The following is a 144,179-nucleotide window of genomic DNA, read 5'->3' as shown; positions in this document are numbered from 1 at the left end:
CACTTCCACAAAACACGCAGAGTACTCTATTCCATATGACAAATTGAGTCCGATTACCTACAGCACTTCATCACCAACTCACAACATCTATACAGTGTAGCCACCCACCCACGCTTGATAGAGCTTGTGTATCCCACATTCACAATCAGACGTGCAGAGTAACTCACTGTAACAGTTTCTCTTTCCTAATCTAAAGCGATTTGTCAGAGGAAACACCCTTAGGAAAAAATGGATGAGAAAGAAATTGCCACTACAAAAATAAACCAATTATGCTTATATGTCTAACTGTCTAGTAGTTAGTGCCTCTACGTCACTGTGATTGGCTGATTGACCATGTGCATTTTGCAATTGGATCTCTTTTGAAGTCATGCTTTTATGAGAAGGCTTTTAATATTTGGGTTACTTGGTCCCAACAGACCTGTGGTCACCATGAAATCACAAACATTCAAGAATCAATCAGAAGCACTATGTAGCCAATGGGTCTCTGAATGGTCCAAGGATGAAGGGTAATAGTGTTGATAGCTGATGAAGGTGATCAACCAGCCAAAAGAAACAGGCAGAACTACTATTTTCTAATGTGAATACTTGTCAATTCTCAATACTTCTGTACCTTTGTGGGCGGGATCTCAGGAAGGAGATAATTTTTCAGCTAAAAGCATTAAATTTTCTTTTGTTGTAGTACGCTTAAAATAACTCCCAAATTTTAACCATGTGAGCCACATGATCTACTTTAAACAGAAGAGCATGTTTTTCCACCTGGTAGGAAAATTGATTTAGAAATATAGTATGTGAAAAAGACCATATACATATATGCAAACATGCTGGAAAAAACTTGTCATGAATGTTTTCTTTTACAGTAAGTTGTGTTTTTTTTTTTTTTTTTGGTACAGTAAATTGTTCTTTTCTAACTTCCTGCCACTGGATTTTGTTTTTTGTTTTGTTTTTTGATAGATGTTTGGAATAGAGGATAACTGTTTAATGGTTTTGCTTTGAGGATATTGGGTCCCAGGTTCATATCTGCTCTAATAACAATGTTTGTTTTAATGAAGCAAGCAAAATTGCTGCTCTCCGTGAGTGGATTTATATTAAGGGATGCAACTGATGAACAAAAAAGTGTAGCTGCAAGCTATTTCATAAAGTGATAGATAGATAGATAGATAGATAGATAGATAGATAGATAGATAGATAGATAGATAGATAGATAGATAGATAGATAGATAGATAGATAGATAGATAGATAGATAGATAGATAGATAGATAGATAGATAGATAGATAGATAGAACAAGTCAGTAATTTTATTTCATTTTATCTGTTTAATACATGATAGACAAAATATACCTTGCAGTCTGCTGTTGGGACAAAATGCCTGTCCTGAAAAATGCCATGATATTGACAGATGATATTTCAATTTTGTCTGGACTTGTCCAATTATATATGAAATATTCCTAGAGGCAGTGTCAGTGCATGCATGGGTATGGATTTGAGTGATGAGTTTGTTTGTGTTTGTGTGTGTGTGTGTGTGTGTGTGTGTGTGTGTGTGTGTGTGTGTGTGTGTGTGTGTGCTGACAGCACTGCTTCTCAGCAGCTTGGATTTACCTTGTTAATTCGATGTCATTTGTATATTCTCTCCCAACTCCTCCTCATCCTTTTCTTTTTCTCTCCGTCTCCGCCTGCACCCTTTCATCCCCACTGGCCCACGCTCGTATTTATAATTCTATTGTGCTTCGTCTCGTTGTTTCACTCTAAACAATCCTGCTCTCCAATTCCCACCTAATGAATTATGCAACGCATTCTGGGCCACATCGAAAATCGCTGGGCTTTTTGTTTTGCAATGAACTGCAACTAAACTTCCCTTTTTGTGTGCCTATAAATGCCCTGCGATCTTTTCAATCAAACAAACCTTTACAATGGACACTGGTTTGGACTGCTCACTCACTCTTCGCTTGTGTGTCAACATTATTGTCACATTCATCCCTGTTTATTTCCTTACCTGCACACAAATAATCTGTTTATCTCATTTGCACTCTTGTAAACATCTTTTCTATTAACCCACTGCTATGGTGTTGTGAATAAACCACTTTTCATTCTCTCGCGTGACCTTCTGTGTGCGTAACCATCCTGTGCTGACTCCACACACCTACTGTATGTCTTTCCCTCTTCCTTCCCATTTCCTCTCCCCTCCATCTCATTGCAGATCAGTGTTGCGAGCCCCCTTCAACCGGACGTGGACATCTCCTTGTGAAGCCCATCTATGCGGTGAACGTCTTCGGAGCTTCTCTGTCACTGTTGCTGTGCTTGTGTCTGTGTTGACATTGCTCCATCTTCACCTTGCCTGGAATGAGCCCAAAAGACTAAGCCAGGGACTTTTTTTGCCCCCACCAATGGCTCCCTGAGCCTTAGCCATGTTCATTGCCCCTTCTGGTGGCTGATCTCACTATCGTGGCCACCTTCCATGCCAAAACCAGCCTCTTTGTCCATAAAGGTCTTGCACATGATTAACAACAAAGGAAGAGGAAAAACTGAGTGGTTAATTTATGTACCTGTAACAGTAGCAATCCAACCCTGAGTTTTATGTTTAATGAGCTCCTTTTTGCTGGTGTTTACAAAGAACAGTATAAGTCACCAGCGTGAGGGCTTTTCCATCTTCTGTGCATCCACAGGCTCTTTTGTTTTGGTTTATTATGACTATGGGAAATGTCAGCAGTTGCATCGCTTGAGAGAATGCATTTAATGATGTTGCTCATACGCACATACAGAGATATACAATGCAACACTCATTAAATGGAGTCAAGTAGGATTTCAAATTGATATGACTTTTAAACACTGGTATCATAAATCAAACAGGCCGACTTTCTATTACCCGTAATATGAGAAACATAAAACAAGGTTTCTCTCTCCCAGTGAGTCAAAATATAATGCACATTAATTTTCATTCTCTGGGTACACCTCTGGCAGAGATGTTGTCTTGCTACTTTATTGTATATTCTCAGTATTGATGAGGAACAGCATGAGTAACTGGAATTGTTTGCAGTCTGTGAATTTGTGTAGAATGTTGCTGCCATGAAGGAGATGTAGTATATGAATACAGTGAATTAAGCTAACAGTCATTGTTACATGTAACTGTACAGGACTAAAATCAGGTCTACACTACCGTTCAAAAGTTTTGGGTCAGTAAGACATTTAATAAAGACTGCATTTATTTGATCAAAAATACAGTTAAAAAAAAAGCTATATTTCAAATATTATTACAATTAAAAAAAAATGTTTTTGTTTTTATGTATTTTAAAATGTAATTTATTCCTGTTTTGGCAAAGCTGAAATTTCAGCAGCCTTACTCCAGTCGTCAATGTCACATGATCTTTCAGAAATCATTCTCAATATTTTTGGAAGATTCTATATGAAATATATAGACTTTTTTTCGCCTTAGCTGAATAAAAGTATCAATTTCTTAAAAAAAAAAAAAAACTCATACTGACCTTAAACCTTTAAATGGTAGAATGGACATGCTTCACTTTTCTTGACTTTCCGGATGCAGTATTGCAATCTTGATTTGATGAAGTGCTGTGCTGTAGTCAGTTACATGAAGTTTATTTGTTTTCTGTTATCAGAATTATACATTTTATGATCCACTAAATGTGAAGTGCATAACAATAGATTGTGCTTTTCTCATGTTTGAAGAAACCATTTCAATTCATGTCAAAAGTAGCATAGAAATCTTTTGGCATTTCTCAAATAAACCAGCTTACTCTGATGCAATAACTACAGCCTCTTAACTCAGATTACAAACACTAATCATAGTTTATCCTTGTACCAGTGAACCAGTTAATGTAGAACACTGACACATAAAGCAGTTTGTGTTCATACTTTTTTTTTTTACAGAGGGTCAAATGTAAAAGCATTGAATTATCTGAATCCTTATCTTGCACATAATAGCTGGAAATATTGACTAGTACATCAATCAAGGAAAGATAAACATATTGAATAAGTCTTTGTCAATGCTGAAGGGCTACTTAGAAGAATTACTAATGACAAGGTTCCTTATTTTGAACTGAAGCAGTGAAAACAGGTATTAGTGATTGATCTTAAGTTTGTAGAAGGTAAGATGTCAGACTGATCTTTATCTTTTTCTCCTTTTGGAAAAAAGGTATTGAGCTTTTAATGAATGTAACAAACATTCCTTGGTGTAATGTGTTTAGTTGCAGTCGGTCAATAAGTTTTGAAGTTCACAGCATGGAATCACAATTAGGATTCCATAATGTTTTGCGGTTGGGAATTGTAAATTTTTATCATTGTACATTGTATAAAAGGTGAGGGGTTTTAATACTCTCTTAGCATACTTGACCTAATTAAGACAATCGTAAATCAATGGAAGTCAGGTCAATGGAGACTATTAATCTTGATCATCTCTACGTGCTGCCCTCTCTATTCTCTCATTACACAGCAATAGAACATTGCGTTTCATTTATGGGCATGTCATATTGTTCTCGTTGAAAGAAAAGGTCTGAAACCAAGTCCATTAAAGCCCTTATTTCCTAATGTGGCTTGACTTCTTATAAGATTAGAATGGCTATTTGTTGAAAGTTCCAGCTGGAAAAGATTCCTGCAAATGAAAATGGATCTGTTGTTTTACTGCTGTCCATTAGAGCTGATCACACCGACCATAAATAAGCTTTTTTTGGCTTCAAGAAGAGAAATAAGCGAAGTCCATCCAGTTAGCCAGAGTACAGCCATCCATTCTAAAGCCAGGTGTGTGACGTTACAAATCAAAAGGTTTCAGACATTTCCTTAAATAACACAAGCATCAATGCAACCAATACAGAGTAAGGAAAAACATTGTAGAGTTTTTAAACATTTATCAAAAAATTGTGTTTTTCAGAAGATACAAAGTCAGGTTTGAAACTGCATGAGGGTGAGTACATGATTTCATTGTTGTATAAAAATTATGTTAAAATAAAATTAAAGAAAGACATTTATTGAAACCTACAAAACAACAATCATCAGCGAAATTATTTCAGAGCCTCCATTTGAATGTGAAATTCATGATGACATTCATTTGGAATTATGTTGTGTTCGTACATAACCAACTAATGAAATGGTTACTATAATGTTAATTTATATTGCTACACTACAAGCGTTATAGAGAATTCTATTAAAAGTATGGAAAAGTGACGTCTAATTGGTGCCACTTGACACCCATTTCATTCGTTCTGACCCATCAGTCCAACCTCATGCTGCGCAAAGACATCTTTGCCACTGATAATGGCTATCCTGACGGCAGTCGGTCTATTAATCGTTTAACGGCTAGAGGGTCCCTTCTGTTCGTCAAGCATATCGTCTTAATGAGCGTCAGAGTCTTTAAACCATCATTATGGAGTCATGCTTGGCTTGTGTCCTCTGTGTAGGTAGTGCAGGGGTTGCTGGGCCAGCATAGGGTGAGGAGAGGACGAGGGGGAGTCTTAAACTCGAGACCTTTTCCATAATGGCCAAAGCTTTAAATTACCTCAGGACTCCAGAAGAAAGCCTTTCAGCCTGAAGATAAGAAAACTGTCTCATTTTATGGAGTGCTCTTTGGTTTTTATGGGTTGATAAGTAAAAGAGGACCAAACTGTCACTGGTCAGTTCAATGTTTTCACTTAATACGACCCAGAAAGCTATAAAAGTGCCATTTTAGGTGGATTAGGTAGGTGGGTACTTTGGCCGTTTAGTAGCTTGTAACAAAAAAAAAAAAAATTTCATGACACATCTTATACGTTTGGCAAAACATTTGCTTGGCTGTTCATGAGGGAATTATTTCCACAGTATTTTACTATCTTAAGGCAAAGTCACAAGACACTGACTAATGACAACAGACACGTTTGTCAGGTTTGGTCAGATGAATGTTACCTTTGTCGCTGTATGTTGCCGTTGATCGGCACTTGGTTTTAAGGCATGATTTGTCGAGTCTTGGAATGTCTATGAAGGAACGTACTGTACTCTGGTGATTGTTGGCATTGGTCTCCGTCTGTCGTGAACTGGCCTTAAAGCTTCCTTAGAAGATATTTAAATTGCTTTGACTGATTTGCATTCTTTAGACTTCTTCCTGTCCCCATGTGATCTTTAAGTTATCATGAAATTGCATGTAAAACTCTATTTTCTTGTTTAAAATATTGCATGTTTGAGTCAAGCTAAATTTTAAATGAAAGAAAAGCAGGGTGGGAATTTATTTTGTCCATCAGAAGTTGATTCAATCATGAAAAATGATTTCTATATCAAAGAGTTGAAAAAGTTGGGACTGATAATGTCAGCCCAGAGGTGAACGTCATTTCAGAATTGGAGAAAGTTCTTATATTGTGATTAAAGATTGCCATGCTTTTTTGCCCGAGTAAGCAACAACGATAATTAACTATAAAACAAAGAACAGGTATTATAGTAAAAGTTATATTTTGATTTAATTTTGACTTAAAGTGGTGCAGAGACAGGTATGGAAGGGTTGAAAAAAAAAAAAAAAAATATAAAAAAAAGAACAGGTATTATAGCACACACACACACACACATATTTGTTTATTTATTTATTTATTTGTGTGGGTGTGTGAGTTTGATTACACTCCAGAAAATGTAATAAATTCAAACTATGAAGGTAATGACTGTAGCACATTGAGAAAGAGGCATTACTTGTTCCTGTCACAGCACATCAAATGCATTTGCGAAACATTTACAGGGATATTCACGATGTAAGGGTGTAATTTCCATGGTATTTTACTTTAATCTGAAACCCCCTCATAACAGATTTACTCTGGTTTGACTGAAGTCTATTTTTAAAACGCCTTCCTGTCTCCAGCTTTCAGCATTTATTGGTGTCCTAAGTGCAGAGGTAAGTGTTTGAATGATTAAGCGGCGCAGCTCAAAGGCTGAGGGATATACAGTACTTCAACCTTGAAGAGAGTGCATTAACTGGGTCTCACACGCTCCTGCTGCCTATACTTCATGCTGGAAGTTTTTCCATGTAAAAGTGTTCCAAACTAGAAAACCATGGTCCTGTTTAAGCCCTACTTAGTCATGTATCAGCGTGACACAGCCATTAAGCCCCACACATGATTACAAGCTTCATTACCCTGTCAATCATCTGCTGGGATCCCACCCACAGACCACCCTTCAGTCCAGACACAATCAATCGAGCTTGAGTTATTGCTTCTCATTGCTGAGTCTCAATCACCGTTCGTACTTAATTAATTGAGTGCGTTGAACTCAGATGCGGATGGATCACGCCCATTTGTGGAACTTCAGGATAAGTGATATTAACGAGATGCTAAATTGAGCTTCTAATGATGTCATAAATCAACAACAAATCAGCTATAGGAGCGAGGAAACATTTCTCCGGAAGAGCAAGGCACAAGATGGTAAAAAACAGATGTGTTGGCTGATAAGTCACAGTGGAGGTCATGCATCAAAAGTAAAACCATACGAGGGTCAATAAATCTTTGAGAGCAGCTTGTTCATGTATGAAATGATATTGTTGCATGGAGACATTTGAAAATGGTCAAAAGATCAGTTTTGAGGTCATAATCGTAGGTTTAAATAAGGACAATTATAAACATTATAAACGCAGTTCCTTCTGTAATGTTGATGTTGTTCATAGAATTTGAAAGATTCTGTTGTATAATTTTTATTAGTTTTTTGTTTATTTATATACTGTATGTTGGAATTTTTATTTATTAGTTTTAGTTTAGTGTTTTTTACTGTAGTTATTTGACACTGCAAAAGTGGAAACCTGCAATTGATGCCTTAAAGAATTATTTCTACCTGTTTTAACCCATAAAAAGGAGTTTTGTTGATATAAATGTATGTCTTTAGGTTGATTCATTGATATTAAAAAATATTTTTCTTTGAATAAAACCAGACAGCTACTGAATTGCTCAGTTTTCTCTTCTGTTTAGTATGCCTGTCTTCCTCCCGTCTAACATGTGACACCTTTCTCACTCTGATGCCCTGTCACTGTGTCCAGATCAAACCACAGACTTCTGGGATGCTTTTGCTAATGGCAATGCTACTTTCAACAGCATGTGTGATTGATGTGTTTAGAGCAGTAGCGTTGCCCAGAGTGTTCCTTCAAAATGGATCTTTTCTTCTGAATAGCTTCTCAGACAGCCTCATTTTCTAATGCAAAGACTTTAGAGTTTAAAAATCTGTCCAAAGTTGCATTACCTTAAGATAAACTCAGTGCAAGCTTAAATTACATGAGGTACCTACATTTAGTGCATTGTTGGTAGAAGATTGTTGTTATATTATGTTTAATGAATGTTTTAATTGACTTATCTTTACATTCCTTCCCAGTTCCAGCCATTGCATTTGGCAATGACTATTTTATTTTTACACAATTTAACTCTGGATTTTTCTCTCTGAAATAACTGTAGATAGAGTGTTGTGTTGTTGAGGCACATCGTTGATGGTCATGTGTGCATCCTGTCTCAGCAGATTCGCTGTTCAGCGGCCTGGGCCTGGGCGCAGTGGTTGGGGTGGGGTTAGCTGGCCTGCTGCTGCTGCTCGTGCTAGTGGACGTCAGCTGCTTCTTCCTGCGCCAGTGCGGCCTGCTCATGTGCATCACCCGCAAACTCTGCAGCAAAAAAACAGCCACAAGCGGCAAAAGCAAAGAGCTAGAGGAGGGCAAAGCTGCCTACCTGTGAGTATCCCTTCTGCATCAGTTATGCATTTATTTAACATACGCTTTTTTATCCAAAGAGATTTAAAAATAAAGCAAAACACTTTTAAAAGCAACAAGACATTATTTATTAAATCATTATCTTTTTAATTAAGTTAATTTATTTTATGACAAATTCAGTTGAATGTTTTTGCCTTAGAAATGATAAAAAAAATTCAAATGTGCAGGCACATGATACACTTCCGTTTCCTGTGACTTTAAATACCATGTAAATATAAGTATTGAAATTCAGTATTTATGGCCCATTGCAAGAATATAAATATATTTAAGAATATAAATATTTAAGTTAAATCATTTTCACTCAACACTCAAAAATTGCTAGTAAATTTCACAATCGATAACAAAAAACTGCAAGTGACACGTTAAAATGTAACATTTTGAAGTAGAAAAACTGAAATAGTATTTTCTTTTAAACGTTCTCAAATGACAGCTTTAACCAGATATAGGTTCGAAAAAATAACATCACTTTCCATAGAAAGTAATAATGTAACATCATTATTTTTTATAATCAAGTCAAGTCACCTTTATTTATATAGCACTTTTAACAATACAGATTGTATCAAAGCAGCTTTAAAGTATTAAATAGGAAAATAGTGTGTTGTAATGCAAAAGGACAACAGTAAAAAAAAAAAAAAGTTAAAATCAGCTCATTATTGATTCAGTAATGTCATCGTCCAGCTCAATTCAGTATAATGAGTACATTATAATGCATTACTTAATGTAAAAGTAACATTAAACCTTACACTGTCTATAACAGTTTGTCATCAGTTGCCAGCAAGACATGCTGCAATACAAAGTCCTCAAGTAACCCAGAAAGAGACAGGTGTGACAGAGCAACAGTTGTACAGTAGCAGTTAATCAGTATTTATCTCTGGAGCATGTGCGTCAAAGAAGTACGTATTGTGCAGTCTTATCAGTTTGTTGATTATGAATCAATCATTTGACTTATGCAATCTACGGTTTATTGCTTGATGAGTAAACTATGTGTTTTTGCCCCGGCTAGTGTCTTCACAGTTCCTGACATTTTTCCTCTGTAGACTTTGTACTTTGGTTTGCAGGTTGACTGATCTGTAAATATGCAGTGCCAGTTTTGGTCTTTCCCAGCTGGAAAAACTCCTGTCTGGTTTACTTTGCTAAAAGTTCAAAGAGATTAAGGGCTGTGATTGTCTTAAGCTCCGATAACAAGCAGCATGGCTTTGACGTTCTAGCATAAAGACTATTGAGTTCATCTGATATGCGCTCTATACTTACCCAAAGGCACCAGCCTAGACTTTAATAATATTATTAGAGTGATGATGATCCCAGTGAACAGAGGCTGGTTCCTTTCCTGTATAATCCAATGTCAGAAATCAGAATCAGAAAGAGCTTTATTGCTAATCCAATGTGATGAAGAGCCACACAGGGGTCTTTGAGATGATGCACAGACACGACTGTGCATCAGTGCTCACTATGTGGCTCAAGAGGATCACACAAATAATCCATGAAAAACATACCTTTATAAACCTTGGGTGACATTAGAGTTAACTTAAAATAGACTTTTTACTTTCATAATGTGATTCCTGAGTGAAACAGAATAGAGAACAGAATTTTGAGAGAGTATTTTCAAAAACATTCAGAGTCTGTTTGTGTAGTTCAGTGCTGGGTACAAACCTGAGCCCAAGCCACCTTTTCAGGCATGTCAACCATACAAAAAGTTCATTAAACCAACCAAACGAACCAACCTGTGGTGACAAATGGACTCTGGTCTGCAAAAAGCACCCTAAGTCTCAATTTTAGCCTCAGGGGACCCACAGTATCCAGTTGTTAATTGAAAATGTGTTTTTGTCGACCCTGTCAAACTGACCACTGTGCACCTGCCGTTTTTTTGGTTTTGTTTTGTTTTTAACAGGAAATTGCCACTAAAAGAGGAAAACGGCAAGGAGACACTGAAACCAGACACGATCGAAATCAAAGTTCATGGTGACAACAGCCTGCACATGACACAGGAGGACAGTAAAGCATAATGGAGGCCCTGCTTTCCTCTAAAAGAACATGCTAAGTGAGCCACCCGGAGACCAACAGCAAGTAAACTAATGAGAACACAAGCAAGAACACGCCAACCAATTGTAAGATCCTTTGTTAGAGACTCGTCGTCAGGGTATCAGAAGAGGCCATGCGATAACTACTGTACTTTGTCAAACATTTTTTGGAGGTTGCCACTCAACAAACAGGATCCTGTTTATTTGTGCTTGTTCTTGCTTGTTCTGGGCCTTTTTTTTGTTTTGTTTTTTGTTTTTTTGTTTTTTGTTTTTTGTTTTTTTCAAGGCTTTGCTGTTGCTTTGAGTCCGATTCTTTGTTACTTGAAGAGGTTGGGTTTACGCCGTAAGCTTCATGTTTTCTCTTGCTTTCTCATTCCCTCTTTCTTTGGGATCCGGCTGTTGCACTTTTCCAGTGTGGTTGCGCAAACATCGCTTTTTAATGCAGTACGTGTGGAAATCCCACACCTCTTTTTGCGGTCCGTGTTGTAGTTTTGGGTCACTGATTGGGTAACGTGTTTATTTTCTAGCCTTTTTGCCACTATATGTCTCGCCCAAATGCAAAGAAATTACCGAATGCTCAGTAGTAAAGCGAGGATCAACCACACTTGACCTCAAACTGAGTACATGGTACATGGGTGGTCCTGGTATTGAGCGCTGACACATGCCCAACTCTTCGGCTTGAACGATGAATTTCTCATAGATTACAAGTGTTTTTGTGGATGAAAATATGTCCTTGTTTTAAACGCTATTGTTTCATCAGAGTCAAAGGAGCATAGTTTGAGTCATACTTTCATGTCAAGATTTTTCGGAAAACAAAAAAAGAGTGCATTTCCTTTAGAAGCGTGTGAAAGTTTGTAAGTGGGTGCATCTGAGCATGGACGTGTTGTCTTTGGGGTGTTTGGATGCGTGTACTAGTGAGCATGGAGTGTAGAATGAAAGTGACATGTAAAGAAAGTAGAGGTTGCCAAGTTTTACGTGAATATAAGGAAAACATTATAAATACCTATTCAAGTACACCAATGTAAATATACTTGTTATTTGGAATGTTTCACAGACGAAAAAAATATGATTCATTCCAGGTTCTGTCTTAGTGTCACACATAACTGATTGTGAATTATGTTTATCAAAATTGGCTATCTTTCAAAAAAGATATTGTGTCCAACTGACTGAAAGATATCAAGAGCTAAAGAAGGGCAGATGCCTAGGAAGCTGGGTTCAGATGCATCACAGAGGTATCACTATAAAGTTAGCTTTTTTGGAAATCAAATCTATGCCATTTCGGGATCTTTTGAGAGAAGACGCTTTGGTTATACGAGAGATGAGGGGTCTGCCGGTGATCAGGATCTTAGTGTTGCAATAACATGGATGGGAATGGCATACTGCTTAGACGCATGCTCATTTTACCAATCAGAATTTGAGTATTAAGTCTTGAGATCCATGTTCATGTTCATGGCCAACAAATTTCTCCCCAAAAAGTTTTTTGCATTATTTCAGCATTGTATTTCATATACACCTGGCTCTCCACATTCAGTGCAATAGAACATTGTGGAATGTTGCCCATTTCTTTTCAACATTCTAAAGGGAGCACTCCATAAGCCCAACTGTACTTGTGGAATTCTTGTAATCCAGTGTAATTTTTCTTCTGTAAATAAAAGTGTCCCAATATAAAAGTTTAAGTTATTTGGACTCTGCATTTTTTTTTAGCATAGCACGCATTTGTGTTACAGATCACTTGTCATAGTCTATGATAGTAATAAGAAGAGGCTGTGTTCCAAAACCTAGCAAGATGTCAACAGACAGTATTTTCAGGCTTAATGATTTGCATATCAACAAAGATTGGCAGCAGAGGGTGGATTTTGTGTGCTGTATGTGATTTGGCCTTTTACACCAGGTTCACACATACTCTGTTTGCAGTGCGTATCCATGTGTGGTACAGAAGCAGCACAGACTCTCAGTGTGCTTTCACACAGAAGTCTGCAACTGATCTATGGTTGTTTACTACAATCAGTGGATTTTTCAATTATTGTTTTTTCAATTATTTATATTTTTACTGAAAATGCTTTTTCAGCATTGTGAATCTTTTTTATTTTTTTATTTACACAGTGCAGCAGCTAATACAATCTTTCACAGACGTGTTTAAACACAATAAATATAAGAAACACATTATTCAATGCTTTTTACTTTTGCATTTACTTCTAGATTGATATATTAAGTTGCTCAAGCAAGTGGCAAAACATTTAAACTACTTTTCTTACATTACCACAAACATGCTAAATTAAAACTTTACATTGACAGAAACAGTCAGCATTACTGCCTTTTCTTTTGCATTTAAATATTTATTACAAGCAATCCTTCGGTTCTTAAAGAACTTCGTTTTCTTACTTCCATGAGTGCCATCTATTATTGCCTTGTTTACTGTATCTAAAAGTGCTCTTTTCCTTTAAACTTAGCCCAAAAGCCATGGCCTGTGTCTTGATTTATGAATGTAGATGCATTTATGGTTTAATTACTACATTTTCGTGTCAATACATATTTACCGCAAACAATGCGCTGTTACATAAATTCAAGAATTAAAGAATGAAAAAGAAATGCAATTTATAAACTTTAGTGATGATGCGAAGTGACAATTCCTGTGTTAATTGTGCAGCATGAAGCTTGCTTATAGTGCAGACGCGATTTGATTTGAAGCCATTTGCGCATTTTAAGAGAAAGAGAGAGCACGCACTTTGATTCACTCAGACTGTTTGTGAAATTATGTCTCACAGAAAGTTTTCAAATTAGCTACTTTATAAGTTATTTAATTAAGAAATATGTACTGTACCTCACTTTCAGCATTACAATTATTTCACCCAAGCCGGACAGAGACGGTGCTGCTGCATGTCAGGTCATCAGCTTGAGATCGTTGTTTTGAGAACGGCCTTTTTAGAGACTGCCGATCAATCATCCCAAAGCGATTATCGGCCAATAGTGATCGGTAACTGATCAATTGGAGTACCCCTAGTTTTTACACTTAATTGCATTATAATAAATAATAAATATTTTAAATAAATATAACAATTAATGCATAATGTCCTGGCAGAAAATTAACAGTAAATTAAACAGTCTTCATGAGAGAGTCAATCCCATAGTGCAAAAAACAACAACAACAACAACAAAAAAGGGGAAATTTTAATTGTAACTGTACTTACAGTAATTCATTCATTATCAAAAATATTGCAAAATAACACTTTCATTTATTATAAAATAAAAAATACATGATATTTGTTTGTACAATTAGGTTTTATTGTTATATTATAATTTTAGCTGAAGTTTTAGTCATTTTGTTTGCTTTTGTCAATTTATTTGGTTTTGTTTTTTTTAAATGCTTCTGTTTATAATAATAATAATAATTCCTATCTATCTATCTATCTATTTTAGCACTTCAACTTAAACATATTTACATATTGGCCAGTTTTTCATGTAATAGTTATATCTTATTTTATTTCAGCTTTATTTTAATTAACAAATTACCAAATTAGAATCCATAGCAACATGGAAATCAAGTGTTGAACCTCCTATAAACTTTGTCTTAAGTGCTGTGACGCACTGATGAGTTGCTGTTGTGTTGAGCACCCTAAGTAAATAATTTGTGAGGGTCTGTTTCAGTTAGTATTGCCTGTGTGGGCATTAGACAGCAAGAATGCTCACTAGGTTTTGGAACACAGCCACTGGATATGTGGTGTGGGGAATGAATTTAGTTGAGATTCAATGGTCCTTAAAGGTTCCTGTCCTTGTCCTGGATCCGGTGACCTGTGGAAATGGAGATCCAGAATGGCTGACCACATTTGAAAGAAACCATCTACGTCTCCTTCGGGGTTCCCGCTGTGTGCTGCACCTTGAAGTGTAAGTACTGGAGAGCAAGTACAGACTCACCCGGGCATTAGTGTCCTTGGCTTTGGCTGTCCACTGAACACACATGGTCTGTAATCAGGGTGAACACTGTAGATAATGGCTGCCCAACTGAGAACAGTTTTGGGGTTGCAGACTGCGCTTTCCGTTATGATTCAGTCAACCCTCTCAGGCTTTCCTAAATGGGTCTGATATGATGAATGAGCACACAGACCGTCTTTAAATCCAACCAACCCTATGCAAGCGCATACAGTATGTGACATTTTATGGTTAACCTGAGAGAATTGCTTAACTTTTTTACTAGCCCCCAGGTTATGCTAGACCCTTTGCGTTCAAGGATCATCAGCGATCCCAGATTATTGTTGTTTCACTTTCACAGCACGTTAAACATCACACTCTGGACAAACTGTGCAGTCAGTAGAAAGATTAAAGACTCTAATTTCAATATTTGACCACTTAATAAAACATTGCTGATAAAACATTGTTGCAGTAACAGTAATTTAGTAATTTATGTCAGGAGTGCAAAATAATAAATCCGTATTATGTCAAATTTTGAATAGAAATTCACCACACATTCATATTCAGTCACGTCTGCAGCCGTTTATGTGTGCTCACATAGATTGACTGAACAGCGTCAATAAGGGATTATAGTCCAAAGATGCATGTACATGGAAATATATGGATATATTTACTCATGTTTACTTCATATTTCTTCTGACAGAATCATTTCTATTCATTTTCCACTGATTTACGCAATCTGATGAACATCAGCCACTCCAGCACTGTCTCTGTGTGTGTACTCCTGTGTGTTTGTGCTGTGACTCAGACAAACTCTGATTCGTCCTTCGCCTTGTCAATCTTTAGTGTCTCATAACAAGACAACCTCGCATCATGTCACATGCTGCCTTCACTCTTCCACATTGATATCTGACCACAGCAACACAGAAAATCCTCTTTAACTTACCCACGAAATATCCAAATAATAAACACACAATTACGATAGTATATGGTATGTATATGATTTTCTTGAGATTTGGGGCATTAATATAACAATAATTATTTTGCACATATGTAATGCTAATTTGTGCAGCGATATAAAAGTCTATAAATAGCATATTTTTACAACAGTAAAAGCCCAAATTCTACATGAGATCACAAAAGGAAGTTATTACAAATACTCGATGTAGGTTCAAAGTGAGTTTTGAGTAAAAGTGTACTAATAATCTCATAAATTGTCTTATGTAGCTTGATGCTATTGTTAGCACTAATGCAGCTAAATAACAGGTGCAGTTCTTCTTCATAATGCATTTTGCCATAATAATTCACGTAAGGTCATAAGAAAATGTTTTGTTGTATTTTTATAGTAAGACTTTTGATAATAGTTGGGTAAATGTATACTTGGATTGAAACGATGTGGCTTGGTAAACCTTTAAATACCAGAACAAAAGCTAATAATGGCTGAATAAAAACAAAAGAATAATGCGGATAATGTCTCATACCTGGCCAATGTGTGAAAGGCTGGTTTCGTAAGAACAATAGAATAATGAATGAGGCCGCATTCGGAGCCAAACATATGGAGACAGCACACAGGAGAGCTTACAGGAGAGTTTACAGGAGAGTTTACAGAGGCCATAAATCAATTTTATTAGCTTTCTCGAAAAACACACATGACATGGACTTAGAAAATATTTAATAAAATTCACAGTTTTACAGATTAGATTATGAATTTTCAAATGAAGCATTAGTAGACTTGTGGCTTTAGCTTCATTATGTTTCTAAAATCATATCCTACATCAACAATTTTTTTTTAATACATTTAAAAAATATGTTTTAAATATTTTTATTTTTGTTTTTATGTTTGAGCTTATATATCTTTATTATCATACCAGTCTGAGTAATTCTGATTCTTGAACAGTAAACTTTGAAGTGTCAGCTTTGTGAACATATGTTGATTATGTATCTAGTCAGAAAGACTCATGAGCAGAAACCTTTTTATTTTGGCTATGTCATTTCTGTCTCCATGCTGAAAATGGGGGTATACTGGTAAGGGGCTTGTAAATTCAAAATCTAGTTCAATTCACCACTTGCACAAATGACCCACTGGGAAACCTGAAAAGGTTACAGGTTACAGTTTCCACTACAGGCAAGAAATGTGTGTGTCCTAACATTTTATACCATAAAGACATCATGCCTTAAGATTCAATGCCTACTGAATCATAGAAACTCTGCCTAAAGATATTTACTGTTGTTCTGTGAACTTTAATAAGAATCCATCATTTCAGTAGGAATCCATGTGATAGGGAAATTCACATGAGTGTTTGTAGATTTAGCAAAGGGTTCATGTTGGTCATGCAGATTTGCCATATTAAAAAGGACTGAAAGTGAAGTCTGTGTGAACTGTGCTTCATGAATCATTACACTATTAACGCAATAGTAAATGGGCATCAAAGTCAGAAATCCGATAAGGAGGCCATTTGTGTGTTGAAATGTATGTTAATGTCACATTGGGAGTTTTAACAGCAATTTTTGGCAAAGTTTGTATGTAGTATTTCCAGTGTATTTGCCCCCAGATTTCAGTATTTTGATTTATTTCTGCTACGATACACCCCAAGGTTGCATGAATGATCTTGAATAGCAAAAAATTTTTAAATGCACCAAACTTTTGTCACCATTTTAGAACCACACTATTACAATCCAAACCTGACCTCATATATAAAAAATATATAAAATATATAATAAAATATATATTTATTTTCACTTTCTATCAACTTAAAAGGATAGTTCACCCAAAAATGAAAATTCCGTCAATAATTACTCACCCTCATATCATTCCAAACCTGCAAGACATTCAGTCATCTTCGTAAGACAAATTTAGATATTTTTGATCAAATCTGAGATCTTTCTGACCCTGCATAGACAGCAACACAACTGGCAACTTCAATGTTAAAGGGATGGTTCACCCAAAAATGAAAATTTGATGTTTATCTGCTTACTCTCAGGGCATCCAAGATGTAGGTGACTGTTTCTTCAGTAGAACACCAACCAAAATTTTTAACTCAAACCGTTGCAGTCTATCACTCTTATAATATAAGTGGATGGCTAAAACATACACTAAAAAAATCTCTCTCAAGTGGACCATTGACACTCTATTTACAATCTCAATTAGGAGTGTCAGTGGTCCACTTTAGAGATAGGTGGCAGTAATCCACTAATAAGTCTGTGATCCACCACAAAGCAAGAAGACGCCTCATGCGCCTGCTGCTGAGAACGTCCTCAGGAGAGTTCAGACATTGCGTGAATCAGAGGTAAAACACGATTTAAATAATGTTCAGTTTCTTGCACAGACTGATCGTTTTGTGTCTTTACACATCAGTGTATCGTCACAAGCCGCAGGGTTTAATTTGGTTTTGTTTGTGTATGGTTTTCTTTAGTTTTATTGTATGTTTTAGCCATGATTCCCATTCACTTACATTATAAGACTGATAGACTGCAGCGGTTTGAGCTAAAAATCTTGGTTTGTGTTCTACTGAAGAAACAAAGTCTACAGATAAACATCAAATTTTCATTTTTGGGTGAACTATCCATTTAATTTTCATATTCGTATTTTCGTATTCGAAATCCTAAAACTTTGTCACACACAGAAACCTTGCACATTGAGTCCGATGCATATTAATTAATCTGTTGCGAAAATTTGGCAAAACAGCACTAAATGGAGTTTTCAAGCAGTTAGGATGATTTTGTTGTCCTCTCGCTTCTTAAAAGAAGAAAAAAAAAGACAGAAAGGAAATATTGGGTCCATCCAATCCTGAGATATAGAGAGGACGGAGAGTTCCCCCTCAGGAGCAGTGGGATTATCCCGGGCAATTCAAAGTTTACTTCAGGATGTCAGTGGCTCAGTTTGATGACACATATTAAAAAGAAGACCACCAATTTCTGTGAACTCAGTGTGTAAGGATCTATATACAGTGTTTTGTGCTGCGAGACGAAGTAGATAAACTTGACAATCGCCATTCTGGATTTTCGCGTTCGGTAGCTCTGAACTGTCAAAACACCTCTCAAAATGCTTGCTACGGATGCAAAAAAATGGAAAAAATCAAACCTGATCAGTATTTTTTTTTTTATGGCGGATGAATATTTCGTAGGCAGTGTGTAAATGTGATTGACATAACGTGAGGTATTATTTTTTAATGTGCGAAAATTTCAGATGAAATTTTCAGACTCCATGTGCATTGACCTTTAGTCTTCAGCATGCGTTCACAAGAGTACACTGTAAAAAAAAATCTGTAGTTTTTACAAAATAATTTTGGCAGCTGTGGTTTCAAGAATAATTTTGTAAAAAATACAGAAAAACTGTAAACACATTTACAGCCAAAAACTGTAGATTTCACAGTATAAAACTGTAATTTACAAACAAGAAAATTTGAAAGTGACGTGACATACAGCCAAGTATGGTGACCCATACTCAGAATTCGTGCTCTGCATTTAACCCATCCAAAGTGCACACACACAGCAGTGAACACACACACACCGTGTGTCAATGCTCATCAATGAAAATCAATGCTCATCACAAGTAGCTTCGCCACAAGCAGAAGTATATATAAATATACAGAAGGTGCACAGAGTCATTCATGCAAACACAAAACACCATCATGGTAACACACATGACACTTAAATAATGCAATAAACTTTTGTTAAACAACAGAACATGTAACATAAAGCCCAAATTTACATAACTGATAACAAAAACTATTAAAAAACATGATTATTTAAACAAAATACTTTCAAATGTGGAGTGTCACGCAGGGAATTCTGGGAATATCAGTTTACAGTTTTTGACTGTAAATTATGCATTGATTTATTCTTTTTTACTTCTAAAAAACAGTAAAATTAACAGGATTTTACTGTAAAATTACATGTAATGTCTGGTTAGATCTTTTACAGTTTTTCCCTGTATGTTGTACAGGAACTTACTGTTAACCTATTAACAGTTTTTTTTCCGTAGCATTTTTACAAAATTTTACAGTTAAAATTACACTTGTTTTTTACAGTGTACCACAATGTTTGCATGCAGAGGAATGCACAGGCATATGACGTGGAACTGTTGTGAATGAGCAACGAAGACTGACACGGAGGAGAAGAAATTGTTGAATAAAGTCGTTACATTGGTAATTAATGACAGAATTTTCATTTTTGGGTGAAATATTCCTTAAGACCTTTACACTGATTGCCTTTGACTTTTTACCCCCAATATAATATGTTTATATTATTTTTCATACAGTTTCATACAGCAGTCAGTAGACTCAAAATGGCATCAGTTGAAGAGCTTTAAAAACTTCTGTGGTCTCAAATGATCCTGTATCTTTTTAAAGAGTGAATTAGGAACCATTCCCTACAATTGTTTCGTTTAATTTCAAGACAACTGTCAAGATATCGCCCTCCAATTCCCTCCACTCCAGTGGCAGCTGGGGAATTACAGCTAGATTACAATGTTTATTTGTATTGTGTTTCTCTTTAGCTGAAACCATCATTATTGCTTCTGTTGTTAATGCGTTTCAACCACAGACATGCCTTAAGGGAGTTTTCGATAACAGCCTGGACATAGCGCTGAGTAAATACCATACGGCTACAAACATTCACTCTGCTTTTACTGCTGTTTTAAATGGGTTTGCTTTTGCTCTAATTACATTCTTGCCTAATGTAATTAGCATAAAAAGAAACAAACGAATACCTGTGCCTAATTACATTTATAATTGATTTTTACAAGCATTTAAGAAAGTTGTCATTTTGAATGAATTGTTATTTTAAGCAACGATTTTGCAGTTAAATGACAAAGCAGGCCATAAAATGACAGCACAATGTAAAAAGCAAGCAATTTGTTTGTCCCGTTTTTGCAACACTATAACAAAAGGTCTTATTGCTATCATTGGGACCCAGTGTGAATGACTAAACATAATGACAGATGATAGCAATAATGATAAAACCTTTGAGGGCTTTACTGGGTGTAAGCTACTACATCACCTATATTGCTATTTTTATTATGTAATAGAGGTCATTCAGATATATGAATGATATGATTTAACTATAACCTTTCTTGACCCAGCATTTACTTAATGTATTCCTCGCCTACTGACTCCATAAATCATGTTTATATAGCTAGATTTTATCCGTTTATGGTCACAGTGTTTGTTTGGTTTGAAACTGATCCGTTTGGAAAGATTTATGGGGATATTCAAATAGTTTGTCACTCGGAATTGAAAGAGTAACTTGTCTAAAAAAACAGGCATGCATGATTTATTTTCCTCAGTCTTTTTTGAGAAACACCCTCAAAGACAAGCTTGCATGTTCATATTAATAAAAACTTTTAACTCAGAATGCTAGACTGGGGCGCCATGCTCTGTGAACAAATCCCTGGCTAAGACTGAAGGCTGCAGAACGCCTTCTGTAATCTGCACATAACACAAGTCAGCCACTATTTTGGAGGCATCCCACTTAAGATAAAGCAAGGGCGTGCAACTTCCTAAAAGATTGTGAGTCATTCTTTAGCAGCCCTTTCCCATAAAAGCAGGCATGTATGTGCAAACTCAAGCAAACTTGCATGCACACACACCTGAATTTACTCTTAAAGCAGAAAACATGTGAAGCGTTGTAGGAATCCTTGCAGACTTCAGTGAGCAAATCCTGCAGTAAGCCTGTTGGCAGGTGCTCCTCCTTCCTAATCTGCCCTCTCTCAGAATCTCCCATGATGCTATGGGTCGCTCGGTGCACCTCCTCACCTGTGATAAGGCGCGCCTGAGGGACATACTGAGATAAATGCTTAATAATTAAAGAGATGGAGAGGCGTGTCAAGGGCTCCGTGCGGTTAATGCCTCACAGGCTGTGAGGATGAGCATCCCAGACAGAGCCAGAACATGGCTCTCTTAAACAGAGGGGACAGGCTCCCCTCGTTCTCTCTCTCTGTCTCTCTATGTGTTCATCCATCTCTCTTTCTTTGTAGGTCTCACACTTTAACCGTCTGATCATCATTAAAATAATTGTTTTATTAGATCAACAAACTAAATATACTGTGCCAACACAAAAATGGCTTCTTGGTTGTACTGTTTTTTTAGGCAAGAAACTGATAGAGCCACATTTCATTTTTGTATATTATTAGTTGAACATACACTTTATTTTTAATTATATCAGATCATATGTACAAAATAAGAAAATTCAACCATATCTAAACATGTTTATTGTTTCTAATGATGCATTACATTTGATTTAGGCCAGTATGCAATAGTTTGGCATGGTATCTTTAAGTAAAATTAAAGTCTCTAACCAGATTTGTGTTCTTAAAATTTGTTTTATATCAGACTAAAAACATGAGTAGATTAACCTTGTTTTAAATGGCTGCAGCTAGTGTTTGATCTTGTTCAAAAAACATTGCAAATACAGTATATAGGATTTGGCATTGGTAAGACTTTTTAATGTTTGTGATATAAAAGAAGAAGAATCTTATGCTCATCAGATCTGCATTTATTAAATCAAAAATACATTAAAAATAATAATACTGTGAAATATTATTTCTATTTGAAATAACTGTTTCCTCTTTGACAATAAAAATGTAAAATGTAATTTATTCCTGTGATGACAAAGCTGATTTTTTTTTTTAGCAGTTAATACTCCTTCAGTGTCATGTGATCCTTCAGAAATCATTCTATTATTCTGATTTGGTGCTCAAGAGACATTTGTGCTGCTCAATTGTTTCTTTAAATTTTTTTTAAAGAAGTCCAAATGCACGGGAAACATAAGACCTCCTCGTTACATTCTGCTCATCCAAAGGTTAAACCTCAAAGAAAAAAAAATCATTTGAAAAATACCTAAATCACTGTTATCCTCTTCATTGAGATCTGGTAGGTACTCTCTAAATGTCAGTAAGTGCCTGTTAATCATAAGCCCTGGGGTTATCAGTCATGGAGTGTATGATTGAAGTAAGCTGTCCGGCAGGAGCTAATGCATTCAGAAGCTCAGTGTGATGTCATCAACATGAAGGGCAGAAAATAATGAAGCCATAATGAAAGCCTCTGCCTCTCAATCAGAACAAGCAATCAGATTTATGTCAACACGTGTCCACCTGTTTATTTATGCAATTATCTGTTTTGCAAGTGTCAAGACTAATTTACTTGCACCATGCAGGACTGCTTTGGTCGAATCAAAAGGTCTAGTATGCAAAACTAATGAATTGGTGTTTTAACAGGTGTTTGAGGAAATTATGACATGAGAGGGCCTAATATAGAGGCCTACCAGAGCAAGCCTCCAGGGTAGCTTAAATCAACCAATTTAAGCCATGACTGAAGGTTGATGTGTACATTTAGAGACTCACTTGTTTTCTGTCTTGTTGATGCGCATGATACAGAACACAGAACTAATCACAAACTAAGGCAGTTAATTACAATATTGTTCTCTTCCCCACTGTAATGACAATCCTGGAACACATTTTCACTCATTTATACTGTAGTTACAGGAGAGATTATTTTTGACCACGTCACAAAACAATATGTACAAAAGCTTGTATTTGCTCTGATTTGCACAACAGGAAAATGTAAAAGATACGAAAATTATGTTTTTATTTAATTTTAGTTGGTGGGACATATTTCAAAATGGTTTCAACTGGTCGGAATCTATTGTAGCACTTAGAGTTTATTTAACAAGTGCAACTGCTAGAAAAGCATCAATAAATGTTGTAGTGTGCACTTGGCTTTGCTGAACGCTTAGAATTTGCCAGTGGTCCCTTCGATTCTTTTCAGAACCAAAGATTACTGAAATGTTGAGTAAATGTTGAATTTCTGAGAGCACTTTACACATTCAAATCTCTAAACACCATTTGACCCACAAATAGTCACACTTTAGGGGTTACAAAGGTAGAAATTGAATTTTAAAAAAGAGAAAACAAGCACACTAGAAATGTTAGACCTTGCATCAATGTCAACACAGAAATCCGGTTGTACTCTGACAGAGAAAGAGTAGGTCTGTATATTTTTGGTATGAGTTATTCGTCCATGCTTTGCTAATGAGACACAGGGAGCAGAACTAATTAATTATCTGCTGACATTTATGGATAATAACCTTATGGTGCATATCAAACTTTATGAATATACATGTACATGAACAGAGCACCACCAGACTGCTAGATCAAATGAAAGAACACAAATATATACATCAGCTTAATACCCCGCTGGGCTCTATGAACAATGTCAAGTGTGCATCGCAAATTATGGTACTTATTCAAAGAGAACCAAGAGCAGAATGCATTGCAATACATAATTTTCCTAATTGTTGAGTCGTGTTGTTCTTATTTTTTCAGTTAAAAATATCTAAATGGCAGAGACTACATCACTTTTTTATTCTTATTGGTCAATAATACTATCCAGTGGTCAGATGTTTCATGGTCAGTGCTATAGACTGCCCTTTCAGGTAACAAAAATCACTCACATGTATTTATTTTTATTTTCTTCTTCTTCTTATAATAAAAATTATAATTATTATTATTTATATTTTTATTTGTTTATCTATTCATTTTTATTAAAAGTTTTAAAAGTACATTTATTTTGATTCACAGATGTTAGACATATAAATTTTGGAAAGAAAAACTATACTATACAAAATTTTTGCAGTGCAATTTTTTCTGACCTATTTTAAAATTACATTTAAAATTACATTTTTCATTAATGAAGTTTGATTAAAAGTTGAAAAGTACATTTATTTTGTTTTAAACATGTTAGACATATCAATACTGGAAAGAAAGACTATACTATACAAAATATTGCAGTGCAATATTTTCTGACCTATTTTAAATTTACATAGTAATTTAGCAGACACTTTTATCCAAAGTGACTTACAAAGTAAAAACAATCAGACCAAAGAGAGTGCAATAATATACAAAGTGCTGTGACATGTCTAAGTTAGTCTAGCAAAGTGCAGATAGCAAGATGTTTTTAAAAATATAATAATAATAATTTGACCGAATAGAATAGGTAAGTGCTAGTATTAATTGGTCAGGTGATGGAGAAAAAGATGTGTCTTTAGATGTTTTTTGAAAACATTGGCCAGTGGTTGTCTTGTAGGTAAGCATCAGTACCTTGAATTTGATGCGAGTTGCTATTGGCAGCCAGTGCAAGCTGATGAAGAGAGGTGTGACGTGAGCTTTCTTCGACTCGTTGAAGACAACTCTGGCTGCTGCATGCTGGATCAGTTGCAGAGGCTTAATAGTACATGCAGGAAGGCCCACCAAGAGAGCATTACAATAGTCCAGTCTGGAGAGAACAAGAGCTTGGACGAAGAGTTGTGCAGTCTGCTCTGTTAGGAAGGGTCTAATCTTCCTAATGTTGCATAAGGCAAACCCGCTGGACTGGCCCGTTGTAGCAATATGGTCTGTGAAGCTTAACTGATCATCCATCACAACTCCAAGATTCCTGGCTGTCCTGGAAGGAGTTATGGTTGACGAACCTAGCTGTATAGAGAGGTTGTGATGAAGTGCTGGGTTGGCTGAGACCACGAACAGTTCTCGTTCTCGTGTAAAATTACCTTTTACAATTAAATTTTCCACTATTGAAGTTTGATTAAAAGTTTGAAAAGTACATTTATTTTGTTTCAAGGATGTTTAGATATATCAGCATGGAAAAGAAGAAAATTTACAGTGCAGTTTTTTCCATGTATTCTGACCTATTTTAAAATGACATTTACAATTCAATTCCTCACTGTTGAAGTGTTAAATGGTCTTTTCACATTCCAGGCCCAAAGGGTTCTATCACATGACAATAATAATTCATCGGGTCATTAGTTGCCGGAGCTCTTCAATCACAGCTTTACCCTCAGCTCTCATACTGTCCAGCCACTCTGGACTGTCTTTGTTTTGGCTAATGGAAGCATGCAGCTATTTCCCGTAGGTTTTCCAGAGGTTGTCCTCATTCCTGGCCACCCAGTCACCCCCCGCCATCAGGAATACAACAGCTCATTAGCGTCTGCCTGCTTTTAATGAAGAAATCTGCATACGTTAATTAGATCTGATTGTGTCTATGCGGTGCAGTCGTAGGCTGACTGATGGTACGGGGGAAATTGCCTGTAATACAGGCTGTCTGACTCGCAATCATGTTTATGATTATGAAACACATGTTGTCTCCTCCACAAGGCCAGATACTGGCAGCGTATTGTAACTGTGCTTACAGTGGTTTGTAATAAGCTTGCAGGTGATTTTTATTCCGGTCACTCTTAGAGGCTACACAGATTGCATTTTAAAACCAATAAGGTCTGATGAAATTGCATTTGGTCATGACTGCCATATGCGAGTTATTACTTTTACTCTCGTGCATAAAATTTCTATGAGATACATATTCTAGATAAAGTTTGATCGGGTACTGGTGTGGTAACCTGGTGTAAGGGGTTGCTGGTATGGTTTATGAGTATGGGAGATGGGCCTCTCCTGTGCCTGGTAATTGCTTGGATGACTCTGTCATTTTCTCTTTCTAAGCGACACGGTCAATAAATCAAATAAATGAGGCCTTTGGCGAGGTTAGATGTGTTGCACAGTGCAGAGTTCAGCCTTTTTTATTGTCTGAGATTTCTAACAAACACCCCGCCATTGATCTTTTCACAGTACATCAATTACCTGAAAAAGGGGAAGAAGTAGTTGTGTTCATACTGCACAGAAAAGTATACAAAAAATCCTTTGTTTCTTTACAGTAAGTGCACTGCAGTTAAGCTGCTTTCAAAAGTGGTTCTGGAAGAGTTAAAGCCTTTTGTGAAGGTTGGGCATAGCATGTGATAATGATGTGATAAAATTCTTCTAAAAAGATGTAACTGATTAAAAGAGATGTTTTTTGTTCATGTTTTTTCAGCAGAACACTGGCTGTTAGTTCCACTACATTTCATGAAATTGGAGATTTCTGAGGTAAATGGAACATGAGACTGTTAAAGTACACAGATCATACATAACTGCAAAATCACACATGTGCAAACACTTGGTTGGAACAGATATTTATGGGTTTTTCCAATCACACATACTTCAGGAGTGTCTTGAAATGCCAAATTGAGATGTCATATCTTTGTCTCTCATATAAACTGATCTTTTTTTTTTTTTAATAGGACCACTCGCACAACCAATGCAAATAAGATCTGAATCGGGATTTACAATCTATAAAGGTACAATAATAAAGCTAATACTTTTAACTTTTGCATTTTGTGATTAATGTAATCTGATTATCATAATCACAACCAGTAATATTTTTAATATCAGATACATTAGATCTGTGCCACTGAACATAGTCACTCAGCTTCAGTATATACATGCACATAGGCATACAATTATCCAAGAGCTGTAATCTTTACTGTCAGTCGCCTAGGCGCCTAATCACTTGTGAAACATGTTGTCCATCCCTGAGGCTTTCAGCCTTGAGCAACTCACCCCTCAGTTCCACTGGACAGCTTGATTGCTGCTTCATTACACTGATGCCCCATTCAAGCTGTGAAAGGCCAGCACAATCTAATCCATATAAAGTGCCAATTTATGTTTCCGGTTCCTTGTGGATGTATTTTGTTTTTTGTGCATGTGTTTATAAATCAAAGATAATATTCAGCATTTGATGGTTGATCAAATTATGTTACAAGCCCACTGGTGTAAAAACAGTGGAAACTTGTATGTAGCAGAATCTGTGAAACCTTGAATGTTTATAGTGGCTCCATTCCAAAACCTAGTTGAGCAGCTTAAATAGGCAGCATTTTAAGGCAGGTGTAAATTTATATAAAAGAAATATACATTATAAAGACTTGTTCCATACTGAAAAGTATATAATAAGTATATAAAATACTTGAGCCTAATTAAAAGTGAACAATTTTACAACATTTTTCTGTGATTATTGTGATTATGATTATTCAGTTATTGTATTGTTTACTCTATTGAAATTTATTGAGACTTGGGTCTCGTGCACTTTGCCTGAAGATTGCTAATTAAATGATCAAATGAATGATATTAATAAGTGTTGACTGTGTAGATTGTTAAAGTTAATCACATGTGGGATCAGGTTTGTAGGAAGGCATTTTTCAGAGCACCTCAAAAAAAGGCTTAGTTCATCAAAAGACACACATGTAAACTGAGAATCAAACACCTTTAGCCCATTTGCTAAAATGATTTCTCTTTAGGTGTTTTTGCAAAAAGTGTGTCCCTCTAAAACAAGCCTAACCATAGACAGGTGACTAGTGTCATCTGAAAGGTGCTTATGATCCCGTCTGAGCTTATCTCAGTTATTCCACTGCGTTCACTAAAGGTCTTTCACATCATGTTGCACTGCACTTTATCTAGCCGCCTCCGTCAATTATGCTTTCAAATGCAATCATACTCTCAACCCAAATCATTGCTTTGAATGTCTTCTCAAGGCTAGCAAATAGCACATGGACATTGAAAGATCTCTCATACATGTGGTAATCATAGCTTCCAGTCTATTTGTGAAATGTGGTCTTGTCTCGTTTAGAAAGTGGACACTTATCTTAGGCAGTTTGTTCAGTTCCAGGGACACTCATGAGCATTTCAGCCAGAATTCTGGAACACTCTTGAGGATGGTGTATATCAGTCAGAGGGAAACTTTAGAGGCCATTACAGATACATTACTAAAGACCTTGTTGAGACCATAATGGTTGATTGTAAGCCTCATTTTACTCTTGAAACCTACTTATTATTACATTTGATTTAAAAAAAAAAAAAAAAAAAAAGATGCAGCTTGCATTTCATAACCTTTCTTTTTGTTCAGTAATGAAGTACTCGTACCACTGCATTAATCAGCAGATGAGAAAATTATGGAAATACACCTGTCTCAAAGATTTGATTAAAGAATTCAGGGGAACTTATACAGGCAATTTAATCAATATTTCATACATTAAACCCTAGGTTGGTGCTTTGAAAATGTATTAAAATCTTAAAATGTGAATTCTACTAATTCAGCCATTGTTAAATTGCATTCTCACTGTTAAAGTGAATTATAAACCCAGCCAGCCAGACTTTTCCAGCCAGTTTAGAAAGTTTCCAAGGTTAATTTCTTTAGATGGTAAGAATATTCCTAATGCAATTATTCAAAAGAAAAAAAAAATTCTCAAATTTTTTTTTTTCTAAAAAATTGATAACTGTTCCAAAATACAACACATTCAATAATGACAAATCTTAAATGTGTCAATTTATTAAGCAGAAAGTTGCACCATGCAAACAGATGTAAAATAATTCCAAAAGAGTGGCATAATAAGAATAGTCTAACTACAGTCACTGTTGTAGGAGATTTTACTTGCTGGAAAACGTTTGGTTAATTTGACATGGAAGAAAAGAAAAGAAAAATGTCAGTGGGCAATAGCTTAAGGTTCTCATTAAGGAAGTTTTATAAAGTTTTAGAGTTTTGTAATGATTAATATTTCAAACAACGTATTAAACATCTTAATTTTTTTTTTTTTTTTTTTTTTTTTTTTTTTTTTTTATTTCTGATTTTTATATAAAAAATGTAAAAGAATTTCACTTGTTTACTTTAAACAAAATATAAGAATATTCTTAAGAAGTGTTTTGGGAAATACAAAATATTCAAAAATAATAATAATATAGCAGTTTTGGCCCCTGAATTCCATCATAAAGTAAAATCTTTACATCTTTCTGTAAATCATGTTTGCCAATCATCAAAACCTTACTAGATGTCAATGGTTTAGACACCTTCCTGCTCATCAGAAGCAACAAGAAACATCTGCTTCACCACCACAGTGGGCATAGAAGCCTTTGGGTACCAAATCTTCCATTTTATTTCAGTCTTTGTGAGTGACACAGTTTTGGCACAGCCTCCTCTCTGGCTGCTGTGGGCCGTATGGTGGAGGCTGGGTCAGGGATGGGGCGGTCAGTCGTGACAGGCCCACCTGCGCTTGCCTGGGCTGGATGGACGGCACCAGCTGTTTCTGAATGTAGCAAGTCTGGGCAGCTGCCTCGATGAAAACCCTGAGCACATCTCCAGCCGTTCCTGCTGACATTCTGCAATTATGCACACCCACTAAAAGAGAGGAAGAGAAGTAGCAAGGGGTTGTGGGAGAGACAAGGAGAAACAATGGGCTGCGGTTCACTTGTGGTCACCCCGACCTCGATCATTAACTAATGTTAAAAGTCGTAATCGTATAATCAGAGCTGAGCTATCAGCTCTTTCCCTTTTTTGTCTTAAATAGACCTTAACTAGGCCTACTGCATTGCCTTTTATTGGCAGAGACACATCATTGTGTCTCTTCATTCAAACAGTTTTTATACAATTTGTGTAGTAGATCTAATATTATACCCACAGGAAATGCTTTGTTTGAAATAAGATTTTGTTTTCTGGACTCTGGAACAGTCAATCAATACTGGGACAGACTATGACTTGGTGATATCAAGTCAAATACAAAAATTGTATTTGAGTGCTAATTGTTAATAAGGCCTTTTAGCTTAATAGATTTTTCGTCTTTTCCATTTGCATTTAAGTCATAGCATATTTCCCTATGGCTCAATTCAATTGCATGTTAATGTGTAGAATGAGGATGTAAATTGGCACCACCAGAATCTCAGCAGCAGGGATATTCATCTGATATATACACAAATGCAATTTGGTCCAGTTCCCTTTTGAAAGACTGGGCATGGAGTAAGAAGCTAACATGCTGCCCTGTATACTCGCAACTTACTTCCTGTCCTAAATAGGTTCATGTAAGTTTAGCAATAAAGCAAGAAGTGGGCACAAAGATTACACAGAAACTGGCTTGATCGTCAGAACCCAGAATAGTGTTTTCTGCTCCTGCTGTTTAGATCATTTCTATCTCGAGGCATGATTGAGATCTTAAGCGACTAGTCTAGATCAGCTAGATTCACAGCATAGATGTTAAATTTGTCCAAGGGCAGGTTACGAGGCAATCAGAAGGTACATCCAAAAATGGCACACTGTCTGAGTGGGTACTACATGTGTGACCCTAGACCACAAAACCAGTCATAAGGGTAAATATTTTTAAATATGAAAGCTGAATAAATAAGCTTACCATTGATGTATGGTTTGAATATTTGGCTGAGATACAACTGGAATCTGAGGGTGCAAAAAAAATCTAAATATTGAGGAAATCGGCTTTAAATTGTCCAAATAATGTTCTGCAGCAATGCATATTACTAATCAAAAATTACGTTTTGATATATTTACGGTAACAAATTTACTAAATATCTTCATGGTACATGAGCTTTACTTAATATCCTAATGATTTTTGCCTTAAAAGAAAGATTGATATTTTTGACCCATATTGCTGGCTATTGCTACAAATATACCCATGCTACTTATGACTGGTTTTGTGGTCCAGGTTCACATATGAATTTGAACTTACTTCACGACTGTTTGAAAAGTATATTCTATATAGTATGAATGTGGGTAGTATAAATGAAATTCAGATATACTACAATCCACAATGTTGTCATTATCACATGACCTATCAGCGTCAATTGCATTGCTTCACTGCCATCAAATGCACACTTCAGAATCCGGATGGAAGTAGTAGGTCACCTGGTTACTTTTCATCTACTGTTTTTGAATACTATGAATACAGACAAGCTACTCTTTTGGTGTACTCTTTTAAAGTAGGGAAGTATTTGATTTTGGATGCAGCGAGAATGTGTAACTCTCAGCAGTCACATTTCAAAACGTTTCACCAACAACAACTGTATGCCATATTAGAAAGCCTACAAGTAAAACACAACAAAATACTATGATATTTTCATCAAAAAAAACTAAACTTTGACTAATTAACTGTGTAAAACTGAACACTTCCGAGGGGGAAGTGACTGTAGGTCCTAATTTTAGTATTGTTTGTTGTTTTAAAGGTTTTAAGTGGAATAAAACATCTGTCCTTGTCATATATAAAAATATATTTAAAAAAAAAACGCCTTTATTTGTCATAGAGGAATTGTTTTTGGATTTTGCACATCTTGAGTTGACTGTAGCCATTTGTTGTGACTTGATGTGTTGGGTGACTTTGAGGAATTTTGATTTATGACATCGATTTGTTCTCCTATAGTGATGCATGACATTGCCTTGCACTTCTCTAAAGTAAACAGAGGATGTGGGTTTAAGCTAATGGCTGGCCTGAGCTGCACTTATATTGTGTTTAATCAAACTGGACACTTCCTGTACATTTTATTAAGGTACCTTGAAAATTTAGGGGCATTACAGCAGAAACATATTAAATTCTGTACATTCTTTAGGTTATTTAGGTACTGCTTAAGAAAAAGGAAGAGGCACATATTAAAGGAACACAATAAAATGTCACCGCCAACTGGAAATGTCCCTTTTTTTCCCCTCTTATGACTGTGTCAATGGAGTGGCAGACCGATACTATCTAATGAAAAAACATCCTTCCCTTTTTTTTATACCGTGTCTGTTATTGACTCGGCCTGTACAAGATTCAGTGTGTTTAGTTTAACCGTTACAAATTGGTAAGTGAACTATCTGACAACGGTTAATTTAGTAATAGCAAAACAGCTAACCATGTGTCAGGGTTTTCACCTATAATGAGAATTGCAGCAATAAATTTCCAAAGAATAACAAAAAAATGTGTTTAAGCTTTTAATCCAAAATAGTTTTTCACAGACAATAATTACTAGACCTGGAGATGAGTGTGGCTAGAGGTTCTTCCCTTCAGTGTCACACATAAATTTGCTTTGTTCTCTGCAGGTGTCTGATGAACTCTTTAAAGGACAAACCTTTCTGATTTCTTGCCTCTGTGTTTCTTTAAGCCAAGAGACCCTGAGCACATACTTTCTCATGTTACCACAGTGACCAGACTTATGGATGAGTTGGTTTCCATGGTAATGGAGCAGAAGACTGACAGATGGTTACTGTAGGTAAAGTCTGAAATGATCAATCACCTAGAAGAGAATTAGCAGCAGTTACTTAGAAATTTAGCAACTTTAAACAAGACAGCTGCTATTTTACTTTGAATTTTCATATTTGATTGTAGTGTGTGGGTGTGTTACACACAAAATAGACTTCCAGGTCGTTTGATAAAATTTGTGTTTTTTACATTTGGATTTGAAGACCATTTCACTCATCTTGCACTTTGTATCAGTTGTATTGAGCAGTATTCTTGGTTACATAGAAATAAGGCATAGTTCCAATAGAATCACCCAGTTCTCACTGATTTTTTGGCAGCACGTTCATGCAACACACCTTTCATATCATCTCAAAACAGAGGCTATTGGCTTAGGATGTGAACAGAGTGTGCAGATAAAAGAACACACATGGATAGCCAACAAGGAATTGCCCACAGAATTCTACAGCAAGCCAGTTCTAACAATTGTCATTCCAAAGGTTTGAAGCACAGAATTCCATGTGTCAAACATAAGGAAGTATTCTTGTGACATCTGAATGATGTTTAGACAGTATCAAGGAGCCTACAACCCAAGAAAAATATTCCCAGCAACAGTTATTCATATCCGCCACCAGACTGCACTGTTGATATAAGCAGCACAGATTCAGCCATTCAAACTGTTTACGCCAAATTCTGACCCTACCATCTGCATGTTACACAATTCAAGATTTTATAGACCAGATGGACACATTCACTTAGATAATACGTCATATTCCAACATTTGGTCAAACGTGCAAACACTTCATATATTGAGCCACATGATTCACTTTGGCTGGGGATGTTTATGAGCATGTATATTTTGAGAATACACAACCACTAGAAAGCCTGCATGCACGAGTACTGTAGATTATTGATTTGTCATTTTTGTAGGGAAAAAAAAATGAATTGAACAGTATTATATACAACACATATATTAAGTTAATTTCAAACAAGTCTAAATATAAGATGTCCATCCAAATGATTAATAGTCTCCTCTAATTTAAAATGTATAAAAATACATGGAATCTTTGTAAATCTATGATTATTTCAGTGACTTTGTGATGTAAGCATCTCAAAGTATGTAAATACATGATATTTTAGTCCAGATTTATAATACAACACTCACATTTTGCTGATCTATCTCCTTCCACTTAGGAGTCATTGGTTTGGCAAAGGTTGAAGACCCCTGGTACTGTATAGATGCTATTACTATTATTATTGTGGTTCATTTTAACAATATCTGGGTTAAAGATCATGTTAAAATGTTTTGTATGATATTGCAGAAAGGGCTGCAGAAACAATGTATGATGTTATATTGCGTACCTCTGAAGAAATGGAGCAAAGATTTATGGGGAAAAGTCAGTGTCTGCACACTAATATAATAGCTCCAAATTTTTATTTTACAAATCCAACATTTTGACCTCTCAGATCATCATTAGTCAAAATAATGAATATCTGAAGAGGACCTGAGAGGTTTTGTGCTGCGAACACAATGCTCTACTACTGAGCCACAGGAACACATTCAAAATATTTACACCAGAGTAGATATTCAAGAACAGAAGCTTATTTACATTCATAAACACAAGCATGCTTTGTATGTAGGCCTATACAATATATATAGTTATAAATATATATGGCTATATTCCTGAACAGAGAATAGCCTATCACAGTAAAGTTTTGTCTTACCATTCTTACTGACATTAGGCTAGTGACATTATAACTCTTTTTTTATATATATCATATTGCTGTTTATGTTATAGAACATTAAAAAAACATTTAGACATTTAGATGCTGTGAATTAAACTTTATAATGTTTCACTTGATTATACATTTAGTCAGGAATCATAGTTTGAAAAAAGTCTAACTAGTAAAATGTGTACAGGTTATGTGAAAAGACAGCGCAACCTGTTTGTTTTCTTTATTTTATAAATGCACAAAGTTTTGTTGTAATTATGTGTGTATACAAATAAAATTAGACCCTTTACAGATTCGACTGATGTATTGCTCTTATCTGTACAATCAGAACTGAAAGTGTAATTTAAGTTATTTTCGGCCTTATCAGGAGATTATGCCACAAAATGCATATATGCGTTTGTCGACCCCTAAGGGTTCAACCATTGCATTTGTAAATTAGATAATACAAGTGTTTGAACATCTATTCCCCACATTTATTTCATTGTTTCTTGCACCTGCACCCAACTTTAGCTACATATGCATATATTTATATAGTTTCATTATTTTTAAATTAATTTTTTAACATTTGTTTAGCACTTGGCACACAATTTATTACAAAGCAACCTATTATTCATTCAGTTTCATCAGTATGATTAGTTTCTGGGATTCCAACCCATGACACTAGTGTGCCTAAACATCATGCTTAACCAGAATAAAAGAGTCATATGAGATAAAGCAAATTCTGCAAGTTCAGTAATCAAATGCGGCCTTCCTATGAAAGCTTCTGTTTCCTCTCTGATAGGAATAACTGGAATCCCTGCCAGGATGTGTTTATGACCGACCTTCATGCAGCCAAGAAACACATCTCTAATTGGGAAAAAATGAACACAATTAGAAAGTATCCCAGGGATTTTTTGGGAATAAAGCCCATTCAATTGCTCAGTGGATTAATGAACATTGTATTATTGAAGTAAATACCATGAGACAGGAGCACACAGCTTGAGTGATCAGTGGCTCCTCGCCATCAACACTGTGACACGTATTCAACAGGGACAAGTTACGGCTAAGTCATCGCCAACTGCTTAACGTTTGCTATGCATCTGTTGCTCTGTCATCTGTACGTGTGGTCTTATGATCTGACAGACCTTGAGTGGTCTGGTCTGTGGGGTCTTTTGCACATCTGCCAAAAGGGCTTTTTTTATTAGGCTAAATGCTTCGCTAAAATTTGATAGAGGAAGCTTTTCATCTATTTTCAGTTTTATTCTCCAAGCTTTTTTAGACCACTTGGCCTGCATTTTGGCGGGTATGTTGCCGTTGTTTTTAACTTGCTGCAGTGTTTTGGGTTTTGATGTTGGTGGGTGAACAGAGCTCTTAGCAAAGGGGCAAAAAGCAATTTCAGATCTGATCCATGCTGGTAATATGGGCTATAAGATTGCACTTGGTAATCTCCATCTGGTCATTTAAATCTGTTAGTGTGATACAGTGTGAAGCTGATTCATTATGAGACATGTGAGGTACATCTAAAGCCCAAACAAGACCAAGCACAACAAACAAGTTCCATTCTGTTACACTCTGACACAAAAATGTAATTATCTGATAAAATTCTCACTCACTTTCTCTTTACGCTTCCTCTGAGGGTTGAATTCTCGTTTTGGAGACTCCAAAACATTCCGCATGGTAGATTGATAGACCAGTTGCCAGATTTCACTGGAAATAAAAAAAAAATACCAAGAAGGTATGACTAAATAAGCAGCGCAAAGTTTATTGTGTTCTTGGGGAATCTTGCTACAAAATAAATAAATAATAATAATAATAATAATAATAATAATAATAATAAAAATAATTTAAATGTTTCACACATATAAATGGCCATCTAAATGAATAAATAAATCTCACTCTGTGGTAAGGAGTAGTTGGGAATGGTAGAAACATGGAAGGAAAGGGGCAACAGATTACAAAAATGAATAATAAATAAAGGTTTTTGTTTACATAATATATGTGTGTGTACTGTGTACATTTATTATGCATATATAAATACACACACATAAAGTATATATTTCAAAAATATTTGTATATATGTATATATTTCGTATAATTTATATTATATATAAATATATTTAAAATATAAACATAACATCTTTTTCTTACACATATATATATATACATACATGCATGTGTATGTATTTATATATGCATAATAAATATACACAGTACACACACATATTACGTTAAAAAAAAACTTCTATTTTGGATGCGATTAATTGTTTGACAGCACTACAATATATTAAAATTATTAATAACATTGCTTACTATGGCTCAGACACTAGATGGAGATTTATTTTGACAGTTCTTATTATGGTTGATCATAATTTAATGGGTTATGGAGGTGATTCAATGTATGCAACTGTCAAAACTGCCCATACTTTTCAGCAACAACAAGCCACATGTAATCTGTGAACATGGCAACACATTCAGTGTCTCATGCCATTTCTTCCTTGATAATCACTAGGATCAGGATTACATAACATGCCATTTGTTTGTGCATCTGCTCTGAAAAATCTTGGGAACTTTTTTTATTTTTATTATGCTTTATTTACCTGTACATGTATTTACCTTATATAATGATGTATGCCTTATATTATGGTATATTAAGTTCCATTTCTTTTCTTCCTTTTTTTAAAAAGGGAAAGGGAATCTCCCTGTGAAAATATTCATCTGAAAGGTTAGCAAGATTACCAAGGTTATCCAGACACATTTGATGCTTTAGTGCCATAAAGGTATACCAAACATCTTTTTATCTAAAAATAAAAACTGCATTCAATTTAATTTAAATTTTAGAAGCCACATTGTACAGTAATTTTCAATGCCAGTCTACTTCAACGTGAAGAATTACAGTGAAAAAGTTTATATTTACATGTGTGTGGTTGTTGAAAGATGCTTCAGCTTAAAAAATACAGCTGAACTACACACAATACAAAGGGCATGCTTGTTTATGTCATGTCACTTCCATTCAGGAAGTGAAAGGAGAAGTGAAAAAGCTGATAACCAAAGACATAAAGCCACATGTGACAAGTCAAATACATTTATAGACAAAATTGGGTATTTCCCTTTGCACCTAGACATGAAGGTGAAAAGTTCCTCTCTGTCAACCTAGCAGTTAGCATTCAGCCCCTGAAGCATTTCTCTAATCAGTTAGGTTATGGTGTTAAACACTTACCACACACTTTGACTACACCAGCCTAAAAACGCCAGGAAAGTAAACCCAATATACACAGAGTTGGACGCTACTCCCTTACTGTATGTTGTTTCCTGATGCATCACCAAAGCGGTGCTGTGTAACCTCCTTTCTCATCACTCTTTGCACTGTCTGCTGCTTATTTTCAACAAGGGCTCCTTTCCCATTTATCAAATGTGCTGCTTTTATCCAGTAGTGGCATTGGAGATGGATGAGACCACTTTAGCTATAGTGGTCCTCCCTTTCATTGGGAGTATGCAGGATGGATGAATCTACTTTAACAGTTTACCTCCACTCCAGCTGACAAGTCACATCCTCAAGTCCCTGGCCATTTTTTGTAAGGAATAACCCTTGATTCAGCAGCAGTCCTGTGGTGTGCATTAAAGTGATTACCCACATGTATACGATATACAGTGTTGGGGAGTAACTAGGTACATGTAACAGAATTACATAATTTAATTACAAAATAAATGTAACTGTAATCTGTTACAGTTACTCAGGGAAAAATGATAACGATTACAAAGGGTATTTAATCTCAGAATAATCTCAAGGTAAAAAGATGTGCTAAAGTCTGATTTTGTGCTGGCTCTGCTTAATTCTATATCATACTGCATGTTACGTTTGTTTTTTTGTTTTTTGTTATTGTTAAAGGGATAGTACACCCCAAAAATTCTCCCATTATTCATTCACCTTCAAGTTGTTTCAAAACCAGTATGAATTTCTTCATACTGTTCATATTTTGAAGAATAGTGGTAACCAGACGGTGGTTGGTAGCCACTGACTTCCATAGTATGGAAAAAAATAACAGCGGTCTGGCAGCGGTTTTGTTAAAGGTGAGGAAATGAGGATTTTGTGGTAAACTATTCATTTAATGCAAACAAATTCAAAAAAGAATCGGCCTTTTTAATATATGGCAAATATATGTTGTAAACAGCATGGTTTTATATTTATATTTAATATTCCATTTGCACACTGGAATATTTTTCTATGCACTTTTTTACTGTCCATTGCACTAGTGTAAAGAATGTTCATATGTTCATAGTTACTGCTTATAGTGTACATACACTTATTACATAATCCAGCTGTACAGTATGTTCATAGTACACCTATCTGTATATCATGCTGATAGTATTTAAAAATCTGTAAATTATGTCCATAGTACTGCCTTATCTGTATATGTATTGTACATTTTGTAACATATTGTAGACACTGTATATCCTTAGATGCTAACTGCATTTCGTTGCCTTGTACCGTGCATGTGCAATGACAATAAAGTTGAATCTAATCTGAATCAAATAAAATGGAAATATGTATTTCCAATATTAACACATATATTTAATTTTCATATTTTGGACAAACTAAATATATATAAAAATATATATAACTTTATATTTTAAAAATGTAAAAGAAAATATAAAAATATAGAAAAAAAACTAAACTCCAAAATATAACAATGTTAATGTATTTTAATACATATTGTTTTGTGTATTGTTAAATATCTTTAATACGATATCTGTAAATCGAAGTGATTTTTGCCATATGGGATTATTAAACATATATCTCACATCAACTGCATATTTCCATTTTCACACAATAGCTTTCGAAGATCACAACACATGGGATGAATTCACTAAACAGTTATTTTACATGGACTCAAAGGTGCCTCCATTATTTGCTTGCAGTTTAAAATTAATTATGGCTGAATTAATTAGCACATTTTATAGAATGGCATCAGTAATTGAAAATGTTTGCTTGTGTGTGAGCATCCATTAACAAGACATAATTGTGCATTTTGTAGATATAAAGGCAGTTGTAAACTTACATACATCCAGACGTCACTGTCAAGCACACTTTCTTTATTTTAAAGACTCAGTTCTGGTGCATGGATCACGTAAAACCTAACACTCAAAAGCTGCCTGTAAAATGGCAAACTGTGGAAATTGAGCAATAACTTGGCTATTTTTACTCCATTACTTACATAGTGCTACAATAATGCTAACAAAGCATTCAACTATCAGTACGTGCCATTCATACTGAAAATTCCCCTGAACTCTTTGCATCAGGAGCTCTTCTTGTTTAACAAAATTGTGTGTGTGAAACTTTGCATGCATGATGTTATTTACACATGAAGAGCATAGAGCTATGCCATGCTGGGCTGTACTGGGCTGGGCCTGTAACATGAAATTACAGTAAGAAGGTTCAAAAATGTTTGCTCTACAACCAAGTGACAGAAATAGCAGCAGAGGATAAGCACTGTCTTGTACGATGTCTAATGTTACACATCTGTTGTGTTGTGCTCTTACAAGATTTTTATTACCTGTCCATTGTAGCAGATAATCTGATACCACTTTCTTTCTGATAGTAATGTTATTAAGCTTTTATTCAGGTGTTTTTTTTTTTTTCTTTTTCTTTTGTCTGGCTCTTATTCACCCCAGTAAAATGCAAAAAATATTTCAGTCACAATTGTGAAAATTTGAGTTTTAGATATGATAAAAAAGTAGTTATCATAGCATATATTCTAGAATTGTACTTTTAACCAGCAGATTTTCAGAATTTTTACAGATGTTCTGAATTTTTACAGATGTAAGCTAGAACACAGAAGACCTTTGATCTGGTTTTTAGTTTGTCAGTTTAATTTTTTCCATTTTGACTTTGGAGTTGTGAATTTCTACTTAATCAGAATACTTGTCTTTATCTAATTTAACCTAAAAGGTGTTGAATCAGTTACCTTTGTGATGTTTTATGTTTTTTTTTTTTTTTCTTAAAGATTATAGAAACTATGTACTAGCACCTGCATGAACTCTCTTCAAAAATATCTCCTTTCATTTCTTCCATGGGAATATACAACAATAACATGAGGATAAAGTAAACAAAATACTGTTCACTTGTGGGTGAAAGTGAAAGTTTTTTTCTTTTTTCATTTGCTCTGGTCGTTTGGGACTTTTATGATTACCAGATTCAGACATCAGTTTTCATCAGTTCCCTTGAACAATCATACAGTGGATTTCCACTAAAGGCAAAGATTGAGAAGGACATGCTAGAAAGTGTTCTAAACATCAGCATTCCAAAAGGCTTTCTAGGTTAGGAGAGGTGAGAGTTATTTAGATTGTAAGAGGTTGTATGAGATAGAGACGTATTTAAGGAATGAGGTATGGAGTTATAAGTCCTCACTGCCCTGAGCGCTCTCAGTAGTGGAGTGACGGAGATGGATGTGGCTGCACTGCAGTGCTAACGTCCTCAGCCTCAGGGTCAGTGCAAAGCAGGGGAACAATCCCATCAACCTCTCCTGCAGGAATAACACTCCCTAAACTGACTGGCATTTGTGAAGCCAAGTGCTATACATACTGGCCTTTAGCCTAGAAATAAAGAAAAACGATATGAACAGAATTACGATCTTCACCAGTATCTCTTTGTGCTTTGACCTTTGAGATCCTCTCAAAAATTTAAAAGGACTAGACATGAACAGTGCACTTATAAGTGTAATTATAATATCAATCTAAGTCAATCCCTGTCTTATTCTTCTAATTCAGAACTCTCTCTCTCTCTCACACACACACACACACACACACACATACACACATATATATATAGATATATATATATAGATATTTTACTATCTATCTTTTTTGTGAACATTTAGATTCACCACCAGAACTAATGATTCACTATAGAACAACATACTGTATGTTGACAACACAGAATGAAAATAGCTGTCACATTACTGATTTTTTTTTTTTTTTTTGTTTTGTTTTTTTTTGCTACTTTTAGATTAGTTACTCCCCAACACTGGAGCGAAGAACAATATATAGCAGAGGAATATTTATCTAGAGATATGAATTATGACAAGTATCATATTTTGTAGTTATTTAATGTATAATATAACCCTAACCTTAACGTATCCTATATATGAAAAATACGTTCTCAGCACAACAAACAGTCTGATTTGAGGAAATGTGAAGGATAGACTAGGGTAAAAGTAATAGATTTTTCAAATGAATTTCTAACGTGATGTCTGTGGCAGGAACAATGCCAAATCACACTTTTAAGAAAAAGAGCTGAAGATAAAGGTTTCCAAAAAGTAAAGTGATCTAGGAAGAAAGATCAAAGGTTGTTGCAGTGTTTCCTTCACCATTAAAACACCATTATAAAGCAGTATGCAGCCACAATACATCCTTCTTTTCTATGCAACTGCAGTTATCTGCCTGGGCTTCACACTTTGGGCTCACAACAGGGTAAATTGGTTTCTTATCTGGTATGTGCGTCATTGTGGATTCAACTGTGCTGTTAAATCTAAAATTATGCATGTTGTCTGGGGGGTTGTCTGAGAGAATTACAGGTACCCCTTTAAATCATGTCCTACTTTTTTTTTTACTGATATTATATACTATATTTTATTTAATGGTATATGATATTCATGCATTGTGGGATAATGGTAGACTTTATGACATCTACAGTACATACATAATGATATTATTCAAATATATCAGCTGGCACTCGTTGGGGTCTAAACAATGTGGAGAAAATGACCAAAATTTCCCAAGATTTGTCAAAGAGGATCCACCTATCATCTAAATTTTCATCAAGAGTGTCTCTGGAATAATAAAATATAAAGAAGAAGAAGAAAAAACTTCTTCACGGTCATTCTCATTTCTTTAGTTTTGTCTTACGTGATATGGAAAAATCCCTAGAAAACCCAGATGTACTAGGATATTCCCAAATCACATTGTAGTCAGCAGTGGCCAACATCATGCCAGCGTACTTTTAATAACCAGTTTGTTTCTCTGTATGCAAATCTATATTTTGCTTATAAATAACATTAGAAAACAAGAGACAGTGCTCTTGATCTGTAGCTACATATGCCAGGTTATCATATTGTAACTTTTCAATCTTAGAGGTAGTTGAGATATGAGGCAAGATGATATAATATGAATATTTTAAACCATGACAAATATTTAGTATCTTTATCCACATAAAAATCAGCATCAGTGAAAAAAATAAAATAGTACAACTGGGCGGAACTGAGATTTTTTGAGTGATTCACCACATGTGCATGATTTGTTTCTGAAATAAAACTTCTCTGAACACATTCTGATGCACATGGCAACATTCTGATGGAAAAAGTGAATAGGGCTAAACAATTAAGTGACAAGTTCTACAGGATTCAGATCTCTTGGAGAGATCACAGTTGAAACACCAGTAATTATACATTACATAAAAATAACCATGGTTAAGCAGTTCCAATGAAAGATATCTCACTCAACAGTTCTCATCCCATCTTTGTCATCTTATTGACTTATTACCATCTCAAAACTGGAACATAATTCATGTCTGAGTCATAAACAAACATTTGTGTTTTTAGCCAAAGAACTTCTAAACTTTTTTTTTTTTCTGAGTTTAAACCTCATCTGTCATCTGTCAAGCCTGAGGCATAAATCAACTACTTTTTAGTCATATCCAGGCAGCTCTTATAATGTTGGCACCCTGTGGCACAACACTGGTTTCAACCGGTTGTGTTGAAACCTTAACTGACTGATTTTATGTCGGATCCTTTGAAAATCCCCTATAAGTTCACCCTGTCAAAAATAAAAGGGGCTAAATTGCAGTTAAAGAACAAAACAAATGCAAGTGGTGCAAATACAAGCTAGAGGAAATAGTCTCTAAATCATAAATCTAGTCTCAAAGAATTATCAAGGGGTCATCTCGGTAATTGTGTAAGCTAAAGCAAGGTTCATGTCTTATCACGCTTTTGAGGAATATCACCGATATTAGCTCTGTTCCAAAGTCTTGTACTTCCCGAGTAGGCAGCGTTGAAGTCTGCAGAGTATCAGAAAAGATACATTCTGTTCATCACATTTTAAAACAGTATTGCATATACAACATTTGTGTACTATTATGATTATTATATATATTAGATTACATTTACATTTACATTTAGTAATTTACTCATTTAGCAGACGCTTTAATCCAAAGAATCAATCAGGTTCAATAGCAGATCAATAGGTTTTGGAACAGAGACATTATTTTATCTCCAAGTTCTTGAATGAAAAAAAGGTCAATAATATTCAAGTGAGAGTTATATTTGGTTGCACTTTATTTTGATAGTCCACTTTAGACATTCATTTATGAGTTACTTTGCAACTATTTTGCAACTGTGACTGTTAGATTAGGGTAAGGATACAGCTAACTTGCAAAATATGTGTGTTGGGGACCATTAAAATAAAGTCTTAGATATTAAGCAGACAGTCTAATAACTGGTAGTTAATACAATGTCTAAAGTGGACTATCAAAATAAAGTGTTACCTTATATTTACCCAACCTTTCTGAATATTCTACAATAATAATACATCAGTATTACAGAGTTTTAAACAGAGCAAACAGTATTATGAAAGTCTGCTTTAAGGCCAAGCAGGTTACTATAATGAAAATAATTAGCAAAAAAACGAACAAAAATAATATATAAATATATATATATATATATATATAACTGAGGTAGCCTAATGCGAAAAACTAGAAGGAATTATATGCTTTTATGACTGTGTTAGTGCAAGTTATTGAATGAAAACATTTAAGTAAACCAAGCTTTGGGAATATTCTGATGCTATATCAATTTTATCCCTTACAGTTTTACCCAAGATGTATAGATTTAAATAGCTCCAAAAGTTTAAAATAAAATAAACACTAACCGGCCGTTCATGGGATATCATAATTCATATTTAACTGTAAAATGAAAGAACACCAGGCCTAGGATTAAAATGGAAGGTGATGTGATTTCTATTGGTTGTCTGCCATATGACGAATGATGTTGCTATGGTTCCTTGAACCTGCTTTTTTGGTTGATCCCCAAACACTAGTAATTACATTCCCATCTGTCCTTCCTCACCGTCCACCATTCATCATCACTGCAACAATTTCATTAGTTCCCACTGCATTAGGAGCATGCTTGTGTAATTGGACAGAAGGAGAAAGATGTGAGCAGCCCCGCTCTCTAACTGTGTTTGACAGGGTTAATCTCTCAAAACTTGCTGTTTTTTCTCTTTTTTCCTACTTGTCCTGTTGGACTAGAATTACCACTGGTGATTTCTTTCTCAAGGGCTCGTCATCAGGAAACTGAGCTTCTTATTTTCAGTGAAGAGCTGATCCTTGTTCACATCTCAGCTGGGTTATGCGTTGGCTATTAGGCCAATACCCCTGCTGAGCAACCATCAGAAGGCCTATAATTACCTTGTGCTTTGACAAACTAAAGCTGGAGCTATGGGAAAAAAGACAATGACCCCCCGCTGACAGTTTTGATCTGAAACAAAGGCAATCATTTTGAAGAACTTGACTGACTATGATTCGTAAAGTCAATGTGTTGACATTTCAAACCATATCACACTGTGCTAAATTTCACTCTACAGCTGAAAATGTTGTTGAGACCCACATTTTACTGTAAATATAGATGGCGAAACTGAAATGTGTGGTCTTTTTGATTGTATTGTGATGATTATAAGGCCTGTGAAAGCTTCAGTAACGATGTTTCACTCACTGCAGAGACCAATAGCAGGTTTCCACCAATGTTTGTGAACAATATGATGTTTCACTTTATTCCTGCCAACCATAAACTTATTGCTCCTGTTTGTCCCCATACACACTCAAAAAATGATTCGTGGGCTAAGCTTAATTCAGTTGTGGACAGTGGCTCTATACTCTGAAAATAGGTTTTCTTGACATTAAATTAAATTTTGAAGTTCACTCACCTTGTTGGAGTGGAGTGGGAATCTAATTGAAGTGAGTATAAAACAATAAAATTAGACACGTCAGTGCTATTCGACTGAATACCTTGCATTTGCAACTACTAGTGCACTGTATGTTACCATGATAAATATGAAAAAAATATATGATTTTACATAATATATGGTGTTAGCAGCAAGAACAAAGAAGAAACCATGCGTTTTCACAATAAATGCCAATTCACATGTATTCACACTTTTGTATTGCAGTAAGTTTTGTAACTTACAGCTATATACTATTAGCCCACTTTTTAGTTTATGAAAGTGCACTTTGAAATATACTCATAAACACTTAAATACATGTAGTTTTTTTAATAATGAAAATATACTTGTTTTCTTTAAATAAACATGCATGCAAGAACTGTCATTAAAATTAGCTAAATGTTTATCTGATTCTGTGTGTAAACTCCCAAACTCTTCTGAATCCCAAAATAGCATTAACATCTCTCTTCTTTCTTAAGCATGATTTGCATGGAACTGGAAATCCCATGCCAGTTTTACCAATGCTGTACTAATACTAAAAGTAGTAAAAGACGAAAAACTCATTTAGTACCAACAAAAGTGGAGTAAACATCTATTTTACAAATTAAAATGGATTGCATGCAATAAAATTAAGCTGTGACAAAATGTTTAAGAATTGTGTTGTATTAGCTCATTTTAATTAAGTAAATTGCCTACAATCTCTTCATTGAGGCTTTCATTCTCCAGTATCCTCTGGGAATGCACTGTGGAGTTATATGCTCAAAAATGTATGTTCAGAAGCTTACAACATTCAGAAATTTGGGGGTTAGTTCATCAAAGTTCATTTCTCAGTGTCACCAGAACTCCAGACACACCTCCACATTCATTTCTAGACCTACAATCATTCTTTGAAAACAGGATGAAACATGAGAAGGCTAATGTGGAAGTCAAATGATGGCCTAACTTTAAATGCAATAACAAAAAATAAATCATGCTTCCTGGATGCTGTAAACTTAATATAGCAATATTCAATTTGTTCATGAACATGGTGAACTCTTTTCAGAATGTTATTCTCTTTACATTCATAAGCAGGACTTCCCTTTGAAGTTAGTGCTTGTGAGCAGCCGACCTCAGTTCTGAAACCTCAGGTCACATTTCCTATTGTGAACACTTACACTGCAATACAAGTCTTGTGAGCGTTGTACGCAAAACTCTTATGCAGACCAAAGCCACGTGTGTTTCAGCTGACTTTCCATCCTGATTTTAACAATAATCACCTTTATTTAAATAGCGCTTTAAACAAAACAGATTTTGTCAAAGCAACTGAACAACATTAATTAGGAAAACAGTCTGTCAATAATGCAAAATGACAGTTAAAGGCAGGTCATCATTGAATTCAGTGATGTCATCATGCAGCTCAGTTCAGTTTAAATAGTATCTGTGCAATCATTTGCGATCAAGTCAACGATATCGCTGTAAATGAAGTGTCCCCAACTAAGCAAGCCAGAGGCGACAGCGACAAGGAACCAAAATTCCATCGGTGACAGAATGGAGAAAAAACCTTGGGAGATACACAGTGGTTTACGTAAGAGAATGCTGTCTCTGTCTGCTGAGTTATAGCACTAACCCTCAGGCAATCTGACTGAACTTTACAGTAATCTGATATGAAAGTTACATAAGGTTGTCCATCTAAGGCCGAAAAGGTGACTATAATGAAAAATAAATTTACAAAATGTGATTCATTATGCGATTCAATATCAAGAACAAAAAAATAAACACTTCTCTCAAGTTACTTTTTGATGTCTCAACAAAATAGTGCAAGAGACCGACGTCAGTGAAAACAGGTATCTGTTCAAACAGAGTCTGTGAATCCTCACTGTGTAAGTGTATTCTGATATGTTGCTTGTGTGCACTTCTAAGTTTAAAATGGACCAGACGTGTATGAAAAAGAACCAGAGATACCATAAAGCTGCTCCATTCTCACTCCATGCTCACTTTCATCATTCAGCCAATTAATATTAAAGTAATAATAATTGTAGTTTTTCATGGAAATAACTTACATAGTAGCTCAAATAAATCTTACAGAACTGGGTGATGTAATCAAAACATGATAGGACACATTAAGGGGGTGTGGGAAGGTAACACGATGTTCTGTTAACACTTAATAGAAACAGATATAATTTAAAACCATTTTTCATTTACATCTATAAAACCAGAATCTTGCTTTCTCATGCAAATAACTTCCAGAGCAAGAAATGAGAAATGAGATTATGTATTTGTCCAGATCAAGACAGAATGAGACCGCTTGACAAAAAGAAATGCCATACCCTCACACATAGTCTTGTGTATTCAAATAAAACCTGCTAGAGTGAACTGTGCAAATTAAATTAAGTTTTAAAGGGGGATTAATTCAATTTCAATTAACTTTTATTTGTTTGTTTAATGAGAAGAGTCATTATTTTTCCACATCTTCAATTGAGTTTGTATCAGACCAAGACGTTTATGGCCTAGGGATGAAATAGAAGGCCTAACCTAATAAAATATGGAATAAAATTTAATATGAAGCCCAGCCAAGTTTGCATTTTGGCAAATTTTATGTTTTACCCAGTCTCTAATTCAGATGACAGGCCACAGAGTGCCCACAGTCCATTCACTTACTGTCTAATGCACACAAAACTGGCAGGCATTGTCCAAAAACTGCCAGTTTCAATCTGGGGTGCATTTCCCATACAACGATGTAACTCGCTGATTGACCACCATAGTACAAAGCATTGTTGTGGAAACGAACTAGCTAGTCACAACTGCTTCCAAAACACTGTCGCATCTATATAAGCCAGTTGTTAATGACGTCACATATGGAGGACTAATAACTTATGCTAATTTAATGATTTGAGATCTCCGAAATGCTGCTGTATTGAACATGGCACCTAATTACTAATTTACCATTGTTCATTGCTCATTGACGTTTGAATACTCGCAGGTTCCCTCTTACATCATTCTCCAGGGTCCCCTTAGGCATTTATGCACATGCGCAATTTTCACAACTTGGCGCTTATTGAGGACGTGCTAAAATATATAAATTAAAATGTATGTAGAATGGAAAATATAGATTGTTCTGCATGTTAGCTTGCTTACTGTGCCCAAGAGCATAATCTGTTGAAGTCTATACTGTATGTCTTACTAACAAGTAACTATGCTCCTAAGCTGTTTGTGAATGTTTGTTTGAACTATGGTTTTGGGAAACATCAAATCGTTGAACTATGTTGGTAATGATGGAACTTGCGAACATAGTTGGCTAACGATGCTTTTGGGAAACTCACCCCTGATTGGCTGGCTTCTACTCACTAAACCAACACACTAGTTGTATAAGGGTGAGCCAGTCCGCTTGGAAACAAAGTTGCTTATACAAGATATCAGGCACTTAAGAGAAAAACTACACACTGGGCATCAAAACTTGTCTGACTCTAACCAGGAAATATTTGCATGCACTACATCTATACATGTGAAAATACAAACTAATATATATCTAGAACCGATACCAAAAAAACACCTGCACACACCTACAGACTGCATATTGTGCAATTATCTTTGTGAGTATTAAAGAGATGGTGAGATCACAAAATGATGCAATTTACAATGAAACTTAAAAACTTTCCAGTTTCATAATATTTTTGTTGTTGTTGTTGTTTTGTTTTTTTACATTTTGGCAGATACTCTTATCCAAAGATTCTTACATTACAGTGTCAACACTTAAGAACCTAGATAAAATATATCAACACTGGCACACTTAAAGTACTTAGATGGCATTGATATGCTGATTTAAAAAAAAAAAAAAAAAAAAAAAAAATGAGGGCAAACTTTCTGAACTGTAACTTCTGATCAAAATCTTAAGTGCATTTGTAACAGAGGAGTGCCAAAAATGTATTTAAATTATGGGAGCATGACACAAAACCTGCCAAAAACATATCTAGGTCACATTTAAATCCATTATTATTATGTAAAATAATAAAAATTAAATTAAATTAAATTTAAATTAAATTAAATGAATAAACAGAATATTTTTATTTCTGAAAGCTCACTTGAAGGAATATTTCAAATGAACTACAGAACACAAAAAGGTGATTAAATTAAATTAAATTAAATTAAATTAAATCAAAATAAAGCCTAAACATTTTTTGACTGTTTCTCAATCTCATTTTATCAGAGTCATCTAGACATCTATTTAGTTTCACCTTTGTACTCCAACATTTCATGCAATCTGATGCTTTCAACATGGCGTGCCAAGGACACAATCCTGAAGTCTTAAGTTTCTATGAAATTCTTCCATGTAAATGACATTTGCATGCCAACATCTACAAGTTTCAATCAATCCAAAAAAAAAAAAAATGGCACATTCTGTACCATTATATACACCATTTGTACTGTTAAACTGCATTTCTCAAAACATGTTAGAGAGGGTTGCTAGGATGATATCATTGTTATTATCAAAATGATGTTATCAATTCCAAAACCAGCATTTTTACTCCAGTTGAGAGAACAGATAATTTACTCCCCTTTATGTTCACATAACATTTAATGGCAATCAGTTGTTTGAAGGAAGAATTCCCATTGCTGATGTAGTGTCTAAGTTATATTATAAGTTATAACTTATAACTATAACTATATAATTATAGAAGTCTTTTGTGGCTTGTCATGGGATAAACGCTTGTCAGATATGTTAAATATGCTTTATGAAAGTGATCATATTTGTTCCAGCTTGTTGCCATTTCCCATTATTCTTATGGTACTACATACCTTTTATACCTTCAACTTAAATATCCAAGTTTTTTTTTTTTTTTTTTTTTTTTGAACAACACATTATTACTCAATGCTGAATTAAGTTTGTAATAGAGAATGGCAGTAATCATTTTTTACAGTGTACACAGTATTTAAGGTATTTGTCTTTAAAGTGACGTCAATCATCATTCAGACTGCTTGAAACCCCAGACTAGAAATATCAGGCTTACACTCTTAACCTTGTAGTGGAGTTCAACACATTACATATCATACAATAGGTCTACTTTGCACTTACCACAAGAATTTGCTGTAAGCAAACTCACAGATGACAGAAAAAAGTGACAGAAATGACATTTATACATTGTGTACTCCATACTGACCTAACTGGTTTGCATCGGCACAGCTCCCATCAGGGTGAGAAAGCAATTGTCTCTGAAATTTCAAACAGATAAATAAGCCAACCCCACTGATTCACATGTTGTATGTTAAGCACTCAAATAGCATGGCAAACGAGGAGGTGTGACATGGGCAGCTGGCAGAAGTGCCCCTCAGCAGACACAATCCAGCCCCTGGTGAGTTGAGTGTGACACAAGGGCAAGCCAGTGCCTGCTGTGCCAAAGGACACCATGTTCAAACATCCATGTGACAGCTCTGCTAATGGGTTAATTTAATTTGCTTCAAACACGAGACGCTAAAGAGAGAGATGCAATGCTGCTTTTCCAGTGTCTTCCAGGTTCAAATTTTGAAGCTACTCCATGTTATTTATGTTTGTCTAGTAGCTGAAGCATAAAATTACATGTTAACTTGCGGAGGAACATTTTTCCGTTGTTTTGACTTGTTGAAAACAATTGTTCAAATAAAAAAAGAATGTTACAGGTTTTTACAATTGCTACGATAGATTCTCAATACTTAGGTCACTTTTTCAAAATACACAGTTCTCCTTACCAACTTTCAGCTTGGCACAGCAGTAAGTTTCACACTGAAAATGCTCTAATACTACTTATTTGTCAACTCATTCTTCCATAACACTAGCAATGGTTGTCAGCTAACAAACCCACATTGTCACTCATAAAACTCATATCAACTCATAAAACACCTGTGCAGGTTCTCAGGATGTAATTGTTTTGATAATAATTCACTTTTTTTTTAGATTTGGAAAACATACTGTTGAATTGCAGCAAATTTCTGTCATATTTAGTATTGTACTATTATAGTTTTTGCACTTAAGTTATGGTTATGGTACGTTAAAAGGTATGTAAACATGTAAGTTGGCCTGTAGGTAAGTTGTGGTGGTTGTGTTTGAGTTAGAAAGGAATTTATGTAATTGAATGTGTTTTGGGAAAAAACAGTGATACAGTAGATGATCCACTGTTTAGCTCACATAGACCTCTGTTGTGCTCACTGTGTAAAGAGTTTTGAAAAAGTGACCAAAGTATAGGGAAAATGGGTCCTTGCGATTGTGAAAAAAATTTAACTGGAAGGCTTTTGTCAGTGCTGACATTAGTCAAAACAATTGCTATTTATAGGCTACTGTATCACATCAGATAAAACGGTGTATTATTACTTCACTATGCTATTCATAGGCAAATATACTAAAGCATTAACTGGTTTAGAGGTTGTTACCAAAATAAATATTGTTTTATCAACCTATAATGGACAGCGTAAGTGATGCTATGCAAACTATGTTATTATGGTTACTGTTGCTTTCCCTTTCTACTTAGAAGCTCCTTTCGGTTTGAGGTTCATTTGTTGTGGCTTCAAGCTACTACAACACCTTCCACTGCATATAGTGGCATGACCTTTTTTCCTTTTATTTATAGATACGACGTAAACACACACAGATGAAGTATGCAGTTTCCAAGTGAATCCATCCCAGCATTTCTATAATATGAATGTTGGGCCTGTCCCAATACCCACACTGGCGGATTTGAAAACTTGCACACTTGAACACTTGGGCCAAATACAGGAAATATGTAATGCAAGTGCACAAGTAATCAAGTGCAAAGACAGCAAGTGTTCGTATTGGGACAGGCCAAACTATTACAGACATACCATAGTGTTCTGGAAAATGGTGTTGCTAGAGACTAAATGTTTGCTGGTGGTTTTACACCTAATTCTTCACATTAATTCTTAAGTATTTTGCAGTTAACGTATTTTTTTCTCTACCTGTTTTTTCTGACCTAACTGACCCACTGAGCATTTTGCTGTCCAATGGTCATGTCTTAACTTTTCAATTTCTGTATTGCATTAGTTTTGAATATTTCTCACGGGGATTTAATCATTTTAAACCTCTTTTGGCTCATTTTACTTGTAAAAGAAAACATGCTTAATAATTCTGCACACCTGAATATAAGGAGTTTTTCAATTCTAGCCTTTATCGACAATTATATTTCACTTATAAATTATTAAGTACAAAATTAATAATAGTTATTATGATTGATGTGGTTTGAAATTGGTAAAATGTGCTTGGAAAAAAATATCATCAGATTATCAACGTTGCATAGTAATTATGCATGCAGTGTATAGTATTCTAACCCTAATACAATTCTATAGGTAGATGTCAATAAACTATATTGCCAGGTAATTGCTTACGATTAAAAGCTGTTTCAGAGAGGAAAAAATGACAACATCATTTGAATGAAAGTGATTGCTGTTCAACATGTATAAACAGTCCTATCCCATCATACAGTTGTTACAGGCGTCTTGAGAGAACATGACTCATATAAAAAAAATCATACTGCATCCCAACTTGTCAAAAGTGACGCACAATGATCTTGCACAATGGGTCACACTGGGGATCATTTAAAAAAAAATGATTGACCTTGATTTTGAAACTATTTCCATTTAAATAACTTCAAGTATGATCTTGTTTCTTTGAAGGAAAGTGATTTGGCATGTACTTCTTATGTGGCAGTGAATCTAAACACCTAAATCAGAATACTTTTTTTCCATTCAATGGCATAGTGGCTTGATTTCCCACTATGCTTCCTTTGAGTGGTGGGTTCAGGCAGACTATTTCAAGGTCTTAGAGAGACCCTTAGAGGCGGAGTGAGGAAGAGGAGAAAGAACAGCAATGGCCTCTACTTAGGAACTTTGGGATAACCTATAAAGGAAATATAGGTATTGTAGCGAACTAGAAGAGTTGTGCTTATGTTCTGTGCATGTTTTTAAGTGTGAAAAGAGGTTCTGCGCCCACAGAATTGTTCTGGAGAGTTTGTGCAAGAAAGTGTATGACAAGGGCATCGGCCATACAGGCGCACATGTTAATGCTTTTTCTGAGCACTACAGCATGTAGGGTACACTAAATATGAAGCTGGAATTTTATATCTGTTGAATATTTAAACAAAGCCTGTGTTCAAATTAAAACAGGCCTTATCTGTTTCTTGGGTAAATCTGAATAAATATGCTGCTGCATTCTGAAAATCTGACATTTTCGGGTGAAGTAACTATGCAAGTGCAATGTTCTACAGGCTAGAAAATCTTGTTTTTGGAAGGCTTCACACTGTATAAACAAAAATATACTCAATGCACCATTTGGTTTCTCAGACTGCCAGATTGCCCAACCGACAGAGTTCTTGTTGGGATGAAATGGAAATTATTAGTTCCATTTTGTTCTACTTGTTAGGTTGTAAAAGTTAGTTCCAGTTAGTTTCAAGAAATAGTGGCATCTAAATTCTTATTCCTTCACCTTGACTTGGGGGATGCAGGTGCCTGCTCACCTAATATGTATCATGGACATGTAACGTACAATCATATTCATGTATCTTAGATCTTGCAAATCACTTTCAATGAAAGTGTCTGCTAAATGAAAAAATGTAACACTGTAACATCACATCCTGCTGAAAATCAAAGATTTGTATTTGCAATTCAGTTTCAGTAAAATGTTCATTTTAAACAGGGGAGGGAGTTTTGAGTTTTGGAAGTTAGAGTATGTTTACCTAGTACATAAAACCTGATCATTACAGATCAAGGAAATATGATTCCTAATGCAATTCCTCATTCACTTTAAGTAACGGCACAACAATTATGTATTGTTACCAATATTCTTTGCTTAAAAGTTTCTATAAAATGTTACACAGCTTGTTTCACAGAAACTTCCAAGATCTCAATCTTTCCCATACCACACACATTAAAGTTTCTTAAACACAAAACAGGTCATGTGTATTTAAATCTGTTGCTTTTAGTATTCCCTGTCTGGTTCCTTTTCTTATTCAGTTAACTTCCTGGAGACTTGGGTATTATGTAAGCTTGTGTAAGAAGATACATTGCCAACTTCTCATTGTTCACCTCACATCATGAAAAGATTGTTTTTCATTTATTGAAAAAGATGAAACAGCATAGGAGTATCATGTGTTTGTGCACATTTAGGCTTGGAAGTTGTAGTCATAGCCATGAAACAGAAAACTCTTAGTTTTCCAGAATAGAATTCTCACAAAATTATTAGTAAAGCACTCTACGAATGAGAAGATGAATTAATAACTTAAGCTGCTTTTGAATTTTTGATAGAAAATTGCAATCTAGCATAATAGGTATAATTATAAACTGATTTGGGCAAATATAAAACACATGGGTGTGTTATATGTGTAAATAAAAAGCTTGTTGCATTTCACAGTAGTGTTAAAGCATTTTAGTAATTACATTATCACATGACATCAGTGTGGGACTTTCCAAGGCGACACAGAGAGGAGAGAGTTTTTCTTTGCTGACTGAATTTCAATTCAGTCGAGACATTCTTCATTCTTTTACTGTGTTCTGTAAACTTAACACAAGATATTTTTTACAGCTTAGTCTTATGAAAAAGCTTGTGACAAGTTTCATTTCACAAATGGTTTCACATGATGTGCAAATTTCCCATCATCAAAAAAAGAAGGGGGAAAAAAGTAGACTTCTACTGATCATTGCCACAGTTTTCCCAGGCAGATATCCAATGTTAATCATTTAAATTATGTACACTCAGCTTTAGCATTGTCAAATATTAACTATTGTTGAATCAAAAGGTCAATACCCTTGGAATTTTATGGCTTAAGGAGGACGAAAGACTGAATGGCTTGTTTTTATATGATGATTGTGTCTTAGATGTGTTTTGTTGTTTCCAAATGTCATGCCCTCGTTTGATTTTATCAATCTTAAAAATAGCACGTGGATCAAAACCTACCTGTACTTCCTGCTGTGTGTGAATCTAAATTAAAAGGAAAGTTCATCCAAAATTGCAACAGAAATATATAAAAATAAATAAATGAAGTAAAGTAAAATAAATCATTTACACTCTTCAAAATAAAGGTGCTTCATGATGCCATAGAAGAACCTTTTTGTCTAAATGGTTCCATAAAGAACCTTTAACATCTGAAGAACCTTTCTGTTTCACAAAAAGAAGGTTCTACATGCACTTTTACAAGTTGTTTGTACTGAAATGTGTGTTGGCAGTGTGTGTACACAACCACCCTCAAATGATAAAAATCCACCCAGTGTTTTTTTTTTTTTATCTGCTTGTATCTTTAACCCTTTCTCAAATTGAGCCGATCTCAGATGCCCTACTGTGTGACATCACAAAAACAGGCCCCACCCACAATAGTTTGATTGACAGTAGCGTTTCAGCACAGACTGGACTGGCCTCTTACCTTAGACCCGCCCTGAGTGAGTTGTCATCAGTCCTCCATTGTTTCACCACCAGAGCAGATGTAGACAAGAATGACTCCTAAGCGATTGAGGTGTTCTGTTGTTAGATGTAATAATGAACACAGCAGTCATTATTTACTCCCGACATCTGATCCACTAAAGACACAGTGGATTACATTTGTTTCTGAACTAAATGCGCCCCCAATTAACTTAAATTTGCCTATGTTCACGCGAATCATTCGTGATCTAGCTTCACCTACAGAAGAAGTGAGTATATGGTTTTTTTATAAATAATCTTTCCTGATAAGGTGCTAATTAGCAAGTTTCACAAGTGAGTATATGGTTTTCAGCCCTAGAGCGGCTCAGAAGAGAGTAAGAGAGGGGTGGGGTCAGCAGAGCTCATTAACATTTAAGAGGAAAATGCTACAGAATGGCTTTGAATAGAGCTGTTTTTGACAGGGTAAAAAGGTGTTTTTTTCACTACCGCTGAGAAATTTTTAACCAATGTGTACTTTTTAACCAAACTATGTTACTAAAGAATCATACCAGCTTGTGGAAAATGGGCATCCTATGACCCCTTTAAGCACCTTTATTTTAAAGAGTGTATATGAGTCATTTATTCGACTTCATAGCATTACAGAATTACAAGTCTGAAAATTTCATTCTGATTGTCACACAAATCTACCATATTATTTTAAAGGGGTCACATGATGCGATTTCAAGTTTTCCTTTCTCTTTGAAGTTCTTGGTGCATAAAGAAGATATGTAAAGTTGCAAAGACAAGTCTCAAATCCAAAGAGATATTCTTTATAAAAGTTAAGACTCGTCCACACCCTCCTAAAACGCCTCGTTCAAACACGCCCCCACATGTCTACGTCACGATGTGGGAAGATTTGCATAACGCCACCCAAATGTTCGCGCAAAGAAAGAAGGCATAACTTTGATTCTCGCTGTTGCCGCCGGCGCCATGTCATGGAGACGCTGTTTCGTTGTGTATGCGAAAATACTTTATTTGGCCTTCAAATAGAGGACACAAATCAGTGGTTAAGTTGTATTTACAACACTGTTCCAGAACAATTCAACCCAAATATTCAGATGTGTGAAGCACATTTTATGGAGGACTGTTTCCTGATCCTGGGAGAGAAGACTACAGTGCCGGCTGTTCTGACTCAAAGTCTGTAAGTATGTTTACATATGTAAAGAATTTGCCACTGACGATTCAAACACAAGTTTTGAGTAATTCCAGTCCTCGCGCCCTGGAGGCCGGGAATTGATAACCGCTGGTGTAGAGTAGAGCTTGTTGTTTGTCGTTTCTCCGATCGAAAATGCAGACATGGTTTTATGTTTACGCACCGTGATGCAACGCAAAGTGTAAAAACACAGTATAAGTCATTATAATCTGTAATTATGTCCCCACTGGATGCAACAAATGTAACAGGTTTTATTTTTGTGCCAGCTATGTTCTGACCGGGACACGCATCACAGTATGGCAAGGGGCGTAACATTTCCGTCACACGCTTGAGGCATTCGGCCAATCACAGCGCACTGGATAGCTGGCCAATCAGAGCACACCTTGCTTTTCAGAACGATGAGTTTTGTAAAAAAACGATAAGTTTCAGAAAGGCGGGGCATAGAGGAGAAACAATAATATACAGTATGTGGAAAATAATGTGTTTTTTGAACCTTAAACCGCATAAACATTTCATTACACCAAATACACAAAATAATGTTCTTTTTAGCAACATCATATGACCCCTTTAAAACACATGGAATACAGCTCACAGTTGTTTTGGGCTATTCCTGTGGTAGTATATGGTGCTTTTTGGTCATGTTTGGGCACCAATCAGGAATGCAAATCCTGCCTAACATCTCGTTTTTTTGTTTGTTTGTTTGTTTGTTTGTTTTTTTTTTGTGGTCCACAGAAGCAAAAACATCATACAGGTTTAAAATGGCATGTGGGTGAGTAAATAATGAAAGAATTTGGGTGAAATATCTCCTTAATCTTACTGACAATCATAGTGGGAAAACATGGTCTTTTCATGAAAGTTATCTTGAGGTTGGAAATATAACCCAAGCTTTAGGTTTGGCACACATCTTTAACCACCTGGCAGCTACTTCCTCTACTAGAAGCTTTTCATCTAAACTCTGCACGTTCTTTCCATCAAACACACCTAGCATGACAAAAACAGTCATTACTCTCTATATAGGTTAGGTTTCTTAACATGATTAATTTGCATAGTTTGAAAACAGCTCATTTTGGCAAGAAAATTAAGGAAGAAGCCACTTACTGCCATGATACAGTCCAACAGAGAAAACAGGGTAAATTCTTGACCTCATTACAAGCAGGAAGTGCCCATTGATGTCCAGCTATAAACTACAGCAGGTATTTATTTTATCTTTAACATCTCACAAACACAACTGCAGCAGAGTCTCTTACAGGTTGTAAAGCTTCAGTCATGCAAGTTATAAAAAATTGTTTTGAATGATCAGTTTATAACAGTGAAAGATATCTAAATATTTTTATATGTTTATGAATGTCTCACTAAAAATCATATGGTACTAGAGGAGTGTTTCTTCTAATCATTGCATTTAGTGCATTCTAACTACTTCATTCAAGACATGGAAATGTGTCAATTATAGTTGCAAAGTCATATAGAAACTGAAAGTAAACCAGTGGAAAGAATCCAAAAATTTTGAGACAGGGAACAAAAGATCATTCTTTCATGCTGGCTGAGTTTTGGAATCTGGACTGAATAAAAACCACACTGTTACGCAACAGCCGAGAATACAAAAATTCTAGTTGGAAAATTTGACCTAAACCCTATGTCAGCAAAATAATGTGCTAAATGCCCTGGTTTAGGTTGGAAGTCATTCAGAGCGAGCAGCATTATAGTACTTAAACTTTAGTAAAAAAGGAGGCCGTACTACAAAGAAAAACTGTATATGTAAAAGGTTTATTGCCTTGACAGGTTTGAAGCACTTTACAGAATTCATTTAAAAGTAAATGAAATTTAGTACAGTAAAAAAAGCAAATATATCCCATAGGGAGTGCCATATTATTTCTTCCACATAAATGAAATCAGCACAGGCTGAGTAAAACAACCAATTCAAGAGTAAATGTAAAGAAGCTTGCATGATGAGTGCTTAGTAAATGATTGCTGTACACATATGAACAATAAAATAAAATTATTTGGAAAGCTTGTTTAGGATTGAGACCACCAGTTTGTCTCAAAGAGAGAGGAAAAGGCAAAATACAAACTGCATGTCCCCTACCCCTCACATCTGTTCTTCAAAGAATGAATAAAGACAGTTCCTACAAGGAGAATCTTGTCAAATTACAAAACTGTAATGCCTACTGAATGTATATCCGCAGTGTATTCACAATTCAGTGGTAAACAAGTAACAGTGTTACAACTGAAAACTGAACATTAATCTGTCTCAAAGTGAGACGGATCAGCACGCACCATTGTGTAATGCCCACATGCGAACGCATTTGTTTAGGGCTAAGGCCTCTTATTGTCCATTGTTGTTGTTGTGAAGGACCTTGCATTACAACATAGAAGTAAGTCCATTAAACTGTCAAGCAAGAGCACTTCACACATTCTGTAGCATAGGTTTCTCAGCCGGTAAATCAGTGTCCTATAGCAAAAACAACAACAAAAAAAACACAGTCAGGCTTTTTGGAAATGTTACAGATACTATGATTAAACACATGTCAAACACAGGACCTTGAGCCCTAAAGCTGTGCTCTGAAAGTGTGACTGCAACTGGTGTAGGTTTACTTTTGCCATGAGCGCTATTCAAGGAATTGGCCCACTACAGGAAAAGGTTTTACTGCACCATGGCAAAACTCAAACGTCATTAAGGGTAATATTCTTGGAATTAAAAGAAGATAGACGGAGTGCAAAGGACTGAAACAAAAATGCGTGTCAGGTGTCTTGAAGCACATTTTTAAGTTAATCTGTTTGCAACTTAACATGACATTTCAAAAGTGTGATGCTTATGCCATGAGATGCTGAATAAATGGCTCATGTTTGCATAGAAAATCAGTCTAAAAAAGAAATAGGCATTCGGTGTGAACAACCCCTTAGACTAGTGTATTTTAGATATTTTTATTGTTTGTGGACATTTTTGCTATGCTGTTTTGTGTCATTTAGTAAATGATAATAAAAAAACAACAACATTGAAACATATTATTTTGAGTGTTTACCGTGCGTGTCCGATGTTGTCTTCTGATCAGTAGGATTAGAAGCAGGATAACAGCCAGTATAAGCAGTACTACCGCTATGGGAACACTAACAGGGACAGCTGTGTCAGATTCTTCTTCAGTTTGGACGCTTTTTTCAGGGTTGATCTCCACTGGTAAAAGAGATATGTTATGAGATATCAATGTCATCATTATCTTTACACTACCACACCTTACAGTTTACAATCCTAATTTGTAATACATTAAAAAAATTAAGGAAACACAGGCAGAGTTTCTAGCAAAATTTCAGCATTTGAAACCCCAGCTCAGAGCCTACATCACTTATACTTTAACACAACACAGGTACTGTTTTTTGTTCTTTAGCCTGTAATACCATTCAATAGATGAGCTGTTTTATTATCACTGGTTGCACCGCAGATGACGACAATGTTTATGATATTGTCGTAGGCTATTCTCTGGTGTCAATAACTTTCGGTCCTGCTGCAGTGGCAACAATTTCAACTTCCTTTGATTGTCATGAAAGTTCTGCTTTTTATAAGCTTTTTTCCAACCTGTGATTCTCTTACACGTCATTATCTAAACAGTCCTAGTAGACTACAGCTAAGCAGAGTTGCACTTTGAAAAGGGAAGCACACTGAAAGTGTAAAACAGGAAGAGGCTTGCTGTTTCCTTTCAAGATATTAACTATTGATCTGCTTAGATAAATAAATTAATAATTAGAAAACTCACCTGTTAAATTAACTTCTGTAGACTCCTTTGTCCAGACGTCGTTATCAACAGTGTCTATGGCATAACAGGTGTACAGTCCTACATCTGCTGTAGAGATGTTGCGGAGCAGTAGGGAACAGTTTCTCTTCTCCATGTTTATGAAGAGTTGCGTCCTGTCCACGTAGGAATCATCTATCTTGATTTTGTCTTGTGAATGAAAATTCACTACTCTCAAACCTTTCTGCCATATCAGCTCTTTAGGGTCTTTAGAACAGTTAAATGATAAAAGTACATCCTTTCCAACATAGCCAGTCACATTAGATTTCAACATTTGCCCCACTGCAGAACCACCTACAAGAACAGTGAGAGACAGTAATTATCATGGCAAAATACTCAAATTCATTTACAAACACTGGAAAGTTTAAAAACGTTCCAAGACAGGCAATATGTTTTTTTTTTTTCATATACCAAAAAGAAGAAGAAATATATGGCATTCTAAAGAAACACAACTTTTTTAATGTAAATAACATGTATAACAGAATGTGAACAATAAAAAAAGTATATATTTTTAATGAATAAAGTTATTTATAGGTCCAGAAGCATTACAAAAGACTCACTCGTGATGAGCAGAAGTGTCAGCAATGCCAAGGGCTTCATGATTGTCCTGGAGGTGAGAGAAGCAGGTTTTAAAGCGTGCGGGAAATTCTCACGTTCTCAAACAATCCAATAGGCTACAAACTAGGCTAAAGGTGCAGTTTCATGCGAGTAATAGCCTACATAAATACAATCATCTGCGCTTTGTCCTGGCAAGACACGATATCATTCGTTAAAAGAAGAAAACGATGTGCTAGCAGCTCAATAGATAGATCGGTGACATTTATTAAAAGGCAGCCTATTTCCCCCCCCGGTCACATGAAAAAAAAAAAAAGGAGCCAAAAGTTTTTTTTCCCAAAGATTAGTCATCTAGCTAATCATGACTATGGAATGTCCTGTAGCCTATCCTATAATTGAAAACAACAGTCGAAGCAATCGTAATTTCAAACACACCGGACTTTGAGTCAGTAATCTGTAACCAGTAAACTGCAAATTGCTAAAAATTTATTACTCTGAAAGCATTAACTATATATAGATATAAAAAGTGATATATCAATATCAACAAACAATGGATTAAAAATTGTTCAGTAAAGAAATACAATAAAAACTAAAAGCACAATATCCTGCTGACCTTTGGTTTATATTCCGCTGCAGAAGAGGCACGCGTATCAGATCGCTGGAGGAAAGTGAAGTGAAATGACTGAAGTTTGTGTTGTTAAGACTCGCCTACATCATCATCCCACTCACGCATCGCAAAATCTGTCGGGTGTGACTGAGTGCACAGTTTTAAAGTTAGGCTAGATGTCAGTTACCTGAACGTGCCCTAAAACTTTTTGGGTATGCGATTGCACCTGGCACTACACATGACTGGTCTAACTTGTTTATTGTTTAGAACAGCGATACTGGGAGGAAAGAATCCTGACTGAACGAGATGAGCAGCACAATGTGCCATACTATGCATTATTGTGTTTCTTCCATTAGATGTCGCTACAGTTTCATTTCTAGGCCGTCTTTACTTAGACTTTTCAGAATGGAGAATTGCCATGATTTGTCATTACTTGGATTCAGAAAATAAGCCAACTACTTTTATGGTCACCATAAACAAACTTCAAAAATGTAGTAGCCTATACAAAAAAGTACATATAGCTAGGTTTGGAATTACATGGGTGTCAGTAAATAAGGGCTGAACTTTAAGTTTTTAGTAAACTATATGGCATATAAATCCCAAAAGTAGGCTATACCTACAGTTTGACTTAGTCTCTCACATGCCTTTGGGAAAAGTTTTGCTTTTTTGTGTTATTTGTTTTATTTGTTTAGGTATTGATCTTTGTGTTGATCTGTCATAACAAAACAAAATGTGAATACAGAACATAAGAAATTAGCATAAATAAAAATGTAAATCCATATATCACTCAGAAATACATTATTTGTGTTTTCACATGCTATGCCTTTTCTTGAATCTATAATAGATTCAAAATAAAATTACAGCTTAAATGGAAATGACACGTGGTAAAAATATTCTGCTACAAGTAGTAGACCTAGTTACCCTCACACATCACCTGTGTTATATTTCATCTCAAGTCTCCTTTATAAGTACACCAATGTTGAATGTTTATTTCACTCTTTGTTTAGATTATTTTCCTTTTAAATTAGTTATCATTTATATTTTTATGATGGTATTTCATAGCTTAAGATTGAACTATAGAATTAAATTTAATTTAATTATAGAAAAGCCAATTGAAAAATATCAAAAAGGAATAATTCTAATAGGTTTCCAAGTGTATTTTAATGTGACTTTCTTACAACAATATATATATATATATATATATATATATATATATATATATATATATATATATATATATATATATATATATATTTATATAGATATATATATATATATATATTAATTGAGCAGAACGGTATATGTTGTATGAAATGTTATGCTTGATTTAGACATTTTATGCAACATAAAAGCTAAATGTATCAATTTATTTGACTGAACATATGTGGAGTTTGTTGACCCCCTGCTGGTCCACTTCTGGAAAAAGTGTTCTGGGGACCCCCAAGCAGTCAGACTGTTAGGAATCCGGTGCCTGCCCTTCTGTCCAGGCACCACCAAATGTCACTAGCCACCACAGGACACTCTCACACTACACCACTACGAACTCCCACAACACACAAACTATTACACATCACCTCAAACTACATTTCCCATGAGCCACTTTCCTAATCACACTCTAACCTGATAACAGAGCTGGAGCCAATCAACTCAGCCTACTTAAGCCTTGGACTTTCACCCACTCAGGGCCGAGTATTGTATAGAGTGTATCACACTTCTGGTGTTGCTATTCTACTAGCCATTGTCAGTGTTCCTAGCCTTGCCTGTCTTTCCATGTTTTTAATTCTTGCTCGTGTACTTTGGATTTAACTTTTTGTCTTGCCCTCCGGATACTGTTTGCCGATCGTCGACCCACGCTCACCCAAGGACTATTCTTGCGTTTTGCCCGTGCCATGCCTGTGTTTGACCTTGTTACCAATAAAGCCCGCAAATGGATCTAAACGACTCTTGTCTCATCGACCCCGTAACACAGACACAGTTTGAGCAGTGGGAACATAACTAGACACTGTTGAAAGAAAAGGGCAAGATCAGCTATCAGCAATGTACACTGCCACACATAACAGTTTAAAATGTGTGATATATATATATAAATAACTAATAAACACAGGCAACATTTTAAGTTCTAGAGAATTCTCTAATTCAAATTCAGATAACTTATCTATTAGATTACTAAACAACCACATTTATCAGTTGACTAAGTTAATTTATTTGACAGATAATTAAAATCAACCTCACCTGTAAGGTTAACTTCTGATGACCTCTTTGACCAAACGATGTATCAGTGACTAGGGCATGGCAGGTGTACAGTCCTTGTAGGCATCATCTATGATGCTTTAGTCTTGCGGATGAACATTCACTACTCTCTCACCTTTCTACCATATCAGTTCTTTAGAATCATTAGGACACAAGCAAGGCAGAAGTACATTCTGTCCAATTAATCCAGTCTTCATTTGTGCCACTGCAAACCCATCTACAACTGTACAATAAACAAAAGTTACAGAAACATATAAAACAATAGGCCTATTCATCATAGCAAAAAATACTCGATTTCACTTTGTCTGGAACATCTTTAGCATATCAGAGATTTTAGTTTAGATTTTTTACAAAATAATTTTATTCAAACAAAATATAACATAAAGAAGGCACCAAAAAAACAACTATTATCCATGTGAAAAAATAAATAAATAAATAAATAAAACCCATCATACTGTTTTTAAGCAACGTTTGTGAAAACAAAATCTCCAGACTGGACAAAAAGGCTCAATCTTTAGATCTTCAATGAATTGTTGCGTTAATTCCATAAGATGGCGCTGGAGGACTTTTAGTTCCCTTTCCATGCAATTTTTTTATTTATTTATTTTTTTATTTTTTTTCCTAGTCCTTTTCTCTGTAATTGAAATAAGAGTTTTGACCCTGTTGTCACAGCCACAAGACCACACTTTGGAAGCCTGAAATGGCTCCGTCTTTACCTATATGGGGCAAGGATAGGGCAGAAATGTTCGGCATGCAAACAGGCTACTTTTAATATAATAAGATTAAAACGTTAATCAATAACCACTTGAGTGTGTACCATTTCCTGTAGTTTCAATAATTCATGCATGTAGCCAATTTACATCCCGTGGTAACTAGGATTTACACACACTTCAGTCTGGATCCAGAACACCTGAGAAGAGATGATGCCAACTCCTCAGAGGACCTCAGATGATGCCAACCCTGAAACAACATACAGAACTACCAAATGTTGCTATAAGTTTGATTGCATCATATAATAATTGCTGTTAATAGTGTTCATCGTATGTTTGATTACGTCTTTAATTGATTTTTTCCGTACATTTCTGCCATATGTACATTAACTGACAGTCACCACTGATAAGCTGCTATAGTAAATATTGTAGAAACTTAATTTTCTGTAAAGTTGCTTTGCAACGATTTCTATCGTATAAAGCGCTATGCAAATAAACTTGAATTGAATTGAATTGCTTCCCTTACGAAAATTAATCATTGTTTTATTGTAGTAAAATTGTGGTTACCATGTTTTTGGGCGTATTATTTGTAGTAAAACCATGGTTAACTTTCGTAATGGTTGGATATTTCATATGAAATTCTACGCTTATTTGGAGTAATGTGGCCCCACTTTGACCTAATTGGAGAGAGGTTATGGAGCAACACAAACGTAGTAAACTCACCCAGTGGCCATATGGCTTGGTTATTTCTGTGTAATTATTATTTCTATAGCTATAAAAAAACTGCACAGAGATACGGCTTTGCGGTTGTCCCCTGCTTGCTTGCTGTTTATTCATTCTAGTGTTTTGACGTATCGGTTCAATTCTGCGGTTTCCTCACTGACAACCTGCGATCTCCAACTCCACTCTCTTGCACCCTCTCCAGACGTGTGGTCAGCTGACTTTCACTGGAGCAGCTGTCTGCAGTCGAGCATTCTCACAAAGCACAACAAGCACAGAGGATAGGGGAGCACGGAGCTGAAAATCGTTCATCCATCAGGACGTGCTACATTTGGGAACACGGCCATGGGTATGGACCGTACGGTATTCCTGCTGTTAATGCTGACGACTCTGTCGCTCGCCATCGAGGTAAGAATAGTGATTGTGTAATGGAGAAGGAGCTTGATTCTCCTCCATACTTTAAAGGACGGCCTGGGAGCGAAGGGGGGGAACGCAAAGCGAGAGCTTGACACGGATGCAGACAGACATTTTGAGCGCTGCGGGATTGTCAGTGGCGTATTCCAGCAGGATCATGGTTCTTTCTAATCCAATGGGTTTTCTTTGCCATCATTGATTTAAATCAATTAAAAAGTGTTGGGTGGAGGCTACACTGGTGCAGCAAGATCGCTCGGTTTACACAAATATTATGCATAACATAACAGGCGAACTGTAGCTTGAGAAAGTGATGCATATCATTGAGAAAAGACGTGCATCATTCTGACATCTTTATTTACTTGTTTTTATATTTGAGAGTCATCTGCTCACCTTCATAAGAAAACATCTGATTCACATTCGAAGGACCTGCTGATAAAGAATTGCACGATGGAAAATGCTGATATGGCGGTTTTATGTTGCTGTACCCGTTATGTTTGAACGAATAAATATGGAGAGGAACATGAACTCGTGTCATGCAGATGCGGCTGGTGAAATCTTGTAAACATAGTGACTGACAGCTCTTTGTCAAGGAGGCATGTATTAAAGAACGCAGTCCCTCATCACTTGCCATATATACACAAAATAAATAAACATAAACCATACGGCTGGTTTGCACGATTGCAGTGCTCCATTTTAGGCGAATAAATGCTGCGGCAGCAATCCGGCGGCCCTCCTTAACCATTCGAGCATCAGAAGAAAATCATTCTCTCTGCAGCGCCTATGCGCATCTAATATTCACACGAGTGTTTTATGAAGGGATATGTTTTGCTGGGTGGGGATGCTTGTTAAAATGCGTAAATGCTGTGGGACTGGTACATGGTGGAGAGATTTTTTTGGGAATATTACTAAAAGATTTTAGTTGACAGAAGCAAGATGGCGTCAGTGAACTGCGGCGTTTCTTTTTTTTTTTTTTTTATCCAAACGGGGTAAAGGCAAAGATCAGCTCTGGAGGGATTTAGTTTCTCGCGCCCACAAACAGACGCGGTTTATGCGTCGCATGCACAGATTTTTCTTATGTTGGTACTTGCATGTTAAATTTAAGTCTTTATTGACACCTGGTACGTTTAAACACATAATAGAGATATTTAATTCTATACTGAATTTCCATAATATGGTTTACACATACATGTGGTGTTAGTGTTCTCTTAAAATATGGCATATTCCTATGTGATACCAATATCAGGGTGCAAATAAGAATCAGGGCGTTTAGGTGTGCCACCCCCCATATTGACTCCCTCTAAGGAAAACGTAAACGTAAAGTCTTTCAAATATAGGTCAATATTAGAAACATTTCAACATTATTGTTTCAGGTACCCTGAGAGTTCCAATGACAATATGTGTATTTTTTTTTTTTTTTTTTTTTTTTTTTTTTTTTTTACATCGTATCAAATATGACCTCACAAAGAAAATGAGGTTACTGTGGTGTTTTATGAAGTTACCTGATCTTAGCATATGATTCCCCTCTGGTTATTTTGTGGGCAACCAATTTGTAACGTTATAGGAAGGCTCTTCTTAGGTTTCATTTTTAGCAACCATGAACTGATGTTCCCAGAACATTCTGGGAACAAAAATTGGGACACTGCTCAAGCTTTGTCTGCTCAGATTAGATAATATATAATTAAAACAAATAGGTACTGTAATTGTTTTTCCACATTATTATTGATTAACATGTCAATAATATCACAACAACTGTATGAAATCATATATGTGGGTCTTAGTCCATGTGTGTTAGCTTTGAGGTCACCTACTAATTCCTACACATTGACTAAATTCATGTCAATTATACTGAAGGGATCATCAAAACTGAGTAAAAAAGTGTGGCTTATCGTGGTAGGCAACATCTGAGTTTACTAAAAAAAAATGATCCCTTGTAAGTCACTATATAATTTGCACACTGACTGCTGCAAGAAGACCCGGCCTCAAGATTTTTTCATTAAAGGTGTCATTTATATTTAGTGTGCCAAAACAAGCTTTGAGAGTTTATGTTTTCACCTCTTTACTGGTCACCATAACCATGAACAAGCTGTTTTGCCTGAAAGCTCCCTTGCTTAGTTTGCTTATAATTAGTAAATCTGTTTTCAGTCTGCCTCCATCTAAAAAAGGGCTTCCTTTGTTTGACTGGGAAATGTCAGTGGAACATGTAAACATGGCCAGTTTTAAATTATGTCTTTGAGTGCAGAAGCTAGCTGATTTTGAGAACCTTAAAGATGAAGCCAGAGCTGAATGGCTCTTGAAAGATGAACATTTCGTTTTGATAGATGCACTAATGTGGATCCTGAGCTGCTATGACAACCTGGTTGAGACACTGTTTTGGGAGATTGATATTCGCAGATGTTTAGCTTTCACAAGGGTTCAGTGGTTGTGTCAGTATTAAAGCATTTCATATATCCCACTTTGACAGCAAAATGGTAATAATCCCATCTAAACAGCACATGTAAACCAATCTATAGCTGATATATAGCTCTTTGCAGAAGTTAAGACCATTTTGTGTCTAACACATGGTTTTCCTAAAGAGCTAACTACTGTACTGCGGCCAGCATAATAACAGTATTCTGTTTTAAACTGCCCTACAGCAGTGGGATGATTTATTGCACTGTAACCACCAACGCATTTGTTAACAGGTTAAAAAGAAAAAAAAACATCCCTAGACAGAATCTATCTATCTATCTATCTATCTATCTATCTATCTATCTATCTATCTATCTATCTATCTATCTATCTATCTATCTATCTATCTATCTGTCTAATGGGACAGATACATATTTTACACAGCTGGCTGTAGCAGCACTTCCACTGTTTGTTATTCAAGAGAAAAGGGAGAAAACACAACAGTCCCATAATTCCTCACACTCAGTTGAACAGACTAGGTGGGTCTGGTTGTAAGGAACCTTTGTGACACACTGGGTCGAGGCCAAGCCAAAGACATACAAAAGAGGACAGACATTATTCTCCATCTTTCTCTTTCTCACTGACTTAGTTTATGAATTGAATGTATTCTAAATGTTTTTCTTTAGTCTTCCACTAATTTTCAGGACCTTAAAAACTCTTTTACCCAAAACTCATTCTTCTTTCTCATATATTTATCTCTTTCTTTCTTATATTTAAATATCTTCCCATCCACTAGATTGTATCTAAGGCTTTTAATTCTCAAGTGTAGAGAGCTGTAGTGTTTTATATTGTACATTATGTAACTGGCATCGTGGATATAAAACAGATATAGAGAGTTTTTTACCAGTTGAGTTGTTTCCCATTTTATATTTAGCATGTAGTTTTATATTTTAGTCAGAAAGAATGAAATTATTTTTATAATTCACTAGTAACGCATAATCTTCAGTGTTCAAATAATGCGTGAGACCATATATTTAGTCAACACTGTGTGATACACAGGGGCTATGGCTTAGTATGGAGAAAACCAAACCCTCCTTAGTTATGGCCAGCAGCCATATCACCCTGTGTTCAAATTCACTACCCTTTCGTTATGTTCGGGATGAAAACATCCACTAAATTAAACTGCTGTAAAAATGTATCAGATCATTTTTTTTTTTTTTTTTTTTTTTTTGCATAAATCTATTAATCAACCTCAGTCCTGATCAAAACTACCAAATGTTTGAAAAAATTTATAATTTTTTTTACGGCTGATCACTACGTGGGACCATTAACCCTTTAGATAGGCCTGTGCAAAAAGAAAAAAAAAAGCTTAGTTTCTGACTTGTATATGGAGCTATATGGAGTATATGTGTCCCTCTGTGGTCATTAAAATCCCAGGATGTCCTTTGAAAAAGAGCAGGGGTGTAACCCCGGCATCTTGGCCAAATTTGCCCATTGCCCTCTGACCATCATGGCCTCTTAGCCATCCCCATATTCTAATTGGCTTCATCACTCTGTCTCCTCTCCACCACTTTACAGCAAAGAAGTCAACAAAGAATCCTGAAATATGTATACAATGCATCAAATGTATCCTGAAAAAAAATCTTTTCCACAACATATTATGGCGTACAACTGTTTTCAATATCAATAAAAGAAATGTTTCTTGATATATGTAGTATTTTATTTGATACCAGGAGATGGCTTCAAAGACGTACTCGAAGACCCCCACCCCCCCAAAGCTTTGGTATAACTTGAGTACTGCTAGCAGGGATGTCAAAAAGCCTGCAAACAGTACATTTATAATCCTATAACAGCCACCACATAATTTATTCACACCTCAGTGCATGCTAAGAACTCACAAACCCAGCATTTTTCAATATCTAAGTGTTTATCTAGTCGACTCTCTGTTTGGTTAGTTGAGATTTGGTGCAATATTGAATCATATTTGTTGAATCCCTGTTCTTCCAAACACAGTTGCTGTTTTTCCTCTTTACATTGTCATCCTTTCTCAGATTGTAATTAGGACAGTCAATCAATTAAAAAATGTGATCTGATTACTTCAGTGATAAACTGATGAACTAATCAGGTTAATGACAGTTGATCATATATATCAATATTTGCTGAGAAAAGCCCCCCGCATGAAGACAGCTGAAGATCATAGGCTTATGTGATAATGGTTCCTCATGTTACCGCTGATTGTGCTGTTGGCAGGTGCCATCGGATGACTCAGTGGGCTTGTTGGCGGAGCCCCAGGTGGCCATGTTTTGTGGGAAACTCAACATGCATATCAATATCCAGAGTGGCAAGTGGGAGCCGGATCCAACTGGCACCAAGAGCTGCATCGGCACCAAAGAGGGCATCCTTCAGTACTGCCAAGAGGTAATGAGAGAGAAAAGAGATCAAAAATGAGAATGAGTTCTGCTGCAGTATCCGTGTTACTTGTATTTAATAGTTACACCGATTGTAAAACATTATTGTATCGTGTAGGGCTGCACGATAAATCGCATGCAATATTTAATGCTCATCTTGTCAGTAAAGCCAGCTCTGTAATCAGCGGTAAATCTCCATCACCTGCACGCTTTCACATGGAGCAGCATTTACTACACAGGGCTGTTGTTCACTGACAAGCTGCCCAAAATATGATCGTGTTTTTGCCCAGCTTGTCAGTGAACAACGGCCCTGTGTGGTTAATGCTGCTCCATGTGAAAGTGCGCGGGTGATGGAGATTTACAGCTGAGTACAGAACCGGCTTTACTGACAAAATGCGCATTAAATATTGCATGCGATTTATCGTGCAGCTCTAGTATCGTGACTACTTTAATAATTAAAGTCAATTATATAATCACAATCACAGTAATTAATAGCCAAGGGCCTTCCGAGTATTACATACTGTAAGCACGTCAAGTTCTATTAAGTGGTTGACTCATTTGAGTTTTTCAATGGCTGATGATGTTATTTAGATAGCAGTATGGACGACAGCCAATACAATGCCAATATACTCTACCATTCAGAGGTTTGGGGTCAGTAAGAATTTTTTATAAAAATAAAGAGGAAATGTTTCTTGAGCACCAAATCAGCAAATCAGTATGATTTCTGACAGAAATAAATTACATTTAAAAATGTGTTTAAATCAAATTAGAGAAGTTAATTTAAATTGTAATAATATTTAACAGTATTACTATTTTAGCTATATTGAATTCAGTGAAATTACACATTCCTTGTCTTACTGTGCAAAGAGAAATGTACAGCCACACAGTCCGAGGTTTTGGGTTGAAAACAGATTGAAAATGTGAAGAGAAGGATTAATTGGATTTAATATAATTTTAGGATTAATTGGAATTTATAGGGACCAATTGCTTATTCGCATGCCTATTATTAACATATTGGTTGTTTATTAATACTTATAAAGCACATATTGTGCATGACCATATTCTACATCCCTAATCCTACCCAATTCTCAAACTTAACAATTATCTTACTAACTATTAATAAGCAGCAAATTAGGAGATTATTGAGGCAGAAGTCATAGTTAATGGTTTGTTAATGGCGAGAATTGAACCTTAAAATAAAATGACTGAATTTATTAATGCTGACTGATGATGGGGAAAAAAGTCATTTAAAAAATGTTTTCAGCCACAAAGTTTCATCTCAGCACATCACTATTATTTTTATTTTCCGCATTCTGATATGTCTTCTGACTTCCCAATGAATAAAATCAAAGGATCTTTTTTCCCTTGGAAATAGGTCAGATTATGAAAGTAAAATGGGTTGCCAATGGCTTTTCTGTTTTCTGTTCAACATCATCTGGTAATTGTACCCCGTCTTGACTCCCACAGGTATACCCAGACCTCCAGATCACTAACGTAGTGGAGGCCAACCAGCCTGTCAGCATCCAGAACTGGTGCAAAATGGGTCGTCACCAGTGCCGCAGTCACACGCGCATTGTGGTCCCCTACCGCTGCCTGGGTACGTATGTGTGTTTACATAAAGACTATCCTTCAACGTGACGCTTACATCAGAGTACTCCGCCACTCCTGGGGTATTAACCTGGATTTGTGGGACGTTAAACTAATGCTTTTAACGTGGCTGTTGTGTGATTTCCTATCAGCCTTCTGCATCAGATAAGATGAGATTCATCAAAACACAACCTTTGCTCGGGATATTTTACCCTCCAAGGTACATATCAGAAGAAATCTGTCTGAGCACCTGGTGAGCAAATGTTTCCTTTTTTTTTTAGTTGGGGAGTTTGTCAGCGATGCCCTCCTCGTCCCAGATAAATGCAAGTTCCTGCACCAGGAGCGAATGGATATGTGCGAGAGTCACCTGCACTGGCACACAGTGGCCAAAGAGGTCAGAGGTCACACCACATAAGTTTTAAAGCCACAAAGAGCTCTAATTTGTGCCAGAACAAGCCAGAACCAGCACCTATTTTAGTGGATACCCATCTTACCTGCTTCTGATAAGACATTTATGGTATGGCTTATGTTTAATATCAAGTGCTTTCTATTTTTGTTAACCAGAAACATCCAAATATGTCAATCTTATTTGCATGTTAAATAATGGTGCTGGCAGATTATGATTGAATAGGATGTATAATTCATCTCTAGCCACAAGAGCATTCTACTTATAGCTGTATGATGACTCAGCACCTTATACCTCTCTCGCTTTCGTTCTGGCTCGCTCGTTCCCTGTGGCTGGCTCTCTGCAGTCCTGCGGTGATCGTTCCATGAATCTCCATGACTACGGCATGCTGCTGCCGTGCGGCATCGACCGTTTCCGTGGTGTAGAGTTTGTATGCTGCCCTGTGGAAGAGCAGAAGGAGTTAGACAGCGAGGAGCAAGAGGAGGCTAACTCAGATGTGTGGTGGGGCGGCGCAGAGGCCGAGTATACTGACGGCAGGTACAAAAACACAAGCAGTTCTTCAAAACTCTCTTACTGTCACTGTCTTTTACTGACCTTTGTTACAAATTATTGAGAAATATACAAATTATAAAAATACTAAACTAAATAGATAAATCATTTAAAATAACTTATTTTTTTACAATTTTCTATGTCCCCCCTTGAGCTGTGTGAACTTCACAAGTTTGTGTAAAATCTGATGATTATGTTCTCCAGCCTGATTTGGGAAAGATGAAAGGCATCCTCTACATTTCGAGGGTCGGAATTTATGCTAAATATAGGTTTTCAAATTGAAAATATATTTAGTTTCAACTTTCTGACACCAAAATATTTTCCCTAATGTGCTTTGAAGAGGCAAGAAAATACATTTCTAACAATGGATTATGAGTAAATTTTGGACAGTATATTGAAATTAAAAAATATGAAAATGGCCAAAAATGTGTGAGGAAATACAAGTGACTTATTTTTAATATATTGTTAAATCTATATTAGCAGTATATTTTTGGCTATTAATGTATAATATAATATAATGTAATTAATATAATATAATATAATATAATTAATACAATATAATATAATACAAATATATCTAATAAAATAAAATTGAAATAATATATATAATTATTTTTGCCATATGTGATATTTGTGCTTTAACTGAAGAACATTTAACCAAAATAATAATATATTTTAAAATCTATATTAGCCATATATTTTTGCCTATTAATGAATAATATAATATAATATAATATAATATAATATAATATAATATAATATAATATAATATAATATAATATAATATATCTAATGAAATGAAATTGAAATAATATATCTAATTATTTTTTCCATGTGTGATATTTGTGCTTTAACTATAGAACATTTAACCTTAATAGAGAAGTTCAGTGTCATCAACTTGTTTGATTAGTGCCTATGAAATAAATATTTTCTTAAATATTTCATGTTCATATTTAATATTTTTCATGTTTAACATTTTTCACACTCCTATGAATCTGTTAATTTTCTGTTTTAAATAATATTCTGAATCCCATATTTTCAGTGTGTAGTTTTAGAATGTATTTGTCATCATCTCCATACATTTTTGCATCACAGCATACTGAGAGAACAGGCCCCGACCAAACCTGAGCCTGCTATGACAGAGGATGATGAGGATATCAACAATGAGGAAGAGGAAGTCTGGGACAACGATGAAGATGGTGACGGTGAAGATGATGACGATGACGAAGATGACGATGAAGACACAACTGATGAACAAGACACCAGTGAGCAGACTTCCAACGTTGCCATGACAACCACCACCACTACCACAACAGAGTCTATAGAGGAGGTTGTGCGAGGTGAGATTTTTGTATGCACATATGTCCATATGTTGACATTATACATTTCAGTGGTACATTTCCAAACATTAGAACTATGAATACTAATGAGCTCATGTAGCATTTCAGGACATGAAGTTTGAGCCGTCATTGTGTAGTTCCTTAAATGGGCAAAACTTGAGCAAAACCTTACATACGAACACTTAAACAAATCCACTGAGTGTCTCTTCCACATCAGCGGTATGCTGGGCCCCTCCTCGATCGGGACCGTGCCATGCCAAGCTATGCCGCTGGTATTTTGTGGCGCAGACGGGCCGGTGCGCCCCCTTCATGTTTGGGGGCTGCGGGGGTAACCGCAATAACTTTGAATCCGAGGAGTACTGCTTGGCTGTCTGCAGCAGCAGCGTGTGTAAGTCCAGACGTCTCCTGAGAGGAAGTTCATCTCTCTGCTAACCAGCACATCGTCTCTTTCTCACTTTCTTCGCTTCATTCGTGGCAAACTCACAAGCTCAGCAGATGGCTGGATGCTTTAGCTTGCATGGATTACAGGTCTCTGTGAGGTGACTGTATAGGCAGAGCATCTTGTTCTTTTAGTTCAACCTCCTGCTGTCTTTCCTGAGCACACTGAGCACTTGAACTTTTCTTTAACTCCATCTGTGTCTCCTGAATCTACAGAACCATGGTAAAAGAAAAATAACATTATTGTGATCTACAAATCAGGCTTTAAAACACTGGTTATAGGGCTGAGTGGTGTGAAATTAGTTAGTTTTAGTGTTTTGATACTGTTCTGAGTTTTTTAACAAGTGTTAGGTAATGGGAAGCTGTCTGGGCGCTGATGCTGGATTTAATATATGTGACCTGGACCACAAAACCAGTCTTAAGTAGCTGGGGTATATTTGTAGCAATAGCCAAAAATACATTGTATGGGTCAAAATGATTGATTTTTCTTTTATGCCAAAAATCATTTGGACATTAAGAAAAGATCTACGGATATATTTCGTAAATTTCCTACTGTAAATATATCAAACCTTAATTTTTGAATTGTGTATTTTGCATAGCTAAGAACTTCATTTGGACAATTGTAAAGGCAATTGTCTCAATATTTAGATTTTTTTGCACCCTCTGATTCCAGATATTCAGATATTTGTATCTCCACCAAATATTGTTGTATCTCTACCATATTATTGTCCTACTCTAACAAACCATACATCAATGGAAAACTTATTTATTCAGCTTTCAGATGATGTATAAATCTCAATTTCAAAAAAATTGACCCTTATGACTGGTTTGGTGGTCCAGGGTCAGATATTTTAATATAAAGATATTATTTGTCTTTTATTAATAGTCCTACAATGTTCTGGATGCTCCAGAAAGAACAAGAATGTTACAGAAACTTCTAGAATGTTCCCATCCTTGCAAAAGCAGAATATCTTAAAAACATAGATAGATAGATAGATAGATAGATAGATAGATAGATAGATAGATTTAAAAGTCTTTTTAACTGCTAGTGTTTTTATCTAGATGAAAATGCTCTCAATACTGTAGTTAGAGAGGTTTTTGAGTGTCAGCCTCCAGAGGTTTCGAGTAGATACTTACAAATTTGATAGCGTGAATGTTTGTTTGTGCTTTTGTCTGTTTTGAGGACACCTGCATCTCAGTGAGTGTATTTCTTAACCTGCTGAACACTGCATTTCTGTGCATCCCTCCCCCATTCTCTCTCTCCGTTTGCGTGTATCTCAGTGTGGGCCAGTGATGGAGCTGTAGTCGGCCTCTGGTCAGACCGGTCTGTGGCAGCGGTTCAGTGGGCGGTTTCCGCTCTGTTAAGCACATTGCTGGACTCTGTGGGAAAGTGACAGCGGAGCAGCCCTCACCCTGACAGGGCATATTCCTCGCAGCCGGTCTGGCTGTTCCCGCATGCTCGCTGTCAGAAAGTGTCACAGCAGCTTCACAGGAACACGCCCATGAAATACAGCTCTCACACGCTCCACACACACACAGCGGCACAAAAAAACTATTTGGACACTCATGCCACTCTTAAAAATGGCACTGCATTATGAAATTTCCAACAGTTTACAAAAAGACATTTGTCAGGTTTAAAATAGTAAAACAGTAAATATACTGTTTAAAATTAAGACATTTTACTTTTACTGGAAAATATTTGCATGTCTTTTTAAAATTAAAACTGAAAACTCCTTACTTTTTGAATACTTTTAAATTACTTTTAAATTATTAATTGATGCACGTTATTATAAATTAGGTTCCACATATTTATTTATATATATATATATATATATATATATATATATATATATATATATATATATATATATATATATATACACGTATGTGTGTGTGTGTGTGTTTTTTTTTTACTAAATGCAGTCATATTCATACATTATTAAGTGTCTTTTAAGTGTCCAAACACTTTTTGGGGTCACTGTATATACACAGATGTACCATACTGGATGATTTTCCAGCATGAAAGCTCTTTTAACTCTCTGAGCACCCCTGAAATATGCAGTATAGCAACTTTTGGCAAAAGCAATCTCACATAAATGTTTCTGTCTCTGCTAAGCAATTTTAACCTGCACCTGAACTAGCTGTTCTTTCCCAGGAGTCTTTGCTCTCTTTGCAGTAAGGAAGATTCTCTGGCTCATATATATCTGGGGGGTTTTTTTTGGCTTCACTGAACAAGACTTCTCACTTTCCCTAGTGCCGACCATGGCCCCGAGCCCTGCTGATGCTGTGGATCGTTACCTGGAAGCTCCAGGAGATATGAATGAGCACATGCGCTTCCAGAAGGCAAAGGAGAGCCTGGAGGCAAAACACAGAGAGAAAATGTCAGAGGTGGGAACCTGAGTAGAGTGATACATTTACAGTGGGGCAACGTTCTTTTACAAAAACAGGGTGGTGGTAGTAGGGCTGGACAATAGCGCTAAAAACATTTGATAGGATTTCGATACATAGGATTCAACATGTACGTTTATGTATATTAGTGAGTTTCAATGGTGATTTGTTTTAAATAATCAATGCTAGTTTTCCACACCATTTTCCACTAAATTAACAAGAGAACAGACTATATTTAATCATTTTCATTTATATGCACAACGGGTTTTAATAGTAAATAGCTATCTTTACCTATAAATGTATTTTAGTAAAATATTTAAAGCATAAAAATAAAATAAAACATGGATTCCTGTGAACAGTTTTAGTGATCAGAGTTTAAGTAGCAGTAGTAAATTTTTCGATATTTTAGATAATTAGAATAGAAATTTAATTTTAATATCTGTCTGTTAATCTGTCTATATTAAAACCTGCGTTGTCAAGACAACTCTCGGAGGGATTGGCATGGTAATGTACATAACAATGTTAATGTATTTGGTCTTGGCGGAATAGATCTGCTACGCTGCTGCGGCAGAGCAAGTACAGAGACTTGCTACTGCCAATACATCCACAACATGCTGCTGTGAGCATGTAAGAAATACTGCTGCTGCAAATATAATATACATGAAATAACCCCCATATATCATACATGAATCACCTCGTAGCAGATCTATTCAGGTGGAGCTGGGGAAGGTGGAGGGTTTCTGAACAAGCTGCAACTTCTACAGCAAGCACTAATCATATATTTGAATGTTGAGCAGCGAGCTCATTGGCTACCAATACAGGAGATAACCAAACAGCTGTGTAATGTGATGATGTCATTAGGTCAGATTGAGTTAGACCTATTGGACTGCGCCATCTAGAGTTTCATGCCAGAACTATGTATTTCTATTTTTAATAATACATTTTGTAATAAATAGCTATCTTTACCTACATATATGTTGACTAAAACATTTAAAGCATAAAAATTAAACTTGGATTTCCATGAACAATTTGAGTGATGACAGAAATCGCTTACTCAGAGTTTTGAATCAGTTCAGTGAGAGTTTGAAGTGATTCATGAAAATGTATCAACTATTTAAATGTATAAACTTGACTGCATTTCCAAGAAGTTTGTTAAAGCCTTAAAGTATAATTATGTATGGGAATTAGGGGATGCACGATATTATAGGACTTCTATTGGAATCGGCCGATAATGGCTTTAAATGTAAATATCGGGATCGGCTATATATGAAAAATTATGCTGATATGTCTTGCCGATAAGAGGAATGTGTTAACTCGCATGTACTCAGGGTGTGCTAGTGATTAGATCACAGCAGTGTGGCTCATTCTTGAAGCAATATTTTGTCTGAATGATGATTAGATTCACTATTTTCGATGGCTGCATTTAATCTGTGAAAGCACTACAGAAATACTGTTTGGTGTATGATAGAGTAAACAGTAATGGCACGCGTCGCGGTAGCCTGTTCGGTAAGGAGTTTTAATCTGTTGGGGGCGCTGTTGGCCTACTTCTAATTAAATTAAAAGTAAAATAGCCTACACAAATAACATTTAGACTGTGTTTCTGATTAAATAAAGCAGTAATTGATGTCATAAAATAATAAGTATGTTTTAATTTAAAGGTCAGAAGCTATAGCTTACATGAAAAAAAGTCACAAACCTGACACTTCTAAATTAAATAATTTTATATATACTGATTTATTCATTCATGTGTAATATGTTTTATTTTTATAAACAAATCATAAGCTCGAAAAGATTTTCTGAATTTTTACAACTCTTTTGCTTTTGACCATCTACAAATGTTAATCTTAAAATAAAATGTTTGGGTTAACACTGCATCTTTCTGGGGGGAAAATGCAGCAATTGAAGTATAGTTTATTCATAGTTATTTTTAAAGCTTCAATATACTGTTAAAACTACCTTCATTATTGTTTATTTCATTCTAACAAATAAGTTCTTGTTAAAAACTAACCAAAATTAAAAATATTTTGCACTGGAAAGACTTGGTGTTGTTTCCAAACAAAAGGAAATATATCAGTATCGGCCAAAATTAGTTGAAAAATATCGGCATATCGGATATCGGCAAAAATCCAATATCATGCATCCCTAATGGGAATGTTTAATTAAAGATACACATTCAAAGCAGAGTTTTTGTAATTTCATTGCTTGAAAAAGAAAAAGTAAAATATTGTATTTCAAAAAATGGGGTTAAAATAGTATTAATACTAAATTAATATTAAGTTAGGAGTGATTATTTATTAATACATAATTTTTTTAATTATTTACATTATTTTATTTTATATGTGTATTACCATTGAACATGTCAAAAAAACATGGTTTTTGTTAATAAGTGATCAGAATTCATTTGATGACTCTGTCCTTTGTGTTCTCTTATCTCTGTTCAGGTGATGAGAGAATGGGAGGAGGCAGAGAGACAGGCAAAGAATCTTCCTCGTGCTGATAAGAAGACCATAATTCAGGTAGCCTCTCAGCTCTTAATAAATTTTAATGGGATATGTTGGCTGATGATTCATAAGCAGTGAACGGTGGAAAGTAAACATTTATTGTTCATATAATGTAGTGATTTGTGAATCTGTTATATAAAGTACTTAGCGGGGCTGTGGTTCAAGTGCATTCAGATTTAGCAGTTACAGCATACATTAAAGTGGAGGGTGGATTTTCAAGGGGATTGAAAGGCTTGCGGTTTTTTATACTTCAGGATTAAATGGCTGCTGGCTTTGTGTTCATTTGTGTTTCATAGCGCTTCCAGGAGAAGGTGGAGGCGTTGGAGAAGGAAGCGGCCGGGGAGAGACAGCAGCTGGTAGAAACCCACATGGCACGAGTGGAAGCTCTGCTGAATGACCGTCGCCGTCAGGCTCTGGAAAGCTACCTTAGCGCCCTGCAATCTGATCAGCCTCGGGTATTCACACACAACCACAGTCCTGAACTACAAACAAAATGGCATATGTTCCACAAATGTGTTAACAGTAGTAATTAGTTTCATTTGTTTGCCACAATGTCTCTCATCTGCTAATCTAATATCTGTGTTATGGATAAATGGCAAGCACTAACCAAGAAAAACCTGTTTTGTACTGTGTCCCGTCTTGTACAGCCTCGACAGGTCCTCAATCTGTTGAAGAAGTACATACGAGCGGAGCAGAAGGACAGGCAGCACACTCTCAAACACTTTGAGCATGTGCGAGAGGTGGATCCCAAGAAGGCGTCTCAGATTCGGCCCTTTGTAAGATTGTCAAGCTGTTCTTTCCTACTTCAGACATAAAATGTGCAGACACTTCAGACTTCAGTTTGACCGCTTGTGCCCATAGGTGATGACCCACCTGCGTGTGATTGAAGAACGCATGAACCAATCCTTTGGGTACCTCTACAAGGTGCCACAAGTGGCTAATGAAATCCAGGACCAAGTGGGTAAGTGTGAGGCGGTTGATTTAGTGCTAAATTCAAACTGGGTTCTGCTGATTTAGGAGAATTAAAAAAAAATCATTTTAATAATGAGAAATAAAATATTAAAATAATAATCATCTCTTTTCATCTCTCTTACCGGCAGTACACATCCACTGCTATTTTGGGTTTGGGGTCAGTAAAATGTTTAATGTTTTTGAAAGAAGTCTCTTTATGCTCACCAAGGCTACATTTATTTGATCAAAAACACAGTAAACAGAAATATTGTGACAAAATAGTACAATTTAAAATGTTATAATTATATTATAAAATCGAGTTTATTACTGTGATGGCAGAGCTTAATTTTTAGCAACCAGCCGTCAGTGTCACATGATGATCCTTAAGAAATCATTCTGATATGCTGATTAGGTACTAAAGAAACATTACTTGTTATTATAAATTTTAAAAAACAGTTTTGCTGCTTAATATTTTGCTGCTTAAAATACTTTTGATCAATTTGATGCCTCCTTGCTGAACTAAAATATTATTTCCCCTCAAAAAAAAGAAAGAAAAGAAAAGGAAAACTTATAGACCCTTAATTTTTGAATGGTAGTGAATACTTAAAAAATGATATTGATTTTGAAACATACTATATTTAATCTTGTATTGTAATCTGCCATTAAAAAAGCCTCTCATTCTGTCTTTCTCCAGCTTTGCTGATTCAGCGGGACCAGGCTGAAGTCACCCAACAGTTGTCGTCTCTCCAGAGTAAGATGAGGGTGAGCTATGGGAATGACGCCCTGATGCCCGACCTGCCTGACAGCACCACCCCCCTGGACACCCTGCCACCGGAGCAGGACGGCCTGGGCTTCATCCACCCCGAAAGCTTCAACCAGGCCAACACTGACAACCATGGTAAACATTATTTTTGTTTTCAAAATAATACAGAAAAATTATATTTAGAAGAGACTGAACTGCTGCTTTTTTTTTTTTTTGTCTTGTTCAGTTGAACCCGTAGATGCCCGTCCAATTCCAGACAGGGGTCTGCCTACGAGACCCGGTAAGTGTATACATGTTATTTTCACCCATTGCTTGTTTAATATCATATATCTAATGATTATGTTTATATGTGTGGTTGTTTGAGATTCCAAAGGTTCGGCTGGACACTGAGGAAAGGCACAACGCTGGTTATGATGTTCGTGACAAGAGACTGGTACAGTTTATGCAAATATTTTGCTAAAAACATATAGAAATAAAATATATGTATCTGTTATGTAAAAAGTAATTGATGTGTTTGTGTTGAATCAGATGTTCCTTGCAGAAGATATGGGCTCTAATAAGGGGGCAATCATTGGGCTGATGGTGGGTGGAGTTGTCATCGCTACTGTGATCGTAATCACTCTTGTTATGCTAAGGAAGAAGCAGTACACTTCCATTCACCATGGAGTTATTGAGGTGAGACACAACATATTATAAACATATGAAGACTTCAGATGCAAAAACCGTCAGATGATTTTGAAAAAAAGGCACTCAATAACTGACTAGTTACCTTTTCTTTGCCATTAATGTGAAATTACTTAATCAAAACATAGGTGCCTGATAAAAATGTTCATTTAAAAGAAAAAGTCTCAGTCAGACTTTTTAGCATATGAAGTCTTCACATCTTTCCATAGCCATGGGAGTCATATAAAATATGGCCGGTATATTATATTAAAAATATTAAAAGAAATATCTGCTCCCAACTCTAAAATGTTTCATCAGCTAGAAGTTGCTCTTTCTGAGTGCAGCGTTTTTAAAATGATTTAAAATTCATTACCCATATGGAAAAAAATCTACATTTTTCAAATATATATATTTTTTAAATGTATTTCAGAATATGAAAAAATATATTTTAATGTAAATATATTCTCTACAAATGTATTTTGTCCGTTTTAAATATATAAATGTATTTTTTTTTTAAGTATAGTAGGTTATTCAACCCATATTTGCATCTATATTTAGCTTGAAGGTAGGCTACTCTAAGAATGAAAATGTCATTTCAGAAAAAAATATTTAATTGAGCTTCAAATTACAACATATATAGAGCATATATTTAAAATAGATTTTGGCCAAAAAAAATGTCATATGTGTATCCACTAATCATGACGGTCTTTAAAAAGGTAATGGAAATTCATCAATCTAAAGGCATCAAACTATTAAAAAATCATTTTCACTTATTGAAATAAAGCTTAAATAAAATATAGTTATTACATTTCAGTTAGTTATGCAACATTTTTAGTTTTCATTTAAGTTGAAATACTAAAATTACTAAATCTAAACCTGAAATAAAAACAAAGCTAAAATGTTTATTTTAAATGAAAATGTAAAATAATTATAACAATAAAAGGCACATCAAATTACTGAAACTTTATCATAAAAAAAAAAAAAAAAAAAAGAAATATAAAAGTAAAGTGTAAAATTAGTAACAGTTCAAAATAAAGACTGCTGCGAATTTAAATCTAGGTTTGAGCAAACACTTTTAATGACAATCTATTTTTTTCTGTCTCAGGTGGATGCAGCGGTGACCCCCGAGGAACGTCATCTCACTAAGATGCAGCAGAACGGTTATGAGAACCCCACCTACAAGTTCTTCGAGCAGATGCAGAACTAAAGAACCACTTCAGATCCCCACACTCCCCATTACCACCATCACCCACTGCATCAGGACAGAAAATGCAGACTGATTCTTCATACACACTATCACGCACTCAGCTCTGTCACCATGGAGATGAGAGTGGCTTCCATCACCTGACCATTTCATCCAATCGAACGAGCGCTCACTCAGTTTGCACAGAAGAGTGATGTGTCATTGCCGCCCATCCAGCCATCTGTCAGTACGATGGTCCATCTGTGTGCTCCCATGCCTGTCCATCACAGCACTGTGCGGTGAATGAGCCGTTCCCATGATCCTCTAAACCATCTATAGTTTTTTTTGTTTTTTTTCTCTCCTCTCTCTCTTGACCATTTTTGTTCCCCTCCAGAACTTCAAGCACTTACATCTCCTCTTTTGTTTGCACGTTTCTTTCCTTTTTCCTGGGCTCTCAGATAATGCGGTTTGGCTACATGAGGCTCCAACCGCAAACAACCAGATGCTGAATAATGTACTCATTGTTAAACTTTCCATTCAGTTTATTTTTTTCTGGAAAAAAATATGTATAAAAAATACATGCATTAAAAAAATGTAAAAACCAACCATCAAAAAAAAAAAAAAAAAAAACATTTACAGAGTTAAAAAATTAATGTTTGTTTTTATTTTGTGTGTAATATGTATTGAATTAAGGCAGAAACTAGCTGTATCTATATAGTGCATGGCAATTTTACCAGAGAGAAGGTTTCTGGATCTTTGACCTCTCTCTCATGTAGAGATTTTAGCTGGATTGTACATTTTATTGTCTTCTTGTGATCACATTTTAAATAAGTGAAAAATATCTGCTTGGCTACTTCGTCACAGGGACATGCTTTAATCGAAGTGTGCTTTTTCTTTCTTTTGGACCATGCCACGCACACTTAAATGGTTGCATGGGGCTGGAAAAAGATGTATGTATTGTATTATGAAGTGTAATATTAGCCCATGTTTTGGTTTGTTAACATTCTACGCACTCTGCATTTTCTATTTGTTTTTTGTAAGGGTCTAGGCCCTTTTTGCCTCATGAAGTTTTATTCCATGTCGGGATTTGGTATGGGGCCGGGATTAGGGAAAGGAGGTATGGAATGGTGGTGGGATTTTGCTTGAGAAATAGCCACCATTTTTGGATTGTGTGATTTTTGTCCCGCTTTCCCCTCTTTGTATTCCCCCAGTGTCTGTGATATTCACGAACACATTTTGGGACAGAAACCCCTCACCTTCTCCCCCTCTTTTATTGTTTCACTTAAGTATCTCATAGCACCTTACAGGCCAGAGCAGGTAGGAAGGAACGGGTAGATATGAAATATTAATGTAACGCGGTCTTTTGAAATGACCTCTCAAAGAGTTATTTTAAAAGTGCCATGACGTTGAAGGAAATTGTGAATGTTGTAAAATACATTGTATGAGACACACAGCCATTAAACGAGTCAAACATTGTGCAGTTTATGTCACAGTGCACACTGCTCATTACGTTCCTGTATAGAATTACCTTAGCTCTAAATCTGGTGTTGTGCTGATTAGTGGATACTCTGAGGTGAGTGTCTGTGGTCAGTAGGGAACAAAGAAAGCTCTTTCTGTGACTTTTTCCTTCGGTATCTATTCAAACCATTGGCTTAGAAGGGGAAAAGCTTTCTACAACACTGTAACCCATGAATAAAGTTTTGAATGTACATACAAACTCCTTGTGGTGTGTTGCTTGCTGCACAAAACAAGACAGAAACATAGGGTGTGTTTGATTGCTGCTGCATTATGCAAGACTCGGGCAATTCAAAAACCAGCTGTCTCTTTATTGCCCTCTGGTGGACAGTAAAAAGTACCTCACCTTGAGGGAACTGGGACACTCAAAAATAAAAAAGAAAAGATCCTTTACAAATGGAAAATATCAAAATACACTGCCCACGTGGCTATCAAAAACATAGAGTATATACAATGGAAATATAGCCGATGCTACCCTGCAGTCAGAGAACAAGCGTACAAAAACTGAAAGCTCATACATGATCATCTATACTTTTTCTCTCACATCCGCACATACACTCGCTCTCTAAGCATTTTAGGGACACGCAGACATACACACAGACTCGTAACAAAAGCGCACATCTGCTTACAAACCCGCTGTTTCCCACCCTGCCCAAAGTCAAATGTTTAACCCGGATTCCTCCCATCTTAAACTTGTCTCCTGATTGGCTGGGATAACATGCCACTCACTCCCTCCTCAACTGTCTTTCTCTAAAGCTGCTGCAGCCAGAGTGACTGTGGTGACGGGCTGGCCTGTGGCGGTGGCCAGAGTGACTGTGTTGACGGGCTGGCCGAGGCCATGCAGCTGCACCCGGGCGAGTTTCTTCTGCTCGCACTCCGTCACCAGGCTGTTGAGCTCTGCGGCGCTGTATCCGATCAGAGTCCTCAGGTCACACACAAACTTGTAGACAAAGCGCTTGCCCTGCACTTTGCTGATCATGTCTCCATCATAGTAGTACCTGTTTAGATGAGACAAGATTGATGGATTGAGTTAGTTTTCTTGTTGAAGTGTTAAGCAAACATCAAATAACTCCAGATTACTAGCTACATCCCTCCAAAAGCACTTAAACTCGAGAGGGGAAATGATGCACTCGCACCTGAGAGCTCTGCTCAGCTTCTCGTAGTTCATGGTGGGCTTGTTCTTGCGCTGGCCCCATTTCTGAGCTACCAGCTCAGGCTGATTGAGTTTGAACTCGCCCTCCTCTCCCACCCAGGAAATGCAGTCCCGAGAGTCCTTATCCGTCAGCAGCTCCAGGAGAAACTGCCACAGCTGAATCTGACCGTTATTACCTGAGAGGACATACAGCACAATCATAAACAATTCTACAATCATTTATTACCGTTTTGCATGTGAGATGATCATTCTTGTTTTTTTTAGCATGGGGTTTTGGCAAAATTCAGAATTGAAGGTATGACTCACATTTAATTCATGAGATATGATTTGAATTGAACACACAATAGTGTGTTCAATTTAAAAGAGAAGAAGAGGAAAATACCGTTCCACCTCTATATAGATCATATAATGAAAGATTAGATTATATTAGCATCCAAAATTTCTCCAATATGTACACTGCCATTAAAATGTTGGAGGGTTAAAAAGATTTTTTCTTTTTCTTAAATGTATGCTCAACAAGGCTGCATTCATTTGATCAAAAATAAAAGTATTGGGAAATATTACAATTTAAAATAAATGTCTTCTATTTTAATATATCATAGCAAAGCTGAATTTTCAGCAGGCATTAGTCTTCAGTTTCATAAGATCTTTCAGAAATCATTCTAATGTGCTATTTTTGTATTCGAAAACATTTTTGATTTTTATTAATAATTAAAACAGCTGTGCTACTCATTCTGTGATACATTTCTTGATTCTTTTTTCTATTTGAAATACAATATATATATATATATAGTTTTTACTGTCACTTTTGGTCGTTTTAAAGTGCCCTTCCTGAAAAAAAGTATTCACTTCCCATTATACTAGCCCCATACTTCAAAACAGTCATTTAAAATTTTAAAAATAAATTATTGATATCATCATCAATATAACATTATCTAATATATTGCAAATAGCAATTTATACTGATTATTACACCACTTACATGCATTTATTTCTAACAAACATGATACTGTTGATAAACCAGACCTTTTACACGTGCATATTTGCTATATTTGTTTGTATGTACCTGTGCGGTTGCCAGGGGAGCTGCGCTCCTCTCCTGAGATCCGGGGGGCTCGGGGTGTTTTGTTGTGCTTCATCACCTTAATGGCTGTGGGTGTGGCCTGCTGCACAGGGGCAGGAATGATCTGCACAGCTGGAGAATATCAAGAAACTGTGTTACCCTGAAGACCAACACATTCTCCTTTCATCGAAAAGCACACAAACTGCCAAGTTTGCAAGTCATGTGCAGGTTATACAAAAAGTGTTATTCAAGAATATGTACTCAAAAGGTGCTGTTGTTGATAAAATGGAGCAGAAGCAACTGCAAAAACAGACAAGATTCAGGATCTACTGATACTCACGTTGATCAATGGTGACTGTTGCTTCCTGACCCTGATCCTGACTCGCAAGTACATCTGCACAGAGCATTACAGAGATTGAAAACAAGCTTACGGTATTGTGACAGAGAAGGTTTTGTAGGAGAACACACACCACCCACAAAACTTACACTTGCGTAGAAGCTCCAGGTGGCTCCACAGGATCTCTCCGCTGGGCACGATCTGGAGGAACTCCTCCTGGCTGAAACCACAGAGCTGGCGGCCGGGAATGTGAATGCCACCCACCTCCATTTCCTCAATGCCGAACTCTTTCATAACCCAAACTGCCCAGTGGATCACCTGATCTGCTGTCCACTGCACCGGGTCTGACAGACAGACACATAAAGCTCATTAAATGAAACCGCTACGGACTAGGGATGTAAAAATGCACAGATCTGACAATGAAAATCTATTGCTGCATTTACTGGATTTAATATTTTAAATATTACATGTATTACATGTTCATTTCTTTACCAAAAAAAACAAACAAGACAAACTACTCCTGACTTCATGCCGATGTAAACTTTATATGATTTGTAACAAAATAATTAAACTGTGATTTCTTTAAACATTGTCATTTCAGGTTTCATGATTCATGAAATTATGTAGTAGAAATGCATACAATACTGTGCAAACGTTTGGAGCGAGCAAGATTTTTTTCAAGAAATTCAGACATTAAATTGAGTAAGGTGACAATAAAAAAACAATGTAAAAAAATTTTTTATATTCCATATAAATGCTGTTCTTTTGAACCTTCTATTCATCAAAAAATTCAAAACAGAATTGTTTCATGGTTTCCACAAATATATTTCAACACTGATAATAATAAGAAATGTTTCTTGAACACCAAATTAGTATATTACAATGATTTATGACACTGAAAACGGGAGTAATAATACTGAAAATGCAGCTTTGCCATCACATGAATAAATTACATTTTCAAATATAATGAACAGAAAATATCCATTTTGAATAATATTTCACAGTACTGGTTTTACTGTGTTTTGTTCTAATAAACGCAGCCTTGGTGAGCATAAGATACTTCTTTCAAAAACTTTTAAAAATCTTACCAACTCCAAACTTCTGAACAGTATTTGTGATAATATAGTACTCATTATATATGCCTACACTCTTCAACAAAATCCATTCAATATTTAGATTTAAACCTCAGAAACATGTTAATAACAATGGAATACTCACCATAGGGAATGTTCAGTCGAACCTGCTCCTTGCGGTATCCTTCCAATGCGGCCGCCCAGCGGGTCACCTGCTCTGAAGTGTCATCAGGAATGGCGGCTTGCTCCACCGCAATCACATGTCCATCCTCCACCAGATGGGCTTCCTCGCCAGCAGCCGCATCCGGATCGATCACCATCTCCACAGTCTCCACGGGCTTCACAATCTCCAGAATATTCAATTTCTCTTCACCTAAAACAGACCACAAACGCACAAGCAAGTCAAGTTTAGATTTTATTATTGCTGTAAATTGGTAGTTGTGGCATAACTTTTTAACAAGGATTTATTTTATTAAATTTATAGAAATATATAAGGGAAACTCTCTATTATGTAGCTGCTAATTTTATTTTAAGTTGTTCCACTATATTTAATCATGTTTTTGCCTTCCCTAATTCATTTTAAATGGTCCTTCCTTGGTGTGATTATTTTTTTAAAGAGCAAATACTCGTGTAGTCTCTCAATTACTATGAGCTCGTAAAAGCTGCATGCATAATTACAGAAAAATGAGCAAAGTGCTGTTTTAAACAGCACATCACCCCGCAGGACACGTTAACTACCCAAATATTTTCATTTGTCTGAAGGGCATGTTGACAAGTTGAGATTTAACCAACAGCAATATGAGATCATTGTAAACTGTCACCCGGTTTCGTGACAATCTGCACGCTGAGCTGTACGGTGCCATCTGTCTTCACTCCTTGATCGAAAAGACTGTGATCAGGATGCAACTACACAAGGAAAGCAGCAGAGACAGGGAGTAAAAAGAGCTTAGCCCATGAATACGATGAGTGCACTTAAATAAGACTGCATTAATATAGAAGCACATACTAGGATGTCCTGCAGACAAATGTCATATCCATCCAGCGGGACCTGAAGACGAGGCTCCAGTAACTTCTTTAGGTTACCGATCGGCTCATTGATGTCAATGTCTTGAGTAATCAGTTCAGCTGCTGTGATGGTTTGCTCCTCAATCCTGACATTTGGACACAGGAAACAGATCATTTCATATGCACAAGATACATGTTGCACAATGAGATGATTCCTCTAAACACATCAAACAGAGAAGGAAGGAAAAAAAGGAAGCTAAAGACAGAAAAAGCACTTACCCTTCCTCTAGACACTCCTGTTTCTCCCTACCATCAATCTCAATTTCAATCATCTCCTCTGTCTCACTTTTAGACATCCCTTCTATTCCTTGTCCAACTATAAGGTGAATAAAAAAAAATAAGAATTTTTTTTTTTTTTTGCAATTTCTCACAAGAAAGTGTACCATAGTTATCCGTAACACTTTAAAGTCTCATTTGTTAATACAACTGTTTGTGAATACAGCTGTTCATTGTTTGTACATGTTAGTTCACAGTGCATTAACAGATTAGATTTTTTTTTAATGCATTGGTTAATTTTGAACAGTAACTACGGTTAATAAATGCTGCAGTTGTATTGTTAGTTCGTAGTAATAAATACCTTATTGCAAAGTGTTACCTAACTATATACTTCAAAATTAAAATAAAAAATGAATATTTAATTTTACATTCTCGTCAGCATTTTCTAATGAACACACAGTTATACAAAATATATAAATGTGCTTCAAAGTTACAAATGTTCAGATTAACGCACTCCTGCGGTCTAAGAAGTCCAATAAACTCTCAGGCAACACCGAGGCTTTGCTTGAGCACAGGCCCACCATGGCATTTTTCCCACATTAGCACTCTTATTAAACACAGGAGATGTATTATTCATTAAACACGCCCTCCATTTGGTCAATCCGTTTATTATTTTCGTGTGTGGGTTTGAACGCAATATTTTATTAATGTAATTTCCACCGGCGACTGGGTGGGAAGACGACGCGCGAATCGATTCAAACGCAGTTGCCATGTTGGGTTGCTTTTGGGTTTCGTAATATAAGCGCGAATTTGGGCGTAAAAGACGACTTTTTAAAACTTCTGAAACTTTCAGGGGTAGCTACACATCAAGACTTTTGATTCTGGAAAGTTAAAACGGAAATGGAAGAAACGGAAACAAAACAAGAGAAGGGCAGATGTAAAAGCAGCCGGAAATCCTGGCCGAAGTCACGGCGGCTGACAGACTTCCGAAAACAGCCGTGCGCCTGAAGAAACGGACGGAAACATCACGGTGTTTAATTACGCGCTTCGTGCGGAATATAGTGTCTGCGGCAGGTACAATCCACGGATGGAATATGTATGTATACCTGGCCTCTTTGTTAGCTGCTTAGCTGATGCTGACGAAAGACAGAGAGACACGCCTGGTTGACTGAATATCTGCTCGCGCTGACAGCTTGCGCTAACTTTTAAGAAAAGTCGCGCGTTGTCTTTCACGACGGAGTTATAAGCGTCGACAACGTATTTCGATGGAAACTGATATGTTTTAAATGATCCAGAATAAAGTTTACCTACTGCTCGTCGGACGTGAGAGGGCTGGCTTACAGTCAGTTCTGTTAGCTCTCCAGCTAGCTCAGTTTCCCCTTTGGGTGCTAACAGTTAGCTGGCGCAGAAAGCGGGAAAACTGACTCGCTTATAACCTCACACATATGCAACATACTCATTATTGCCCTCGTTTATCTCACATGAATTAGTGTTGCGGCCAAACGTACCTCTTTATCCCGTGCAGTGAGTGTTGGAGTTTTTGCGCACTAAAGCTGGGTGTCAGAGGCTATAGTTTAGTGTGTGTGCTAATAAGTTGAGTGAACGTTCATGCTGGTTTTTGGTCAACATTGCATTGGGGGCGGGGATGAGCAGGAGGCCTCGCTGCCCACTGACAGCAACATACTCCCCACTGTGCAGTTTTTAACTATAAATCATAATGTATAAAGGTATTTATATGGTTATTAGTGCCAAATAATAGTCAATAGCAGATACCGTCTTAAGTGTGAAAAGCGACGCATTATTGGATACTCAAGTACACATTTATTTATATATCTTCCGTTACGTGTTTTGTTTTTTATTTTATTTGTAAAAACTGACACCCATACAATATTTGTATTTTTATGTTTGTTTATTATCTTGTGTTATATGTATGTACCTCCGAACTCATGTACACAACACTTTTGTGTTTTTGCACACTTTATTCTTGAGTGATTTTTTTTTTTTCCTGTTGATGGACATTAAATATTTTTATGTTTAAGAAATGTCTCACTGTTTTTGGATGTGACCACTAACTGTCTCAAAGCCAGTTATTAAATAAACTTGGAAAATCAAACTGATTTGTGCATTTTTTCACATTGAAAGTATATGCCAGTCACTTAATCTTTAAAGAGAGGAATCAGTATTGCAGTGGAGTGTGGATAATGCATTTACTTTATTTTACATGTCAGTTAATGTAACAAGACCAAGTCATTTATTATTTTATACACTGTTGGTTGATTTGAGCCACATATGAACTAAACCAAATAGTTAAATAAGCTCAGACACATTGTTTAACACATTGTTGTAAAAGGAATGGCCCACTCAAAAAAAAAAAAAAACTTGTCATTTACACACCTAAATGTTGTTCCATACCTGTATAGCTTTGTTTCTTCTGTGGAACATAATTTTTTTTTTTTTTTTTTTTTTTTTTCATAGAACATCAATTAACTATTCATTTAATAAACAAATGCAATATCATTGAGAAATACCCATAATTAGAAAACAGATGATACTTCTGAATGAGATGTGTAGAAACAAGTCAAGATGCTTGTGATCCATTTCTACTAAACATTGAACGTATGTTGATTAAATACTTTAGAGACATCCTGAGACAAGTCAAGCTTGTTTCTGCTGTAATAAAGTGGACCATCACATCTGTAGTTGGACCTCTATGCTCAGTGGCTTGATGATTGAAACTAGGGCTGCACGATGTGTCGTTTAAGCATCGATATCGCGATGTACGAATCCACGATAGTCACATCGCAGGATGTGCGATGTAGGCTGTCGTAGTTGATCCGTTATTCAATAACCGTACGGGCCAGCTGCTCCCCGGCCCTTGACGAATGTGATTCGCGGATTAATTGCACAGCTTAACCATCATAGAGTGAAAGTTTATCATTTGCATGTGTTTTTAAGTCCTGTCAGTTTAACAGGGCGCATATGAGAGAGAGAGAGAGAGAGAGAGAGCGAGAGAGAGAGAGAGAGAGCCCCGGCTGCGCGCTCACCTTCACCGTCTTCAAACAACACATAGCGCTGTCTTGCTCTCTCTCCCTCGCGCATATTAATCAAAATCAATTGATACGATGGTGTCAAAAAAAAAAAAAAAAAAAAACTATCCAGTGATGAAATGTTTTCTGTGTTGTCAAATCTTGTGCGATATCCTAAACTGCCGAGATAATTACACAACGCGTGCCGTACACGTCTGATTCGCGAACTAATGATTCCTTTGAACCGATTCAATTTAATGAATGGGTTTAAACACCTGACCTGTCCAACACTGAACTCACAAGACGTCTGAATTATAGCCTTCATTGTTGAAATCAAAAGTTGTACAGTATTTGTTAACATAGTTAATGCACTGTGAAGTAACATTAACAAACAATGAACAGCTGTGTTTTTATAAACTAAGATAAACAAAGATTAATAAATATAGTAACAAAAGTATTGCTCATGGTGAGTTCATGTTAGTTAATATGTTAACAATTCAAACCATATCCTAAAGTTACAAACAAATAATTTACTCTAACTTAAATAATACTCTGATGTTTAAATCATTTAAAATGAGAATGTAAGTTTGCTCACCCCATTTTTGTTTGTAAGAAAAAAATAGATTAGATTTCATATCGCAATATATATCGCAGAAAAATAAAATATCGCAATGTCATTTTTTCCCAATATCGTGCAGCCCTAATTGAAACCATAATAAAATAAAATAGTGCAACATTTACAGTCTCTATTCTAGGTTGTGAGAAGTCAAACAGATATGAGACTATTAGAATACTACACGGCATCTAAAAATAAATGAAAATAAAAAGCTTTTTACAGTAGTTCAAAAGAAACAGCAGAGATTAACCATAACGTGGGTCTGTAGTGGATGGACCTCAACACCAGGGGGCGTGTTTTCTGCTCTGATAGGCCATCAGAGCAAATCATAGATATATATACAAGTGCACTTGATGTAAGACATGGTTCTCTAGTCTTTGAGGTCACTTAAATACACTTCTTTTAGCACAGGGCTATCTAGTATGTGCACGCTCTTCATAGCACAAAGGATTGTGTGTGTTTGTAGCTTCTCGGCTGAGGAGAGAGATGAACAATGGGATGAAGACTAGTCATTATTATAAAGAAAAATCTCTACAGTGCCATTACTGTAATTTTTGATAGGAAACTTAAAGACTTACGTCTGGAGGGTTATAGCTGGTCTTTGTTCTGCTGAAAAGTGAAAAGAAAGAACCGTTTTGTTCCTAATGGTCTGTTACGTATTATTCTTATACTGTAGATTAGAGTGCATTAAAAAATACTGCATAAGACGTACCTTTGTTTGGTCTCTCTTTTATTCTCTGTTGGTAAATTTAAGATCAGTGTTAGTGGTCAAAGTTAAATAGCCTATTTAGTTTGTGTTTGAGTAAAAGGTACTCACTGCGGCAGCAACGACAGCACCCTCTTCTGCAGCACAGACAGATGGCAACACAGCATGAGAGGAGGAACAGGAACGCTCCCACTTCTATGGCTATAACTATTGTCATGTTTAGCTCAACTACAACAGAGCATGTCAAACAAATATTCATTTACACTCTGTCCAGTTAGTCAAGGTTGTAGAGGCAAATCTAATTCAGTTACCCTGCATCGCTCTAGCCTTTTGACTTAAACCTGATGTTTTGTTTGGCATCTAAGCAACTATGACTAATGTGCTTTTGTTGTGGTCAAAATGACCTCAAACAGAAACAACATTACTAGAATACCATTCAAAGGTTTGAGGTTGATACATTTTGTTGAAAGAATTACTGTAATATTGTGAAATGTTCCAAGTTAAAATAACTGGTGTCAAGAAACATTTCTGATTAATATCAATGTTGAAAACAGCTGTGCTGCTTAATATTTTTATGGAAACAGTGATACATTTACGTACATTTATGCGATAATCTCACTTTTCGATCATTGTATCCTTGCTGAACAAAAGTATTAATTTGTTTCCCAAAAAAAAAAAAATCCAATTGACCCAGTTGCCAGTCACAAATTTCTGAAAATCACAAGTCTACTTTGTGGTAAAACAGAGGAATTTTAATGGAAAATAATTAAATAAATTTGAAATTGCCCTTCATTTTGTCTCTTGGCCCCCAAACAAAACCAGTATAGTAGTCAACCTCAACAGAACATAAGGGTTTTTCTGCTACTGTACCTTTAAGACTTTGAGGTAAATACCTTCTTAGTACACTTTCATGTTACATTCAACTCTATTACAGTATTTCAAAACTTCAGTGTAATTTAAACTACCAAACTGAACTTATCTTACATTCAGTTATCTTCATATGCCGTCCTGCACAACTTTTGGGTGCCCCCACCCCATTGGAGGCCTCACATCGATACTGACCCTCATCAGATTTTGACACTGCCTTGAACTTCTGCTCAAAAATAAAGGGAAAAAAACACAGTCTATATCAATCATACTTGCACATCATGAATGCATCAAAGCCAATCAAACATAAGCAGTGTTTGTTAGCTATAAGGGGAAAAGGCTAACAGTTTCAGGCAGTTTGTTAGTATGAAGCAAAAAAAAAAGAGATTATAGCACTAAACCAACCAGAGTCCCTGTTTTGGGGTCCAGGGTGTAGTTGATTTCAGGGAGATTGGCGGTGTGAAGTGGTTTGTTGTCTTTGTACCAGCTGTAGGTGGCAGCAGGAACACTCAGTTTGTCTTTACAGCGGAGCTCCGCAGAAAATCCTTTCATGACTGTTTCTGGAACCTCACATAACGGCGCATGTGGTGCCACTGTCCATGTAAGACAGAGTTGCATTACATGATCATATTGCTCACTGATAGAAAGGTTGTGCTTAAGGCTAAGAGTTAGGCATATTGTTGGTGCAATTGCACATGAAAATGACAAGATTGAAAATTTAAGAAGATTTTTATTCCCACCAAGCACATTGAGGGTGACAGTGACCTCCCCCAGCTTGATTTTGTCCTGACGGGCTGTGACTTCACAATGATACACTCCTGAGTCTTTCTGTGTAACACCACGAAGAGTCATTGTTGCCCCATCGATGGATGCACGGCCCTTAAATGAACCTGGTAATGATGAGAATAAGTCAGAACAATTTAAAGAAAAATATATGTAATGAGTACAAAACAAATATTCACTGAAATACATAAGGTGCAATCGTGTTTAGGGACAAGGTTGCAGTAAATATGGAAATGGGCGAAACAACAACCTACCTGTAAAATCCCCATCAAAATAAACATACGAAACATCTTTGCCTCTCTTCTTCCATTCAACACGTGGGTTTGTTTCTTTCTCTGTCCTGAACTCACAGGAGAGGACAGCGTCTTTGCAAAGAACAGACAGAAGTATCAAATCAATACGGTCTGAAAGCTTTTATATAACTAAACGTGTCCAGCTGTTTATCTGAAGACTAATGACCTTACTTGTGTTTTCATGTACCTCCACTCTGGCTTTGCTTGTCGTCACAGTAACAGGATCTGAGCTGGGAACTGGAGGAGAGGGAAGATACAAATGAACACTTGAAAGTTGTAACACACTATAAAAATTCCCTCCCACAGCATTTTTATAATAGCAAACTAAGGGGGAATCGTCATGTTTGGCCCACAGAGTTTTTGATAAGGACAAACTGAAATTCTCACACGTAGGCTGTTGATATAAGCTTAACTTAACCCTGTTGAATGTTGAAAAAAAAATGCATCTTGCAAATATTATAATATTTAGGTAAATAGGAAGAATACAGTAAATAGATTTGAGTTTCTTCTCAAATGTGAAACCTCACTAACATGCACTCCCCGCTCTGGTGGTGCCAGGAACAGGGATGTGTAGGAATTTATGTAACGGATGGATGTTCTCACACAGTCTGTCTGTGTTTAATGGGGGGTGGCAGTCCAAACCAAGCCTGATAACCTACTCACTCACTGAAAAACATGCACTACTGGGGAAAGTGAGGGAAAACACTTTCCTTTATCTGCATAAATCCTTGATATGAGAATAGAGAGAAAAAGGCTGCAAAGGGTCTTTTTACCCAGGGATACAAAGACTTATGCTGCTGTAACTTAAAACCTCTTCAGCTGGAAGAGGACTGGAGTTAAAGCCCACACCAGAAGGTATTTAACAACTCTAACTAGCACTCAGTGGCCTGAAACAGAATAGTTATCAGAATAAAACCAATCAATTTGGTCAAAGTCAACATTTAATAGCTATATTCTTAATTTGTAATATCCATTCTTATATAAAAATGACATGTTATGTAATGATCAAAACATCTTTTAGTTTACATATATCTGGATCTCTAGACTGGATGGGATCAAGAATTTCTCATGGTATGCCAAGTAACCATAATCTCCATGATAATGACCAGTACACAAGGAGTCTGTCAAGGGGCATCAGTGACATGAAAGGGTTCCTGCCACATCAGACTGAAGTTCAGATCTGGACAACTTCTTCACGGACATTTTATCACCCTCAGGATCTCATGTGTTCAAATACTGTTTGAGAAGTTTGTGTAAACGAAGTGTTTTACAAGACCCCCACCCACCCTATCCAGACCCTCAAAGCATCCATCTCTCTTTGAAAAAGCACACACACACACACACACACACACACACAACAATCATACAGTATTTTGAACCAAAACAAAGCTGGTGGTGTGAGAGACAAATAAAATAAAACAAAATGCAATTTAAATGTAAAAATTATAAAAACATTATTATATTTTACAATAGAAATAATTTATTACATATAATTATAATTATTTGTAATAACTTTTAAACATTATGATATTTTGTCTATGTTAGCAGCTCCTTAACACTTTAAAAACAATGTAGAATAGAATTAATTAAAATAAAAGGTATAATTCTTAACAGAGAGGCCTAAATATACATTCAAATTATCCATCAAAGTTATGAACTGTATTTTCCAACTCACCCCTCAGAATCCTCAAGCCATTTCATTTAGAGTGAGAAAGTTCATTTTTTCTTTTAAAATGCCCAACCAACACAGAAAACATAAACTAAAAAGCGTCAGATAATGAGCCATGCAATCATCATACACTTACAGCAGAGCAGCATGAGAAGAGCGGGGAAGGTTATTATGTGTGTTGTGCTCATCTTCAGATTGTCCGGCTGGTGCATGAGCGCGTGGATAGTCTGATGTGATTCTTGCTCTTCGGATGTTTTTCAAGATAGTATTGCGCGCTCCCGTCAGAACGCTGCGCGAGCACGGCGCAAGACATTTCTCGATGACTTGCATACGAGCGACGTTTGTATAAGATAAAATGGTTTCTCATCATGGTAGGCTATTTTTTTGTAGGTAAGCATGGTAACCTTTTTTTTTTTTTTTGGTAAAACATAAATAAATATGCATTTCCTTAACAATATACCTTTCTTTCACACGTCTTTCTACAGGCCTATTTACTTTTTATGACAATTGTGGATAACATTATGGAGGACGCACTGTAAAGATATTTTCTGTATAACTAAAAGAAATATTAGTGTGGAAACCAAATGTATTGTTTTTATTCAAATAAAAGGTAAATCATTATAATTTATACTACGGCGGGAGAAGCACCCGGCCGCAGCCTGCAGATCGAGGCGGGGCTGCACGTGTAGTAAAAGTTATAAGTTATAATAAAGTTACTAATGTGCAGTTTTACAAAGCCTTCATTATAATGCACAGAGGTAAAGGTTTTTTTTCTTCTGTGCATTATAATGAAGGCTTTGTAAAACTGCACAGCGTTTATAGCTTTTAAAACAACATACTGCGTCCTACACTAACTACGCACGCATTTCCTATCATGTATGTCTATAAAAGACGATCGAACCAATCAGAGTATGTATGGGGCGGGGCTACACGTGCAGCCCCGCCTCGATCTGCAGACTGCAGCAGGGTGTTTGTGTATGGGGCGGGGTATTTATATTGGAAATATTTCCGCTTTGAATTCCCTTTTCTGACTGTTTGTTTACCTGCTCCACTTGAGAGTAGAACTCAACGAACTCACATGCATGTCTACGCTAAACATCAACACATTTTTAAGGCAGGTATTGTGGGTTTTTTTATGTTATGGTGTTGTCTGTTGTCTCATTTAGAGGGTTAAGAAACCTTACCAAACGTTGGCTGCAGCACAATTATATTTTAAATTGTTTAATTCTAATTTATATTTTTAAAAGAATGTCGTTGTCAAAGAATATTTACATTTTTAGAACTCACAATGACGTGGATGTCCCACGGAACGTTAAGCTCAGCTGGGGTTTGGATTTTACTTCATTGCTTTAAGACCAAATTTCTGTTTTCACACTGTGATCCAAATAGTCGTTATGTTTGTCTTTTACTTGAATTTTAGACATGATGTTTGTTGTTATCAATCTTTATTGGGGTGGGGTGTACTAATATTGATAGATGACCCCCAAAATCTAGTAAAATTCTAACTCTTAACTAGCTACTTAAAGATACAAAAACAATGCAAAAGAAGAAAACAATTATGGCAGTAATTGGGAGCAGACTAACTGTGAAATTTGTGAATATTTTAGTAAATTCATTTGTGACTTGGCTAAAAAGAGGAAATCCTATGAAAATAAAAGTTATTTCTAAAACTGCTAATCATGTATCTAAAAGTGTATAACATATTACTGATTCTGAAAAAGCTGATTGCTGAACAGCAGCATCATTTAGATAAAATTCCATAAAAATTAGGAAAAAAATTGGATCTGATTTTGACACTAAATGCTCCTTTTGTCAGAGTGACACTGAAACTCTTCTTCATTTGTTTTGGTCAGGCAATTATTATTTTCAACTCCGGAATGATGTTAGTTTATTTATATTGAGGAGGCTGTCTTACAAGATTTTTCAATGAATCCCAAATCTGTTATGTTTGGATGCTTTGCCTGCTTTATAATAAACCTAAGTCTCTTACTATGTAGATTCTATATTCAAATATGTAAACTTTTAAATTGTGAACCTATAGTTGTTTTTAAAAGGATAAAACAGTATTTACTTACAATTACTTACAAATGTTTAAAATGAAAGCACTCTTAACATACAATTTGCACAGATTACAAAATGGACACAAATTTATATATATTTGATTCGCACATTAAAATGTAAAAGTCAGTTTGGAGATGCTATAGTACTGTCCCAGGGACCACTGCTGGCTTCACAACAAATACGTGTGTCAGACCCAAGTGGTTCTCTCTTTATCCCATAGATCAGTGGTTCCCAATCCTGGTCCTGGAGAACCCCCAACACTGCACATTTTTGGTGTCTCTCTTATCTGACACACACATTTGAGGTCTGGGAGTCTTAAGTAACGAGCTGATAAGCTGAATCAGGTGTGTTCGAATAGGGAGACATCTAAAATGTGCAGTGCTGGGGGTTCTCCAGGACCAGGATTTGGAACCACTGCCATAGATGATGCATACAAACATGGGAATCCTGGCAGTCTTGGCCAGATGATGGGATGGAAAACAGCCTGCATTGTACGATGGTAGGCTCATGGTGATGAGAGCTATTAGCCTACCAGCACCTGCCTAAAGCCTTTGTGAAGCTTTAGTGAAAAGCTCTGCGAGGATTTAACATTGAGTGACCTTTCAGTTAACAGCTAAATGAGTCAACAACTGGCATGAAAATACAGTAATAAAATACAGCCTTAGATACAATAATAAAATATTGTAAAAGACGTTTTTGATAATAAAAGTCAGCTTTATTTACACAAAGTTTTCAAAAGCATGTTCAATTAAATTGCTTAAAACAATTTGATGCAATATTAACCAAACTAAATGAATCAGCTGTGGTGTATAAAAATGTTTTTTTTTTTTTTTTTTTTGTAAACAATGCAATGAAAATTTAATAAAACACTGGTTGATAACCCTTATTAATCTTTAAAAATTGCAATAATAATAATTATCATTATTTACACTTTTTTCATAAAAGTTACTGTATAGCAGGTTAGGTTAACCTTCTGGCTGTCTAAAGTGGACAGGAACAGATGAACGGTTTGAGTCTTGTGCATGTTACATCATTGAACGCCAGATTATCTGAAAATAGACAAAGCTTTGTTAAACTGGTAAAGACAGATCCGGAAAAAGGAAAGTATCTCTATAAAAGGAGAACAGAGGTGAAAGACTTGAAGGATTATGTTGTATTATTCCTTTAGATTATCTGTGTGATAAAAGCCACATTTTATTGATAGATTTTTGTAAATTGTTGTTCAGATGCAACACTTACACCACGTCTCTACACAGTTCTCCTTCCTACCAAGATTATTGGGCTCTCCTTTAGCCCAGCCATTATAGCTCCACCGCGTTCCATCCAACCATCGGAACTTTTTTGTCTGTCAAAACAGGAAAGTGACTTACTGGATGGACAGATATGGTGGAGAATAAATGAATAAACAATGTGAAAAAGTGAAACAATGCAAAACAAATCAACATACACGAAGGATTCTCCGTCCTCCAAGCCATGCGCGGGTGCGGCCGCCATTCCGATCCATTAGCCTCCCTATTTCACCAAGAATGTAGCTGCTTGTCACAGAGGCCAGGTGGCCATTATTGCAGATGGACTGACAGTGGAACTAAGGAGAACCATAGTTGTTATAAAGTTAAAAGAAAAATATAGTGTCATTAATGTCAATACATCTTGGTTAACCAGTTATTATTATTATTTTTATTATCTAAATAATATATCAAATATGTTTATTGTTATTATTATCATTATCATATCATATAGTAAATACAATCAAATATACATATATAGACATGATTCTACAGGTTAACGAAATAAAAGATGATTACTGGATTGTGTATTTTTATTATAAATACCATTTCATAAAAATATCTTCTGGACATCAGTTAAGACATATGTTCCTTAATGATGATTAACATTAAATTTGGCTGCCAGAACAATACTGAGCTAAATAGACAAATAAGCATATATGATCATAAATGACATTCATACCTCAGCTTGATGGGCATTGAGGTTTTTTCTGAAGAACTGGTAACATTTGCCCTGTAGGACAACTCCTCCACAAGTCCACCACCCTGTGGACATATCACCACACTACAATCACCATTCCATATCTTACATTACACTTCACACCTGCTTGATAAAGGAAACTTTTCAAACTGACCCTAAACACTGCAGTATTCAGTGCATTTGGCCAAGTATGCTAGTATCAGACCTGTTTTGTACACAGTGGCAAAACTAATATCATCTGAGGTGGCTTACCAATCTGTGTCCTTCGTCTTTCCTTCCCAGGGTCCATTTGTATTTCTGCAATTTCATTTTCATAAGTTTTATTAGTTTCAGACTCTAACTCTTCTACAGCTTCCTCCACTGGTACGATGTTTCTGTCTGTCTGAATGGCAGTAATTTCCGGCTCAAGCTCTAGTTCTGTCTCTGGCATCTCTTCAGTCAGGTAATCTGCCTCTAGCACAGCTTTCTCCAACATCACTTGTGTCTCTTCTGGTACTCTTTGTTCCTCTGTTGTTTCTGGCTCCAGCAGCACTGAATCAGGCTCCACCAGACTTGAATTTGCAACAGCTTCCTCCTCCTGCACCAGAGCACCTGCTTGTGCTTCTGTGTGCTCTACCTTCGGTTCTTTTTCAGTCACTGGCACCTTCACCACTGGATCAGGAAGCTTCTCATCCTGAACTGGTGGACTGGCAAAAGCTACAGAAGCTAATGATCAGAAAGTAATAATGTTAATCAATCTAGAGATCAAATGTAACTATTTACCACTTTTAAAATTTTATTTAACATTTAGCTTGTTAGATATTCACCAAGAATACACCAATAATGACTGCTTCAATAAAGTAGAATATATTTTGTTAAAGATGCATGATTAAAAATATGTAGTTTAAAGTATATCCTCCAAGTTTTTTTTTTTTTTACAAAAAATAAGGATGCACTATTGTACTATTCCATTATTAAAAGACCAAGTTTTTACATAAATAAGCAAGTAAAAAAAATAAAAATAAAAAAACATTTATAACAGTATTTGCAGAAAGCTGCATTAAATGCACAAATAAGAGTATAGAAAATAGGACACAATGTTAAATATTACACTAGCACAATATTAACTGTATGTTTGAATGATATATAACTAACACAGATCATACCTGTTATGGTGATAACCAGCAAGAGGAATTTTCTCATCTTGTCAGAAATCTCCAAAGAATTACTTTCTGCAAGGAGATGATTTGATAATAAAATCAACATCAATCATGTTCATTTTCACCTAATGATGTTTTTATTGAATGTAATTCATAAAAGCCCTCTTCATTTAAAAGGGAACTGGACAAGAAAATGTATTTATATTTACTTAATGTTAGTTAAGTTAAAAATATTATTTAACATCACTGAATCAAGCAAAATACATTATTTACACCAACTGTGTTTAAGGGTTAAATCATTATGAACTGCAGATTATCACCCTTTGTTTTAAACCAACAAACAGATTCACTGCTAGTGTAAGAAATAAAGACAAAAGGAATGTTATTTTTTAGAAATATGAACAGTAGATTGTTATTCTTACCAGTGTTGATCTTGTTGGTATTGAGTCTTCACCTGCGTTTCTCTCAGTGCTGTGAGATCCCATCAGTGCTTCTTATAAAAGACAGTTTTATGGCCTTTGTCTTGTCACATTTCTGAGAGCACATGCTTCACACTTTTAAGACCTCATAATATTTTATTATTGTTTGCTTTTCTTGTTTTGAAGCACTAAATCACGTCAGTCTGAGATACAGGCTACAAAAGTTTGGGAGTTTGGACGTATTTTTTTCTGCTTTTATTTGTTAGGTTGCTTTATATTTATTCGTCCTTTTAAGAAATAATCTTTGATTAGATTGACTTTCAGGTCACATACTGCCTTCGACCTGATGTTACTTTTTGTATGTACTGTATGTTGTGCTAGAGTGACCACATACATCCTCTTTTTACTGGATATGTCCTGGATGGGATTTCTACACTGCCTGCTACAGTACTCACATATGTCTGTGTATTTGCATGCTTTGTTCTCTGTAGGTCGTGTCCTTTTGCACACCATTGGTTGATTGTGTATGAAGCCTCCACACTATGGGTCAAACTACTTTTCAGTCATTATCTTCAAAAAAAAATTAAATAAATATATAATATGCAAAGCCAAACCCCAGAATTTTTAGGCAATTTAGAAATCAAGGCCAGGACTTGTCAAGGAAAAAGAGAGTGTATGGTCACCCTACATATGTGATCTCTCTACACTGTAAAAAAAAAAAAAAAATCCGTATACTGAAAAAAAAAAGTATATTGGCAGCTCATTACACACAGGCACGTGCGGAGGGGGGAAAGGCATCGGAACATTTCCCGACCCGACTGACCTGACCTGATATTTAGATTTTTTATTTGTTTGATAGGGAAAGCTGTGCGCAAACAGAAACACACACATATATGCATATATTCATTTATTAAAAAAAAAAAAAAAACTCCCCAAAAGGGCACATTCTCTCTAGGATGTCTATGTGTGCACGTGCCTGAATAGAATGAACAAAATAACTAAAGCATATCACCACAGAACTTTCCCAGTTATAAGTTAATGACTTACAAGAGTATTTTCCCTTGAAATGAAATCATCTTGGACTCTCTTAAAGGGTTACTCCACCGCAAAATGAAAATGTTTTCATTAATCACTTATCCCCATGTCGTTCCAAACCCATAAAAGCTTTGTTCGTCTTCGGAACACAGTTTAAGATATTTTGGATGAAAACCGGTATGCTTGAGACTGTCCCATAGACTGCCAAATAAATAACAGTGTCAAGGTCCAGGAAAGTATGAAAAGCATCGTCAGAAGAGTCCATCTGCCATCAGTGATTCAACCGTAACGTTATGAAGGACCTGAGATCCTTAAATGCAGCTTGTGTGCGTTTTGCTTCAAGAAAGCAACCATATATTTGTGTTGTGTTTTACTTTCTTTCTTATATATTAAATTATTCTTCATTCATTTATAATACTCATTATAGTCAATTATATACACATTTCATTGATTAATTTATTGATTAGTCATTTATATTATATTATTATTGTTTTTTATAATATATTTCCATTGTTGGTTAGTCTTATGACTGTGTGGTTTCGAGGGCTGTTTGTCTTCATGGATACGAGATACGACGGAATGTGGATTTATGGGATGTTGTTATGAATCAGTTTTGGTATAACAGAACATGTTGAATTTGTGCTAGTCAGATGAAGTCTGAGCATTGAAACAAGCAATTAAAGACTATTCAATAAACTCTACTCCTTTATTTTATCATCATTTTGTCTCCTGCTTCTGCACTTCTCTTTTTCCTCATTCGGCTTCCTGATAGAAGACTGTTAATACAGTTTTGGGTATTTTTGGGTACTAGACAAGACTTCCTGTTAACAGGTTTTGGGTAGTAGACTACTTTGTTGACAAGTTGTTACCAGACAAAACAGATATTTTCTGATGGGATCTGGCATCTGGGGCTGGATCTTTAATTATCTGACATGGAGGCATGATTTAACAGTTTTCTTTGTTGTTTCCTGTTCTTGTGATAAAATTAGTAAATACTAAAGAAGACTGTGGTCTCTTTTCACACAATGGTGAACTGATTATTTTGTAGACATATGTTGAAAAATGAAACAACGTGACACAATTGGTCAATTACACAATTGGTGTAATCTTTGTTGACCAGCTGACCTCACTGAAAAGACTGCTCAATCTTGCAGGTTTGCACTGCACAACATCAGAAAGATCAGGCCCTTTCTAATGGAGCATGCTGCACAACTTCTTGTCCAGGCCCTTGCAATGCTCTTCTGGCTGGACTTCTACAAATGATTCAGAATGCAGCAGCACGACAATGAGCCCATGTTACAACTCTCTTTATCTGCTTGCACTGGCTACCGGTTGCGGCTTGCATCAAGTTCAAGACATTGATGTTTGCATACAGAACAGCCACAGGCTCAGCACCCACCTACTACCACTCACGACTACGAATCTACATCCCCTCCAGAAGTCTGAGATCCGCTATTGAGTGATGCCTCGTGGTACCTTCACTGAGAGGCACAAAATCACTTTCCAGAACATTCTCGTTCACCATTCCTGGCTGGTGGAATGATCTTCCCACCCCTATCAGGAATGCTGAATCCCTGAGAATTTTCAAGCGACGGCTGAAAACTCATCTCTTTCGATGCTACTTGAATTTATCCTAAATTTAAAAAAATAAAATAATAACTTTGTCTTACTCTTTATTTATTCCTTCCCTTTCTAGCTTGTACTTATTTGAACAAATGCCTGAAACTTGGTATTACGAGCACTTCCTGTGTTTGTTTGCCTCTTTATGATGAATCACTTTATGTATTGTAATTGTAAGTCGCTTTGGATAAAAGCGTCTACAAAAAAACTAAATGCAAATGTTCATATGAAACATAAAACCTAAAGAGGAAATGCAGTAAAACTACATTATATCTCTACATATAACTGCACAAGTAAATATTCTTTTCAGAATTATGTAAAAAACAACATTATTATGCCAAACACTTCCTTGAAATAGTAACTCATGAAACATAAAACAAGTTGCATGAGCTCACGTTTACAATTAAATTACCACTGTAAACACAGATAAGCAGGCATGTGCAGACATCAAAGTGGCCTTGAGCACCCGCCCTTTTTCTTCCTCTAGAGAGTTTTTTTTTTTTTTTTTTTTTTTTTTTTTTTTGTATAATTGAATATATGTAGCTATATATGTGTGCATGTGTTTTTCTGTTTGGCCACAGCTTTCCCTGTCAAAAAAATAAGAAAATCTAAATATCAGGTTTGGTCAGGAAATGTTAAGACTCTGTCAAGTTCCGATGTACGGAGCCCAGGAAGTCACCTGTAGGAAAAAAAGAAAAAAAAATCTGTGGCGACGGTTTTGCAATCCGTCTCCTCAGTTTATAAACTCACAAATTCTTAAACTGTTCCCTCAGTTTAAAGTCCCCATGAAAACAAAATGTAAGTTTTTTAGCCTTTAGTATTAATATGTTAGCCTTAAGGTTATGAATAAGCTGGTGTGTTCCAAAACAATGACAAAATTTGCATTTAAGAGATATAAGCACTCAAAACTTAGAGTCTCTCACTTCCGCTAAAATCAATCACGAATTTTCATGACATCACATCGCACTTCATCTTCTCATCAAATCTTCTGTCCAGTCAAATGCTCTCTAGAATCTGAAGCGCCCGCCCCCTACACTATAAATAGTTGGTGAAGCCGCGGCTGTAATAGGTCACTTGTTTACAGAATTAGTATTTTCTGTACAGTGAATGGCACATAGTGCATTATATAGGGGACAGGGAACGATTCAGACAGTGTAAATATGCTTTCCATCGAGGAAAAAGAAGTCTGGTTTCGCACTGTGTCACGCTAACCACCGCACCGCACACACTCTGCTTCGGTGCAGAGGCACGATAGCATGGAGCGGATCACATGTGTGTGTCGGCACAGACCACAAAACGTATTGGACCTATTTGAATTCTACACAGAGTGCTATATTTTATAGCAATATGGATATGATTGTGGCTGTCATACCCTGTCAAATGTGGCTTTACGGTGCTCAACGGCTCTGAAAGGTCAGGCCAACTGTAGTAAAAAATTAACGCTATTGGTTATTTAAAAAAGGGGCGGGGCTGCTTGATATTTCCCGCCCTGTCTTCCTGTTTCAGTTAAAATTACATCAACACATAGAATAACACTGTGTATTTCAAAGCATTTCAGGGGACCTTTAACAAATCATGGCCACGGATCAGGCACGTGTACACAAACATTAAAGGGGGCTTGAGCACTTGCCCTTTTTCTTCCTTGAGAGAAAGTGCCCTTTTTTCTGGGGAGGTTTTTTTTTTTTTTTTTAGAAATGAATATATCTATATATGTATGTGTGTGTCCTCGGCCAGTAGCAGCTAGTTTTTATCAGTCAAAATGTTTACCTGCATCTTAAGAACTTGATCTTGACCCTTAGAGTTTGCTTTAATTGTTGGAACCCAACAGTCAAGTTGATTCAGTAATGAATAATTAACGATGGGCCATTGAATTATTAGAAAATAATCCACAGTGGTGATGCGGCAACAATGGTGTGCATTATTTTCTAATAATTCAATGGCCTGGAGTCAGTTATTACACTTATAAGCCTGAAATACACAACACAACCTTTGCCCAGATTTTCTGCTGATTTGTAGTGGACTTCACAGGGTACTCCACCATCTTGAGTGAGATTCCAATCTGAAGGGAGCGAACATGTTCAGTTTGAAGGGCACTGCAAATGGCATAGGGATTAAGGGAACATCAATACATCACTTTACAGGAAGTGAAGGCAAAATCACCCAACTGTCATTGCGCAGCGACACATCAACAGTTAGAACTAACGATGGAGCAGAGCTGTTGAAAGTGTTTTTTAAAGGAGAGGTTGCAATAGGCAAAGTCAACACTGTTAGCTTTTGGGATTGACAAACGCATTTACTTACAGGTGTAAGTCTTGAAATGTCTCGCTCACACAGCAGCTGTCTGAATAAATGTGCAATGGGAGTCAAGTAATCCTTACCAGTAACCATAGCTACAGTAACCAAAGTAAAATCAAAGTAAAATTTTACTTTGGTAAAATCAGAGGCGGCCAAAGTTTTCATTTTTCTAATGTGTCTCCTAGCAACAAGGCGTACATTTCTGCCTGAGTTTGTTGTGCTCAGAACAACTTAAAAGTCTGGTAGTTAGTATTAACCTGATGTTAATAAGTACTAGTTAATACTACTTAAGGCTGTATGTAAAAGGTGTATCTTTCTGGCCTCAGAAAGCCAATCCAATCCAAAGATTGTTTCTCAAACTATAGAACTAATAAAAACAAAGCAACCTTACAAATAAAATGTAGAAAAAAAATACATCCAAACTCCCAAACTTTTGTAAATATCAGACTGACGTGATTTGGTACTCTGAACATAAGCATGTTTTCAAGAGAAGCAAACAATAATAAAATATGATGAGGTCTTAAAAGTGAAACATGTGCACGCAGAAACGTGACAAGATAAAGCCCATAAACTGTCTTTAATAAGAAGCACTGATTAGATCTCACAGCACTGAGAGAAACGCAGGTGAAGACTCAATACCAACAAGATTAAAACTGGTGAGAATAACAATCTACTGTTCATATTTCTAAAAAATAACATTCCTTTTGTCTTTATTTATCATAATGATTTAACCCTTAAATGCAGTTGGTGTAAATAATATATTTTGCTTGATTCAGTGATGTTAAAAAATATTTGTAACTTAACTAACATTAAGTAAATATAAATAACATTTTCTTTCAGAGTTGTCCAGTTCCCTTTTAAATGAAGAGGGCTTTTATGAATCACAGTCAATAAAAATGTCATTAAGTGAAAATTAACGTAATTGATTGATGTTGATTTTATTATCAAATCATCTCCTTGCAGAAAGTAAAGTAATTCTTTGGAGATTTTTGACAAGATGAGAAAATTCCTCTTGCTGGTTCTCACCATAACAGGTATGATCTGTGCTCTAGTTATATATCATTCAAACATACAGTTAATATTAACTGTGTTAGTTTAATATGTGTCCAATTTTCTATACTCTTGTTTGTGCATTTTGTGCTGCTTTCCGTTAACACTGTTATAGGTGTTTTTATTTTTAATTGCTTATTTATGTAAAAACTTGGTCTTTTAGGAGTCAAATAGTGCATCCTTTTTTTTAAAACTTGGAGAGTATACTTTGAACTATATATATTTTAAATCATGCATTTAACAAAATATATTCTACTTTTTTGAAGTAGTCATTATTGGTAAAAGCTTACAATATCTAACAAGTTCAATGTTAAATAAAATCTTAAAAGTGGTAAATAATTAAATTTAATCTCTAGAATGATTAACATTATTATTTTCTGATCATTAGCTTCTGTAGCTTTTGCCAATCCACCAGTTCAGGATGAGAAGCCTCCTGATCCAGTGGTGAAGGTGCCAGTGGCTGAAAACGAACCGAAGGTAGAGCACACAGAAGCACAAGCAGGTGCTCTGGTGCAGGAGGAGGAAGCTGTTGCAAATTCAAGTCTGGTGGAGCCTGATTCAGTGCTGCTGGAGCCAGAAACAACAGAGGAACAAAGAGTACCAGAAGAGACACAAGTGATGTTGGAGAAAGCTGTGCTAGAGGCAGATTACCTGACTGAAGAGATGCCAGAGACAGAACTAGAGCTTGAGCTGGAAATTACTGCCATTCAGACAGACAGAAACATCGTACCAGTGGAGGAAGCTGTAGAAGAGTTAGAGTCTGAAACTAATACAGAAGTGGAAGATGAAAAAGAAGAAAATGTAGTAGAGGAGGAGCCTACACTTGAGGCTGACTATATAACAGCTGAAGATCCAGAAATACAAATGGACCCTGAGAGGGAAAGACGAAGGACACAGATTGGTAAGCCACCTCAGATGATATTAGTTTTGCCACTGTGTACAAAACAGGTCTGATACTAGCATAATTGTCCAAATGCACTGAATACTGCAGTGTTTAGGGTCAGTTTGAAAAGTTTCCTTTATCAAGCAGGTGTGAAGTGTAATGTAAGATATGGAATGGTGATTGTAGTGTGGTGATATGTCCACAGGGTGGTGGACTTGTGGAGGAGTTGTCCTACAGGGCAAATGTTACCAGTTCTTCAGAAAAAACCTCAATGCCTATCAAGCTGAGGTATGAATGTCATATAAAACATAACAGTATGTTTTAATATATTTACTATATTATTTACATAATAATAATAACTGGTTAACTAATGATTTATTGACTTATTAATGACACTATACTGTATTTCTCCTTTCTTTTCACTTTATAACAACTATGGTTCTCCTTAGTTCCACTGTCAGTCCATCTGCAATAATGGCCACCTGGCCTCTGTGACAAGCAGCTACATTCTTGGTGAAATAGGGAGGCTAATGGATCGGAATGGCGGCCGCACCCGCACATGGCTTGGAGGATGGAGAATCTTTAATGTATGTTCATTTGTTTTGCAGTGTTTCACTTTTTTGCATGATTTATTCATTTCCCCACCATTTCTGTGCCTCTAGTAAGTCACTTTACTGTTTTGACAGACACGTAATTTCATATGGTTGGATGGAATGCCATGGAGCTATAATGGCTGGGCTAAAGGAGAGCCCAATAATGCTGGTGGGCAGGAGAACTGTGTAGAGACGTGGTGTAAGTGTTGCTTCTGAACAACAATTTACAAAAAATTGCATTCATCACAGATAATCTAAAGGAATAATATATAATCCTTTAACTCTTTCACCGCTTTCCTCTTTTTCCGGATCTGTCTTTACCAGTTTAACAAAGCTTTGTCTATTTTCAGATAATCTGGCGTTCAATGATGTACCATGCACAATACCCAGTCCGTTCATCTGTTCCTGTCCACTTTAGACAGCCAGAAGGTTAACCTAACCTGCTATACAGTAACTTTTATGAAATAAGTGTAAATGATAATTATTATTGCAATTTTTAAAGATTAATTTATAAGAGTTGTCAACTGATGTTTAATTAAATTTGTCTTGCATTTTTACAAAAAAAAAAAAAGAAGAAGAAACATGTTTATATACCACAACTGTTTCATTTAGTTTGGTTAGTATAGCATTCAATTGTTGTAAGCAATTTATTTGTTTACTAGCTAAAACCATCATTTTGAACACTTCTACTTTATGCTTAAATTAAGCATAAAGCATGTAAAATCATATACAATAAAAGTGACTTTTGTTATATTTTATTATTAAAGGTGCTGTAAGATTTTGACTCTACTAAAGCATAAAAATACCATAATATGTTTGCAGATATTTAAGAAACATGCTAAGTTAACATACTTGTTTATCTGAAAAACAATGCTACAGTCAGTTATTCTCCTTTGAAAATATGCGTTCCAGGCCGGAATGTTGACCTTTGTTTTGGTTTGTGAAACTGCCCAATGCCAGTTTACCCAATTGTATTTCGGCATCCCGGGTTGCCAGTTGGTGGAAAACTCAGTATTTCATTTCATTCATCGCCAAGTGTGCTCGTTCCTGTTTGTGTCATCAATTTGGCAACCTGGGAGTGTGTCAAGTCTGAGGAGGAGGGGCCGGGTGAAAAAAACCCTCTCCAATATTTTGAATTTGGACTGCAATACCTAGTTCAACCACTCAGTGCCAATCCTGCATACAGCACCTTTAAGGCTGTAATTTTCATGCCAATTGTTGACTCATTTAGCTGTTAACTGAAAGGTCACTCAATGTTCCTCACAGAGCTTTTCACTAAAGCTTCACAAAGGCTTTAGGCAGGCGCTGGTACGCTAATAGCTCTCATCACCATGAGCCTACCATGCAGGCTGTTTTCCATCCCATCATCTGGCCAGGACTGCCAGGATTCCCATGTTTCTATGCATCAACAATGGGATAAAGAGAGAGCCACTTGGTCTGACACACAGGCATTTGTTGTGAAGCCAGCAATGGTCCCTGGGACAGTCATAAAAATTAACTTTAGTGCAAGAGGTTTTAAAGATAAAGTGTGTCATGTTTGTGCTACTAGCATCACCAAACATACTTTTACATTTAAAAAGAAAATAAAACATTTGCAAGTCTATTCTGATTCCTGGACTCAAGAGTATAGAGACCAGATCTGTTAAATTCCCATAGATAGTACTACAGAGCCACAGTGTTTACATGTTTCTCAGAAATCCAACAACGAATGCCTTACTTCTAAGATAAATATTAACACTTCTAACAAAAAAATGGTACACATCACCATTAAAAATGAACTTTAGTACAGATATAATAGTCCTTTCTAGAGATCAAACTTCTGATTTTGGAAAAATTAGTCTTTTTTTGAGCGTTTTGGTCTTAATGGTCATACCACGGATGCTGAGAATCAGTTGCTCAGAGAATCTTTAAAGCCAAAGATTTTCCAGAAAGGTTCATATAGATACTATTATCAGAATATCTAAAGATTAACACCCCCTCTCTCACTTTGTCTGACACACACTGTAATATATGGGGCTGAAGCTTACTTTGGCATGCACAACACATTGTTCTCCATGGCTGAGTCAGTTTTCCATTTTACCTCAGCAGCTGTGTTTTCACTACTAAGTGTCAGTGAAGGATTTGCAGGAACTAAACCACAGCCACTCCAGCCATTTCAGTCACAAATTAATACTTGTCATCTCCCTGGCCTCTTGTTTAACTTTAGAACCAAAAATGTGCATGTGTATGAAACCAAATTTTGCACTAACAATGAGAATTCCACCTAATTCCACCTTAGTAAAGTTTTTGTATTTGCTTCAGATGGTACAGATGTTTCAAGCTTGATACAACAATGCTAGTTAACCATTTGATAGTATCGCTCAGCCATGTTTCAGCAGTATCACTGTTCACAGAAGTATTATAGAGCTGAATGTGATACAGCAAGGTCGGTGTTTACAGCTTCAGCGGGAGTGTTAATCAGATGTTATGCTCTCATCCCAGGTGTCTGATTAAACGTGGCCTAAGACTGAGAGACATGATAATCTCATAGTGTAAAATTTGTTTACCATGCAAGGGGACTAGGGAATACTCTTTATTCACCTTATATATTATTATATATATATACTATGTACTTATATACTATTCTATCCCATTTTTAAAAAAAAATATATATTTTATTTTTTTTTACAAATTGTAGATTCCAAAAAGAAAAAGTGCTCTTGATGCAGTTATTTAACCGGGGGAAAAAATGGAATGTTGGACACTCCAAGCACTTAGCTCTGATGCTGGATGACAAAATAACCTTCTAAAATTATAGGTGCATAGTATTGTATAAGCATAGTGTATTGTACGTCATTTGGAAAACAACTATAGATTCCCTAAGTGTGCTGTTATACTCATGCACATGATCAACTGGCATTTCACATAAGTTTAAAGGGTTAAATAGATGCATAATAATTATTAAATTAAATGCTAAACTCTTTGGTGGCCTTGATTATTAAAAAAGGGATAAATAATTAAAATTATTTTGTGATTCAAAACAGCAAATTTCACCAAAAGACGAGGAATTTGTAATACTTCAGTGATCACTGAAATTAGATATCAAAGGTAAAAAAAATTCAAGGCAATTATATTACATTTTAAAGTACTCATATACTCATAAAATATAGTTAGTTTTTCAGTGATTAAATGATTAAATAATGTTCACAACATGGCACCGAATTTACTTATAATTAATATAATTCTCTCACATTCTTTTTTTCCTTTCTAAAAAAGAAAGAAAGAACGAAAGAAAAAAGCATATTGCTTATGAGAGATCTGTTTTAGTAAGTTTTATTAGGCTTTTTTCTGTTTGTAACCATAAACACAGCATTTATTAAGCATGATTTATTCAGATTATTATTAAAGTATTAGTTCACTCCTGAAAAAAAAAATGTCCTGATACTTTACTCACGCCCATGTCACCCAGGATGTTAATGTCTTTTTTTTTGTTCAGTCGAAAAGAAATTAAGGTTTCTGAGGAAATCATTCCAGGATTTTTCTCTAGTGTACTTCAATGGGGACCAATGGGTTGAAGGTCCAAATTGCATATTCAATGCAGCTTTAAGGGCTCTACACAATCCCGGCAGAGGAATTAGGGTCTCATCTAGGGAAACAATCAATCATTTAAAAAAAAATAAAAAATAAAAAAATTGTATACCTTTTAGCCAGTCTTTGCATGTTCGCTTTGTAAACACTGGGTTGCTACCTCACGCATGACCTTTCTAACTGGACTGCATAATGTGTGAAGTCGTGGACGCAGAGCTAGTGCAAGATGAGCATTGTGGTTAAAAAGTTTAGAATTTTTATTTATTTATTTTTTTAAGAAAACGACCAGTTGTTTTGCTAGACCCTTATTCCTCAGCTGCACTCTAAAAATGCTGGGTTAAAAATAATAAGCCTGGTTAAATATTGGACAGAACACATGCTGGGTTATTTTGACCCAGCAGGGGGCTGTTTCATAAAACAAATTTACCAAACAAGCCAGGCTTATTTCAGTTATTCCGACTTATTTTGAACCAAATCAACTGACAATAAGTCAGACTAACTGAAATAAATTTTGCTTATCTGGCTTATTTGGTAAATTTGTTTTATGAAACACCCCTGGTTGGGTTAAATGTTTTTACCAAACATGCTGGGTTAAGTCAACTATTGTTTAAAAATTATTATATTAAAATGGACTGGAAATTAAAAAAAAAAAAACTGAATTACTAGAGACAACAGCAACAATCAAAAGATGAACGTATTACCCTTATGAAAAGAAGTATGCTTTTAGTTTACTTTTTATGTACTTCTCAGAAATGGGCTTTATGTACTCCTCAGAAATATACTTAAAATGACATTTAAGTATACATGACTTATACTTACAAAAAGTCTAAATATATTTGAGCTATACTTGTGCTCCTAGAATCCGTGTTTTCATTATTATGTGGTAGAGGGTGCTAGTACACATCTTCTGTACAGAATTTCCTAAAAAAAAAAACACAAGTGAAGAAGAAAAAGAAACAACAGATAAAAAACACATGTGATCTAACACGATCATCTGACATGAAACAGTATCAAAACTGTAATGGTATGGAATAATATGTTGACCGATGAAGAGGTAATAATTACAGTCAAGCTTTGGGCTGTTGATCGACTCCATCTACGTTTTGATTAACATTCTGAATCCAATTCATAGTCTTTTTTCAGCTTTTTGTTCAAAATGTTATTTCTTTAATTTTTATGAAACTTACCCACATTAAAGTGTTTAAAAAAAGAATGCATGAAGCAAGATTAAAATGTTTTTGTTTACAAGCAGATACCCTGTTCTTTCTTTGGATGTTTTTTTATGTTCAGATATTCATATAACAAAATATATACAAATTAAAACCTACATAGGGACATAGTAGTACTATACCTAAAGTATGATGTAAAGTTCACTTAAAGAAAACTTATGAGTATACTTGCAGTATAAAACTACTAAACTAGTGAGACTATACTTCAAAGTGTACAAAGTATTTAACTAGTAAACTATCAGTATACCTGTAAGTTCACTTTTAATATTATTGCAGTACAAACTACAAACATAGAGGTAAACTAGCTGTGTACTCATAGATTGCTACTGTTATACTTAAAGTATACTTAAAAGTATACTTTTATATACTAAAAAGTGGGCCGATTTAGTCCCAAGGAGGATTGAAACAGTACACTTACAAGTATACTACTAGAACACTGATATTTGTATACTTGCTACATAAAATGTACTTAAAAATATACTTGAACTTTACTTAAGTATACTTAATAAAATGAACTTGAGGTATACTACTTTTTGGTAAGGGTAAGCAAGGACACATGGACAAAATACAAAACAAATTGAATTTATTTGGGTGAATACAGCTTTACAATATTACTATGTTTAACAAGCATTTTAGACAAAAAAATGTGACATTTAAAAGTAGTATTTTAATTAAAGTGTATGCAACCATTCACTGTAATCACTTTTTACAGTAATAGTGCTAATTCTCATGCCGGTGTGTCACACACATAAGGACATCTCGTCCTTATGTTGCATTGCAAAAAAAGAATACAATTTACAGCACAGTAAAGACTTTATAAATTAAATCAAATGTATACAAACCTTTATATCACTGAAGAAGTGCACCAAATCGGCGGCGGCCCTGTGAACTGCTCTCTCCTGTAGAGGACTCAATAAGCCTACGCACTAACTGTAACTGAGCAGCTGGGATGTTTAACTGGAGACAAGCTCAGCCAAGCAGTTGGGTAGAAAAAAAATGCACAGCTTTAAAAATTACCCAGCAACTTAGTTAAAGAAAAACTACCCAGCACCTGGGTGAAAATATTAAAAACAACCCAATAGAATGACCCAACAAGCTAGAATTCTATTTTATTTTTTTATTTATTTTTTTTGCTTGGTGGGTGGGTGGGTTAAAAAAAAAATAACCCAGCATTTTTTTGTGTGGGATTGTGTAGAGCCCTTTGAAGCTGCAATTTGGACCTTTAGTCAGTTGGTCCCCACTAAAGTCCACTACATGAAGAAAAATCCTGGAATGTTTTCCTTTCTTTTCAACTGATGAAAGAAAGACATGAAAATCTTGGATGACATAGGAGTAGGGAAGTAAATTATTAAGAAATTCTAAAACTGAAGTGAGCAACACTCATTGTGAACACTGTGTCATATTGATGTTGTAGTTGAACTCATTTTATAATCAATTTTATAAATTTTAGGCACGGGCAACCATTGGTAAAATCACTCTCAAAAGCCTCTGCTTTAGTATTTCAGTCTTGCCAGACATCATGTTTTCTATGTCTGTCCAGTCTCAGGTTATTTTTGATGTCTGATTCCATCCCAGCTATTAAAACTGACCGTTAGGTCATCCTACACTTGCAGTAAAATGTTTGTCATCCTTCATTTACCATCTGTGCTCACACAGGTTATTGGACCCCAGTTGCAGCTTCCAAGATCCCAGAGGCCACAGTATATCTGCCAGAGCCGTGCCCAGGCTGTGAGTAAAGGGATATGCCTTCATGTACATCGTAAGATATTAAAAAACTGACTCCTGGTGAAGTCAACATGTGCACATACATAAATACCTACAGCCATCTTTTCCCCACCCATTCTTAGTCTAAATCTCTGTCTGTTTTCCACAAACTCAAAAACACGGGAACCAGTAAGAGGGATCAGTGTGGAATTAAGTAGCTTTGACACTGTATGCAACTCTCTCTCTCTCATAACTAACTGCACATTTAGCTCAGTTCTTCCATGGGAGGAGTAGAGAGATGCTCCTTTATAAAAGTCAGTTTGCCCTGAGGATGTCAACTTTAAAGTCGCAGGTCTGTTTCTGTGTTTCTATATGTTTGTGAGAGTGTGTGATTTCCTTTTTATTGTTTTGTTACTGAAACTAGTTTAAATTCAAATTAATTTTGCATGGAATTTTGCTTGCTTTTATGTGCTACCTAAATTCAATAACTACTGGGGGAAATGCATGTAAGAAGATGTTGCTAGAAAATGGTTTTATTGAGAATTCAAAATTAAATCTTCCAATATGATAGCTGTACTGAATGTGAAGACATCTGGGCTTGTTTCCATAATGGAGATCGAAGGAAGGCCAGGTCTAAATGTGCAGAAAAAAGGAATCGTGAAGCAGCCTGACCCTGTCAAACCACCACCAAACAACACAGAAGGTAAATAAGTAGAAGAATGAGATATGGGAGCAATATGACAGTGGGCTCCAAAAAACAATGCAACATATTTGAATTTTGTTTATTTCCAGAATGGTGTAATAGTGAACTAACTAACTATTGAAACCCCTTTTACTTCTTTAGATAAAAATACAGGCAAAATAGTTGAGTACCTGAAATTGCCCATATATGACAAAATACTTAAGATTTGATTAGACTCTACCTCAAAGACTTGGGACAACCTGATCTCATGAGAAAACAATTTTACAAATTGGCAGTTTAGTATGAATTTGAATGATGTGGTGTGATTCGTATGGAAATGTATGATTTAAAAAAAAAAAAAACATAAGCATGAAGTGCCAACCCCTAAACCTATACTGTCAATGGGCATAAGCAGATTGTACAAAAATGTATGAGATAACACAAATTTATAATATTTAGCCACAATTTCGACAAAACATTAAATAGTTTCAAATTGACACGAAAGTGTGTTGGACTTGTGAACAATTAAATTTATGTGCATTTCATGACCCAAAAATAGTGTTTCTTCTTCATTTTATTCAGAATTTATGCTTTATTTTTTTTTAATCCCAGAGTATGAAACTTTTGGATCCCACTGTATTTAGGTGTATGTGCATGCAGGTGTTCAGATCAGTAAATACACTGATTGAATGGCAATGACATATTTTACTGGTGCTCTTTTCAGAGGATATGGACTGTAAAGACATGAAGAAGGAGGCACTGAGCAGGCGCAGTGCCTGGCAGCCCACTGTCTTCTATTCGCTTGGCAACGAGACCTTTTCCTTCACCGGGCAGGAGATCAACATCCGAGAGTCACTCGACTCTTTTGGCGCCGTCATCTGGCCAGGCGTGAGAATAGATATTATATAGGACTCTTACCACTGCGCTTAAACGAGGCTTATCATCGTTCTAAACTCCGCTTTTAACTCCTGGTTTAGAAGCCCATCACCGCTTTTTACCTGGGGTTATTAAAAAACTCCGCCACGGAATAGGGTTTGCGTTAACCCAGCATTGCGGTGCCAAACCTGTGGCCTACAGTGTGATTCCATGTTGTATGTTACGATTCGGTGTTAGAACGTTACGGCTAGATGCTTAGCAACAGACGCCCAATGGCGCCTCATATTCACCTGCTTTGCCTTTTTGGACAGTCACAGAAAATCCGCGTGTTGTATATAAAGGGACAGTAGTTCCAACGTTTAAGGGGAAAATTATGACATAAAATAGTCCACCTTAACTTTACACGGTTATATATATATATATATATAAACCGTTTAACGTTCTTATTTGCATATTTTCTAGAGTCTTGGACGAACACAACGCGCGACCTGTTTATGTAAATGTTAAAATTGCATCCTCAGGTTATTGCCGACTGTATTGTCGAGTTTTTACTGAATGGTCTTTTCATACTATATATATATATATATATATATATATATATATATATATATATATATATATATATATATATATTGTATTTTTAGGGGATTTAAAGGGATACTCCACCCCAAAATTTAAATTTTATCATTCATTCGTCTTCGGAACACAATTTAAGATATTTTGGAAGAAAACCGGGAGGCCTGTGACTGTCCCATAGACTGCCAAGTAAATAACAGTCCAGAAAAGTATGAAAGACATTGTCAGAATAGTCCATCTGCCATCAGCGTTTCAACCGTAATGTTATATAGTGACAAGAATACTTTTTGTAAATGAAGAAAACAAAAAATAACGACTTAATTCCTTTGTCAGCAGTCTCCTCTGTGTCTCTCCATATCACCGTATGCTGCGCACGCTCTTCTGTGTCATCCACGCCACAAGGATGTGCTGTTTTCTTTCAGATCAAAGCTAAATACACAGAAGCAGCGCAACCTTGTGGCACGGCTGATACAGAAAAGCATATGCAGCATACGGTGATATGGAGAGACACAGAGGAGACTGCTGAAAAAGAAATTGTTGAATAAAGTCGTTATTTTTAGTTTTCTTCATTTACAAAAAGTATTCTCGTCGCTTCATAACGTTACGGTTAAACCACTGATGGCAGATGGACTATTCTGACAATGTCATTCATACTTTTCTGGACCTTTACTGTTATTTATTTGGCAATCTATGGCGACAGTCACATGCCTTCCATTTTTTTCCCCAAAATATCTTAAATTGTATTCCGAAGACGAACAAGGCTTTTACAGGGGTTTAGAATGACATGGGGGTAAGTGATTAATGACAAAATGCTCATTTTGGGGTGGAGTATCCCTTTAATGGTACTAAATTATATTTATGCATTAGTTATAACCCATTTTGTTATGTGTTAACTTTTTATCTCAAAAGATTTAAAAATTAAATTTCACACTTAAACTGTTGTAAATATTGAATGCTTTGGAGCACACACTTAGATTTTTTTAAAGGTCTGTTTTTAAAGAGAGATGCGGGGTTTTGACTAAAGTGAAAAAGAAAAAAAAGAAATTAAAGTGGAATTTAAAAAGTTATAGAAGTTTAGGATTATTGTTTTGAAAAATCCATAAAAACACTTTAAATTATGAAGTATGTATTTTAAAACAACAAAACATGTTTTACTCTAAAACTCTGAAGGTAAAAAAGACAAATTTTGTGTTCAAAATTTGAGGTTGATCTCAAAACATAAGCTTTCAATAAGATTTTGTTTGGATGCAGTACCAAACATTTCACTAGATGAAATTTGTTTCCAATGCAGTAATTTTTCAGCACAATTTAACCTTTTTCGTTTCATGTCCATGACGTTTTTTTGTCTTCATATACCAAGTTTCATACCATTATGATTATATATATATATATACACACACAGTTGTGGCCAAAAATATTGGCCCCCTTGGTAAATATGATCAAAAAATGCTGTGAAAATTAATTTGCATTGTTAATCCTTTTGGTCTTTTATTAAAAAAATTCACAAAAATGTATCCTTTCATTGGATAATAAGAAATTTAAAATGGGGGAAATATCATTATGAAATAAATGTTTTTGCTCTAATACACATTGGCCACAATTAATGGCCCCCTTTTATTCAATACTTTTTGAAACCTCCATTTGCCAGTATAACAGGTCTAAATTTTCTCCTATAATGCCTGATGAGGTTAGAGAACACCTGACAAGAGATCAGAGACCATTCCTTCATCCAGGATCACTCCAGACCCTTCAGATTCCCAGCTCCATGTTGGTGCTTCTCCTCTTCAGTTAACTCCTCTCATTTTCCGTAGGGTTCAGGTCAGAGGACTGGAATGGCTATAGCAGAAGCTTGGTTTTGAGCTCAGTGACCCATTTCTGTGTTGTTTTTGAGGTTTGTGTTTGGATTATTGTACGGTTGGAAGATCCAAACATGGACCATTATAAGATTTCTAACAGAGTTAGTCACTTACTGATTTTTTATCTGTTGGTATTAGATAGAATCCATGATGCCATGTATGTAAACAAGATGTCCAGGACCTCCAGCAGAAATATAGGTCCACAACATCAAAAATACAGCAGTATATTTCATTGTACACATGGGGTACTTTTTTCTCTGTGTTCACCAAACCCATCTTGAGTGTTTGCTGCTAAAAAGCTATTTTTTTAGTTTCACCTGATTATAGAATCCATTCCCATGTAAAGTTCCAGTCATGGCTGATAACTGAATATGCTTTAGTTTGTTTTTGAATGAGCTAGGGGAAATTTTCTTGTAACCCTCCCAAACAACATGTGTTGATGTAGGTTCTGTTTGACAATTTTTGTAAAGGTTTTCTGAACCAGAGACTCAACTATTTTCTGCAATTCTCCAGCTGTGACCCTTGGAGATTTTTTAGCTACTCAAACTCTCCTTCTCACCGCACATTAGGATGATATAGACACACGTCCTCTTCCAGGCAGTTTTGTAACATTTTCTGTTGGTTGGAAGTTCTTAATTATTGCCCTGATGGAAATGGGAATTTTCACTGCTCTTGCTCTTTTCTTAAAGCCACTTCACCAATTTGTGAAGCTCAATTATCTTTTGCTGCACATCAGGAATATATTCTTTGGTTTTTCTCATTGTGATGAATGATTAAGGAAATTTGGGCTTTGTTTTTCCTCCTCTTTATATTTCTGTGAAACAGGAAGCCAGAGCTGGATGATTTCATGTTTATAATCATGCTGAAGTGCTCAAAATTGTGAATATGAATGGGAATATACTTCAGAGATATTTTACTCCTTAGAATTTATAGGGGTGCCAATAATTGTGACCAATGAGTATTTGAGAAAAACATTCATTTCATAATGATGTTTCCCCTCCGTTTTAAATTCTTATTATCCAATGAAAGGATACATTTTTGTGATTTTTTTTAAATTAAAGACCAAAAGGATTAACAATGCAGATGAATTTTCACAGCCTTTTTTGATCATATTTACCAAGGGGGCCAATATTTTTGGCCACGACTGTATATACGACTGTATATATATATATATATATATATACCTGTGTGTGTGTATGCATGCACACAGGCTGTGGCTCTCTGTCAGTATTTGGAAAAGAACCGGGAACAGTTCGATCTGCTGGATAAAGCAGTGCTGGAACTTGGAGCGGGAACAGGACTGGTGTCCATAGTGGCAAGTTTACTGGGTACATAAACTAACATCTCTTTCTTCTGTGTGCAGGAAAGCGATGATGTGGAAGTACAAAGGTCAATTTATTTGAATTATATGTTTGCAGTTACCATTTATTTTCATTTACACCTTTTCCACATAGGTGCCTGGGTCACGGCCACGGATCTACCCGATGTCCTGTCAAATCTGAACTTTAACCTCTCACGCAACACACGGGGTCGCTGCAGATACACACCTCAGGTGGCGGCCCTGGTCTGGGGTCAGGATGTGAAACGTGACTTCCCCAGCTCCATCTACAGTTATGACTATGTGTTTTGTGCAGATGTGGTCTATCATCACAGCTTTCTAGAGGATCTACTGATCACCATGCAGTACTTCTGTAAGCCAGGAACCACCCTATTGTGGGCAAATAAGGTCAGGCTCTATGTTTTTCCCTTAAACCTTAGCTAACATTTTAACTTTATGTCTTTAACTCTGAGGTAGCCTCTTTTATAAGACCTATTGGTTGTCAATATTTCATTACCAACAGGTGCGATTTCAATCTGACCTGTGTTTCATTGAAAACTTTAAAAAAGTTTTTAATGTCACGTTGCTGGAAGAGATCCCACAAGAGGAGGTATGGATCTACCAGGCCACTGCAAAGACATCAGCCCAAATGAGGGAGGAGAAGAGGGAGAACTAACAACATAATGTGTAGCAAGAATTGCAAATGACATGAGAGATTCATACATTAAATGAGTCCTGCAGCCCCAACATTGAAGGGAAGGTGCTCCACATGTTGGCCATCTGCAAAATTTCAAGGAATGATTTCCAGGTGCTACAATTCCTGAAAATAATGAAGAAGAAAAAAAAACATGTTAAAAAAAAGGAGATAATTCATGTATGATTTTTAAAATTATTATTAGGAAGTATGAAAGCTCCTTTTTGTTTCCGAATAAAAAAAGGTATTTAAGTAATGCAATTTCATACTTGTAATTGTCACGTTATGTCTACTTGTCAATGTGACACAATAGTCAATTTCTTGTTTTAAATCTCATAGTAATCTGTTTATTTCTTAGACTGAGTTGGAAATAGAATTTAGTTTTTAGTGTGTGAACTTAAAAAAAAAAAAAGTTTTGTTCCCAAATTTATTATTTATAATCATTTATACTATCATTGTTAATTGTTATTAAAATGTTATTTTATTTGCAACATGGTGCAAAGTCATAATCTTCTCCCTAAATCTACACTACAGTACAAAAGCTTGTGGTCAGTAAAACTTTTGCTTTAAGTAAATTATTGTCTTTTAATAATAATTGTAGTAGTATATATATGTATTTAATGCCATGTCAGCATCTTGGGCTATTTTCATGGCAAAAATAAATAAATAAATAATAATAAGTATAACAAATACATAAAAACCGGCAAACAAACAAGGTATATTACACAAGATTTTTTACATTAAAATATAATGAATTCTAAAACTTTTTCTGGCAAAATTATACTAAACTTGTATTTTAATTATAAATTAATAATTTGGTTTCCACAAAAATATCAAGCAGCACAAGCATTTTCAAAATTGAAATCAGCATTTTAGAAAAATTTTCTGAATTATCATGTGACACCAAAGACTAGAGTTACAGCTGCTGAATATTCAGCTTAGCCATCACATAAGTGACAAGACAAGATAATAAACAACAACAAATCCTATTTTAATAGAGTCATCCTCAAGGAAAAGTGTGACAAAAAGACAAACTAACATTATGCTCGTCTAAACAGTTCCCAAGCTAACTGTCTCTCAAACAACTTTGAAACAGACGAGCTCATGGGAGACGTCACTCAGGGAATAAGACGACTTGTTTACAGCCTTTGCAAACAGAATAAAGACGGAAGTGATAGGAAGAGGAGTCCTGAAGGGGGGCTTGACTCTGGATCGCACTGGTACTGTTCTTGGTCACATGACAAAAATCTGAAATTTGCAAAACCTGTCCACTTACAGTGATAAAACACTCTCAGTGAGCAATATAATACCAAAACGTGTCAGAGATATGTCCATGACTTTTCCAAGTCTGGAAATTGCAGCTTTAACATTCTCTAATATTTAAGTACTTACAGTTAATTTCGGTGCTTGTGGTGTGGCAAGCAAATCCTGTAAGTACAAATATTCTCAACTAAAAAGAGGTACCAACAGTCTCTCAAATACTATGGGGAAAGAATTAGAAAACATTATGCCATGTCAACTTCCTGAACGCAAATCTAGTCACACTAGGCACATATATAAAATAAAGTTTATTGAAATTAGTAGTATTACATTAGTGTCGCAAATAAACACGAGTTTGAATTCTTAAAACATTCTTTATATTTAAATTTGAAACTTATATTAGATTACAGAAAAGTTACTTTGAGGAGTCAGTTTTTTTTTAGTTTTTTGTTTTTAAGGAAATTTTCAAAGGGAAGTCGAGAGAGACCTAAAGCCCGTATCTTTTTAATACACAACAATAATCTTACACGCTTCAAGGTATTACTGACGTGGAGAGAGGACACTAGAAACAAATCTTAATAGCATTTTTATATTTCTATAACTGCTTTAAGGTACTTAAGTATCTCCGATGTCCTCCAGTGTCTCTAGGCCAGGTTGGCTTATGAAGCTCGGAAACCAAAAGAGAACAAATGAAACGAAAAAAGACCGACTTCTCAGAGTCCTCCAAAAAAGCAGCACTCTGCAGAACGCCAAGGAGCCAAACACACATGGGAGGAGAGATTCTACAAAAAAAGCCTGCAAGAAATCATCAGGTCAGCATACGAAAAGAGTCCACACATCCAAAGACCTGCCCTCCATGGGGCAAAAAATAGCAGCCGGCTTTGTAGGTTCTTCGATTCATTAGTCTCTGAATCACCAGAATGCAAATCAAGCCAGCAAGTTCAAACAACAACAACAACAACAAAAAGATCATTCAAAAACAGAAGAGAACTACTTCACACAAAGATCACACAACATTTTCCAACAGCTTGCTGTATGCAAGTGGGGTTTTCTTCGGGAGGGAAGGTTTTAGAGGGTCACGCATGATAACATCCAGTAGGAACGCTGCGAATGGAAATAAAGTGACACCTCTAAACGTCAGCAAAGTCCTTCAGCTGAAAACTAGCATTCCCAGCAGGCAGAGCACACAGCCTGTGATGATGTGGCTTGTCCTGAGCTCAGAAAGACGAGGATGAAAACAACTCATCCTATTAAAGCCCATGTTCTTCAATGCCCTTCTCAGACAGAGAGTGAAAGAAAGGGTGAGTTGCAGAAGAGGAAAAAGAATGATGTTGGTTGATCAATCCTCGGACATGGCAGCTGGAAGAACTTGTGCACGATGGACAGGCTTAGTCCTCGTCATCGTTTTCGTCAAATTCATCATCGTCGTCATCGTCCTCGCCCATGTAAGAGACGGGGGTCTCCACCCGAGAGCCGTTTGAACTGGAGGCCATCGTGCCGTCTGCTCCACCGTCACTGTCAGAGAAACAGAGGAAAGTGAAACACGCTGAAATACAAGACACTGTTGTACCTGTTGTTCCAAAAGAAAGTATGAAAAATACTCCAAAAATAAAACTACACAAAATCAGTCCATAGAGCATGCATGCTATATTACAAGTCTTTTGATCGTTTTCTGGCAAAAAGGTAAGTCATTATTCACTGAAAATCTTCAGACTCGTGAAATTTCCCTTATGTACCTCCTTAACAAGAGATTTTTAGAAGTTTTAGAAACAAAACTCTGTAAAGGTACTGTCTCCAATATTTCTAAAACTTTTTTTTCTTTCATTTATTATGCAGTCAGGCTTTTCACCCCTCTCTAAAATAATGGAATTATTATAAGGAATGGTCCAAGTCCCATTGTTGTGTACATACCTTGTTGCATAGGCCAAATTGTCTAAAATGAACCCTGGTTTTGATCCAAACTGTGCCAGTGTCGACAAGCTCCAGCTACTCTTTATCAATCTTTTTGGCTTTGCCCAGCATTGATTTCTTTCTGGGCAGTAATTTTCAAATCAATTTCTGAATGTTTTATTTTAGATATTGAACCATGCCCCCTAGTAGCATTATTTGCTACATGAATTTATGAATTTAATTGAACTCATGCCACCTCTGAGCCTCATTAAACGTCTGAAATACACCTACAAGGCACTTTTGTTTTTCTGTGCCACCAAATTAATTTTTTTAAATACTTATTTCATTTGATTGGCAACTTATTCTTAATATACTTCTTATACTACTTGTTTTTATTTTGTTGTTTTAATAAGAAATTTTAAAAGCTTATAAAAATATACTTTTTTTTCGAATTTGATATTAAACATGACATACTTTTAATAAAATTAGAAAAATGCCATTACAATTTATTACATTACAAAAATTTCCTGTAAATCACTAAGGAGTCAATTATCACCCGTAATGGAAAGGCTCATTTTTTTACATCACAATTTTTGATTGATTAGAAGGTGCTAATGACATTTTTGACTGTGCTCCTAAATTGTTTAAATTTAAAAAAAGAAAAGTAAGTGTAGAGCCCTGGTAATACAGAAACTTTTCACACTACTTGACTACTTCGTCCTCAGAGCTGTTCTAGCTACTATATTGTTCTTTGTGCTAGCATTCATATTCTATTGTCTCTATTGTCATTTTTGTATCACTCTGACTGAATAGCATCAATAAAAAGAGTTAAACTAAAAATGTAAATTCAGCCATTTACTCCAATCTTCAGTGTCAGGTGGTCCTTCATAAATCATTCTAATGTGCCGGTTTAAAATCCTTAATTATTTCCAGGATTCTTTGATCAATTAAAAGTTCAAAATAACAGCATTTATTCGAAATATAAGTCTTTTATAAAAATGTATCAACGTCACTTTTGATCAAATGGTCAAAATTTTTGAACAGTAGTATATTAATGGGAACTGTCATAGTGTAACCAGATTCGTTAGCTATAACTCCATTTTATTAATGAACAACTGAAAGTTGAAATGAAACTCACCTCCCAACATGATAGCGGCCTCCGTTAGCAGACGAAGCCCCTGTCATATAGACATTACTGATAGGCCCCTGTGCCATTTCTGCACGCAAAAATACCCATCAAATTAAATATGACCTTTACAATCACAAAACTTCATATTTATACTCTGATGATACTCTGGTGACCAGCTGGTACGAACCTGTGACATAGGGCTCCAGTGCTTTGGGCACCAAGCTTCTGGCAGTCTTCAGGTCCTCAGCAGAACACTTGCCCACCTCGAGACCACAAGCCATGCCCATGCGCTTCAACACCTCAATGTCATCATGAATCTCGAACATGCTATCGAAGTTAAAGAGGTACTCAAACCTGATAACAAATAATGAGAAAAGGTGTGTAAAGTAAGCATCTCTGATACTCGAGTCAGGTCACCAAAAGCCTAAATGGTCTGGCTTTTCATATCATACTTGTCATTGGAGATGCTGCAGTCAATGACTGTTTTCTTGCTGGTGTTTACGATGATAAATGGCAAGTGAATGACCGAGTTCGCAGGTGGGGGCCTTTTTGTCTGTTGTTCTCTCTGGCGGTTCCGCTGTACAAGGTTCTTGAAGGCAATTTGCTGCAATTGAAACACATTCACTTTCAAAACAAGTTCACTGTCAAAATATTTCTTATAAGTCAAAAGAGCATCTTCTCACCTGTAAGATGAGTTCTTGAAGTTGTGACTGCTTTTGTTTGATTCTCTCCAAACGTCTTTGCCTCTCCACCTCCAGGTTCTGGCACTCCTGAGCAGAGTTTGTGGGCAGGCCAATCCATTTAATCTCTTTTTTCTCTTTGGAGATGATGTTCATGGCCATCAGCACATTGAGTGCATCGTACACACGCCGCCGAATGTTCTTCTGGTCATACACATGCTGACAAGGGACAACACACAGAAAGTGAAGCACTATTCATTCAAGATAAAAGTGAATGAGCAACACTTTAATTGGTTTAAAGAGCTGCACGTCTTCTGCACTCAACAAACAAAGCTCTGGATCAATGCCTAGCCACAGGAAGAGGCTTACCGCATCATTAGGGGAGATATGATTATCACCAGAGCTGAACTCCGCCACAAGCTCATCAGCAACCTCGTTGTAGGTTGTGACACCCTTCCGCTGGACCTTTTCGCAAACCTTCATTGAGAAATGTCTGAGGCCTTTTCCATTCTTCTCCCCCTTCTTACCCCTCTTTCTGAGGAAAAGCAGAACAAAAACCAAATTATTGTGCAATATTTAACATTATACTAGATGACAGAAAAAGGATAGCCGAAAGAAATGTTTTGCTGCTGCAAAAGGTTCTATGCTGCCACCGTGGTACTTCTTGGAAGAAAACAAAGCTGATATCCATCAATGCAGATTTCATGTAATATTTTTCTATGGTTTTGGAGTTAAAATACTAAAGCTATAATAATATTTTTTTTTCCTTTTTTAATGCCATGTCACCTTCTATGCATATTTTTAAGACAAGAGCCAGGTTTCGTTATTCAAAATTAAAACTAAAGATGTTAAAGATTATGATTAAGAACTCTTTTTAAGGGAGTGATTTGGATTTACTCGATTAAAAACCTTTTCAAAAGTATCAACAGAATAATTCTTACTAGAGTAGAAGTATTACAGTCCAGCAAAATATGTTTAATGGACAGTGGATTTTGACTTGATGGACACTTTGGGGAATTTTCTCCTGATTGTAAAAATTTATATTTTGAGTGTCCTATCCAACCTTCTATGTCATGTTGTGTAAATGACTTTATATAATGATAATTATTATTACTATTATTTATTAATTTATTCATATAATTTTTTTATAATTCGATGTAAACATTAAAACAAAATTAATTACAATTTTATTCCATCCCTAAAATCATTAAGTATTTGTGTCTTATTCTTACTGTAGCCAATTAACAATAGTAACAACAACAAAATTAATTTATACAATCTCTTTGATTTTTAATAAAGGATAAAGTTATAATATTCTAAAAAGTTTCCAAACAATAATAAATGAACTACTGATTTGTCTCATGTAAATATAAATTGTAAAACCTGTTATAATATATAGATATAATATGTTTTTTGCACAGGCAATTGGCCGTGTTTGTATTTTGAACCCGTTCTGAAGACAAAAATACAAAGCGTCCAAGAAAAAAAAATGCACCTGGTTCCACTGAATCTATTTCTGAAATAGAAATGTCATTACATGTTATGAAGTAGCCTGCTGAAGTAAGACTCACCCCGAGGACCACGGAGATGCTTCCGATGGTTGACTCTGGGTGATAAACTGAGAGCTGGGTGTGTGGGGGCTGTTCATTAGGATTACATTGGAGCCACTGGGCCTCTGAGGTGTGCTAATGACCTGTGATAGAGACCATCAGATTTAAGAGACAATACGGCAAACATAAAAAGAGAAAACAATGCTTGCTACCAAAGTATCTGTTATGATATTATTATACGAAAAAAGTTTGATGTTAAGGAAGGTGAACGTTTATTCAACTAGGACAAATGCAGGCTAACATGTTTCTTTTTTATGCTGGCTACATATGACATTTTTCCAATTCTCACTGACATATGGCAAGGAATTAACAACAGCAGCTGTGAATATGCAGGTGGCTAAACAGCAAGCGTCAGTTAAACGAGCCAAACATTTCTCTTTTCTAAATTTGTTCATTTTATTTTTTAGTTGTTATGGGAAGCCTGCTTCAATTTCCAACCAACTCCGATTCTCTCCAGCAATTAAAAGCAGCATCCCTTGGATATATTAAAGCAGTTGTAAACTCAAAGCTGGTTCCCATCCCTGAGAAGGATATACTGCGCCTCACTCCTTGAGTGTTGCTCCATGTGGATTAATAAAACTGTGAACTAAACATAACCTTTTTTGGAAATCTATTTCACCCTGAACTGCTAGATCAGAATTCAAATAATTCTCTTTTTTCGTTGTGTTCAACATCATGACTTTAGCTAATATGCGTAAAACACTACAAGGCAATTTTTTTTCTAGTTTCCTAAGCTCTTCCTATATTGATGGCTGGCTACTCTTAGTTGTCATAAACAAACGTCACTTGCAGGGCTTAAAAATAAAAAAGGCCTAATGGCCCATGTCCAAAGTAAGAGTTTCGTGCCCAATTTTGCTAAAGGTTGAGGTTCCTACATGATGATCATCATGTAAGAAACTGTTAAAATGGATAGAAAATTAAATCAGTAATGTTTGGCTCAATATGCCAATGACGTTTACGGATGTCATAGAGCAAAACTATAGGTGTAAAAAGACCATTCAGCAAAAAAATGTTCAGTGAAAAACCATATATTGTTATATGATAGCATATGCTTTTCAGAGGCTAAAAGATATACACTACCATTTGAAATATTGGGGTCAGTAAGAATACTTTTTTTTTTTTTTAATTGAATATAAAGATTAATACTCTTATTAAGCAAGGATGCATCAAATTTGACAAATACATTGATAATGTTACAGAAGTTTTCTATTTCAAATTATGTTCTTTTGAACATTCTATTCAGAATCTTGGGGAAATAAAAGGTTTCCACAAAAAAATATTAAACAGAACCACTTTTTTTAACAATGAAAAGAAGAAGAAATGTTTCTCAAGCACCAAATCAGCATATTAAAATGATTTCTGAAGACACGTGTGACACTGAAGACTGAACTAAGGAATACATTACATCTTAAAATATAAAAAAAACTATAATTTAATTTAGAAAAGCTATTTTAAAGTGTAATAATATTTCACTTTTTTTTTTTTTTTAATCAAGAAAAATTCAACCTTGGTGATCATAAGAGACTTTTCAAAATGTTAATAAAAATCTTTCTGAGCCCAAACTTTTGAACAGTAGTTTGTACTGCTATTTTTGAGCCCTGTGAAAGTAACTGATAAAACCAGAAACAATGTCAGAACAAACACATCCAATTAAAGCATTGGCTGTTTAAGAGTTTGGAAAGACAGGAGATTAAACCTGAAAAACAAATCGGAATTGAGTGTGGTGTGAATAACGCTTATGTGATCTTTACATTTCAGTGTTAACACAATCAAACTCCATTCAAAACTTACCATGTGTGGTGCGATGTTCACGTTGGAAGGGCCCAGTGTTTTTGGCAACAGCTGTTTTCCAACCACCACTGACTGTGGATGCACCGTTACTAAAGACAGCACACCTGCAGGGGTATTATTCACAGAGGACATCTTAATGCAGTGCCATGTAAGGTCAAGCAAGTGTTTGGGCTTTTGTGAAGCATTACTGTAAGATCAACCATTCTTGAATATCTTCAAAAAATTCAGCTGCTGATGCAGTGCACTATTATCTTCACAAACTCCTAATGCTCCTCTTACCTTTGCCAGGGCTCAGGTTCTGATCAATGAAAACCTTCAGCTCCCCATTGGCCTCAATCAGACCAGCCTGTGGAGAACAAGATGACCATCAACTCAATGACTTACACTCTATTTTCAGTCGATTACATCTAATAGAGCTAGAGAATACTCACATCTTTGGCCATGTTCCCAGGGGCTGAGGAATAGATGCTTGTCTAGCTGAAAAACCTGAGCCAAATTTCCACAACAAAATGTCTCTGAAACAGAAATGAAACTGGTTTGGGACAAACGCTGAGAACACTTGAAGACCGTAACCAAGGTTTCTACACAAATCTTTGTTTCTCACAGAGAAAGTGACTAAAGAGGAAAGTTTTCATTTGCAAAAACCGCCAAAAGAATCCAATGATCAATGGGATTTCAAACAAGTATATCTCGCAGTTTCGGGTGGTTTTCCATCTATGAACAGATTCACAGATGAACAGTTCACACAGACATGGCTCGTCTCTATGATAGGCTTCAGTTTTGCCTTCATGCCAAACCGCTTTGCGAACAAGACAGGACCAGCATTCATTCAAAATGCCACATAAATAATCACAATAAATGATATAAAAATTACAAAAAAGTGGCTGCATGTCTGAAAACCACCAAGGAAACATTATTAGGCATTATAGGTGGGTTCAAACTTCAAAGGTTCAACATATTTATATTCTTATTATATGTATAATTACTTAAATATTATAGATTTTCATATCAAAATGTTAAAAGGTTCTACATACATTTTCTAAGATATTCAAAGAAAAAAACGAATGTTTTACTAGATGATAATGACTTGTATAAATCACTTGATGGTTCAGTTCCTTTTACTCAATCCTGATTACCTGTATGATGTTTCTTTTATGCAACAGTACAGTAAACTTGCAATCATCTGATATTCTGGTCATATGCTGATATTCTGCACAACAGCACTCTTGTTAGGGTGTATGTGAAATGGACTGAAGCTCTGTCTCAGGTAAGGTGGACTAAAATGAGCTTGGAGTCCTCTTTCAAGCCCAAGGACAGTGTGCATTCATAAAGAGCTGGGTTCTTTATCACACAGTTCACTTAATGGAGTTCCAGGTTTGCTTATTTTAAAATGCTGGCTAGGTAGGCAGCTCACAAGGTTTTGAGACACAGCAATAGTTGATGAAAACGAGGCCCACTCGTGCAGCTTATATTACCAGACAAAGACCCCGACGAATTTTCACATCTTTTTTTAACGTCAAAATTTCAACTCGTGCACTCAAATACCGCATGCAATCTTTTGAAAGTCATTCATATGCAACAGTTCCTGTCGTTTTAAGTAACTTTTTTGCAAAAGCAATGGGCCCTTAAACATAGGAAATATCCATGGCCAATGTCCCAAGTTATAAAAACCGTGTAAACGCATAAAGCAGAGCGAAAATCCGTTTTATTCGTTTATACTTTCCATATCAAACATTATTCACAATCGAAACAGTATTTTCTATAATAAAGCGTGTTAGCCCAGTTAGCTAGCTGCCTTTCAAACACGTTTTGCATCGAAACCCTGCTCTAAATGTGATCAAAACGCGCCCCTCCTGCTCAAATGCGACCAGATCGAGTATTGTGCATGCGCTCGTAACGTTTTGCGAACGGATCGGACTTAAATGGCCATCTGGAAATGAAGTGTGTAAACTTTCCTCTGAACTTACAGTCCTGAAGCCCTTTGCCTTCTTAGGTGCTGTTTTTGTTGGCATAGCCAGTTAGCAAGAGGACAGAGGAAGAGGAGGTCTGAAGCCCATCTCTCAAACAGGAAACAAAGATAAATCAAATAATATGAAAAATAAAACCCATGTGCAGTGAATGGTCATGCTTTTGGAACGAGCTTGCACTTGGAAGATGTCTGATTGTTAGATCGGGGCACATTCATAAAAAACCCAAAATGGATGCGGATGTTATATGCATGCACATATCAGACGCATGGCAACTGTGAAATCCTCATGCATGGTTCCAGAAAAGAATTCAAATTATTGATTTCTTTTACAACAAGTTTCAAGCATTTATCTTAGGAACAGTATATAGAAACGACCTATTATATTCAGCGAGAGTTGACAGTCATAACACAATTCTGCTGGAGGGTAACAATTCATTGGCTGCGCTACAGCATGAGTTTAGGCGACAGATAGCCCTTCAAAAATGGAAAATAATCGTTCAAAATTTGACAATTGTTTACTAACTCATCAGAACTTATATAACTATCAGGATGGATTTGGTTTAATGCCTGGCAGCCATTTTACATGGAAGCTAAAGCAAAGCCATCATGCAGTCATGCTTTAATAGCCTGCTAGCTGAAGTGACAGGTCCCCATGACGACCTAAACTAGCTATTATCTACTTAATAAATCCTTCACGGTTATACGAATTAAACAAAACAACCCTTTCATTTTGCAAAAGTATTTCAAAAACGCTTTAGAGCGAATATGGTAGAGCTGTTAAGCTAGCGAGCAGGCGAGCTAGTAAGCTAACTTGTACTCAAATCGAGGTCATCTGGGCAGCTTTAAAATAATCGATCTAGGAGCTACATACTATTGTTTGCTACACGTCTGGTTTGGTAGCCTTTTCGTGCAATGGCCAAATGCGAGTAAAGATCATTGAGGATTTCCCATTGCACTCCACTGACAGAAGCACTTGACATGGGTTAGCTTGTCGGCTAACACAAGCATTTGAGACAGTTTCAATATTTAACGTACGTGATAATTAAACCGGCCTGAGGGGTTCACAGAGTAACGATCACGGATTGCATTATGTATAATTCTATACAGATACACGGTGAGGTTACTGACCGGTTTTGCTGGCAAACGCACTTATTTCATGCCAAATTATCTTATAATTTTCAACCGCAGATAAATGACAACTTCTTTATGCAATGATTCATTCTAAATACAGAAAATATTGGTCAAGGCTGTCTGCGTGGACTCCAAGCCCCCGCTGGTCTCACTTACGGTCGGTTGCATCCGCCTTCAACTGTCTAGAGCTGAATGAAGAGGAGCAACACGGTAGAAACTGCTCCCTCTCTGGGTCTGTAAAACTGAGCTTGGCGGTGTCTACGCCGCGGGAAATCCGATTGGACAGTAGTGCGCGTGACGTCGGGGGAGTGTAACACGGAAGCCACGCCCATACTAAATTTTGATTGGGTGAGACTCTACAGTACGCGTTCTAACGTTTTCTCATTGGTTAATTTCAATAAATCCCACCCTACTGCGTCTGAGGGCGGAGCGTGCGTAAGAATGAATGTAAATAATAAAGCGAAACTCACTAATCAAAAGGTTTATGTCTATAAAATATCTTATAAATATATCTTTGATAGACAAAGTCTATAATAATAGGTACTATGAGTATTTATAAGTTTAGTTAACCATTTAAAAGCCCTTTCTTATGATACATGTACATTAATACCGCTTCCCCTATATGCGCTGTAACATAAATGGTTTGTATTATTATTAGGCAGGGGTGTAAAATATACCGAGAAATTGTAGTCAAAGCAGTCAAAGTCAAACATTTTACTCAATTAAATCTAAGCACTAAGCAAAAATAATTTGAGGGAAAGTAAACAAAAGTATCCACTAATTAATTGAACTTCAGTATTTAAAATTAAAAAGTCTATACTTTTCTTTGTTTTTTAATAGACCTTTTAAAACAGACAGAAGAGATCATCTCAATAAATAAAGACAAATAAATTCCTGCTTAAATAAAAGGATAGTTAAACCTAGAGCATGATTAATTGGCTTGTTAGGATAAAAAATATATTTTTTGTATTTTTTGTATAAGATATAAGTTCTATTGACATATGTATTTTGACCTACATGAAATTTTAACAGAATTTATTTATTTGTAAATGTAAATGTAAACATGCAAGCATTCTGTTTTAACGGTCTTAGTTACAAATCCTCCAAAATAATACTTAAGTAGTCAAGCTATATTATTCAAATACTTTACACCTTCATTATTAGAGCTATTCTATAATGCATTTTTGGAAGCAAACAAAGTTCAAGATTTAGAAAGTATGAATCATCTAACTAATAAATGAAAATGTCTTTAATTAAACTATGTCATTAGGTTGCTGTTTGGTGTTTGGTGTTGGTGTCTGGAACTCTTTTATCTGTATTCATGCTGCCCCTACAGAACACACTGTACGGTATGTTTTAAACAGATAACTAAAAAGTAGCTCAAAAAAGGGTGTCACCATTATCGTGTCCCTATCATTTTCACGTCTCTGGGTGGACATATTTGAAGACGTTATCTGGGTTAAATACTGTACATCTGTGAAGATGGATGTTTCACCTTTTGGAAAATAGAATATAACTTAAATATGATTGGGTATAGGCTAGTAATTAAACAAAAACATTATTCAGAAACAAATATATACAGAAAAAAAATCTAAATGCATCAACAGAAGAGACAAATTAAATAATTCAACATTTATTACAACACCCTTTATTAAAAAAGTTCATGTGCCTGACTGTAAACACCGCTTGTGTTTACAAATAACTGCACATGTCATAAATCAGAGAAGGTCTTGCTCTTGCAACACATGCTGTGTCTGTGTTTATTTATTACAAGCGAAACACTTTGAGCAGCAGGTAACTTGAGTTGCATCATGCACGAAAGATGTGCAGATCTTTTATAGGCTGGCTATTATAGATATGTAAAACATGTTTTGAAATCAGTCCATTTGGTGGTGTTCACACTAAACATTCAACACTGTTATCCACTCAACGGTTTAGCCATACTGCACTGGTCAGCTGAACATGATCAAAAGTAGGTCAGAACCAGTGTTAGATTATGCTGGCAGAGTCTGCAGATTGTGCTACTCAGAGATGACCATAGTAGTAACATAACATTAATAACTAGATAAAAAAGTTCGTCAAGACAAACTTTAAGTTGGCTTGAGAAAGCCTGAACAGAAAGTTTGAAAAGTTTGGAAAGTTTGAAAAGTTTAAAAAGTTTGAAAAGTTTGAAAAGTTTGAAGTTTCAAAAGTTTGAAGTTTCAAAAGTTTGAAAAGTTTAAGAAGTTTAATAAAGCAAGTGACTAGCATGTCATTAGCATGATTAGCAAAGTTACTAGCATGTTTCTAGCATGATTAGCAAGTGACTAGCATGTCACTAGCATGTATTTAGCATGATTAGCGAGTGACTAGCATGTCGCTAGCATGTTTTTATCATGATTAGCGAGTGACTAGCATGTCGCTAGCATGTTTCTAGCATGATTAGCAAGTGACTAGCATGTTTTTAGCATGATTAGCGAGTGACTAGCATGTCGCTAGCATGTTTCTAGCATGATTAGCAAGTGACTAGCATGTCGCTAGCATGTTTTAGCATGATTAGCGAGTGACTAGCATGTCACTAGCATGTTTTTAGCATGATTAGCAAGTGACTAGCATGTTGCTAGCATGTTTTTAGCATGATTAGCGAGTGACTAGCATGTCGCTAGCATGTTTTTTAGCATGATTAGCGAGTGACTAGCATGTCGCTATCATGTTTCTAGCATGATTAGCAAGTGACTAGCATGTCACTAGCATGATTAGCAAGTGACTAGCATGTCGCTAGCATGTGTCTAGCATGATTAGCAAGTGACTAGCATGTCACTAGCATGTTTTTAGCATGATTAGCGAGTGACTAGCATGTCGCTAGCATGTTTTTAGCATGATTAGCGAATGACTAGCATTTCGCTAGCATGTTTTTAGCATGATTAGTGAGTGACTAGCATGTCACTAGCAAGTTTTTAGCATGATTAGCGAGTGACTAGCATGTCGCTAGCATGTTTTTAGCATGATTAGCGAGTGAATAGCATGTCGCTAGCATGTTTTTAGCATGATTAGCGAGTGACTAGCATGTCGCTAGCATGTTTTTAGCATGATTAGCGAGTGACTAGCATGTCACTAGCAAGTTTTTAGCATGATTAGCGATTGACTAGCATGTCGCTAGCATGATTAGCAAGTGACTAGCATGTTTTTTAGCATGATTAGCGAGTGACTAGCATGTTGCTAGCATGTTTCTAGCATGATTAGCAAGTGACTAGCATGTCGCTAGCATGTTTTTAGCATGATTAGCAAGTGACTAGCATGTCACTAGCATGATTAGCAAGTTACTAGCATGTTGCTAGCATGATTAGCAAGTGACTAGCATGTGGTTAGCATGATTCTAGCATGTTGTAGGCATGATTAGCAAGTGACTAGCATGTCGCTAGCATGATTAAGATAGATAAATAGAAATAGTCAGATGATAGATAGATAGATAGATAGATAGATAGATTGGTAGGATGATAGATAGATAGATAGATAGATAGATTAGAAATATTAGAAATATTAGATAGATGAGTTTGAATGAGTTTAAATGGATTAGAAATAGTACATAGAAGCGAAGCTTGATTGAGTATAATGGGCTTCAGTTTGTTTAGATTTGAATTTTGACAGTTGGAGCTTGGCTCATCTGAACATTCCGTCAATGAAAGTCTATGGGATTTTTATGATTTTTAATCTTCATTTTTATGAAAACCATAAGTCTGATCAGTTAGAAAAGATATAGCACACCCGGCGAGATCAGTCTGAAGAGCTGGACTGAGTTTGGAGTCTGTAGAGTTAAAGCTCTAGGAGGAGTTAGAGTTGATAATTTTAGTCTCAGAAGAATAATAATAACTAGATAGTAAAGTTTGTGTTCAAACTTTAAGTTGGCTTGAAAAAGCCTGACCAGAAAGTTTGAAAAATTTAGAAAGTTTGAAAAGTTTAAAAAGTTTGAAAAGATTTAAAATTTTGAAAAGTTCAGAAGTTTAAAAAAGAAAGTGATTAACATATTGCTAGCATTAAAAGCAAGTGACTAACATGTTCATTAGCATGATTAGCAAAGTTGCTAGCATGTTGCGAGCATAATTAGCAAGTGACTAGCATGTACTTAACATGATTAGCAAGGTATCTAGCATGTCACTAGCATGTTTGTAGCATGATTAGCAAGTGACTAGCATGTTTTTAGCATGATTATCGATTGACTAGCATGTCGCATAGCATGTTTCTAGCATGATTAGCAAGTGACTAGCATGTCGCTAGCATGTTTTCTAGCATGATTAGCAAGTGACTAGCATGTCACTAGCATGTTTTTAGCATGATTAGTGAGTGACTAGCATGTCAGTAGCATGTTTTTTAGCATGATTAGTGAGTGACTAGCATGTTTTTAGCATGATAAGCATGTTACTAGCATGTCGCTAGCATGTTTCTAGCATGATTAGCAAGTGACTAGCATGTCGCTAGCATGTTTTTCTAGCATGATTAACAAGTGACTAGCATGTCACTAGCATGTTTTTAGCATGATTAGCTAGTGACTAGCATGTCGCTAGCATGTTTATAGCATGATTAACAAGTGACTAGCATGTCACTAGCATGTTTTTAGCATGATTAGCTAGTGACTAGCATGTCGCTAGCATGTTTCTAGCATGATTAGGAAGTGACTAGCATGTCGCTAGGCATGTTTTTAGCATGATTAGCAAGTGACTAGCATGTTTTTAGCATGATTAGCGATTGACTAGCATGTCGCTAGCATGTTTCTAGCATGATTATCAAGTGACTAGCATGTCGCTAGCATGTTTTCTAGCATGATTAGCAAGTGACTAGCATGTCACTAGAATGTTTTTAGCATGATTAGTGAGTGACTAGCATGTCGCTAGCATGTTTCTAGCATGATTAGCAAGTGACTAGCATGTCACTAGCATGATTAGCAAGTTACTAGCATGTCGCTAGCATGTTTCTAGCATGATTAGCGAGTGACTAGCATGTCACTAGCAAGTTTTTAGCATGATTAGCGATTGACTAGCATGTCGCTAGCATGTTTCTAGCATGATTAGCAAGTGACTAGCATGTCACTAGCATGATTAGCAAGTTACTAGCATGTCGCTAGCATGTTTCTAGCATGATTAGCAAGTGATTAGCATGTCGCTAGCATGTTTCTAGCATGATTAGCAAGTGACTAGCATGTGACTAGCATGTTTTTTATCATGATTAGCGAGTGACTAGCATGTTTTTAGCATGATTAGTGATTGACTAGCATGTCGCTAGCATGTTTTTATCATGATTAGCAAGTGACTAGCATGTTTTTTTTTAGCATGATTAGTGATTGACTAGCATGTCGCTAGCATGTTTCTAGCATGATTAGCAAGTGACTAGCATGTCGCTAGCATGTTTCTATGATAATCTAGCTAAAACCAGTTGATTCAGTAAAGAAAAACCAGCTAAAACCAGCTAAGACCAGCTAAGACCAGCGTGACAGTGGCCAAAACTACTTTAAAACCATGTTAAAAGCATGTTAAAAGCATGTTTCTAACCTGATTATCAAGTTACTAACATGTTGTTAACATGTTTCTATGATAATCTAGCTAAAACCAGTTGATTCAGTAAAGAAAACCAGCTAAAACCAGCTAAGACCAGCTAAGGCCAGCGTGACAGTGGCCAAAACCACTTTAAACCATGTTAGAAGTATGTTTCTAGTCTGATAAGCAAGTTACTAGCATTTTGTTAACATTTTTCTATTCTAATCCAGCTAAAACCAGTTGATTCAGTAAAGAAAACCAGCTAAAACCAGCTAAGACCACCTAAGGCCAGCGTGACAGTTGCCCAAAACCACTTTAAAACCATGTTAAAAGCATGTTTCTAGTCTGATTAGTGAGTAACTAGCATGTTGTTTTCATTTTTCTATACTAAACCAGCTAAAACCAGTTGATTCAGTAAAGAAAACCAGCTAAGACCAGGTAAGGCCAGTGTGACAGTGGCCAAAACCACTTTAAACCATGTTAGAAGTATGTTTCTAGTCTGATTAGTGAGTAACTAGCATGTTGTTAGCATGTTTCTATGCTAATCCGGCCAAAACCAGCTTAAACCAGTGGATTCAGTAAAAACCAGCTAAAACCCAGCTAAGACCAGCGTGACAGTGGCCAAAACCACTTAAAAACCAGCTTGGGAGACTAGCCAAAGCAACTGATCAGCTTAGGCTGGTTTTAGCTGTATTCTCAGTAGAGAGTTTTTAAGGTTTGCTATGGTAGTAGACAACTTAAATACATTATAAGTCTTATTTTGTAAAAGTTTGCACCCCCTCAATGAAAGTCTATGGGATTTAAGGTGGTTTTGGTAGTCTGGTTTACGAAAACCATAAGCCGGATCAGTTAGAAAAGATATAGCAACCCGAGTCAGACCAGTCTGAAGGTCTGACCCGAGTTTGGTGGTTCTAGCTTGAAAGCTCTAGGAGGAGATAGTGTTTAAAATTTGGCTCAGAAGAATAATAATAATAACTAGATAAAAAAGTTTGTCAAGACAAACTTTAAGTTGGCTTGAGAAAGCCTGAACAGAAAGTTTGAAAAGTTTACAAAGTTTGAAAAGTTTGAAAAGTTTAAGAAGTTTAATAAAGCAAGTGACTAGCATGTCATTAGCATGATTAGCAAAGTTACTAGCATGATTCTAGCATGATAAGCTAGTTACTAGCATGTTGCTAGCATAATTAGCAAGTTACTAGCATGTCGCTAGCATGTTTCTAGCATGATTAGCAATTGACTAGCATGTCACTAGCATGTTTTAGCATGATTAGCAAGTGACTAGCATGTCGCTAGCATGTTTCTAGCATGATTAGCAAGTGACTAGCATGTCACTCGCATGTTTTTAGCATGATTAGCGATTGACTAGCATGTCGCTAGCATGTTTCTAGCATGATTAGCGAGTGACTAGAATGTCGCTAGCATGATTAGCAAGTTACTAGCATGTCGCTAGCATGTTTCTAGCATGATTAGCGAGTGACTAGAATGTCGCTAGCATGTTTCTAGCATGATTAGCAAGTTACTAGCATGTCGCTAGCATGTTTTTTTATGATTAGCGAGTGACTAGCATGTCGCTAGCATGTTTCTAGCATGATTAGCAAGTGACTAGGCATGTCGCTAGCATGTTTTTAGCATGATTAGCAAGTGACTAGCATGTTTTTAGCATGATTAGCGATTGACTAGAATGTCGCTAGCATGTTTCTAGCATGATTAGCAAGTGACTAGCATGTCACTAGCATGTTTTTAGCATGATTAGCGAATGACTAGCATGTTTCTAGCATGATTAGCAAGTGACTAGCATGTCACTAGCATGATTAGCAAGTTACTAGCATGTTGCTAGCATGTTTCTAGCATGGTTTCTAGCGAGTGACTAGCATGTCGCTAGCATGTTTTTAGCATGATTAGTGAGTGACTAGCATTTTTTTAGCATGATTAGCGAGTGACTAGCATGTCGCTAGCATGTTTCTAGCATGATTAGCAAGTGACTAGCATGTCACTAGCATGATTAGCAAGTTACTAGCATGTCGCTAGCATGTTTCTAGCATGATTAGCGAGTGACTAGAATGTCGCTAGCATGTTTTTAGCTTGATTAGCGAGTGACTAGCATGTCGCTAGCATGTTTTTAGCATGATTAGCGAGTGACTAGCATGTCACTAGCATGTTTTTAGCTTGATTAGCGAGTGACTAGCATGTCGCTAGCATGTTTTTAGCATGATTAGCAAGTGACTAGCATGTCACTAGCATGATTAGCAAGTGACTAGCATGTCACTAGCATGTTTTAGCATGATTAGCGATTGACTAGCATGTCGCTAGCATGTTTCTAGCATGATTAGCAAGTGACTAGCATGTCGCTAGCATGATTAGCAAGTTACTAGCATGTCGCTAGCATGTTTCTAGCATGATTAGCAAGTGACTAGCATGTAGCTAGCATGTTTCTAGCATGATTAGCAAGTGACTAGCATGTCACTAGCATGTTTTTATCATGATTAGCGAGTGACTAGCATGTCACTAGCATGTTTCTAGTATGATTAGCAAGTGACTAGCATGTCGCTAGCATGTTTTTAGCATTGTTTAGCAAGTGACTAGCATGTTTTTTAGCATGATTATGATTGACTAGCATGTCGCTAGCATGTTTCTAGCCTGATTAGCATGTTACTAGCATGTTGTTACCATGATTAGCAAGTCACTAGCATTTTGCTAGCATGATTAGCAAATGACTAGCATGTCGTTAGCATGATTCTAGCATGTTGTAAGCATGATTAGCAAGTGACTAGCATGTCGCTAGCATGATTAAGATAGATAAATAGAAATAGTCAGATGATAGATAGAAATAGTTAGATGATAGATAGATAGAAATAGTCAGATGATAGATAGATAGATAGATAGATAGATAGATAGATAGATAGATAGATGGATATAGTCAGATGATAGATAGATAGATAGATAGATAGATAGATAGATAGATAGATAGATAGATAGATAGATAGATAGATAGATAGATAGATAGATAGATTGATAGATAGATAGATAGATAGATTAGAAATATTAGAAATATTAGAAATATTAGATAGATGAGTTTGAATGAGTTTTAATGGATTAGAAATAGTACATAGAAGCGAAGCTTGATTGAGTCTAATGGGCTTCAGTTTGTTTAGATTTGAATTTTGACAGTTGGAGCTTGGCTCATCTGAACATTCCGTCAGTGAAAGTCTATGGGATTTTTATGATTTTTAATCTTCATTTTTATGAAAACCGTAAGTCCAATCAGTTAGAAAAGATATAGCACACCCGGCGAGATCAGTCTGAAGAGCTGGGCTGAGTTTGGAGTCTGTAGAGTTAAAGCTCTAGGAGGAGTTAGAGTTGATAATTTAGTCTCAGAAGAATAATAATAATAATAAGTTTAAATAGTAGATCAGTAAGTTGGCTTTTTCAAGCCAACTTAATAAGATTAGATAGTAGATCAGTAAGTTGGCTTTTTCAAGCCAACTTAATAATAATAAGATTAGATAGTAGATCAGTAAGTTGGCTTTCTCAAGCCAACTTAATAATGATGCACATTTGGCTCTTGTACATCCCTGTGTATCTTAATATTTAAGACTACAGTTTACTTTCATGCACATTATTTTCCATTCTATATTTAATTCTACAGTATTTTTTATTTTTATATTTTATTCTTATATTTTTATTGTTTGCTTTTATTTCATTCTTTCATAGCTATATTTATGTATATTTTCATCTGTGTTGTATTCTTTAATAATTGCACTGTCCATGGAGCGGACCTGACTCACATTTCACTGCTGGTTATATATGCTCTATATAATTGTGTATGTGACAAATAAAAATCTTGAATCTTGAATAATGATAATAAAAAATAAAATAAAAAATCAGACACAGAATTCAGATCTGATCTGATTTTCCCCATGATTTTTGAT

General features: G+C 35.9%; 8 protein-coding genes across 25 annotated transcripts in view; 3 read left to right on the top strand and 5 right to left on the bottom strand.

The window, feature by feature from the left end:
• The window catches only part of ncam2 (neural cell adhesion molecule 2), a 187,999-nt gene extending 175,605 nt beyond the window's left edge, over positions 1–12,394 (top strand). For 2 of the 4 annotated variants that reach the window (XM_042731619.1, XM_042731617.1), the window contains exons 16-17: positions 8,450–8,657; positions 10,585–12,394. In XM_042731619.1, coding sequence (XP_042587553.1) covers positions 8,450–8,657; positions 10,585–10,699 — 323 coding nt within the window. In that variant the 3' untranslated portion in view covers positions 10,700–12,394. Of the gene's footprint in view, positions 1–2,195; positions 3,753–8,449; positions 8,658–10,584 lie in introns of those variants that run through there. The other 2 variants (XM_042731618.1, XM_042731620.1) reach the window with 2 other exon arrangements.
• A 46,069-nt stretch (positions 12,395–58,463) lies between these two features.
• Positions 58,464–61,849, bottom strand: LOC109056375 (sodium channel subunit beta-2-like). Its single transcript, XM_019073579.2, has 5 exons — positions 61,669–61,849; positions 61,061–61,107; positions 60,465–60,794; positions 59,739–59,887; positions 58,464–59,167 (listed from the first exon to the last, which is right to left on the bottom strand). Exons 2-5 carry the CDS (start codon positions 61,098–61,100, stop codon positions 59,123–59,125), a joined length of 564 nt encoding a protein of 187 aa, XP_018929124.1. The 5' UTR covers positions 61,101–61,107; positions 61,669–61,849; the 3' UTR covers positions 58,464–59,122.
• Positions 61,850–65,454: 3,605 nt separating this feature from the next.
• LOC109056376 (amyloid-beta A4 protein-like) lies at positions 65,455–85,038 on the top strand. 2 transcript variants are annotated; one of them, XM_042731605.1, is made up of 17 exons: positions 65,455–65,750; positions 70,395–70,562; positions 72,020–72,149; positions 72,421–72,533; positions 72,892–73,082; positions 74,190–74,434; positions 74,652–74,822; positions 77,127–77,260; positions 79,702–79,776; positions 80,058–80,216; positions 80,409–80,537; positions 80,623–80,722; positions 81,407–81,610; positions 81,702–81,755; positions 81,838–81,908; positions 82,004–82,150; positions 83,244–85,038. In XM_042731605.1, the coding sequence occupies exons 1-17, from the start codon at positions 65,688–65,690 to the stop codon at positions 83,343–83,345; spliced, it is 2,256 nt and encodes a 751-aa protein (XP_042587539.1). In that variant the 5' UTR covers positions 65,455–65,687; the 3' UTR covers positions 83,346–85,038. The 2 variants fall into 2 exon arrangements, with proteins under 2 accessions (XP_042587539.1, XP_042587540.1); XM_042731606.1 differs by lacking the exon at positions 74,652–74,822.
• Positions 85,039–85,126: 88 nt separating this feature from the next.
• On the bottom strand, positions 85,127–91,400 carry LOC109056373 (GA binding protein transcription factor subunit alpha). Of its 6 annotated transcripts, none has more exons than XM_042731609.1 (10): positions 91,252–91,400; positions 89,747–89,843; positions 89,469–89,613; positions 89,284–89,368; positions 88,608–88,835; positions 87,539–87,733; positions 87,393–87,446; positions 87,056–87,184; positions 85,973–86,165; positions 85,127–85,834 (listed from the first exon to the last, which is right to left on the bottom strand). In XM_042731609.1, the coding sequence occupies exons 2-10, from the start codon at positions 89,821–89,823 to the stop codon at positions 85,573–85,575; spliced, it is 1,368 nt and encodes a 455-aa protein (XP_042587543.1). In that variant the 5' UTR covers positions 89,824–89,843; positions 91,252–91,400; the 3' UTR covers positions 85,127–85,572. The 6 variants fall into 6 exon arrangements, with proteins under 6 accessions (XP_042587543.1, XP_042587544.1, XP_042587545.1 ...); XM_042731610.1 differs by lacking the exon at positions 91,252–91,400 and adding an exon at positions 91,051–91,211; XM_042731611.1 differs by lacking the exon at positions 91,252–91,400 and adding an exon at positions 91,055–91,211.
• A 2,390-nt stretch (positions 91,401–93,790) lies between these two features.
• On the bottom strand, positions 93,791–98,018 carry LOC109056412 (junctional adhesion molecule 2A-like). 2 transcript variants are annotated; one of them, XM_042731615.1, is made up of 10 exons: positions 97,840–98,018; positions 96,206–96,271; positions 95,996–96,106; positions 95,699–95,848; positions 95,364–95,551; positions 95,076–95,184; positions 94,203–94,319; positions 94,098–94,122; positions 93,964–93,991; positions 93,791–93,859 (listed from the first exon to the last, which is right to left on the bottom strand). In XM_042731615.1, exons 1-10 carry the CDS (start codon positions 97,913–97,915, stop codon positions 93,821–93,823), a joined length of 909 nt encoding a protein of 302 aa, XP_042587549.1. In that variant the 5' UTR covers positions 97,916–98,018; the 3' UTR covers positions 93,791–93,820. The 2 variants fall into 2 exon arrangements, with proteins under 2 accessions (XP_042587549.1, XP_042587548.1); XM_042731614.1 differs by having other exon boundaries at positions 93,964–93,994; positions 97,840–98,014.
• A 682-nt stretch (positions 98,019–98,700) lies between these two features.
• LOC109056372 (protein-lysine methyltransferase METTL21C-like) lies at positions 98,701–123,426 on the top strand. Of its 6 annotated transcripts, XM_042731599.1 has the most exons (9): positions 110,743–110,778; positions 110,878–110,983; positions 111,135–111,213; positions 117,237–117,308; positions 117,856–117,987; positions 118,691–118,854; positions 122,485–122,602; positions 122,729–123,000; positions 123,116–123,426. In XM_042731599.1, exons 3-9 carry the CDS (start codon positions 111,150–111,152, stop codon positions 123,266–123,268), a joined length of 975 nt encoding a protein of 324 aa, XP_042587533.1. In that variant the 5' UTR covers positions 110,743–110,778; positions 110,878–110,983; positions 111,135–111,149; the 3' UTR covers positions 123,269–123,426. The 6 variants fall into 6 exon arrangements, with proteins under 6 accessions (XP_042587535.1, XP_042587538.1, XP_042587537.1 ...); XM_042731603.1 differs by lacking the exons at positions 118,691–118,854; positions 122,485–122,602; positions 122,729–123,000; positions 123,116–123,426 and adding exons at positions 108,828–108,914; positions 109,222–109,292; positions 109,697–110,209; positions 110,397–110,479 and having other exon boundaries at positions 110,641–110,778; positions 117,237–117,987; XM_042731601.1 differs by lacking the exons at positions 110,743–110,778; positions 110,878–110,983; positions 111,135–111,213 and adding an exon at positions 98,701–98,821.
• LOC109056428 (bone marrow proteoglycan-like) lies at positions 100,458–103,391 on the bottom strand. Its single transcript, XM_019073628.2, has 7 exons — positions 103,312–103,391; positions 102,896–102,961; positions 102,003–102,455; positions 101,733–101,815; positions 101,212–101,349; positions 101,004–101,109; positions 100,458–100,813 (listed from the first exon to the last, which is right to left on the bottom strand). The coding sequence occupies exons 2-7, from the start codon at positions 102,930–102,932 to the stop codon at positions 100,746–100,748; spliced, it is 885 nt and encodes a 294-aa protein (XP_018929173.2). The 5' UTR covers positions 102,933–102,961; positions 103,312–103,391; the 3' UTR covers positions 100,458–100,745.
• An 830-nt stretch (positions 123,427–124,256) lies between the features above and the next one.
• LOC109056411 (transcription factor Dp-1-like) lies at positions 124,257–135,023 on the bottom strand. 3 transcript variants are annotated; one of them, XM_042731596.1, is made up of 11 exons: positions 134,903–135,023; positions 132,078–132,161; positions 131,926–131,992; positions 131,647–131,750; positions 129,817–129,938; positions 128,615–128,780; positions 128,249–128,464; positions 128,018–128,169; positions 127,753–127,919; positions 127,575–127,653; positions 124,257–126,061 (listed from the first exon to the last, which is right to left on the bottom strand). In XM_042731596.1, exons 2-11 carry the CDS (start codon positions 132,087–132,089, stop codon positions 125,935–125,937), a joined length of 1,212 nt encoding a protein of 403 aa, XP_042587530.1. In that variant the 5' UTR covers positions 132,090–132,161; positions 134,903–135,023; the 3' UTR covers positions 124,257–125,934. The 3 variants fall into 3 exon arrangements, with proteins under 3 accessions (XP_042587530.1, XP_042587531.1, XP_042587532.1); XM_042731597.1 differs by lacking the exon at positions 134,903–135,023 and adding an exon at positions 133,614–134,838; XM_042731598.1 differs by lacking the exon at positions 134,903–135,023 and adding an exon at positions 132,783–133,578.
• Positions 135,024–144,179: the final 9,156 nt, after the last annotated feature.

Source organism: Cyprinus carpio, chromosome B9 (assembly GCF_018340385.1).
Source record: "Cyprinus carpio isolate SPL01 chromosome B9, ASM1834038v1, whole genome shotgun sequence".
In the NCBI taxonomy this organism is placed as follows: domain Eukaryota; kingdom Metazoa; phylum Chordata; class Actinopteri; order Cypriniformes; family Cyprinidae; genus Cyprinus; species Cyprinus carpio.
Note: the sequence above shows the minus strand (reverse complement) of the source record. Positions and strands in the feature narration are given on the sequence as shown.

What these genes read in the sequence shown, in the direction of transcription:
- LOC109056372 (XM_042731599.1), top strand. Translation starts at nt 111,150, where the DNA reads ATGATGTACCATGCACAATACCCAGTCCGTTCATCTGTTCCTGTCCAC. An exon ending in ACCACCAAACAACACAGAAG is followed by an intron (nt 117,988 to 118,690) that starts GTAAATAAGTAG and finishes TGCTCTTTTCAG; the next exon opens with AGGATATGGACTGTAAAGAC. An exon ending in CATAGTGGCAAGTTTACTGG is followed by an intron (nt 122,603 to 122,728) that starts GTACATAAACTA and finishes TTTTCCACATAG; the next exon opens with GTGCCTGGGTCACGGCCACG.
- LOC109056411 (XM_042731596.1), bottom strand. An exon ending in GAACCTGAGCCCTGGCAAAG is followed by an intron (nt 131,751 to 131,925) that starts GTAAGAGGAGCA and finishes ATACCCCTGCAG; the next exon opens with GTGTGCTGTCTTTAGTAACG. An exon ending in TGAACATCGCACCACACATG is followed by an intron (nt 129,939 to 131,646) that starts GTAAGTTTTGAA and finishes TCTCTATCACAG; the next exon opens with GTCATTAGCACACCTCAGAG.
- LOC109056412 (XM_042731614.1), bottom strand. Translation starts at nt 97,915, where the DNA reads ATGCACCAGCCGGACAATCTGAAGATGAGCACAACACACATAATAACC. An exon ending in TCTTCTCATGCTGCTCTGCT is followed by an intron (nt 96,272 to 97,839) that starts GTAAGTGTATGA and finishes CCTCTCCTCCAG; the next exon opens with TTCCCAGCTCAGATCCTGTT. An exon ending in GCATATGAAGATAACTGAAT is followed by an intron (nt 94,320 to 95,075) that starts GTAAGATAAGTT and finishes GCTCTGTTGTAG; the next exon opens with TTGAGCTAAACATGACAATA.
- LOC109056428 (XM_019073628.2), bottom strand. Translation starts at nt 102,932, where the DNA reads ATGAGAAAATTCCTCTTGCTGGTTATCACCATAACAG. An exon ending in GCTGGTTATCACCATAACAG is followed by an intron (nt 102,456 to 102,895) that starts GTATGATCTGTG and finishes TCTGATCATTAG; the next exon opens with CTTCTGTAGCTTTTGCCAGT. An exon ending in TCAATGCCCATCAAGCTGAG is followed by an intron (nt 101,350 to 101,732) that starts GTATGAATGTCA and finishes GGTTCTCCTTAG; the next exon opens with TTCCACTGTCAGTCCATCTG.
- LOC109056376 (XM_042731605.1), top strand. Translation starts at nt 65,688, where the DNA reads ATGGGTATGGACCGTACGGTATTCCTGCTGTTAATGCTGACGACTCTG. An exon ending in ATGTTCGTGACAAGAGACTG is followed by an intron (nt 81,909 to 82,003) that starts GTACAGTTTATG and finishes GTGTTGAATCAG; the next exon opens with ATGTTCCTTGCAGAAGATAT. An exon ending in TTCACCATGGAGTTATTGAG is followed by an intron (nt 82,151 to 83,243) that starts GTGAGACACAAC and finishes TTTCTGTCTCAG; the next exon opens with GTGGATGCAGCGGTGACCCC.
- LOC109056373 (XM_042731608.1), bottom strand. Translation starts at nt 90,327, where the DNA reads ATGGTGGGCCTGTGCTCAAGCAAAGCCTCGGTGTTGCCTGAGAGTTTA. An exon ending in GGACTTCTTAGACCGCAGGA is followed by an intron (nt 89,844 to 90,257) that starts GTGCGTTAATCT and finishes TTCACCTTATAG; the next exon opens with TTGGACAAGGAATAGAAGGG. An exon ending in TTTGTCTGCAGGACATCCTA is followed by an intron (nt 89,369 to 89,468) that starts GTATGTGCTTCT and finishes TTCCTTGTGTAG; the next exon opens with TTGCATCCTGATCACAGTCT.
- LOC109056375 (XM_019073579.2), bottom strand. Translation starts at nt 61,100, where the DNA reads ATGAAGCCCTTGGCATTGCTGACACTTCTGCTCATCACGA. An exon ending in GACACTTCTGCTCATCACGA is followed by an intron (nt 60,795 to 61,060) that starts GTGAGTCTTTTG and finishes CTGTTCTTGTAG; the next exon opens with GTGGTTCTGCAGTGGGGCAA. An exon ending in GACAACATCGGACACGCACG is followed by an intron (nt 59,168 to 59,738) that starts GTAAACACTCAA and finishes TTTTTGCTATAG; the next exon opens with GACACTGATTTACCGGCTGA.